This window comes from Cannabis sativa, chromosome 8, assembly GCF_029168945.1.
Source record: "Cannabis sativa cultivar Pink pepper isolate KNU-18-1 chromosome 8, ASM2916894v1, whole genome shotgun sequence".
Classification (NCBI taxonomy): domain Eukaryota; kingdom Viridiplantae; phylum Streptophyta; class Magnoliopsida; order Rosales; family Cannabaceae; genus Cannabis; species Cannabis sativa.
Window position 1 is genome coordinate 47,782,438 of NC_083608.1, and position 119,502 is coordinate 47,901,939.

Sequence of the window (119,502 nt, forward strand, 5' to 3'; positions counted from 1 at the left end):
TCTCTTATTACGAAAATACCCTTATTCTCATAGCGTAAAAAGACAAAAGTAACCCCAACTGAAATTGATTCCAGTACATTACATTACGTAGATCTCTATGTAAAAATTGGTGAATCCGTATAAATACGGAGTATCTATACGTGGCCGTATACGAAGGCACTCCCTTTCCTCCCTAGATTTATGCTTCACGCCCCTCACAACTCATCTTTCTCTATCTTTATTATCTTTTTCTTTCTCTTTCTCTCTCTAAAGTTTCAGTTTTTGTCGGTGTTAAAAAACAGATCTTGCAGCTTCCATTTCCATACTCTGTGCCTGATTCAACTGAGGAGCTTTGTTTGTTGTTGTTCGTCTCCGTGGAGGGTTTAAATTATTGGGAAAGAGAGAAAAAAGAGATTTTTAGGCTAAATTGTGGGGGGTTTTGGATCTGAATTGGACAATGCTATTATTTTTGTTGAGTCAATTCAGGTGATTTATGGTAGTAATAGTTGGAGGTTCAGTGCTTGAGGTTTCAGGGTTGAAATTACAATTGGATTTGGAAGAGTGCATGAGGGTTTTGGTTTGTTGTGTTCTATGTTTGGTAAAGGATTTGGGGAGAAGAATAAGGTGGGATTGTTCGTTTGTGATCCGGAGCTGGGGTAGATGGGGCAAATGTGGCTAATTTGTTCTGGAATTTAAAGGGTTTTATTTTTTTCTTCCTATTATTATTGTTTCGGATCATACCTACCTGATCTAAATTACCGGCAAATAAGGTTTTTTAAACAGTTTGGGTCAAATTTTTTTATTTTTGCTGAGAGATTTGTAGCTTTGAGTTTTTTATTTTCTTTATTCTCGAGAAAAAGTAACCTTACCAAAAAATTGAAAAAAATGCAGCAGGATCACCGTAAGAAGGTGAGAATTGTTTATGATTTTCCCATTTATACCAAAATTTGGATTTGATTTTACTTTGCTAATATCTTAAATTATACAAATACACTGTAATCATATTTATAATTATATATGTTCATTTTTGGTGTTTAGAGATTTTGGAATATAACCCTTTTGTGTATTTTGATTTTGTGGGATTTTAACGAATCATCTTAGCTGGTATGAAACATAAATTATTTGTCTTGAGCTGTAATATGTGTAGGTGTTATACTGAATCTTATAAAAAGGAGTGGTTTCAATTCTTATTCTGGGCTGCTGTCCCCCCTTAATTCAATTCTTAATTTTATGCTTTCATTTCCAGCTGATTAGATGCTATTTTCATTTTGTTCTTTTTCTCTCTGTATCAATGGACCTGAACTCTTTTGGGACGCTTAACATGGTTTGATGTCTACTATATTTTGTTTTCATTCTTCTTTGATCGTAATATTATTTTCATGGAGTTAAAATAAATAATTAATTAATCCATCTTATGTAGCTTGAATGTTTTTACTTTTCTCAGTTTGCTATTTGCTGCTGGTATAGTTAATTTAGAGATTAAGATGATTAATAAAAATATTTTTTTTTTGGTGAAACTTGGTAGACTCATTCAAGAAAAGTTGGCATATTAATCTTCTTTCTGTTGATTTGCAATAGAAGTGAAATAACAAGAAAGGAACATCTTTAATATGAAGAAAGTTTCAATGAGTTTAGTACAAAAAATTGTATTTTTAGATTATATATTTTTTTAAAAGAATCCTTTCTAAGATGCCCATTTTGTTACCCTCGTAGAATTTCTGTGGTGGGTTCAATTTTTTATTGCATGATGTAAAAATTTGTGCACAAGTTTGGTGGATTCTGATAAGATAAAGGGGTTTAAATGGTGCAGAATTCAGCAGAGGTGGACTTCTTTTCAGAGTATGGTGATGCGAATCGGTATAAAATTCAAGAAGTTATTGGGAAAGGGAGTTATGGGGTTGTTTGCTCAGCAATTGATACTCACACCGGTGAAAAAGTGGCAATAAAGAAAATACACGATATTTTTGAACATATTTCTGATGCTGCTCGTATTCTTCGGGAGATAAAGCTTCTCAGACTTCTTAGACATCCTGACATTGTTGAAATTAAACACATTATGTTGCCTCCTTCAAGAAGAGACTTTAAAGATATTTATGTTGTTTTTGAGCTCATGGAATCGGATCTTCATCAAGTCATCAAAGCAAATGATGACTTGACACGAGAACACTATCAGTTTTTCCTTTACCAGCTACTTCGTGCATTGAAGTACATTCACACAGGTATCTGCCTGTTATCTTCAAGTGTTTCTATCTGTACTTGTGATCCCTATTTTGTATTAAAAAACATGTATATGTATGAATGGTATCCATAATGTGATTGACATTGTGATATTGAAGCCACACTGGTGCAACTTGACTAAATTGTTTCCTTAGTATTTCATTTTTTTTATATCTTACTTCTTGTGGTTGCAGCGAATGTCTACCATCGAGATTTGAAACCGAAGAATATACTTGCAAATGCAAATTGTAAGCTTAAAATATGTGATTTCGGGTTAGCAAGAGTTGCATTCAATGATACACCGACTACAATATTCTGGACGGTATGTCATTGAAAGTTCCTTCATGTTGCAATTTGTGCACACTACGTTGTTGTACATTTACAAATTGAGTTGATGGTTGATTTGATTGTTGTTGATACATATACAGGACTATGTTGCAACAAGATGGTATAGAGCTCCAGAGCTTTGTGGGTCGTTTTTCTCTAAGGTATAGTTTTGTATGGACTTTTTATTTTTTATTGGATGTTATGATAGTTATCTTTAAGATTTCACACTCAGAATTAGAAAGTCTCAAATCCTACTCTCACATAAGAGACTAAGTCAAAGTCATACAGAGAATTAGAACATCAGCTGGAATTGATTATTCATTCTAATTACACTTCCTTAATACTATCCTAGCCACCTAACCACTTTAACAATACAAAGAAACAGTAATTAATACAGCTAATTATACTTGGTTTTGTTACGCCTAACATAAGTCAACATTATGGTAGGAATATCATGTTAAAAGTTCAGGAGCTAATATGAATTTGCCTTAGGCTACTAGCAACTAATTGTTCTGGAGACTTTACATTTTACAATGCATAGGTGGCCATATTCAGCCTAGGTCTCGTCATCTTAACATGTGTTGAAGGAATTCATGGTTTTGACCGAGGCCTTATTTGGCTTTCGTTTTCTCGCTGTATTCTGTGTCCTTTATTGTACTGTTCTTGCTGTGTCTAATAAGTGAGTGGAATGTATCTCATATGAGCAAGTCAGAGCATAGTAAGCTACTAAATTAGAAGAAGCACAAGAGCTATATCTCTTTTAGTCGAGCCTTGGTAGCCAATGAATGGAAGGCCATTATAAATTGAACATCTTCGTTCTTTGATTTCTTACCGATTGATTTTTCCACTAGTAAAACAATTGTTTTCGGAAACAAAGTTAATGGTAGAACAATGTATTTGTCTATTGATTAGTACTTTATTAATATGGTTCATTTATTTTTTCTTTTCTACTTGTTGCTTATTACTTTCGAAAAAAAAATGTTTAATTTCAGTACACACCTGCAATTGACATATGGAGTATAGGCTGCATTTTCGCTGAAGTATTAACTGGGAAGCCACTTTTCCCTGGTAAAAATGTTGTACATCAGTTAGATTTGATGACAGATCTGCTTGGTACACCTTCACTAGATACTATATCTCGGGTAAGCAAATTTGTTAGTTTTCCCTTTCGAGTTTTTCTGCTTCTAATTTGTCTTAACGAATTTTAAAATGACCTGAACAGGTCCGAAATGAAAAAGCAAGGAGATACTTGACTACTATGAGGAAAAAATTGCCTGTTCATTTTGCTCAGAAATTTCCTAATGCAGATCCTTTAGCATTGCGGCTATTAGAAAGGTTACTTGCTTTTGATCCGAAGGACCGACCAACTGCTGAAGAGGTTTGTTCTAGTGTACATTGATGCATTAGATGTACACACTGTTCTGGTCCATACTCAGTTTTATTCCTCCCTTCCCCACTTCAATGTATCAAATTAATTGGATTTGTTGCTTTATCAGGCATTGGCTGATCCCTATTTCAAGGGACTTTCGAGGGTAGAGAGGGAACCTTCCTGCCAACCAATTACAAAAATGGAATTTGAGTTTGAGAGGCGAAGGGTCACGAAAGAAGACATACGGGAGCTAATCTTTCGCGAGATATTAGAGTATCATCCTCAGTTGCTGAAAGACTACATGAATGGAACTGAGAGGACAAATTTTCTCTACCCAAGGTTCTAATGAATATTTGTTTTGTTATTGTTTAATCTTTATTTACGTTGGTTGAAATAAGGATTTTACTTCTACATTTTCATTGACATTTGGTGTTTGTTTATCTTAGTGCCGTTGATCAATTCAGAAAGCAGTTTGCACATCTTGAAGAAAATGGTGGTAAAAGTGGTCCAGTTATCCCACTTGAGAGAAAGCACGTCTCTCTTCCAAGGTAAAATGCAGTTCTTTATCATGTAATTTTACTGGTAGTGAATTCACCAGCTCGGGGCCAAGCCAGCCCAAAACTTAATGGGGGCCAACACTTGTAAAAAAAATTATAGAAAATTTCCTCCGCCCCCCTAGCTCCGTCTATATTTGATGAGTATCACTATTAGGCACCAGTGGTGCTCAACACCATAGTATCTTGCCAGTAGTTAATAGTTTTTGATAGTGGTAATAATTTAAATATATCGGATCTTAGATTGAATTGCACCAAATGTTGGGCACCTTAGCATTTCTCATATTTTACATATGAGCATACTCCCTTACTTAAATTCAGGTGGATTTTGCCAAAAAGTTTATGATAATTGTTATTTACATTGTACATTATACTTGCAGGTCTACAATTGTACACTCAAACACTGTCCCTGCCAAGGACCAACACAACTATACATCGTCGAGAGATCGTCAAAATACAGAAGAGGCATACAAGAATTTAAAAGATACAGATACAGTTCATGTGAATGTAGCAAGGAACATGCAGGGACCTCAAAGAATTCCATTGGGTACATATTCCAGTCTGTGTAGTCACATTTTCAAGTACCCTATTTTCTTGTTTTCATGTATATGCTTTACTGATTGTTGGTTCTGCGTTCAGCCAAACCAGGAAGAGTTGTTGGGCCAGTTGGAGCATATGATAATGTAAACATTATGAAAGATTCTTATGATCCTAGAGCACTGAATAGAAGCTCGGTCCTTCCTCCTCAGGCTGTCCCTCCGACTGCCTACTATCGAAAACCTGTAATAGGCCATCAAGAGAGGTCTGCAACTGAAGCCTCCAGGGACATGTCATCACAGGTAAAACAATCCGTTCAATGTGGCATGGCAGCCAAATTAGCACCAGAGATTGCCATCAACATCGACACCAACCCATTTTTTATGACACGGGCAGGAGTCAATAAGGTGCAACAACATAACGATAGAGTCGCTATTGATTCCAACTTGTTACAGGGAAAAACTTCGTATGGTGGTATTAGTGCTGCTGCCGCCACCACCACTACTACCACCACCGCAACTGGAGCTCCCCATCGGAAAGTTGCAACTGTTCAGACTGTTCAGTATGGTATGACAAGAATGTATTAGAAAGAAAAAATGGATTACGGGTATTTTTAGCTAAAGGAGCAGGTTATGATGAGGCATAGAGGCCCCCTATGAAAGAAAATATCCAGCCCCTTTGTCATTTTATGTTACAAAGAAACATTTCATGAAATATTATACGTTCTCTCTCTCTCTCTCACAGTACATCTATGAAAGGAATGAGTAAAAATTGTTCCATAAAAGATCTATCCACGTCATCCCATAAGGATATATCTTACTACATATGTATGTATAGGTGTATAAAAAAGTTGACATTAACTTTGCCTTCTCTTATTGGTTTCTACTTGTGTCAGTTCCAGTACTCTTTCACTACATTACAACAATGAAAGTGCATAGAGTACACTGCTTCTTCTTCTTACATACATTATTACTTATCTGTTGTTCCTCAATAGTTGCATAATATTAGGTAGAAACTAGACCAAGTGCAATGGTTTTTAAAACAAGTGAAAAAAAGAATAATATCAAAGATCAATCATGCTGACACTACTTTTATTATTATTATTCGTTTGGTTTTGTAATGTGGAAGAATGGAAAGTGTTAGGACAGCCAACCCCACATAGAGAATAACATATACAGTCGAATGTTTTGTTAGTAACAATAGTAAAACACATAATTGATTGATTGGTCATTCCTTTTCTCAAAAATATCAAAGAGAAATTTGGAGATGAGTAGAATTAATGATATCCTTTTTTTAAATCTTAACGAAAAGTTAAGAACTTGATTGTTATTGTTAGATAGGTTGGAAAAAGTTGGATGAAGAAAGAAAGATAATAAGGGTAGGAGATGATGATATCATAATATAATAAAGGAAACAAGAAGTGACCTAAAACCAAAGTTGAAGAATGAGTTGGCAAATGCAAAAGACATATCCAAATCCAAATCCAACAAGGTGAGTGAGTGAGAAAAGGGGCCTTGGAAACAAGTTCTGACTCTCACACACATACAAACACATGCACCATTTCCTCCTTTGTGATTGTAATTATGGGTTCACATAATTCCATGCCATGCATGTGTCCATCATTATTCAATACTACATCTCTTCCCTACTTTTTTTTTTTCTTCTGTGTCCATCCCAAAATGGGTCCCCTTATTTCTTTCCATGTATGCTTTGTCCCAATAAATGCCCATCAAATTGGTCCTACTTTTTTTCCCACTGCCTTTCTTTTCCTAGTGGCTCATCATGGCCAATCCAAGATTTGTGGTCACTTTGTTTCACTTACATACAATACAACTATGCTGACTCTGTGGTGATGAGATTATAGGGAAAGAAATAGTCACTTTTTTTTTATTTTTATTTTTGTTCCCAACTATTATGAAATCCATGACACTATTTAGTTCTTGTTCAATTTTCCAAATACCACTTTTTGTTTTATAGACAAAAATCTTGAAGAAACAAAATCATATTAGATTAGGTGGAACAAATGAATGTTTTTTTTATATATGTTGTTTAGGAGGGTGTGTGTGTGTGTCATCAAATAAATTATTGCCATTTTCACATGCTTTGGATCACAATGAAACTCTAGTCTAGACTCTCTATAGAGTATCTATCTATGAATTTAATAATGTCTATTCCAAGGTATCTTTACACTATCATATTGTATAAAACTTTATTTTTTATTTTCAAAAATAAAATTACACATTTGGCCAAATTTTAGTTGAAAATTTTATTTTTTTTGTTGAAGTAAGAAAGACAAATACACCCATACTATTTTGGTCTTATCCATTAAAGCCAAACATGGAATTTCCTCTCATACACCAAAAGTGACCTAAGATAATAGTGAATAAATAAAGAATAAAAAAACAATGTACTTGGGAAAATGGGATTTAGTTGAACTAAACTATTATAGGTCAGTTAAAATAACCTTATCTACTAGTTTTGTACTTCACATGGGTACGGATAGGAAGTAATGAAGAAAAAGAAATATAAAAATGTTGTGTATATATGAATGAAGTGAAAAAGAAAGAGAAAGGTGTGTGGTGGTGGGATTTGATCCAAGAAAAAATGTATTTTTTTAAGTATAGATAGATAATAGATATAAGATGGGTAAAGGGAATATAATTAAAATAGATGAGAGAAAGGAAAGGAGTGAGGAGAGAGTAGTTTGCATAGTGCATTGCATGTGTGACAGAAACAAGAGAGTCTGGTGTGGTGTTGTGGCTGTGATGAAAGAGAGCCCCAAATGCCCAACACATAAAATCTTTCATACAATCCCAATGACCAAATCACCGGCTGGTTTCCCTCTTGGAAACACCACCACCCTCCTCACCCTTTCCTTCCTCCCCCACCATCTTATTAAATATTATTTTTACTTTATTATATATATATTTACATTTTCTTTTCTTTTAGATCCACCTCACTCACTTTCATAAACAACACCTTTTCTTTTTAGTATTATTATTTTACACTATAATAAAGAAATACTAAAAGACATTATTGATGCCTAGTACTTTCTTTAGTGTCATACTAATATTGGTGTAATTAAGTATTGAATCTAGTATAAATTTTAAAGAATATTACTAATCAATTATAAGGTGTCACGTATAAAAAGTGTTGGACACCACACTACTGGTGTCTAATAATAATAATTTTCTAGTAATATTTATTAAATCAAAATATATAAAATTCGATATTAAAATGCATTAATAACAATTTATATGTGCCACTTAATATTTGTCTATTTTTTTATGTAGAGAATTGATAAAGGGTGTTGTTATAACACCATTAATTATAAGATTACATTAAATACACTAACAATAATATAAAAATTTTGGAAAAATTTTGTAATACATGAACATATTGTAGTTGTTTAGAATTATCTATAAATTTACAAAAAATTTATAATTTTAAAAATAAAGTTCAAACAGTTGTTCATCACATGTTAAAGAAAAATAATTAAATGTGTAACAAAATATTTGAATTATATTTTTAATATTGTAAAATATTCAAAATTTTTAAAAATTATAATAATAGTACTAAATAATTACAAAATACACAATTATACAAAAATATTAGATTAAAGACTCATGAATATTAAAACATATTGAAGAGGTCCCTAAAAAATCTTTTTAAAGGAGTGTATTATAAATTATAATTTTAAATGGAATTGAGATTTGATCAAAGGACATTAATAATACTCAAGAAATTATCAGAATTGTTGTATCATAGTAAAATTTAATAATATATATATTTTTCAATAAACTTAGCAATTTTATTATCATAAAAATTATCAGGATTGTTGTATCATAGTAAAATTTAATAATTCTATACATTTCATCTAATAATTATTATAAAAAATTGTTTATAACTACTTGTGAAATAAAACATTATAGTAATGGTGTGGGGTCACATGTGCTTAATAATTTGCTTTATTTATTTAATACAATCAAATTAGTGACTAGGTGAAGATAATAATCAACATAATATCCCTTTTTAAACAACTAAACTAATCTAATCACAAGCTATATCTAATGTATCAATCTAATAAATGTGTTTGATATTTTATTGGGTTGAGTTGAGTCCACATGGTGGAGCCTATTGTCATGAGATCCATCCATAATCTTTTCTTCTTCTTTCAAATGCTAAATACCATGAATGGTGGTGATATTCTAGTCAAATTGTGTTATTAGAATATTAATAATGATAATACTTAATTAGGGAGATTTTGTCTCGTGATGTACTTTCATGAAATGTATTTCGTAATACATTAAATGAGTCTCGGGGTACATTAGATGAGTGTCAGAGTATGTTACTATTTTTTAATTTTAATTACCTTTAGATCAATTTCAGCCCTTAGATTAAATAACTATCTCACCTAACGGTTATCGTACATCACGGAATACATTTCCTAAAAGTACAATCACATAACAAAATTAATGAAGTGCTTTAAATTTACTTGTACACATCTAGTTTTTTTCTTTCTAAATTACAAAGTAGTAGAAGTAGTAAATCACAAGTGCATATAATTAGATAAATAGTTAACTATATAGATACATAGCATGGGGTTGGGGTTGGGGTTGGGGGTCAATAGTTGTTGTTGTTGTTGTTGTATATTAAAAGCTGAAAATATAAAGAGGGAGATTATTTATTTGATGTTTTGTGGGGCTCTAGGTGGGGTCAAGAGATGTGACAGGTGGCAAGCATGCGAAGGGTGTTGATGTAGATCGTAGGAAGGAGATGGAATTGGAAGTGGGGGTGGGGTTTGTGGAGAGGCACATGGGTGTTGTTAGGTTCAAGAAAATCATGTGATCACATGTGCTCTCTCTCTCTCTCTCTAATATACACTAAGTTTTTTGGGGTGAGAGTGGGACCCATTTTCTTCTTTCTCTTAAACAACCCATCCGCACCTGATTCAATGCTATATAAAATCTCTTCTTACTCTCACAATTGGAATTGGAATTGGAATTGGAATTGGAATTGGAATACCTGCGCGTGTGGAATGTGGATTCACTTTCATAATAATAATAATAATTCTCTTCTTTCGTCTATATAAATAAATAAACAAATAAATAAGCTACGCCTTTTTCCTTGTAATACGATCCGTACAAGTGTCATAAACATGTTAGACCACTCTCTTTTACTCAAATTTTTCAAAATATATCACTCAAATTCAATAATTTTTTCGACCATTAATTTTTATATTACATCATACATTTAATTTTATTTTTTCCAATATAAATGTACTCTGAACCATCAACCATACTGATAAAATAATTTAGTATTTTACTCCTTAATTAATACAGTATTAGTGTGTGTATGTATGTATATGGATTATGGAACCACTCAGACTTGAGGCTGCTCAAGTGGCCATAGGGAGTGCGTGTGTATTGGAGGTCCTGGGTTCGAGTCCCAAATTATGCTGATGTAATATATAAACGCTTAAATTAAAAAAAAAATATGGAACCACTCAATCACCACTCTTCACCAACCTTAACCTAATACATTTATTCAATCTCAATAGCTTAGATTTCACTAATGCATCATCATGCATGAATCATGATCATTAATACACTATTTTACAAAACTCTTTAATTTCTGTATCTGGTCATAAGTATGTATTATATGATTTAAATTAAAGATTCCCTTTAAATTAATAAAAATAAGAAAATCATGATCTCATTCGAATCTACTATATCTCAACTTATTCAAATTTTATTAATTTAATTTGATTAGATGTTAAATGTTGAATTAGCAATAATAATTCTATTAATTTTAAAATATAACCGTCATTTTATTAAAATAATTAAAATAGTAGAAAAGAAACATTCCATTACACTTAAATGTAATCAAATAAAAGATTGAAATGTAATTTAGTTTTTTTTTTTTTTTTTAAATTTTTTGTTATATATTTTTGTAAATTTTATATTTTCTTTTCAAAATTTATTTAACACCATCTTTATTAAATTAAATTTTTATATTCCCTCAATAATCATTTTCTGCCTCTTTCTGTGATTATCTCCAACTAAAGTTATTGACAATCTCATAAATATCTCTTCCACCACTTGGTGATAGATAAGAAAATAAATATAACAAGAAATGTAGTGTTGAATTAGATAAAAGTTTTACATTATGAATCTATGATGAGTCTATTAAACTTAACGTCAATACCGTTATTATTGTTATGTTATTATATATATCAATTAACTACTATCGCATTATTTAACTGTATCATATTTTTATTACTATTTATCAAATATTCAGAGATTCATTAATAAAGAAATATTTAAACTTAACTAAAAATTAAAATAATGTAATACAATTTTTTTGGTGATTTGAGCAATTATGAACCTTAATTATAGTTCACGATGAGTCACTAATACTATTATTAAGCTTGAGAAATCTTACACAAGAGTAAGGATATATAATGTTTTATTTATAGGCTAGACTTGAGTTTATGGACAAACCAACACCTCTTAGGATTTGAATGTGTCAACTAGACCTAGTGATAGAGTAAAAGGTAATTTATAATTTTATATTAACTTTAGGTCGACTAGATAAGATCCAAATTATGAGGTAACAATCGTCTTTACGAATGGAGATCATTTGATGGTGATAGGTGTTGTGCAGAGGACAAACCCTTGACCTAGTAGGACCCTCTATCAAGAAGATGCCACGTAGAATATGAATTCTAGATGCCTTCAAATGTCTCTTCAGTTGCTCGTTATAGATTATCCTGTAAGAGTATCTGAATTCGCTTTGCTAGGTTTTTTGCCTCCTAGGCAAATTGTCCTTCCGGAACCTATATGGTCTGACTTTATAATGTTTGTAGGTTAAATTTAGGGATTATTTCACAAATACACAAAAATAATAAAAAAAAATTATAAAAATACGATTTCATAAAATTTTAAATATTTTTACGATTTTTTTGATTTTATTTACAGAAAATACGGTCTTTTATGTTGTACTATTGTTAATTTATAATTGATTTTTTGTTATCTGTTTATTATTTTTTTTTATTATTTTAATGTTATTTTTATAAAAAACTGTAAAAATATAAGAAAAAAAATTATTTGTAAAAATTTAATTTTTTTACCAAAAAAAATAATGTTCTTTAAATTTATGTTCGAATCCAAAACTGTAATCCAACTCCATGGTAGGCCGATCTTCTAACTTAATTGGGCCTGAAAATGAACCCGTCTCAATTATAACCTTAAAATTTTAACAGTGCACGTGTAACTAATTCAATTATTCAAAAATGAAAATAACAATTATAGTATTTATAAAACGCTAAAAAAATATATAAAATTGATCTCGTGCTGCACTTTTACAAACGTTATTATTTTTATTATTACAATTTCTACAAACGTTATATATATATATATACACGCATAAAACAAAAAGAAAAAAAAAAGGGAAAAAATATAGAGTAATAGTAAATGAGACTGAGACAGAGAACAGAGATAGTCATAGATAAGAATTTTTCACATGGTGAAACCTAAACCTGTGGAAGAGAAAAGAGTGATTATAAATGGGAAATTTGATTTTCTATACTTACATATACCTAATATTTTATTTCTAAACTAATACATATCATAATTGAAAATATATGACCACTTTATCTAAAACCCAAAAATACCCCTCTCAAATTTTCCATACTTTTTTTTAGTGCAAAAACAAAATAAAAAAAAAATAAAAATTGGTAGTCCGATGGGGTTAGATGGTAGTCAGATGGTGGTCAGATGGTCACGATCTTCTTTTGTATGTACAAAAACATAAAAAAAAATTGGTAGCAGATTTGGTCCGATGGGTGGTCCGATGGGTCCGATGGGTGGCCCGATGGGTGGTCCGATGGTGGCCCGATGGGGTGGCCCGATGGATGATCCGATGGGTAGCCCGATGGGTGGTCCGATGGTGTAAATGGGGTGATGTAAATAGGGGTATTTTAGGGATATCATAAAAATTGTCATATTTTACAAATATTAGTTATTATTTGTTTAGAAAAAAAATTTTAACCACATGTAAGCATAAAAAATCAAATTTCCCTTATAAATAAGGTTGCTGGATACATAGTAAGTATATTGTACGGTACAATCCATACTATACATATTTGAATCCTACGCGCTTAAAATCGAGCGCGTGGATAAACATATAAGTGAAATTACAGTTGTACCCTTTAACCAGGTCGGGAGCTTGGGAAGCCAAAAACTCAGTGGGTCCCACCAAGCTTCGTTGGCATTGACATTTTTTTTTTCTTCTAATAATTTAACCAAACACAAAACTCAAAAAACAAACACAAAAATCACATTCCCAATCCCCAAACAAACACTCTCATATTTCTCTCTTCTTCTTCTTCATCATTTTCATTTCATTCTCTCTTTTCTCTCACTCTGTTACAGTTTCTCTTTTTGTTCTCCCATGGAAGATAACGAAACCCAAATCGCCATTAGAAACACCACCCATCAAAAACCCCAGATGGGCAATGCCACCATAAACAACTCTTTATCCCATTTGGGTCAGCGCAGCAGAATCCGAAGAAAGTCCACAGAGTTTCTCAACCGAGAAAATGTGAAGAGGAGGAGGAATACCGGTTCTGGTTCTACCAGTACTAGTTGTGAGAAAGAAGAAGAAGAAGAAGCAGGAGGAGAGAGTGAGAAAGAAGAAGTGGAGAGGAAGATTAAGGCATTACAGAGGATCGTTCCTGGTGGTGAATCACTTGGTGTAGACAAACTGTTCGATGAAACTGCTGGGTATATAATGGCCTTACAGTGTCAACTCAAAACCATGAGAACTCTAGCTGCTTTTGTTGAAGGTTTGGAGAAGAGCAAATTTGGAGGTTGATTTTCCATTTTAATTATTATTAATATCATTTTAATCAATGGGGTTTCTTTTTTTTTTTTAGGAGCTTTTTATTTGGTCTAAAAATCATTGACCAAATTGAATTTTCTTTTTCTTATTTCCTTTTCTTTGTAATGTTTATTATTCTCATATATAAATATATAGGAACAACATCAACAACAACAACAACGACTGGTTAGTAACTTTTAAGTAACTATTCTTGTTAATTAATTAGTGCAAATTTTATTGCATGTTTTTTTGTTCTGGCTGCAAAAGAAAACAAACAAGTTTTTATTTTTATTTTTTGATATAAAAGAAATTGTTGGGAGAATATTGTAATTATATAATTTGAATTTTGGAATTGGTAAGTTTTTTAGATATGTACAAAGATAGGAACTTGTTGTGGTATTAAAATCGAGTGATGAAGAAGTATAAAGAGTGATAGTTACATTTCGATTACATATGGGTCATCTTTGAGTGAAGCTTTTCTGGAATCTGACATTCATAAACTCAGAACAACCCTGCTAATTTCTGTGATTCAAATATCTTTCTTACATTAAATCAAATCTATTATCTTTTACCAAAAAAAAATAAATCTATATCTATATTTATTTACCACTAAGGGACAAAATAAAGTTCTCTTCTTCTTCTTTTAAAAAATAATATTATTAAAAATTGGTGTAATACTGATTTTTGTGGTAGCAAATATTAATAATACTAGACTATTTGTGACCATTATTTCGACCTTATCCATTTCATTTCAACTATTAATATTTCATGTGAGGAAGGCTTGAAAATAATTGAATGTATCTTAAAGGTGACTAAGAATATTATTATTACAATTTTTTCATTTGCTTAAAAAGTTTTTAATAATGTTTCCATATGGGAGAAATGATAATAAAAAATATATATCATGAATCTAAGTTGTGCTAAGGTGAGATTTGAAAGAATAGTGTATAGATTTTTTTTAACCATTGTTATAGCACTTATTTTATCATAATTATTATTGAATTAATAATATTTTTTAAGTGGTGCTCACTACTCACAAGTGTATTTTAGCTTTTTTTTTTATTATTATTTATTGAAATAAATGGAAGGGGAACATGGCTGAGAAAAGAGTCATATAGTATAATAATATTTGGGCATATTTTTCAACCTAAGAATGCAAATGGGGTTATGATATAAAGTGCTCAATTGGCCTGCATTAGTTGTAAAAAAACAAATATCACCAATACTAGTTTGCTTGATCATAATTATGTTACAATGTGAATTAATATTATTATAATATTTCTAAAGTGTACAAGGAATTGGATATTATTGGAGAATAGTGAATATGGTTTTGTGATTAATGGGTATTTTTTATTTATTTAATTATTTTGTAAATTTAATGAGATTTTTTGTGACAAAAGTCAAAAGCCAAGTCTTTGTCTTGGTCGGACTAAAAGTAGTTTTATTGATTTGCTGTCAGTCATTTTGCTAGAGTTTGGGAGACAGAAAGGCCTAATTAAAGAGCCTAATTTGATAATTGAAAGAGTTTTATAAGCTTCAAAATCATATAATTAATTTGGCATTAGAGTTTGTGTACATATCTATCTTTCTATCCACTATCTTCTTTTATATTTCTTTAATAATATTCTAGATCTGATTTTAATAAATATATGTGTATATGTATTCTTCCATAACATGGTTCTCTAATGCTTTTTAAATTTATAATATTATTCAATACTAATTAACAAAGGTAGATTCTCTTTTTATAAAACAATTATTAAAAAAAAATACTATTACACCATTTATTTTATTAAATAATAATTTATATTCTGTATTTTTTAAATTTTGTCAAATTAAAATTTAATAATAACTTACTATAGAAGTATTATGACAAAATGTACAATTTTTGTACATATTTGTGCTAGAAATTAGCTTCACGTTAGTTATATTAAAAAAATATTGACAAAAATTAAGTTTGGGATCTAAATAGTATATTTTTAAAAAACACAAAATTTAAATTGTCATTTAACAAAATATAAAATCTAACTAATAATTTTTACAAAATATATAATCCAAAATAGTTTCTACCCTTACAAAAATCACAAAAGATCCCAAATAAAAATAAATAAAGTGCATGTATATCTTAACTTTCAACTAATTAATACTGTGTTGACTCCAATAGTAAAATAATAAAAATCTAAAGTAACCCTCAATTTTGAAGAAATAAATACAATTTGAAAATTCTCTATGAAGAACAAAAACAAGGTGAAGAGATAAGCTTAGAATTTAGAAATAGCAATGTTATTGATGATAACATATTCAAAGTTCCAAAACTATTGACCATTGTTTGTAATGAGAAACATTTTCTAGTCAAAGTCTTAAAACACTCTTTTTGGACTTAGAACATTCAAATCAAAACATTGGAATTGTCTTTTGTCACATTCAAAACACTTTAACATGTTTAGTCAATTGATTACACAATCTTAAACTTTATCCACAAAACAAAACAAAACACTTTGATTTTTCTTTTGTTGATGACAAAACCTGCAAAATGACCTGGATAATAAAAGCATATATATAGGCCACTTGATATGAGAATAAACTCATTTTGGTACCACCCTTGATGCATGAATATGTGTACCAAAGATCATATTATATAAATATCTTTCTATATGTATAAAAATGAAATTAAAGAATGGAACAAAGAAACAATTTCTTGGTTCAAAAAGAGTACTGCCATAACTAGTGGTCCAATGGTACCATTCATGGTATTTAGGCTATAATGTATAGAAATATATAACTGAAATAAACTCTGAAAACAATGGTGGACAACCTGTAAAAAAATATAAGTAAATTCATAAAACAAATAAAAAGAACATTGCAGTTATCGCCCATTCTCATTCTCTTCATCTCATTTGTTCTGCTAGATAAGAGGTTTCTTGGTCCCCTTGCCTTATAATATATTCTTAATTATAACAAAATTTTTCTTCTCCTTCAAATGTTACTGTGTGTAATATTTAGGGGTAAGTTGAAAAATGCCTCTTTTATTAATCAATTAACCAAATTTGCCTCTAATTTTATATTTATTTGAAACATATCTCTTTTTATATGTATTGTACCCAAAATACCCTAACAGAGTCACATGAAGAGTATTTTGAAGTGACATGGGCAAAATTGGTACAATGTTTAAAAAAAGAGGTAAAAATAATAGACTTAAAAAAAAAAGGTAAAAATGAAAGAGGAAAATATAAAAAGAGTATAGAGTGTAATTTCCTCTAATATTTAATTTAATATATATAAATAATATAATTTTTGTCAAGACTGATATAGTAACATTAGTGAATTTATTAGATTTTATGGTATTATTATGAACCTTTTAATACTTGGGCCAAGCCTGCCAAATGCATTGGGTCTTTAAATACGTTTGTCGCTACAAGCCTGCTAACTCAAATGGGTCTTGGAAGAGAAAAATCAGTGGACCCAGCCCAATAGTGTAAGAAAAAAAGATGGTATTTTTTTATAAATATAGATTTTTTTTATAAGTTGTTTATAAAAATATGGAGAAATTCAGAAAACTGGAAAAATGAATAAAGCTAAAAATTTATTATTGGGTGTAGGATTTTAATTTCTTCTTCTGCTGAGAGTAGGATTTTGAAGCTTGTATTTGTTTGGTGTCGAATTGAGAATTAGACAATTATCAATTTTTTTCTCTCAATAAAAAGGGATAAAAAATAATTTGTTTTTTTTTTCTTTCTGGAATGGAAAAATTTATTCAAACAAAGGCTATAGCAAAAGCTGTCCGAACAAAACAGAATTTTAAACTGAAGAGAGAGTCAGCTACATCTCTATCATTTTTCCTGAGAAAAGCATGGTTAAAACCTCTAATTTTATAAAGCAGCTAATTTCAAACACTATCAAAACAAACATTTGTTTCTATTACACTAAACAAAATATATAGAAGCAAAGACTACAGCATTAAAAACTAAATTCAAAAGAGAAAACCACTCCACCAGAGAATTTGGCCACTGCAGACAGCTAAACCAAGTCTATATCTCCACCCTCACTTTCTTGGTATAAACACAATCAAAGAACAAGTAGTAGTGAGATTCATCGGCAGCTTCTCACACTAGACACGAAGAAGAAGACTACATCTCCAAGAATCTACCAAGATTGTCACGAGTAAGGGAGGAGCTGGTTGTTCGTGGTTTGTCAAGCAATGAAGTGATGCTTCGAGACACATAATCTATGCCAAATAGCATTTGCATTAATCACAGTGTTATAGGACTTCTTTGTTCTTAAATTTCTATTTGGAGCCACTGCCTTAGTCAGATCTTCCTTATCGATTGAATCTTTAATATTGATTAGTTTCTTCAACTACCAACTTGAGTCACTCTTCAAAGAAACTAACCAAAATATTCAGCTTGAACATAAAAAGACGTAAACCCAATTCTAGAAATCCCACTAAAAAACTAAAATCAAACTTGAGGCTAAATCATCAAAATGCTCTTTTCTTAGCTACTAAGCTACCAACCAAAATAATTGTGACATTAATGATCAAATTGTCACATTTCACTGCTACCGAGCATATAGCATAAAATATAAAAAACATCAAAATTCATATCAAACATGCAATTACTATAAAATCTCCCTAAATAAGAAATTATATCACAAGTACATATCTCTGACAATAGGTTTTATTTTACACTAAGACACATATATAAAATAAATTGTAATTAAATCACTAATGCGCTACTAATTTCCATGCCTAAAATATGCGGTCATTGCAATAATTGTGTAGTAAGCCAATTCCTCCATATTTTCGATCTATTCCTTCTTCAATTTATTAGTCGATTCCTCTTTTAGCTTGAGTGCCTTTGCAACTTTCTAGTGTGTAATACCCGGTAAAAATATACATATATTTTAAATTTTATTTGTTATACAATTCGTGTGAGAATAAATATTTATTTATTTCTACTAATAGTGAATAGAGACTATTGCTTAGAATAGTATTGATAGATTTCTAAACATAGTTGAAATTATAGTAAGTGTCAAGGTAAAATTATGGTGTTTTTACGAATTAGGTTAATTACTCAATTAAAGCCCAATATGAAAGTCTATTAGAGTTTTATAGATTATTTAGTGGGTTTAATTTATTGTATGAGTGCATTAAATAACATTATAATGGAATTAATGTCACAAAAATTCGTAGGTTTTGATAAATTCGCAGGATTAAAAACTGTTTTACTAAAATGATCATATCTAGAGTTTTAGAGCTCCGATTGAGGTGATTCCAGTGGCGTTGGAAAGATAATTCAAAGATCTATAAATTTTGTAGAAATAGTTATATCGAAATTCGGAATTTTTCTAGGTGAAAACTGAGCCTAAAGTTACGAAATAAAGGGCTTACTTTTAAAATTTAAAAATTTAGATATTTGTTGATTTAATAATATTTTAGCATTTTATTATATATTATTATTTTTAGTTAACCTAAACCTATCAGAATACGATATCTCATAATCTTTTTATCAAACCCTAAGCTATCATAGTTTTATTTTTCCTCTCCAAACCAATTAGTCAAAGCCTCATTCTTCTTCATGTTTGCTCCTCTCAAACCTTCCACAATTCTTCTTATTTTCTACCTTCATTCTTAAAGTTTTGGATTTATAATCAAGGCTTGCGGGCTTGAGACATCGAATAGAAATATGTGAAGAGGTATGAAATATTTTCTTGCTCAATAATGTTAAATGTTATCTAGGGTTCGGATCTATTATATTTTTTCGTTTTCAGAAAAACAAGTTTCAGTAAAGTGATGACATCTCTCTTGATATTGATCCGTTTTTAGAGATTTTTATATCGTTGGAAAGCTTATTCGATTTCCCATAAGTTTTATGAAGAAACTTTTTGTTAATTCGAAGTCATACTATGTCAAAAAGTTAGTTTTATTCAATATCATGTGATTCGTTTCTTGAATCTTGTTCCTGCAAAACTGTTTTGGTAAAATTGTAATATCTCTTTGAATATAATTCCAATTTCAAAGATTTTGGTATCATTGGAAAGGGAATTTAATTTCCTAAAACTTTGATGAAGATGTTATCTTCTAGTTCTGAACCATTCAATGTCAAAAGTTTGTATTTTTTGCTAAGTTGTGTAATTCGTTACTCCATATTCTTTCTCAGAAATAGTTTCAGTAAAACAATCATAACTCCCTCAGTTTTAATCCATTTTTAATGATCTTTATATCATTGGAAAGATAATGAAATTTTCTATAATTTTTATGAAGACAACTTTCACTGAATTAGTATATTTGTTGGTCAAAAATAGTGATCTTTCTGCTGTACTGTAAGAGTACGAATTTTAATGTTAGGGCCTTGAACCATGTGTTGTTATAGGTAGCAGTGATGAGATAACAAGTCTTAAGCAGTGGGATTTGAGGATCTTGTCCTCAACAAGAAAATTTATTGAGGTGCTTGGAGTAGCAAGAAGGTGTTCTTAACAACTGAGGTAAGAAGAGTGGACATCTGTGCACAGGGTGTATGTTGAAACATACAACTGTATTATGGGTTTGTATTTACATGTTTTATGGTAGATTGTTGTTTTATGCTAATGTTATTAGTGTGTGATAGTGATAAGACTTTTGACTGTTTGTGTGAGGATAGCACTTATTCGATAGGTTTTCTGCTGCTGGTGTGAGCATAGCACTGCAGGATATATTTTTGGCTGCTTGTATGGGTTTACTTGCAGGTTATCCTATCATGGGTGAGTACAACTTGTGATAAGGGATTGCCCTATTGGATGCCGAGTGTGAGAACAAAGACAAGGCAGGGCAAGTTACACTTCATGTCTGATCAACATGAGTGGGAGTAGATTATCGTATGTGAGGACAATGTGCGATAAGATACTATGTGTTATGTGTGTGAGTATAGCATGCATTAAGATTACATTGTGATGTGATGTTATATTGTATTTGAGAATAGTATGTGATATGATATGTTGGTATATGTATGCAAGTATGGTATGAATTGATTTGATGTTGTGATATTGTTATACTTATGACTATGTTATCTGGTTGGGGGGTTATGTCCTACATAGCTCTTCTTACTGGGCGTTAGCTCACGGGTACTACGTGTGCAGGTAAAGGCAAAACTATACAGTGAGGGTGGCGAGCTCGAGGCATGGATTACATGTTAGGGGATTGTCACGATGTTTTGGTTTAAAAATATTTCATTTAAGATTATGATTCAAATAGTTTTTGTAAAGCTTTATATTTTAAGGTTATGAATAAATAAATGTTTTGTTTTAAAAATAATGAGATCTCATGCTTAGTTATTTTTCATTAAAGAAGTCTTTTATTGTCTTTATCTTAAATGGTTTTAAACGGACTAGCTAGTGTGACGTCTACAACTTGTGATAAGGGATTGCCCTATTGGATGCCGAGTGTGAGAACGGCCTGAGCGGGGCAAGTTACACTTCATGTCTGATCAACATGAGTGGGAGTAGATTATCGTATGTGAGGACAATGTGCGATAAGATACTATGTGTTATGTGTGTGAGTATAGCATGCATTAAGATTACATTGTGATGTGATGTTATATTGTATTTGAGAATAGTATGTGATATGATATGTTGGTATATGTATGCAAGTATGGTATGAATTGATTTGATGTTGTGATATTGTTATACTTATGACTATGTTATCTGGTTGGGGGGTTATGTCCTACATAGCTCTTCTTACTGGGCGTTAGCTCACGGGTACTCTGTGTGCAGGTAAAGGCAAAACTATACAGTGAGGGTGGCGAGCTCGAGGCATGGATTACATGTTAGGGGATTGTCACGATGTTTTGGTTTAAAAATATTTCATTTAAGATTATGATTCAAATAGTTTTTGTAAAGCTTTATATTTTAAGGTTATGAATAAATAAATGTTTTGTTTTAAAAATAATGAGATCTCATGCTTAGTTATTTTTCATTAAAGAAGTCTTTTATTGTCTTTATCTTAAATGGTTTTAAACGGACTAGCTAGTGTGACGTCTACAACTTGTGATAAGGGATTGCCCTATTGGATGCCGAGTGTGAGAACAGCACAAGGCAGGGCAAGTTACACTTCATGTCTGATCAACATGAGTGGGAGTAGATTATCGTATGTGAGGACAATGTGCGATAAGATACTATGTGTTATGTGTGTGAGTATAGCATGCATTAAGATTACATTGTGATGTGATGTTATATTGTATTTGAGAATAGTATGTGATATGATATGTTGGTATATGTATGCAAGTATGGTATGAATTGATTTGATGTTGTGATATTGTTATACTTATGACTATGTTATCTGGTTGGGGGGTTATGTCCTACATAGCTCTTCTTACTGGGCGTTAGCTCACGGGTACTCTGTGTGCAGGTAAAGGCAAAACTATACAGTGAGGGTGGCGAGCTCGAGGCATGGATTACATGTTAGGGGATTGTCACGATGTTTTGGTTTAAAAATATTTCATTTAAGATTATGATTCAAATAGTTTTTGTAAAGCTTTATATTTTAAGGTTATGAATAAATAAATGTTTTGTTTTAAAAATAATGAGATCTCATGCTTAGTTATTTTTCATTAAAGAAGTCTTTTATTGTCTTTATCTTAAATGGTTTTAAACGGACTAGCTAGTGTGACGTCTACAACTTGTGATAAGGGATTGCCCTATTGGATGCGAGTGTGAGAACGGCCTGAGGCGGGGGCAAGTTACACTTCATGTCTGATCAACATGAGTGGGAGTAGATTATCGTATGTGAGGACAATGTGCGATAAGATACTATGTGTTATGTGTGTGAGTATAGCATGCATTAAGATTACATTGTGATGTGATGTTATATTGTATTTGAGAATAGTATGTGATATGATATGTTGGTATATGTATGCAAGTATGGTATGAATTGATTTGATGTTGTGATATTGTTATACTTATGACTATGTTATCTGGTTGGGGGGTTATGTCCTACATAGCTCTTCTTACTGGGCGTTAGCTCACGGGTACTCTGTGTGCAGGTAAAGGCAAAACTATACAGTGAGGGTGGCGAGCTCGAGGCATGGATTACATGTTAGGGGATTGTCACGATGTTTTGGTTTAAAAATATTTCATTTAAGATTATGATTCAAATAGTTTTTGTAAAGCTTTATATTTTAAGGTTATGAATAAATAAATGTTTTGTTTTAAAAATAATGAGATCTCATGCTTAGTTATTTTTCATTAAAGAAGTCTTTTATTGTCTTTATCTTAAATGGTTTTAAACGGACTAGCTAGTGTGACGTCTCGGGAAATCGGGGCGTTACAATATGGTATCAGAGCAATACGGTCCTAAAGAATGTGGTCAGCCCTAACATGTAAAGTTCATTGCCACAAGACGAGCTCGACTCACTGTACTGTAAGTTTTAGTTAATCTGTTCATGTTAGTCTTACATATTTTATGTTGCGTTACATCTTTAGTGTAACTAGAAGTTTTCTTTGTGTTTAGAAGAATATGTCTTAAAATTTTATGGGTAGGATTCGATCTATGAGATATTTTTGGAAAAAAAAAAATTCAAGGTATTTCTATATTACGTAATTTAAGTTTGATTTTTGATAAGTTGTACTTATTTTCATAAATAAGGAGCATAAGAAGAGTGTTTTTCAAAAGGAATTGTGTTATAAGCAGATTGGAATAGAGTATGTTAGGAAAAAAAAAGAATTTAGTTGTTATATTAGTATTTCTAACGAGAGTGTATGTTTCAGGTTTAATAAATTAGACATATATAACTATTGGTACGTTCTTAAGTTTTTTTTTTTTTTTTTAAGTCTTAATGGATAGATAATTTTAAGCTCTACTCTTTTATTAGAAATAATTAAGTTGAATTTTGGTTAAGGGTGAAATCTAATCATTAAGATTATAATAGAAGAATAGATTGTGACAGTCAGTAGCCCCGTGACTCGTAAGGAAATTAGATAGTTTTGTTTGTGTTTATTTGCATAAATTTAAACTCTTTATGTATTGGAATATGGTTTATGCTTTGTTATTATGAATATGTATGTGGTACTGAGAATGTGTGGTATGGACACAATATGAGTTTATGAATTGATATATTGATTAGGGTTGTTTTGACTTGTATATGTTGTATGTTGCATTCATATATTGTGTGTTGTATGCTGCAAGTTGTATGCTAACGTCTCAGGTAAAGTGAGGGACCATGGTGGGGTATGATACGGGGTAAGGCCGTTGAATGTAGAGATACCCTACTGCATTTTACGAGTCGTGTTTGAAATTATTATGGTGGGGTATGATACGGGATAAGTAGTTGAATGTAGAGATACCCTACCCTATATTTTTCTGATTCGTGTATGACATTGTTATAGTGGGGTATGATACAGTGATGTTACTGTTGAATATAGAGATACCCTATCCTATAACAATGGTAGGGCTACATAGGCCCAGGTTATTATATGGGCAGATTAGGCCCAGGATATTGTAAGGCCAGGCTAGGCCCAGGTTATGTAAGGAATGACTATGACATGCCAATGTTATGGTAAAGACATGATATGATTGAAATAATTTTTATATGTTATTGCTATGATTGTGCTATGAGTATGATGTTAGGGTTGTGATCCCTACATATATGTAATGGTTTCGTTTAGTACAAATAAATGGTATATGATTAAGCGAGTAAAGAAAAATATATATGAGAATTGGATTTAGCGATTTTCGTTCTCGAGTTATTCTTAGAAAGAGTGATTTTGATAGAAAATTTTATTCATATTTCATTAGTTGGATGGATTAGTATATGTTTCTTTTATAGTGATATGCATGTAGCTCATTCCTGAGAGTATGTTAACTTGTATGCTTCTAAGCCTATATATTGGCTAGCTCGCATGTGTAAGAAGACCTTTAACGATCTTTAGCTTACATGTAGTTCATGTAATTTATTGAAGACATGTGGTCTGTTTGAATGACATCGGTTTGTTGATGATATATTGGATCGTTATGTGTAGGGCAACATTCTTAATAATTATGCTACGTAACTATAATAACGGAATTGTAGCTTTATGGAGGAAATTAAGTTAAAAAAAAAAAATTAACATTCAATGAAAGAATGGGAACAATTAAAGAGAAGTTTGCATAAGTTCTTCTACCCTACTCCTTGTTGTTTGTTATTTTTGTATTGTATAATGTGTTCTCAAGTGGCATATAAGGATGTTCATAAGAGAAGATTTTTTTTTATATAAAATTGCGAGCATGTTATTGCAAAAATTTATGTATTTAAAGCACGTATATGTAAGTATTGTGATGGAGTATGTTTGTTATTTAAGTAATATATAAAGGAATAACAATACTTAAATTAGGCTGTATATGTTATATGTGTTGTAGTTTGACCAATAAGATAAAAGTTAAGTACATATTTGTTGGGTCCATAAGGTAGATAAGGAGGTCATGTAATAAGTGGTGACAAACATGAAGTCCCTCGTGTATTTGGTAGTTAAATTTCGAGGACGAAATTTCTTTAAGGAGGGTAGAATGTAATACCCGGTAAAAATATACATATATTTTAAATTTTATTTGTTATACAATTCGTGTGAGAATAAATATTTATTTATTTCTACTAATAGTGAATAGAGACTATTGCTTAGAATAGTATTGATAGATTTCTAAACATAGTTGAAATTATAGTAAGTGTCAAGGTAAAATTATGGTGTTTTTACGAATTAGGTTAATTACTCAATTAAAGCCCAATATGAAAGTCTATTAGAGTTTTATAGATTATTTAGTGGGTTTAATTTATTGTATGAGTGCATTAAATAACATTATAATGGAATTAATGTCACAAAAATTCGTAGGTTTTGATAAATTCGCAGGATTAAAAACTGTTTTACTAAAATGATCATATCTAGAGTTTTAGAGCTCCGATTGAGGTGATTCCAGTGGCGTTGGAAAGATAATTCAAAGATCTATAAATTTTGTAGAAATAGTTATATCGAAATTCGGAATTTTTCTAGGTGAAAACTGAGCCTAAAGTTACGAAATAAAGGGCTTACTTTTAAAATTTAAAAATTTAGATATTTGTTGATTTAATAATATTTTAGCATTTTATTATATATTATTATTTTTAGTTAACCTAAACCTATCAGAATACGATATCTCATAATCTTTTTATCAAACCCTAAGCTATCATAGTTTTATTTTTCCTCTCCAAACCAATTAGTCAAAGCCTCATTCTTCTTCATGTTTGCTCCTCTCAAACCTTCCACAATTCTTCTTATTTTCTACCTTCATTCTTAAAGTTTTGGATTTATAATCAAGGCTTGCGGGCTTGAGACATCGAATAGAAATATGTGAAGAGGTATGAAATATTTTCTTGCTCAATAATGTTAAATGTTATCTAGGGTTCGGATCTATTATATTTTTTCGTTTTCAGAAAAACAAGTTTCAGTAAAGTGATGACATCTCTCTTGATATTGATCCGTTTTTAGAGATTTTTATATCGTTGGAAAGCTTATTCGATTTCCCATAAGTTTTATGAAGAAACTTTTTGTTAATTCGAAGTCATACTATGTCAAAAAGTTAGTTTTATTCAATATCATGTGATTCGTTTCTTGAATCTTGTTCCTGCAAAACTGTTTTGGTAAAATTGTAATATCTCTTTGAATATAATTCCAATTTCAAAGATTTTGGTATCATTGAAAAGGGAATTTAATTTCCTAAAACTTTGATGAAGATGTTATCTTCTAGTTCTGAACCATTCAATGTCAAAAGTTTGTATTTTTTGCTAAGTTGTGTAATTCGTTACTCCATATTCTTTCTCAGAAATAGTTTCAGTAAAACAATCATAACTCCCTCAGTTTTAATCCATTTTTAATGATCTTTATATCATTGGAAAGATAATGAAATTTTCTATAATTTTTATGAAGACAACTTTCACTGAATTAGTATATTTGTTGGTCAAAAATAGTGATCTTTCTGCTGTACTGTAAGAGTACGAATTTTAATGTTAGGGCCTTGAACCATGTGTTGTTATAGGTAGCAGTGATGAGATAACAAGTCTTAAGCAGTGGGATTTGAGGATCTTGTCCTCAACAAGAAAATTTATTGAGGTGCTTGGAGTAGCAAGAAGGTGTTCTTAACAACTGAGGTAAGAAGAGTGGACATCTGTGCACAGGGTGTATGTTGAAACATACAACTGTATTATGGGTTTGTATTTACATGTTTTATGGTAGATTGTTGTTTTATGCTAATGTTATTAGTGTGTGATAGTGATAAGACTTTTGACTGTTTGTGTGAGGATAGCACTTATTCGATAGGTTTTCTGCTGCTGGTGTGAGCATAGCACTGCAGGATATATTTTTGGCTGCTTGTATGGGTTTACTTGCAGGTTATCCTATCATGGGTGAGTACAACTTGTGATAAGGGATTGCCCTATTGGATGCCGAGTGTGAGAACAGCACAAGGCAGGGCAAGTTACACTTCATGTCTGATCAACATGAGTGGGAGTAGATTATCGTATGTGAGGACAATGTGCGATAAGATACTATGTGTTATGTGTGTGAGTATAGCATGCATTAAGATTACATTGTGATGTGATGTTATATTGTATTTGAGAATAGTATGTGATATGATATGTTGGTATATGTATGCAAGTATGGTATGAATTGATTTGATGTTGTGATATTGTTATACTTATGACTATGTTATCTGGTTGGGGGGTTATGTCCTACATAGCTCTTCTTACTGGGCGTTAGCTCACGGGTACTCTGTGTGCAGGTAAAGGCAAAACTATACAGTGAGGGTGGCGAGCTCGAGGCATGGATTACATGTTAGGGGATTGTCACGATGTTTTGGTTTAAAAATATTTCATTTAAGATTATGATTCAAATAGTTTTTGTAAAGCTTTATATTTTAAGGTTATGAATAAATAAATGTTTTGTTTTAAAAATAATGAGATCTCATGCTTAGTTATTTTTCATTAAAGAAGTCTTTTATTGTCTTTATCTTAAATGGTTTTAAACGGACTAGCTAGTGTGACGTCTACAACTTGTGATAAGGGATTGCCCTATTGGATGCCGAGTGTGAGAACAGCCTGAGCGGGGCAAGTTACACTTCATGTCTGATCAACATGAGTGGGAGTAGATTATCGTATGTGAGGACAATGTGCGATAAGATACTATGTGTTATGTGTGTGAGTATAGCATGCATTAAGATTACATTGTGATGTGATGTTATATTGTATTTGAGAATAGTATGTGATATGATATGTTGGTATATGTATGCAAGTATGGTATGAATTGATTTGATGTTGTGATATTGTTATACTTATGACTATGTTATCTGGTTGGGGGGTTATGTCCTACATAGCTCTTCTTACTGGGCGTTAGCTCACGGGTACTCTGTGTGCAGGTAAAGGCAAAACTATACAGTGAGGGTGGCGAGCTCGAGGCATGGATTACATGTTAGGGGATTGTCACGATGTTTTGGTTTAAAAATATTTCATTTAAGATTATGATTCAAATAGTTTTTGTAAAGCTTTATATTTTAAGGTTATGAATAAATAAATGTTTTGTTTTAAAAATAATGAGATCTCATGCTTAGTTATTTTTCATTAAAGAAGTCTTTTATTGTCTTTATCTTAAATGGTTTTAAACGGACTAGCTAGTGTGACGTCTCGGGAAATCGGGGCGTTACATAGTGGGAAAAAATCCTTTTCATGATTTCCCTCCAAAGACCAAAGTCTCTTGTTTCGTTCAACTTCTCAAGTTCAAACCTTGCTGATGTACTTATCTTTGAATTTCGATTGATCTTGGATAAATCTTGATCTCTTCTTGCGGATCACAAACTTAACTCTGATTTATTGAAAATTCTAACACAACATACTTATTCATATAAACGTTTAAACAAATCAATTAACACAAAAAAAAAAAAACAAAACAAACAAACACAACATAATTGAATAAACAAACACAAGAACATGAATGGAAAAGCAATAAAAGAAATAAGATGTATCCTAATTTTGGTCTTAGAGATCAAAGTGATCCCTAGCCATACTCCAGTTAAGAACCATCATCATTAATCCACTATAATCAGGTTGAACTTTGTACAATCTCTAATGGCAGAGTTAAGAGCTCTGTACTCGAATATGAAGAACACTTTCAGGTCTTCCTCAAATTCAATCCCCAAGTACACCCTCAATTCTTAGTCACAAAGAACTCGATCCTCACAAACTCTTTCTAACTCTCTCTCAAATTTATGTACAAGTTACAAATGAATGAAATGGGACTATATCTATTTATAACCATAGCTCAAACACTAGGTAGGGGAAAATAGTTATAACAAAATGGAGTCAAAACAACTGAACCCAACCGACTTGACTTGTTAGTTAAGTTGGTTATTTTGTTGGAGGATTAGCTACTACATTAATGTTAATATGGCAATATTTAGTATTATGTGGCAGTTTAGTTTTGGTTGTCTGGCTAGGGAGTCATGGTTTGGTTGTGGAAGCTAAGTGTGGTAGCACACCAGGAAAGCTTGAGCCACATATTGTTGAGGTGCTTAGAATCAATGAGGTTTTAAGTTAGATTAAGGTTCATGATTGGGTGGATGTTGTTATTGAATGTGATAGTTTTATAATGATCAATGATTTGGTGAAAAATAATAGCATGACTTCTCCTTATGGATGTGTACTTTCAGATTGTAAATTTGTAAGGCCATTGTTGTTGTTAGTATTAGTGCTATTTTTTTTTTATTTTGTTAAATAATCTGTTAATAAACTTACCCATGCTTTGGTGCATTCTTTGATCCATAATTAATCTAATGAAGTGATGATTATTATTAAAAAAAAAATAATTAAAAAGGTTTTAAAATTTTAATTTTTTTGAAGAGAAAAATTACGAGTGGGGCCAATGCTTTAAAGCACGTGTTAAGGATCCAACCATTTCTCAGCCGTTCGTTTTTCATCATGTATCCACGTTACGTTGTTTGTTTATTTATATTTATTTTTAGAGGAGAACTAAGTATAATTTTTTAGTTAATTTTCATCATCGAAGTTATATATTGGAATATTTTTTATTTTTATTTTTTTATAGCATTATTTTTTTATAGTTACGATGTTATTCATGTAAATTTTTAAAAAATTTTACAATGTTAAAATAGAGTTGTTGATATTTTATTTTAAATTATTAAAAAAATTTTAAAAATTTACAAAAAATAATATTGTAAGTATATCATACACAGCTATAAAAATAAAAATAACCTAGCATGTATTTTGAAGTAAGAAAGTTGATCCCTTTCAAAAAAAAAAAAAAAGTAAGAAAGTTGACTAATTAGAAATTTGGAGTATCACTCTTCTTATTTTTGCAAATTTTTTTTTTCTTTTCCTTTCTTATTTATTTATTTATTTTTTTTTGACAAAAAAGGCAAATTTCTTAAAGAAAGCAAAAGCAGAAGAATATTTTTGTTTTAAAGAACAAAAACATATCTGAAGTCCAACAGTATCAAAATTTAGAAACCCTAGCCTCGTTCAGACTCAAAACTGTGAAATTAATCTTTAAACCCAACAAAAAAAGGTGGGTTCAACTTCTTTTGTCCTCTTCTTCGCTATCATCTGCACTCTTTGCTTGATTCTTTTCTGTTCCTTTTTGTAGGATAAGGGCTTTGAGCAATGGCGGAAGAGACGGCGATGAATGGAATCGATGATCAAGCGACGGAGAATTTCTACGATTCCGATCAGACGGCGGAGCTGACCCAAAAGGTTGAGACTTTGGAACAAGAGAAGCGGAAATTGGCTGCAGAGAATGAAGAAGCGAAAGAGAAGATTAAGAAATTGACGATTGAGATCGAGAAGGGGAAAACCGATGAGGCAGAGCTGAAAGAGAAGCTTAGAGAGATGGAGAAGGAGATCGAGAGTTTCGAAGAGGATAAGAAGGCGTTGGGAGCGATCGCAGGGAGAGCGGCGGAGTTGGAGACTGAAGTTTCGAGGCTCCAACACGATCTGATCTCCACCATGTCCGAAGGCGAGGCTGCGGGGAAAGAGGTTTCTGAGCTTAAGGGGGTTTTAAGTGAGAAAGAAGCGAAGATTGGGAGCATTGAGAGTGAGTTGGAGAGCTTGAAGACGACCAAAGCCGAGAGCGAAAAGAGGGTAAGGGAATTGGAGAGGAAAATTGGGGTTTTGGAGATGAAGGAGATTGAGGAAAAGAGCAAGAGAGTTAGAGCTGAGGAGGATATGAGGGAACAAATTGAGGAATTGGAGAGGCAAAAAGTTCAATTGAATAAAGTAATTGAGGAGTTGGAATCTCAGGTTTCTAAAACTGGGGCTGAAGCTGAGAAGTGTGTGAAGGAGAGAGTGACTGTTGAGGCTGCCCTTAAAGAATCAGAGGAGAAAGCTAAGGCAATGGAGTCTAAGGTTCATTACTTGCAGAAGGAGGTGGAGAAGGCCGAAACGGTTGTTAGGGAAGTAAATGACAGGACTGTGAAGGTTGTTAATGGTGCTGTGGATGATATGTTTAATGGGAAAGAAGAGAAGGGTTTGAATTTGCAATGGCCTGTTGTTGCAGGGTCTGCTGGAGCAGCCATTGTTGTTGGTGCTGCTGTGCTCTTTGTGTTGTACGGAAGGCGTCGGTGAATCGATTACAATTTGATTTGATTAGAGAGAATAATGCAGGGAAAAGGAACTGAAATTGGGGAAGGAAGCTAAGAGAGGTTAGAGCTTTCTTGATATGATTCTCATAAAGTTTCAATTTTGTTAGGAGCTTTAGTGGTTGCTTATTTTGTTGGTTTTGTTATTGAGTATATGGATTATGGGTAGCTCTAATTTATGGAGTGCTTTGTCCTTGCAGTTTTTCTTCACTTCGTTTGTGACTATAATTATGTCAGTTCTCTTGGTTATATTGATACAGTATTATTATCAACTTCAAGCCATGTTGAATTGCTTGAAAAACTCTTGAATGTAACACACTGAGATATACTAAACTTATTTTTCTTTATTCTTAATAATAATTATTGTTATAGTAGTTCGTTTTCTGGCCATTTTTTTGCTTTATGAAGTATTTAACAATTAACATAGATATCAAAATTCTTCAACATATACATGAGACATTGCTGAACTACTTAGAGACTACTTTAGGTCGCGTTTGGTTGGAGGCAATGAAATGGAAAGGAAACATTTTTTATTCTATTTATTTGTTTGTTTGCATTTTTAAGTGTTGGAATGCCATTTCAATGGATTGCATTTTTCATTATTTTGGTGGAATGACTCATTTTGAAGTGGAAAGAAAGACTGGTATAATATAAGAAAAAATTTAATAATGTTAATTCCATGTCTATTTACATTCTCTATGTTTTCTTCTTCCCAATCAAACCACAAGAATTCTCAAAGAAAACTTTGAAATAGAATGAGATTCTAATCCTTTAAAATACAACTAAAAGGTATTTATGCTATCGTTTAGCACCTTCAATGCATAACTTTTACTTTGATGAATTTTAGTTACATTGTTATCCACTTTGCTCATTTTAGCAATGTTTCTTTGAGCTGTTGGCTGCCCTGTTTCCATTTTCTTCATACTCAGTGTTCATAGTCACCCAATGCAGTGGATGATTTATTATTATTATATTTAGAAAAGCACAATTATAATGTGGGGACTCTCAAGATGAGATTTTTTTGTCTTTTTTATTTGACTTATATGTTTATACGTTATTTTTTGAAGTTATCTATGGATTTTTTTCTTTGTCTTGATCTTGAACTTGATCACTAAGTTTCAGTCATTGAAAGTGCGTCCTTGAAACTTGGAAGCAAGTTGCACACAAAACCTTGTCCTTCAAACTTGACACAAGATATTTTTAGTATACTGCTAACTTCCATAAACTGTAATGGTCCTAAGTTCTAGAACAATACTTGTATTAGTCGATTGGTTAATTTGGATTAGTAATTAGTTGTTGTAATAAGGGGTGATTAAATCAGAGGCACCCTTCTTTTAACTATGCTATCCTTGTATCAACTTGCATCAACTCAGAAAGTTTCTACTTTTCTTTCCCACCATCAATTTTTCTGTCAGTTTTTGCAAATTATCTTCTGGTAGGGCATCTGATACCCACTCAATATTGGATGTCCAAAAAAGACACTTTAGAGCATAGTTTGGCTGAATAAGTTCTTATAAGTAAGTTGAGAATTGTTAAAGGTAAATCATAGGGCATCTAATATTGCTCAAAATAGTAATGTAACTTCATTTATTTATTTTGTAAGGAAAATATAATTTCATCAATTATATAAAATGGAATCAAACCACTCATATCAATTACAATATATTATAATTCTTTTTCACTATTGGTTAACTAACTCGGGTAAAACAGATTTAATCTCCTAATTAGATACACAACACATTGAAGTAACGATAATTCATAGTGAATACACCAAATCCACAAGGACAAAATTTATAGCAAAATCTAAAAAAGAACCCAAACCCCAACAATGGAAGAGCCCTTGCATGATTCTTGGATCCACCTAGACCAGAGGCTGAGATTCATCTCCAACTACCAACCAACAGCCATGCTAAGAGAACAATCGCAGGCAATTAAACCCATGACTATGAGCAAGAATTAGAATGGCAAGTTCTCTCAAAAATCTCTTTGATGGTTTCAATTGTCTTGTTAAAGATTTGATTATTGATATTCATAGGCTCATTGGCACAACTATTAGAAAAGCTAATTATTTAATAATAATAATAAAAATAATAAGTAAAAGATATAAGTTTTTGAAAAGACTATGATTTAAAGTGTTTGGTAAGCAATTTAAAACGAGCTTATTAAAAAATTTATGAAAAAATTATATATAAAAGTTAAAGCTGGTACAATCCAATTTTTTAAAAAAGCTATTTTGATTAAAAAACTATAATAAATTTGTTTATACTGAAATATATTAACTTTTTTTATTATATTTAAAATAAATAAATTATAATAAAAAATAATATTTAAATATCTTAATTTTTTATTTTGTCTTAAAAATATTTTATATTTATATTTTTAATATTAACATTCCACATCAATCTAAAATTTCTTATATACTTTAATTTTTGATCTTCTTTATATGCTAGAACAATACTATAATTTATTTTTATTAAATGCATACAAATTTATACTTTTTGGAGAAAATAATTAAAAATATATAAAATTTAGAGGGATTATTTCACAAAAACATAAAAACAACAAAAAAATTACAAAAATACGGTTTCATGGAATTTTAAATATTTTTACGATTTTTTTTAATTTTATTTACAGAAAATACGGTCTTTTTATGTTGTAATCTTGTTAATTTGTTGTTGATTTTTTGTTATATGTATGTTATTTTTTATTATTATTTTGATGTTATTTTCATGTAGGTTTCTTGTTGATTTTATGTTGTTTTCGTGTTATTTTTTGGAAAACCGTAAAAATGTAAAAAAAAATCATTCTTTGAACGTAAAAATGTAAATATTTTACAAAAAATGGTGTCTTATGTAATTATTCCAAATTTAAATTTTTATATAACATAAATTTTTATATATTTGTGATTATGATGAACTAGATTATAATATTATCATTATCGTTATAATAGAATTTTAACAACTCACAACTCTCAACACATTAAAATTTATAATTTATCAAACACGCTGCTCAATTTTTTTTTCACAGTTCTACTACAACTATTTTTCTTACAACACAACTACAACTACTGCCAAACTGACCAATAATTTTTTTATCATTTTTTCCTTGTAACACATGCCATAAGTTTTGCTCATAGATATGCTAGAGTTGGATGGTAATTATTTTTGGTTGGAAGAAATCTTTCCCTGTTATTATAAATTACTCATGTCAATAATTTATGATAAGAAAGTTTCATTCTCAAAAGAAAAAAGAAAAAAAAAAGCTTCCACTAAAAATTAGATTCAAAATTAAAATAATTGAGCAACTAATTAGATTGAATAAGACTTTAAGGTTAAATATGATGACGATTTCCAATAATCTTTTATTAGATTAAATTGGTCAAGTACAAAAATATTATTGTATGACCAACTCAATTACATAAACTAAACAATATTCGAATATGGGGAACATTCAACTTTGTTAGAGAAACTAAATAATTGATAAGTATATACATAAATAAATATTCCACATTTATAATTATAAGGACAGATCACATAAGAGAAATAAAACCTTAGTGGGTGTCATGTCATAAAACAACACCAACAGCTAACCAAAAAAAAAAAAAAAACAGCCAGATAATAAATGGACCCTCATTTTATTTAAATTATATACAAAAATAAATTCATACAGTTACTTATTCCACCAATCAAATATCTTTTACTTCATTTAAAAAAATATTTGAAAATTTTACAATACAACTCTTGAAATGCACCCATGTATCTCAATTTATTTCGGTATTTAAAATAAATTTTTGGTTAAATTTTTTTATGTATAGTTATTTAAGATATTTTATAAAGTTTTAAAAAATTTAGAAAAATTTAACATGCTAAAAATAAAGTTTAAATATGTTATATGCGTGATTATTTTATTATTATTTTTTTTAAAGATGGTAATTATTTTATGTTATATGTATGTGAAATAGATTGTTTGAATATTTTTTTTATATTGTTAATTATATTAAATTTTTCAAAATTTTATTAAATATTTTAAATAAAAAAAATTGAATATAAAAAGAAATACGAATATTTTATATTTTAAATACGAATATAAAAAAATTGAATAAAACATTTGTCTGAAACATAAATAAGTAAATATTGTATCAGTTATATATTTTTAAACTGAGAAACAGCTATGGAGTGTTTTGCTTTAAATTCAGTCATAATACCGTTAGAGCAGTTTTCCTTAATTCCCGCTTTTCTAATACAATAACTGTCGTACGACGTCGTTTGATAGACATTATTTAACACCAACCTCGTAACGTAAGCATTTCTCTCCCTCCTTTCACCGTTTCAATTTCAAAACACAAAAAAGAATCAAAATTTACACCAAAAACTCCCAACTCATAATTCTAAACCTCTTATCATACTCAATATATATATAAATAAATAACTCTTCTTTACGTTATTCTTTTTCTCCATTTCACCATTGATATCTTAATATATTAATAATTAAGGACTCAACAACTAGTCAACTAGTTATGCTAATTGCAAGGTCATCAAAGAAAAAATAATAAACCAAAATTATAAACCATACCACCACAGCTCTTATCCACCAATCTTCACCTAATATTCAACTCCAAGGTTTGATCTTTTCCACTTATTTTTTACTATATTATATTCTTTCTCTACCTGGAAAGTTTTTTTTTTTCTTTTCTTTTTTTGCATTTTAATATTATATTGTTATTAATTTTTGTTTTCTGGGGTGTCTTTATAATCTTAATGACAACTTGGATACAGAGCTTTCTGATCTGAATTTTGAAGAAAGAGAGCTCAGATTTTCTGCCATGGAAGATTCTTCAAATGGGAAAGTTGAGGATCAGGCTAAAGAGGTTGTTGTTGAAGATGTGAAAAATGTAGAGATTGATGATGAATCTGAGTCTGTAAACAAAAGGGAAATTTCCATTTTTGAGCAAGTTGTTCACAAAGCTGAGGATTTTCTTGATGATCATCATTCTAGTTCGAGTTCTTCTAGTAGCTCTGAGGATGAAAAAGAGGAAGAGATGACTAGTCCTGAAGTGAAAGAAGAGAATTCTGAGAATAAAGATGAGAAAGATGAAGAGGTTGTTGAGGAGAATAGTTTGACTTCTTTGATTGAGAATGAGATTCCTCAAGTATTGGAAGAGTTAGTGTCAAAGATTGAAGCTGTGAGTTCTGTGGTTTCGGGGGAAAGTGATCATGATCAAGAGGAATCTGAATTGCCATTATCAGATCAGAAGAATGAGACCATTAATAATAATATTTCAGCTTTGGCAGAACAAGTTATTGATCATTTCAAAAAGGGTAATGAAGAGAATTCAGGGGAATCAACAGAACAAGTTACTAGTAATGAAAATATACCTGAGAACAGAACAGAATTGGTAAGTTTTGTTTGCTTAGTTTGTGATCTGAAATTATGATTTTTTGTTTTATTGTTAACAAATTTGGTTGTTGTGTTTTGTTTTCTGAATTTATTAACAGCCTGTTGTACCTGTGACAAGAGATTCTCTACAACAAACTTCATGGAGAAGTTGCTGTGGACTTTTTGAAGCTCTGCTACCATCTGAAAGATAAAGGTAATAATAATAATAATTTAGAGGAAAATAAATGTTATGACATTACTATTATTATTATTAAAAAGTGTATTAAAAACTTATGTCATAACCATTTTAATTCAGTTTGATTGAGAAATGACACTGTTGTGCGTTCATTCATTAAGCTTTTTTAGAAATTGCAGGTTATCTTTATCTTATACCAACCAATTAAAGTAAGTAGGGTAATGGGTCAGATCAAATCCATTATAGCTTTTTATATAGAGATGCTTTTTTTTTTCTTTAAATCAATTATTACAACAAGTATGAAGTAATTTATCACTGTTGTGTATAAATGATTTTCCATTAATAAATGAGTTTCTACTTTTGTGCAGAAAAGGAGGAATGTCTCTGTTACAAATTGAAATATTGAATTATGAAGTTTGCAAAGAGTGAAGGTGTCTGTCTAAGATTTATATTTGTTAAGTGTGTGTAGTAGTGTTTTGCTTTTTCTTTTTCATCAAAAGTTGTTGTTGTATATGGTGATTTTACCTTTACTATTACTACTATATAACAATCTATATTCAGTTGAGAACCATTGTTTTGTAATTTACATTTATTTCCTTGCTAATGCTTGTTGAAAAAAATATTTGGCTCGAATTCTCTTGAATTAATGAACTAATTGTTAAAATAACGATTACTCATAATCATTAAAGCCAAGATCTAGTATTTATTTAGAGCATCAAATACAATAAAACACATACCTCTCATACCATCCATGTGAGCCATTATCCTTCATTGTCTTCCATGAGAATCACCACCAATCCTTGAGCAAAAACTAGAGAGAGCACTTGTGGAGCTAACCCCTTTTGCCTTTACCATACAAACTCAAATTACCTCTTACCACACATAACACATATATATATATATATACACATGTTATTACCCTTATAACCCTAAGGGGTTATTAACTAATAGGGCTTTTGAGGTCTTTTACGGTATACTATAATTTAATGGGCCAACTATAGTATTAAGGGTGCTCTCATGTGCCTCTAACATATAATTAAGTTGCTAACCATCCCATTATGGTTATGAGTAACATTAGGCACATAATTAATGATTGTGTATTATGGAATTAAACCTATGATTGTATTAGTCCATTATAATAATTCTAACATTCTCCCACTTGGACAATACAATCACGCCACCATAATAATGTCTATCGCACATAAGGTAACCAATTAAGACGTACATAATATCATATCGACAGGATACATGTATTATGTATGAATTGACCTTGAAGACATTTATCTATTAACAATCATTAACAATCAAACTAAACATGCATGAGGTACGACAAAATTGAGATTATGCGCATTCATCTCGTTTTGTACCTGTCACTTCCTTGAACAACAACATATATGTATAAGCATACATATGTAACAACTATAAAGAAGTGACTTCAGTATCATAATGCATGTTCTAAAACACAAGCCATAAGCAATCCGTACAAAATACTAGCATGTTCAATACATAAATAACAAACTCCCACTGAGCTTAACAAGCTAGGCTTCCAACAATCCCATTCGAGCAACATGCTCCAAAAATACACATATGGGTAAGCCTTTCGTTAGTGGGTCTGCTAACATGCTAGTGCTAGGCGTGTATTCAATGGAAATAAGAGACTCTGTAACTTTCTCTTTAACAAAATAGTACTTTATGTCAATATGCTTTGAGCGAGAAGTACTTCTAGTGTTCTTAGAGAAAGCCACTGCTGCAGAATTATCACAATATAATTTCAGCGGCCTCGTGATAAAGGCTACAACATCTAGTGCTGAAATGAAATTCTGCAACCATATTGCCTGACAAGTAGCCTCATAACACGCCATATACTATGCCTCTATCGCGGATAAAGCTGTGAGTGTCTGCTTGACACTTTTCCACGATACAGCTCCTCCAGCCATCATATGAATGTAGCCTGAAGTGGACCCTTTTATCGTCCACGCATCCCGCATGATCAGCGTCACTGAACTCAACTATATCCAGAGTGTCAGCTCGCTAATAGGTCAACATATTATCCTTGGTACCCTGAAGATACCGCATGACCTTCTTAGTCGCTTTCCAATGGCTAAGTCCGGGATCACTCAAGTACCTACCCAACACGCTAACAACAACATCAATATCAGGGCGTGTGCATACTTGAACATACATAAGGCTACCTAACAGTGACGCATAAGGAACAACTTTTATTTCATCTCTCTCTTTATTATTGTGTGGACATTGGGCCTTTGAGAACTTGTCACCCTTCACTATCAGTGCCTTCCCAAAAGAACATGAATGCATGTTGAATCTTTTCAAGATTTGATCAATGTAAGTTTTCTGAGACAAAAGAAGAATACCATTGGCCCTATCTTGAAGGATTTGAATCCCAAGCACATAAGAAGCATCGCCAAGGTCTTTCATGTCAAAAATCTAATAAGAGTTGTTTTGTCTCAGCCAACAGGTCAGAATTATTAGATGCAATCAGGATGTCATCAACATACAATACTAAGAAAATAAAACTGCTCCCACTGACCTTCATGTATTTACATTGATCCACCACATTCTCCCACTGAAAATCATATCAAACTTGAGATACCATTGTCTTGATGCTTGTCTAAGCCCATATATCTACTTCTTGAGTTTGCAAACCATGTGTTCTTCGCCAGACTTCTCAAAACCTACAAGTTGAGTCATGTACATCCTCAGATAGGTTACCATTCAAGAAGGCAGTCATTACATCCATTTGTTTGAGTTCTAGATCAAAATAGGCAATTATAGCCATAATGATTCGCAACGAATCTTTGGTGGAAACAAGCGAAAAAGTTTCTTTGAAATCAATGTCCTCTCTCTGACTATAGCCTTTAGCCACAAGTCGAGCCTTGCACCTCTCTACTTGCCCATTTGAGTCACGTTTGATCTTATACACCCATTTGCACCTGATGGGTCTACAACCTTTGGGTAGTTCAACCAACACCCAAACTTTATTTTGTGACATAGAACTCAATTCTTCTTTCATTGCATCCACCCACAATGCAGATTTAGGACTATTCACTGCTTCTTGGTAAATGACTGGCTCAGAATCATCTCCCACATTAAACTCATGTTCCTGCATATAGACAAGATAGTCATCAGGAATAGCAGGCCTACAGGCTCTTTGTGATCTTCTCACCACAACCTCATCGTCCCCCTCAAATCAAGATTTTCATCTTGTACTGGATCTTAAAGTTCACCATGAGCAGTTGGAACTTGTTCAATCACAGGGTCATTAGTAGGATTAGAAGCGGAAGCGGAAGCAACAGGTACAGGGACATAGACACACTCTTCCCTGAATACAATTTCCTGACCCTTAATTTGAACCAAATTCATCCTCAAAATAGACAGCTCGGTTTGATTCCATCACCCTGGTGGTGTGAGAGGGACAATAGAACTTAGAACCTCTTGAACCAATAGTGTAGCCTACAAAACTCCCACTGATTGTATTCGGATCCAGCTTCTTAGATTTAGGGTTATAAGGCCTTACCTCAGCTTTGCATCCCCAAACGTGAAAAATAACACAAAATCGATTTCTTGCCAGACCACAACTCGTATGGCGTCTTTGGAACCGACTTGCTAGGCACTTGATTCAAGATATAAGCAGCAGTCCTTAATCCCTCACCCCATAAAAACTCTGGTAAGCTAGAATGAATTAACATACAACGTACCATATCAAGAAGTGTGTGATTTCTTCTTTCAGCAATTTCATTCTGCTGGGGTGTACCTGGCATTATATATATCTTGCATCAATGCCACGTTCGTGCAAGTATCTGGCAAACGGCCTGGGGTTCCTTCTAGTTTCATCATAACGCCCATAATACTCTTCACCTCTATCAGAATTGACAACTTTAATCTTCTTTCCCTTTTGAAGCTCAACATTCGTCTTGAAAATCTTAAGGCATTTAAAGATTCAGACTTCTCACGAATGAGCTCAATATGACCATATCGGGAAAAATCATCAATGAAGGTAATGAAGTATTTATAGCCGCCCATAGCAGGTGGGACAAAGGACCCACAAAAGTCAGTATGAATAAGCTCCAATACATCTGTGCACTTATTTGACTTACCCTTTCTAACCTTATCAGTTAACTTTCCCTTTTATACAATCAACACATGCAGTGAATTCAGAGAAATCGAGATCTTGAAGTACACCATCTTTCACCAATCTCTCTATTCTATCTCTAAAAACATGGCCCAAACGTTTATGCCAAAGCATGGATGATTTCAATTCTAATCTTGCACGTTTGGAACCAACAACAACATTAAGAGAAGAAGAAGAAGGACAAGAGGGAGAAGTAACAGGAACAACACCAAGCAAATCACGCTTATATAAGTTTCCACACAAAATTCCATTTCCAATCAACATAGAGTCACGATACAAAGTCAGTTTTCCAGGTCCAAAATGAAGACTATAACCGAGTCTATCCAAAATAGATATAGAGATCAAATTCCTCCTAATAGAGGGTAAATAAGCAACATCTTGCAACTCCAAAAAATACCCAGTATTCAGCTGCAGATTAACAGTCCCAAAAAATTCAACTCTGACTTTAGTATCGTCTCCCATGTACACATACTTCTCCAACCTACTCGGCCTTCTTCGACTTGTCACTGCCTTTCTTCTCTAAGTGAGCTTTGAGCTTTCGGCAATCAGCTTTCTTATGCCCGAAGCATTGACAAAAGTTGCACTTCCCTTTGAAAAACTCATTCTTATGACCAGTTGAAGAAGAGCTTGCTTGTCCATTTCCCTTAGGATTGGTGGCTTTCTTCTTATGAAACCTTTGGTCACTAGAGTTGTTGGAAGTGGACTCTCTCTTCTGAGAATTTCTTGGGTTCGTTACCATGGACATGCTTCTTGCTTTTCCCTTATCAAGTCCTCATCTTCCTTAGCAAGAATGACAGTCATCTCCTCAACGGTCCATTGCTCCTTTTGAGCATTATAGCTTGATCTGATCGAATCAAATTGAGAGGGAATGGTTTCCATCACAAACCACACCATGTAATCCTCACCAAGATCCAATTCCATGCCCTTGAGCTTTTGGTAACAACCCATCAGTTTGTCAATGTGACATCTAATGTCAACTGAATCAGCATAATTAGTCTGATGGAACAAAGTCAGACATTCATTTTTCTCACTCTTTGAGAATTTTTTTTTTTTGTACTTCTCCTTGATCGCATTGAGAAAATCTTTTGCAATCTTAGTTTGGGGAATACTACCATGAATGGACTCATCCATGTGATATCTCATAAGCATCAGACAACAACGATTGGAATGCTCCCAATCCTCATAGGACTTTCTATCCTTTTCAGTGGTATCATTATTAGGTTTCGGAGGTGCATAAGTTCTCAAGGCCAAATCCACTCTCATAAGAGTCAAATTCATCACGAGAGATTTTACCCACTACTTGTGGTTAGTTCCGTTCAGCGTCAACATGGCAGAGGTTCTTGGATTGCTTAAAGCTAATGAGGAACAAGAGCAATAACCATTAAATGCATGTTATAACATAATCATGCCATTTGTGCTCTCTTCTCATAAATAAATGATCGCAAAATAACACATGATCATTATGCATGCTAGAGTTCTCACACAACTTAACAAGATGGAACTCATACACAGGTAAGAAAAATCTATTAAATATTATAATCAAATGCATTAATTTACTATCGAAAGGATAGATAAATTGTGATTCATAATATTTAATAATTTTCTTCACCATATTACGCATCTTTAATAAGCAACCATCATTGATAGGATAATTAATTACTCATAAAGATCTCAATGTTATTTGGAGGAAAAAATACAATACTTAAATAAATTAATATTTAAGTGTTCCTCATCACCAAACAATTTCCCATGCTTAATCTTACGATAGGCAAGAAAATAAGCATTAATTGTTGAAATAAATCACAAAATTTATGCCACAATACTAAAATTATCAACCAAATATGAATTAAATTCATGCAATTAGTATTGTACATGCCAAGAAATAATAGAGAATTAAAAAATATGAGAAATTGTGGAAAATGACCCAAAATGGGCCACGCACGCGCCCCCACGCGCCCTGAGAATTTTGTTTTTTTTTTTTTAATAAACACGTGTCCGTACGACATGTCGTTTGACGGAAACGACGTGTCGTTTGGACAAACGACGTGCGCACGGGGTAGACGGCAAACGACCGTCGTTCGCGAGGCTGGCCCAGGTCAGAGAAACGACATGTCGTTTGTGCGGGATCGGATCCCCCATCCTGCGACATGTCGTTTTTGAGCGTTCCCAAAGGCTGAAAAACGACGCGTCGTTTTTCTTCGGTTGGGGCTGAATCTTAAGGGCGAACGACATGTCGTTTTTCCTGACAGAGGAAAACGACATGTCGTTTACAGTCGTCCCTGTCGCCCAAATTTGCTCAGTCGGGTCCGTGGGTCTGAAATTCGGATCGGCGCGACCCGGTTCGTGATCCGGCCATATCTCCCACATCCGGTCACCAAATTCGACGCCGTTTGAGGCGTTTTGTCACATTTTTAATTCTCTATCATTTTCTAATACCCATTTAATTCAAAAAACACAAAATAATAGATAAAATATTTTGAATCCAAAATGGGTTTTCCTCCATTAATGAACTTTATAAAAACTTGATATTTTACTATAAAATCATATAGCAACAGTCCAAATATTAAGAAAAAAACCCATTCTTCAACATTTAATCTCATATTATCTCTTCCCAATACATTAATCCGAAAATAAAAAAAAAAATTCAGATTTGAAAATGGGTTTATGGGAAAAAGTTTGAGCCCTAAAATCAATAACTTTAGCTCTGATACCAATTGTTAAAATAACGATTACTCATAATCATTAAAGCCAAGATCTAGTATTTATTTAGAGCATCAAATACAATAAAACACATACCTCTCATACCATCCATGTGAGCCATTATCCTTCATTGTCTTCCATGAGAATCACCACCAATCCTTGAGCAAAAACTAGAGAGAGCACTTGTGGAGCTAACCCCTTTTGCCTTTACCATACAAACTCAAATTACCTCTTACCACACATAACACATATATATATATATATACACATGTTATTACCCTTATAACCCTAAGGGGTTATTAACTAATAGGGCTTTTGAGGTCTTTTACGGTATACTATAATTTAATGGGCCAACTATAGTATTAAGGGTGCTCTCATGTGCCTCTAACATATAATTAAGTTGCTAACCATCCCATTATGGTTATGAGTAACATTAGGCACATAATTAATGATTGTGTATTATGGAATTAAACCTATGATTGTATTAGTCCATTATAATAATTCTAACACTAATATCTATTTGTTTGTTTATTTAATTTCATTTCAATAAAGTTGAAATCTACATATGTGAAACAACCTAAGAATACTCTTTTTTTTTTTTTTTTTTTTTTTTTTTTGAGATAGGCACTTGAGGTTTTTTAAGAGATTTATTAAATACTTAAATTTAATTTTTAATTACAAATAAAATTTTCAATTAAATTTTTGACGATAATAATAACTTAGTTGTATTTCTAGAACTCTGTAAGTACTTGACCGTTAAATGTCAAGTCATTATCCACGTGTTATATATATATATTTTTGAAGAAAGATAAATTTTATTAAGACAAATCCGTTGTTACAAAATCACTCAAAAATCGTGGACAAATATCTGTCCAAATACAATCTCCTAAACTAGTAACAGAGGTTGCCAGAGTGTGGGCACCATTCACTAATCGCTGAATGGGGCTGTAAGAATCACCACCAACAGCATCTAATAAAAAATAGATATCTACTAAAATAGACTGAATACTAAAATTAATATGAAGCTTCGTAATCCGACCAATCGCCACAGTAAAATCACTATTAATGAGGGATATATTAAAACCAAATTGATGCGCAAGAGTCAAACCCATACGAACATCAAGCAGCTCCGCCACATTAGCAGAGAAATCACCTACCACACTTGATGACCATGCCAACCAAACCACCCCTCTACATCCCGTATTACTCCCCCCAATCCGACAAAGCCCCTTCCCAGAACTATCGAAGCATCCGTTGTTAGAGCAAATGATTCAAGAGGAGGTGGCGTCCATCGAGTAGCACGGTTTACAACTGAGTTTCATGTTATTTTTTTATGGGTATATTTAAATTAATTTTTTTTTTAATAAAAATTAAATTTAGGTATTTATTTGTAACTAAGAGTTTTATTTTTTTAAATAGAAAACGTTTATTAAATAGAAAGAATTAAATCTCACGGTCATTACAAAAGATGATCTTAAAAATAGACGAGATAGATAATCAACCAAGTAGATTGTAAGTAAAATTCATTTTACCACATTATAAGCCATAAAGTTACAAGTTCTAATAATATTACAAAACAAATAACTAACAAAAGATGTCATGATTCTGTTAAAAAAATAAAGTAGTTTGTAACCAGAAATTAAACTTAAATATTTATGTCACAAATTACCCATTTATTTACAGAAGGATTCAACCTTAATCAAGGTCGGATACAACAGAAAATTCTGGCCACCAAATATAATTCTTAGATATGACAATAACACACTTAGCTAAAACATGTGTACACTATTACAAATACAAGATGTAGAACAAAAAACCAAAGACAACATTTTGCCTGACTTCGTCACTATATTGATTTAAATCATTTAGTCACATAATTTGATTAAAGCAACTAACTTAAGTTGTTTCTATTCTAATTTCTAAATTGTATTCACAATTTGATCTGTATTTTAAATCAAACGTCGTTTTTCGAAGATATCGTCGTTTTTTAAATTTGAAGTTTTCGTAACTTTTGTCGTTTAAATTTTTATATTATTATTACTATTTATTTAGAAAAAGGAGGATAAGAGACATATGCCATATGGGCTGAATCAAGTAAAGGCCCATAAACAGTAGCCCAGCTTTACTAAGAGAAATCTCAGAGTAACGCCGTCCGCCGCAAACCGCCGAATTCTTCTTCTTCGCTAATTCGATACTGAACTGAACCCTAAATATGGAAGAAGAGAGCAAACCAAACCCAGACCTTTCCCTTCTTACCCAAAAGCCTTCCGAGAATATCAATGGCGGTAACCAGAAGAGGGTTCCCAAACGATTTGTCAAGAGCCAAATCCCAGATTCAATACTCAACGATGCAGCCCTTAACGCCGCCATCGCTCTCTTGCCTTCCAACTACAACTTCGAGGTCCACAAATCCGTGTGGCGCGTTCGTTCCACGAACGCCTCACGCGTGGCGCTACAGCTCCCCGAAGGACTCCTAATGTACTCGCTCGTCCTCTCAGACATCATCTCCACCTTCGGCGGCGCGTCACACTGCTTCGTCCTCGGCGACGTGACCTACGGCGCGTGCTGTGTCGACGATTTAGCTGCTTCCGCTCTCGGCGCTGATCTACTCATTCACTACGGCCACAGCTGCCTGGTCCCCGTCAACGTGACCGCCGTGCCCTGCCTCTACGTCTTCGTCGACATAACAATCGACGTCGATTGTCTAATCCAAACCATCGATCTCAACCTCCGATCCACTCCGAGTATTGTCCTCGCAGGAACGATTCAGTTCGCCTCTGCAATCCGATTCGCTAAACCAGAGCTCGAACGCCGCGGATTCACGGTCCAGATCCCCCAATCGAAACCCTTATCGGCCGGGGAAGTTCTCGGCTGCACAGCCCCAAAAATCTCACCTTCTATGAGCGAAAACGACGCCGTAATCGTATTCGTTGCGGATGGGAGATTCCATCTAGAAGCGATGATGATCGCGAATCCAGGAGTGAGAACATTCCGTTACGATCCGTACATAAGGAAGCTATTCTTGGAGGAATACGATCAGAAAGGAATGAGAGAGACGAGAAGAAAGGCAATCACGAAAGCGAAAGAGGCGAAGAATTGGGGAATGATTCTGGGGACATTAGGAAGGCAAGGAAACCCTAGAATTCTTGAACATTTGGAGAAGAAGATGAAAGAGAAAGGGTTTAGTTACACGGTGGTGCTGATGTCGGAGATTAGCCCGGCGAGAATTGGGTTGTTTGAGGATTCAGTTGAGGCATGGGTTCAGATAGCTTGTCCAAGACTGTCGATTGATTGGGGCGAAGCTTTTAGAAAGCCACTTCTTACGTCGTTTGAGGCTGATATTGCATTGGGCTCCATTCCTGGTTGGTGGGAGAAGAATCAGAATGATGATTCCGGTTGTTGTGGTGGTGGTGGAGACTCTTGTGGTAATAATAATGATGGAGATGAAAATTATCCGATGGATTATTATGCTCAAGATGGAGGAGATTGGAATTCCTCTTATGTCAAAACGACATTAAGACCTCTTCGTAGAAAGCCTCTAGTTTGATGTCGTTTTTATTTCTTGTTGTTTTCATTTCATGTCCTTTTAATTGATATGCTCCTAAATCTTAAACTTTTAAAAATAGACCAATTCCGTAAATTATTCATAAGTGAAGTTTTGTTAGTAAAAAATGATAACACTACAGTTTAGATTAACGATCTTTAGCGATATTTTGCGTATTTAATGATGATATTAGTAATGTATTTGCGATATAAGATTAAAAAATACACTATACATTGTTAATTATCGTGAAAATTTGAGTGTGATTTCGTGATATTTTGTGATTTTTGCAACATCGTCAAAATAAAAAAAAAAATAAACAAAAAAAAACAAGTGAGTTAAGAACTTCAATGATAGGTAGAGATTTCGAGGTTTCTGAGAGACTTTTTAAAATTAAGACTTTTTTTTTAGAGAAAAAGATATTAGAAGTAATTTATTTTTAGTTGGATGGTATATTAAAAGACTATATTTTACATTTAACCACGATAAACTAAATTTTCCTTCCTAAATGAGTACTTTTGATGATTAAGTATGTTGTACTTATCATAATTCTTTTTTAGTTGTTCTTCTAATGTATAACTATTTTTAAATTTTTTTTATAGAATTTTGAATATTTTGTTTTAAGCTTAACTATTTTTCTGATAAGCTTGGTAATTATGCATCAATTTGAAGTAAATGATTCTAAAAAATTAGAAGGTACACAATTATAAAAAGAAAGAAAGATTAGACTAAAAATCTGTTTTAAGATAAAAGAATCTACTGCAAAAGCGTTTTGGGGAGGTGTAGTGTACTCTACTGGTTTTTCCTTTGTTTTTATAACACTCTCCAATCCTGGTGGTGTGGTCATGTGATGTATGGCTTGGGAAAATCTTAGGATAGATGAAGACATTGTTTGGTTGTATTGTATAAAAAATATGTTATCACAAACTTGTTTTTTTCTTTTTTCCGCAACCAATGAAAGATACAACTCTTAATACAAAAAAAATAAAAGTACTATATTCTCTTACAAAGTTATCTTTTGAACTGTATAAACTGGCACATTGAACGGTTGAGACAGTAATGGTGGGAAGAGTCAACATGGACTTTTTGACCTATTTGAAGTCGAATAGTAATAAGTATTTTTTGATCAACCCAGTATAGTTTTCCTTTGGCAGTAATACTTTTATTTTCCTGATTAATACAGTGACCTGAAAATGAGTGATGCATTGCAGTTGAAACCTACTTTTATTTTCTTAATAATAATAAAAATTTGGGGAAGTTTTTTTGTTTGAAAATGTAAACTACTGACTTTGATTTAATGTAATTTAGACTTGTTTTGATATACTTTAGCTTTCAATGATTAATAACTTGTGGGTGAACAAAGTTTATACAAATTGCTCTTAGTTTCCTTAGATTTGATAAAGAGGCATTTTCAGTGTTCCCTTCCCTTCACTCGTGCTATCCACTGATTTTGCAATGGTGGCTCTTTTGTTGGTAGTAGTTATTCTGTTCTTCGTATCATTGTTACTCTATTTGGGGGTTCACTAGACTAACAATGACAAGAAGAACAAATTAACTACCACCATCCAATTGCTTTGATTGTTTACTTTTTTTTTTCTTTTTGGGTGCTATCTTGGGCTTTAAAATAGTGGTAATTTTATCACTTACTATTGAGATTTGGTCTGTACAATTAGGCTCTATTTGTATTTATGTGTTTTTTGGGTTTGTCGCGCTTAATTATATATGTTTTGTGACGTGTTGTGTTGTGTCAATTTATAACATTTTATCGTATTTTATCGAAGCTTACATTTTCTTTGTACCTAATTTTGTTCGTGCCAGTTTGATCATTCTAGAGCACTGTCCACTAATCATAATATTTTATTTTTTAAAAAAAACAAATTATTTTCATGGTGGTATATTTGCTCCATTTCAATTGTTTGTGCATGTTTGTCCTAGTTAGAGTTGGAGATGCATTTGTTTGTTTTTTTTTTTTGGCATGATTGACTGAATATTGTTTATGTCATTTCATTTATAAAATCCACGTGGCTCTGTGAATTAAAGCCTGACTTATAAAATCATTTGTCCTCTCTTCCTTTTATAAAATTATTATTAACTTCCTGAAAAGAAAAGAGAGAGAGAAAAAAAACATTCCATTTGCCTTAGGAAATAAAACGACACGTCGTTTCTGCACTTAGATAAAACGACAAAAAGAAAAGAAAAGAAAAGAAAAGAAGAAGTTGAATTGTGGAGGGAAGAAAGAAAAGTTTGGATTTTTGGAGGAAAATGGGGTATGGTCTTAATCACTGCACGTTTTCTCGTGATTCGTGTACAAAAACTTAAAACCCTCATTAAACCCAAAGATCAACCACAGCTACACCAGATCATGGAGACCCATATACAACAAAAACACACTCACAAGAATACATACTTCTCTCTCTTCACTTCAGCCCTCTCTCTCTCTTCATTTCTTTCTTTTTATTTTCTCTGTATGTACATATATAGATACAGAGTGTGTGTTTGAAAGAGAGAGAGAGTGAGCGAGTGAAGAGGGTTACTGTCTTTTAAGCTAGGGCTTCTGAGATGGCATTTGCAAATGAGCTTCATTCTGGTTTTCATGGTGTTTTGTTTTCTACATTCTTCTCTAAACAACTTTTATTGGGTTACGGTTTCTTCTCCACAAGGTAACTGTTTTTTTTTTTTCTTCTTATTTTCGTTTCTCCTTAACTATAAAAATTGAATCTTTTTCATGTTTGGATATATTAACTGAGCTCAGTTTAAGCTGCATTGGGCCCTGTTGAGAAAAGGGTTCTTTTGTTTTGTCCCTAGTGATATAATCATATAAACCAAATTTAATGTAAAAATGATTTTACATGTTTGTCTTGTGTTTGATATGAGCATGTTGTTTTGTTGATCTTCCTACAAAATGTGGAATTTTTTTGAAATGTGAAAACTTGAATTTGTCTGTTGTTTTTGAATTCTTAAAAGAAAAAGGTAAAGGAAAAAAGAATGGTCGGTTTTTTTTGTTTAAAGTGTTCATTACTACAAAGAAACATGTTTCATTTTTTTTTTTTTTAATAAATGTGGTAAGACTTGGAATCAACTAAATGAGAAGTCTTTTCTAAGGAATATTAGAATAATTTGATGTGCTTAAAAAGGTTAGAGAAAATAACAAAGAATGAAATTGGCCATAATGTATAGCATATCATGAAAATTGACCAAGATTTGGAACACTTTTTTGGGGTTCTTGTTTCTCTGATGGAATTGTGAAATGGCTACTTTAGAGGGTTTTGTTTTGAAAGGATTTGAAGGGTAAGTTCTGAGCAGTTTAACAGAAACAAACAAAGGACAATGCCAAACATTTCTGTGACATGATTGATATTTGTCATATGATATATATATTTATATATCCTTATACTTTTTTTTCTATGTCTGTGGTGTCAGATTAAGAGAGTGCAGTGATCCATGTACAGATGAGGAGTCTCCCTCTGTTATTGCACCATTGGAATATGTAAACCGATAGGTGTATATGCTGAGTAGGGAATGAAGCCGTTGGTCCGTCAAGCATGTCAATAGGAGGTGTTGTTGAATTGACATTATATTTGTAATGATGTTTACAAATACTCAGTTTAACATATTTTTGGATTGTGCTTGTTATTATTATTATTATTATTAGCTCATTGTTATAGTCAAATCAATCTACTTTGCACTCTTTGGTAACTACCTATTTACTACCAATTCATATCAAAAGAAAATCCCAATTGGGGTTTTACCATTTTGAGTTCTTTTACATTGATTTTTCTGTGATGGTAATGATGATGATGATAAAGCCATCAAAGTGGTTTTCTTTTAACCATGGTGAAAAGCCATTGAAGAGTCTATAAAACAGTGGCTACCTGCATAGTCCACTGTTGTGTTTGTTGGTTCAAAGTTCAAGAACCTAAAGTCATTTTTTTTTTTTTAATTTTTTATTTTATGACAATGATAGAGAAAATGAGTTGTCAGATACATTTATAATGGTAGTGCTGGTTGCCATGTTCGATTGGACTAGAGAAAAAGGTCAGAGCCGTAAACATGATGACAGAATGGAAATATTTGTGTTCTCTAGATGAGAAAGATAGAAAGTTGGGAATGCAAACCAGGTACACATATAGGTTAGAGTTGGCTAAAAATATGAGATTTGTGATCCTCCAAATCTGTTTAGAGATTAGAGCATTAAATGTTTTGTTTAGTAATCTCTAGCTTTCTACTAGCTTATTTAGGACCTATTAGTACTACCCCAAAACTTGAACTTCTTTCTTCCTTCTTTTTAACCCAACTTCATTTATTTATTTGTCTCTTTGAACATAAATGCTCGACTGAACTGGGCTTTTGTTGTACCTTTATATACTCCATTATTGCTTAATTTATTGCCATGTTATTTATAGGTGACAAATGCTGTTTGTTTTCATCTATTGATTAGTCATGAGACAATGTTTTCTTCTTCAGAGTTTTTTATGTTTGTGTGAAATGAATTTGATTTGAGAACACAAATGGTAACCAATGATAACAAGAGTAAAAAAGAAGACTTTTTTTTTTTATTGAAATAATTAAAGAGTTTCAAGTCAACAAGTTATAGGAAGGAGTAAAGAAAATCCAGTGACATAATTAGTGTAGTGTATGAAGATTCAATATGCATTAAAACCTTGGCTTGTGTTCAGGTGAAAACCTTATGGAGTTAGTCAGTTCAGTAATTGTAAACCATGATTTTGTTCCTTTAAGGGCTAATACTTAGAAGAGGATGAATGGCTAGCATTGGGTTAATTTTTCTTTAATGGGAAGAAAATATTATGTTTTGAATATGGTGAGAAAAGTGAGTCAAATATATGCAAACATGAGAAAAGTGGTAGCTTGGTTGGATCAAAACAAGAGTTTGTGAATTGTATGAAGAGCCATTCCCATTGTGGTTCGGTCATTGAGAAGATAACAATGTAAACATGCATATTTTTATATAATTGTTCTTTAAATCCTCTATTAAGTACCTTATCTTGCTCATTATCTCAACTTATATTGAATCTTTTGTTGAATTTGCTAGCACATTATGTGATAAGGGAGAAATTGAGCTAATTCTCAGTTTCTTGCTAAATTACCACATCGTTTTGTTCTTGTTTATGTACTTTTTTTCAATGCTTCTTAATTTCAAGACTTGCCTTGATGAATCGATTATATTAAAGAAAAGTTTAACTTTTTAGGGTTACAAAAATAAATTAAGTCTACAATTTGAAAAATTAATTAGTATATTCAATAGTTCCTTTAATTTAATTAGTATATCTACTTTTATTCTTATTCACAACACTCCCAATGTACTTCTAGGCCTTGATGTATGTCGAATGTATATCGTCTATTTATAACCCCAAGAATTTTACTTAATTTATTTATGTAAGGTATTCAGAGATTTATAACTTGGTTGTAACATATTTTAGATAATTCTCTAAATATTTTAAATTATAATAAACTTTCATCATGATTAAGTTGCGTTACAAGATTCATAGTACAATTATTATAAATATAGCGACCTACAATTTGAATTAAATTTCTTCTTAAATTCAATGAATTAGTTTACCTGAGAGTAGATATATCCAATTTAAAATTCAGATGTGGATTAAGAAGACTTTCTTGGAAAAACACACCAATCTTTATCATCTTACTATGCTAAACATGTTAAAACTAAATCAAGACTAAAAATTATTTGAAAATGTATGAAACAATAGTACATATATCGTACCACTATCTCGATCTCTGTTTACCAAATTTCAGAAAAGCTAACTCAAACAAAATCTTTGATCTGTGTTGTAAGGTTTTGGACAAGAGAGAGAGAAAATGAAAGAAACAGTGCTTTGTATTCATTGATTAATGAAGAAGATGACAACAATTGATATAAGCATTAGAGAAGATAACAACCTTCTAACAATACAATCAAAGAACATTCAACTAACAGTTAGTTAGTTAACAATAACAACTAACTAACTAACTACAAACTAACTAACCAGCTTCAGCTTCCTTAATGACCCCCTTCAAATTGAGTGTGGTTTTGGAAACCACACACAATTTGTCTCGAAGTTCAGAAAACTTGGTGCTGGAGATTAACTTAGTGAGACAATCAGCAATATGAGAGAACATGCTTAACATTGATGTGTTGAATGATGTAAGACTTTGTCTCGAACATAGAGGTCAATCTCTATGTATTTGGTACGAGCATGAAGCACATGATTTGCAACAAGGAGGATTGTACTCTAGTTGTCGCACCACACAGAGGGAACAACTTGAGGAATTTGAAGTTCATGAAGTAGAATGCCAATTTTGATGACTTTTCCGGTACCGGTAGCAATTTTGACAACTTTTTCGATATCGATAGCTACTCCAGTGACTTTTCCGGTACCGACAGCAAACTCCAGTGACTTTTCGGCCCAGTGAAAACTCCGGCGATCAATGTAGTTTCATTTATTTATTTTTTTTTAAAAAAAATATGAATGAAATTTTAATATTTTTTATGGTAATTCAAAGTGGCATATCCCATATATGTTAAGCTTTTATTTTAAATGATATATTTTTTAATATTAAGTTTTCTTACCATATTTATATAAACTATCCCCTTTATTTTTCGCATATTTATGTAAATACTCATTTTTTTTTGGGCTATTTACAAAAATATGGGAAAATAAAGATAAGTTTTGATATATATGGCATAAAAACTTAATTGCACTAAATATGACATTTTTTTAAAAAACTTACAAATATGGGAAAAAGTCTTGAGGAATGCCATAAAAAACTTTAAATTTGTGTTTCTTTTTATTTATTTTTTCTTTTTTTTAAAAAAATAAAATACTAAAATAAATAAAAAATGATCTCAACTATAGATATTATTTTTTTTTACAGAAATTAAACTTGTTTTTTTTTATTTAAACTACTATTTTTTTTCTTTATTTTTTTGTTAAAAACTAATTATTTCATTACAAGCAGCAGAAAAAAAAAACAAAAAAACCAGTTTCATCAACATCATCCTGAAGAAAAAACAATATAAAAAATTATAATCTAAAGATAATATAAACTTTAAAAATCAGTTTCATCAACATTGAAAGAAACTATTAATTTCATTAAAAGAATAAAAAAAATAGTTTCATTATGTTATTAGAATTTTTTTTTCAAGATACTTTTTTATTATTTTGTTTCTAGGTTGGAAACTTACACTTATATTTTGTTATTAAATTATTGGTAGGCATTATGTGTTGTTTTGATTATATTTGTGATTAGTATTTTTTTTTTTGTATATTTGTGTGTGTATGTTTTTATTTGATTGTCTGATGAAACTGGTTTCAATTAACTTTATTATTAACATTTGTATTTTGTTATGATTTTTTATAATGTCAAAACTGGTTTCACATGTAGAAAATAGTTTCACAGGTTTTAACTGTTCTGTAATGGGGTTGCTCAATTTTTATGATATAATTATATATTTTTTAGTTTGTATAAAACCAGTTTTATTATTGTATGATATTTGAACAGCAATTTTTATTTTATTTTAATTAATCAGTTTCTGACACACATATTATTTTATTATTTTCATAACTGATTTTTTTAAGTAACTAGTTTTTATAACTAATTTTTTTTTTTATTGTTGTTCATAATTGAGTTTTATTCAATTTTTTATTAATTTATTTCAAGAAACTGGTTTTTATTTGTTTGTTTTTATTTTGGTTGTTTTACTAACTGGTTTCTCACATTCCACTGTTTTTTTTTTATTCTTTTATGGTTTTTATTGCACTTTTGTCTCTTTAATTTTCTTTGTTTCTTTTTTTTTCTCTTTGATTTTAATTTATGATTCTCTTTGTTATATTTGCTGCATATTGTATGTTTAAATTAACTCTAATTTTTGAGCAAGCAAATAAAAAATTAAATGCCAAAATAAAGAATGAAGTTAGAAGTTTGATTATTAGTTATTGATATAAAATTTATATGTTCGAAACTGGTTTTTAAATTTAGTATCGTTAATTTGTAAAAGTTTAGTTATTAGGCATTGTGTATTTTTTATTATGTTATTGATGAAACTATTTTTTTTTGCCTCTTTTAATGAAATAATTCGTTTATTTTAATATTGATGAAACTGGTTTTTAAAGTTAGTATCGTCTTTAGATTGTAATTTTTTTATTATCTTGTTGATGAAACTATTTTTTGTATTCTTTAAATGAAATTATTAGTTTCTTTCAATGTTGATGAAACTAGTTTTTAAAGTTTGGATTCTTTTTAGATTATGATTCTTTATATTGTTTTTTTTTTTCAAGATGATGTTGATGAAGCTTGGTTTTTTATTTGTTTTTAATAGAATAATTAGTTTTTAACAAAAAAAAAAACAAATAGTAGTTTAAATAAAAAACAAGTTTAATTTTTGTAAAAAAAAAATGAAATATAAAAATGTACACTTATTATATATATTAAGAGAAAAAAATTAAGTTGAGAAAAAAAAATTAAAAAAAAAAAGAGAGACACAAAGAGAAATTAGAAAAAAAAAAATAGAGAGAGATAAGCGAAAGAAAGAAAAAAAAAAGTAGCAACGGACTTAAAAGTTGAAAAGAAAAAGAGAGCCGAAATTGACTAAAAAATATATAAAAAAGACAAAAAAAAAAAAAAAAACTTTTTGAAGTTTCAATAAGTAAAAAAGAAAAAAAAAATTAATAAAAGTATAGAAGTAAAATGTTCTTGTCAAATTAAAAATGTAATGTTTGAAAAAAAAATTGTAGTATTTGGTGTAAATTTTTCAAATAAAAAGAAACTCTAAAATGTAAGTGTAAAATAAATTAAAAAATAAATAAAACTAATTAAGCTAAAAACAAAAACATAAAATATGGGATTGGATAATAAGTTTATAAAAATATGGCATATCAAATACCATAAAAAATTTTAAATGTGAAAAAATGCCATAGAAGAGTGACAAACCTAAAAATGCCATATTTTTCTAACTTTATTATGAAATCTCATATTTCATGTAATTTTCACTTTTTTTTTAGATTGGATGGATCCAGTCCAATCCAATATATACTAGACCTAAAATATTGGATAGATCCAAGAAACGATCCAATCCAACATCTAATAGATGTTAGATTAATTTGATGACTAAAATTAGTTGAATCAGATCGGATGGTAAAATTTAACATCTAATATATAATTTAATCGAATTTAAATAGGTCTAAAAATATTAAATGTGGTCTAATCAACACCCCTAAATATTATATGCAAGAGTCAAAACTTTTAACAAACAGGCACTTTAGTAATTCTGGCTTGTCTATCAGCCCACGCCAAACCCTGTTGTTGTTGTGTTTAAATTACATCAAGTTAGTTGTTAAAGCATATTTGTGCTTCAAATCTAGTACCCAAAAACGCGTATTGAATGGTGTATCCAGCTCCCAAAAATCCCAATTATTACCCACCATATCAATAACACACAATATCTAGTTTAGTTTATATTCCTCTTTTTTTTTTTTCCCTAACAAATACTAGATGGTTATCATATTACTTACCATTTGTAATATTATTATTGGTATAATTTAATATCGGATCTCACTTATTTTAATTTAATAAAGATATAAAAAATTGCTACGCCATGTCATAGAGGTATTAGACGCATTGGTGCCTAAGAGTGTTCATTCGACCACATTTAATATTTTTAGGCCTATCAAGATCTGATCCAATTATATATTAGATATTAAATTTTACCATCCGATCTGATCCAATTAATTCCAGTCATCTAATGAAGGTTGGATTAAATTGGTTCTATTCATTGAATGTATTTCATGTATATCTATTGATTTGATTTGGGTTTATCTAATATTTTAGACTTGGTATTTTTAGGATCGGATTCATTTAATATTTTAGAGTCAATATCTATTAGATTGAATTAGATCCATCCCATAAAAAAATATATATAAAAATTAAATATTAATTTTTATATATACATATTTTTTTTTCGTGTAACAATATAAAATCTAATTACTCATTCCAAATAATTGAATATTAATTAGTTTGATTGGAAGTTAGATGTATTGGATTTTTAAACACCTCATCCAACATCCGATCCAATCCAATCAAATTAGATATTCAAAAAATAACATCTAATTCTATCTAATCCTATCTGATTACAATTAGATATCAAATGTTTAGCGATCAATTATAATTTGATCCATCATTTGTTGAATTGAATCAATTTATACATTATTAGTAGCCATAACAATGCTCTTGTTTTCTTTACTCCTTCCTTCCTAGTTCATATATATCCACCTCCACCTCTCTATTCTATTATAAAATTTGCGTGTTTCCCAGCTCAGCAAGAGCCATACTATTTTGGTAGCACACCTAACTCATTAAAACCCTTTTACCATTCAAATTTCTACCTAGCTACTACGTACTAATACTAAACTTATGTGTTCCAACATTCTGTTTTGCTAAGCTGGAACATGTATTTGGACTTTTCAACACTTCCCACCATCCCAATTTCTATATAAAGGCTTTTTCATCAACTTTGATTTCCCATCAACCAAACCCAAAATATTACTTACATCTTTCTCTACCATAAGCAAACCGAAATGCCATCTCATAACAATCCTCTCCTTTGTTCTGTTGTGTTGATAGTAATAAGTTGGTGTCTAGTGAGTTTAGTCTCAGCTGGAAACTTTTACCAAGATTTTGATATAACATGGGGAGATCACAGAGCCCAAATACTCAAGGGAGGTCAGCTTCTCACACTCTCACTTGATAAGGCTTCAGGCTCGGGTTTCAAGTCCAAGAACGAGTACTTGTTTGGTCGAATCGATATGCAAATCAAGCTTGTACCTGGAAATTCAGCTGGAACAGTCACTGCATACTATGTAATTAAGAACATAGATATACATTAATTATTAATTAATCAAGTTTTCATATGTGGCTAACTTGTGTACTAATTAATCATTTGTACAATGCAGTTATCATCTGAAGGTCCAAACCATGATGAGATTGACTTCGAGTTCTTGGGAAACTTGTCTGGAGACCCTTACACACTCCATACAAATGTGTTCACCCAAGGAAAAGGGAATAGAGAGCAACAATTCCATCTTTGGTTCGACCCAACAAAGACTTTCCACACTTATTCCCTTGTTTGGAATAAGCAACGTATTATGTAAGTAATGATCAATTACATTCAATTAGTAATAAATTAATGTGTGGTAAGATACATCGGATTTTATGTCAAAACTAATTAGTAATGAGAAGAATAGATCATACATCTTATATATGGTATTCTTATATATGGTATTGGTGAATTAGATTTATGGTGGACAACATTCCAATAAGAGTGTTCAACAACTTGGAGTCATCAACAGGAGTACCATTCCCCAAAAACCAACCAATGAGGATTTACTCAAGCTTGTGGAATGCAGATGATTGGGCTACAAGAGGTGGCCTTGTCAAGACTGATTGGACCAAAGCTCCTTTCACTGCTTCATACGCTAACTTCAAGGCCAATGCATGTGTTTGGTCTGCCGGAAAGTCCAGTTGCGATGCCAATAAGTCCGGTGGCTTTAATGACGCCACGTGGCAGAATCAAGGGCTGGATGCGGCCGGGCGAAACAGGCTGCGATGGGTGCAGCAGAAGTTCATGGTTTACAATTACTGCACTGACTTGAAACGCTTCCCCAAAGCCAAACTTCCTGCTGAATGCAAGCATTCAAGATTCCTCTGATTAATTATATACTCTAATTAATATACAATCATTATTCATTTCTTTGTTATTTGTTTCTATACATTATTGTCTTGTATATTTGTTTTCAATTCAATCCTAAAATTCTTTATATAATTTATCATGTATACTGTTAAATAAAATTTGCTATTTGTCTGTCTCTAGCCTTGATTTGTTTCTCAACTTTAATTATATATGAATATCTTTTACACTAGGACTGGTGTTTAATTATATATGAATATCTCTAGCCTTGGTCGATAATAAATTAGAAGAAGACGAATCAAAAAGAAAAAAAAAACATAGAATAATAGAATACAATTCATCAAATTAAAAAATATGAAAATGCCCACAATTTAAGGAAAAATAATATATCGTATACTACCACGCTTCAATACACCAACTCAACCAATAAAATGTCCTAAAAAATGCTTCTCATGGGTGGTGAGAGCAAAAGTAATGCTCTTACCAGTTTCCTTATATACAATGTAGAAAAGGAAAAAAAAAAGAAGACATTTTTAAGATAAGAATATATGAATTGGGGCAAAATTTTCCATGTTGCCTTCAAACCCAGAAACTGCAATATTCTACAACAAGCTTCAGTACTAAAATTACCTTCAACTTCATGTTGCCTTGTTCCAATTCCTTTGTGTGCTTTAACTTCTCAAGGTTAGTTATTTTATCGCCCTATTTAGAAAACAGAAAGATAAAAGAAAAAATCAGATATATTTGAGACCAAACACTAAAATCTCAACAAACTTTCCAAATTATAATTAGAAAATATATTACCTGACTAGTCTTAAAGGAGTCAATGCAGCGATTGTCTTCAACTTTCAAAATAGTGTCTGCATAACGGGATTTTAGTTTGGCTAATTAGGAATTTTTCCCCTGAACTTTGACATGTACCAAATCATGCCCCTTGACTTTTTTGGCCGTTAAAAATTCTCCCCGAACTATTGAGATTGTTAGATTTAAGGATATTTGTCCAATTTTTAACGGCCAAAAAAGTTCAGGATCATGATTTGGAACATGTTAAAGTTCGGGAAAAAAAATCCTAATTAGCTTTTCAATTTTGCAGCAACAGCTTTTGCAGTACAAAGGGCGTCTTGCAATGATAGTTTTACAGTTGGAGTAGATTCTAAATCAACACATAGATCATTCACCACAGATGAGAATTTTCACAAGCATTAACACTTCAGAGAGACATTAAATGAACAAATGGTGAAATTAAAAACAGAGCAAGAGGGCTAACCTTCTCTAGATTAAGTTATATTCTCTCTCAGAGATTCTGGATCAGGTCTAGGTCCACGATCCTAAATTTTTCATAGAATGATCAACTATCCTACACTGTAAAACTTATGGATAACACTCGGGTAATTGAGATAATAGATCCTTACAGTTCTAGAGGTTGCGCTACAAGGATGATCTCTTCCCAGTGATTTGTCTGAAGAAATTTCTGAACCAAGACAGGGAGAGCCCACAGATGAATTGTTTGATAGTGACATCCATGAGTTAGTTAACAACATAGCAGCCACAATAAAAAAGGATAGAAATCCACTGACCATTGTGGCAGCATTGCTTGAGAGTTATAGTAGATGGTTTTTTTGCATTGACAGAGACAAGGGTCGTCTACTGCTCTTGTCAGTACCTACAAGACAAATTACCAACTTAGCATCTGGATAGAGTTATAAAACAAATTGAACACCCCCACTTCATACCTTTAACGATGTTCTTCCCCAACTTTTGCATAGAATTGGTATTCGTTTTAGGGTGTTCAACCTATAAACAAAATGTAAACAAGTCACACAAACAATAAACCTTCATGAGTACTTTCTTGCAAGAAAAAGATGCATGTTATCTATGTGACTGTTATATGAAGTATTATTTGATAAACCATTAAGGAAATTCATAATACTAAACGTCTATATACCTACTACCAAGTCAATATATGAAAAAACATAATAAACAATCTACTACTTACTAGATCAGCAATTCTTGCCTCGGAAGAACATCTAACAACCTTTCCTTTGGAAGGGAGTGACCTCTTGGGGGCTGACCTATTAACCGAAAGAGCTGGCGGGTCACACTTTTGCATGGTATCTATTAATAAAGTGTCTGATCTGAACCTATTCTGCAAAACTTTATATTTTTTCTCAAAAATACAGTTCATTGTCTTTGCCATTGCATGAACATCATTGATAGGAGGATTATAGTGCATGGCATTGGAAAAAGTCAATCTGACGTTAGCCGCAAACTCTTCAACGCCATAATAGTCATTCTTTTCCAGCTTAGATTTTATTGTTCCCAAGTCCATGGGTTTAGTAATGATCGTAAGGTAGTCAGGAATGTTTGGCGCAACAGGATCAACTGGTTGGTTGAAAATCCAACCAAATTCATGAGATATCAAATCTTCCAAAATTGAGGAACACATTGCCAGCACACTTGTTTCTGTCTTCTGTTTCTTCTCTTTCTGATACCCAACATTCCATGTTGAAACTCGTTTATTACTAGCCACAACCCTAGTATTTGACATTATGTAGTCATTAATCCTAACACCACATGATATCCCAGGATCAATGTTTATATCCCCCTTGAAAAATTTGATCTTCAACCTGTTGGGTTGTACGAGCATCATACTGAATATTAGTTACAGTTCAATGAGCACCAATTTGCATATTTATTGAGCCAGAAAATTCGTCCAACATATACATACATATAAAAAGATTCTTTGGTAGAGACATGCTTTTGGTTCCCGGTAGGTACGTTTTTGTTTTTTATACTTAGAGAAATAATAATCCAAATATTTTTATATGACAATATACATTGTATTTATGTAGGAAATCACAATTTTTTTTGTAAAATTCCAAATAATTTGCAGTGCCGAAAATAAACTTTAAAATAACTCATTTTAACCTGTTTTTGAGCCTTTTTATGCCTAGTAATTAAATAACAAAGAGAAACAAATTCAAACGTATGCATACTTGTAGTTACTAATTGAAAATAAATATTATGAAGGTAATATAAATAAAGCACAGTTCCAGAAATCAAAACTAACCTCAAATGGAATTTAATCTAGTAATGTAGACGGACCTTAGAAATTAAATTTAATTTAAACTTAATCAATATAACTTATAATTGATATGCAATTATTGTCTTTATGAAAGGAATATACCTAACTACTATAGGTAATCAATAATAAGGGTGGAACATATATGTGTGTGTGTGTGCGTTAATTTGAATTGAAACATGTGCCTAAGTTAGAAACTGCAATTTTTATTTTAAATAAAATTACCTTCTCCACTCTTTCAAAGAAAAAAAAAATCTTCCCAAATATTCTTTTGTATAGGTTTATCATAACATATTTAACCTATTTTTCCATCAAAACTTACAAGAAAAGTAAATAAAGTGTAATATGCTAATGGTAAAAGAAACAAGAGGGTATAGTTTATTACCATAATAAAAACAATAAGATCCATAACAACTAAAGCATTTATCACTAATTAAATAAAATTAATTACGTATGCCAGTAAAAACAAAATAGCAATAGATTGGTTAAGTTAAAAAAAAAATCTGTAAATACCTGCTTGAGATGATTTATTGGATTGCTACACTTCCATAATGTACCTACAAAAATATATAAATATACAATAAAAAAATATCAATTAAGTCTCACAAGATATATTTTAATTACATAATAGAAAGCTTAGAACTTTTTGAGAGAGAGTAAGATCTGTGAAGGTTTTTTGGGCAGTGAAATGTGGTTAGAAGCAGTGTATGTTTCACTCTCATAGAAAAGATCAGAGGTTATCCATGCATGCAATAGAAAAGTAGACTAACTAAGAAGACAATATAGTATTTAGAATACAAAAGAATCAACAATAGATAATATTAAAAGAACATTAAAATTTATTACAAACCTGATGAGTCTTTGTCCTCTTTCATCATAACCAATGTCTCTTTTAAGCTCAATCCCATGAAATATCTCAAACATCCCAGATGAAACCCAGCTCAAACTAAGCCTAAAATGAAAAAGAAAAACTTCATAAATTACTTCACTTCCCACTAAACCAAACTCTCAGTCTTGGCCATGAAACAAAGAAAATATGAATAGTAAGAAACTGTTTCAGGAGTCAAAATTCTGTTTGAGATTAAACACACATGTTCAACAAACTACACAATTAACTCCATGGTTAATAGGGCAGGACAGAGCAATGCTAGCTGCACCAATGAGTTTAGGCCTTGCACTAGAATTAGGCTATAAAAATACATATATACATATATGTTCAACCAGAAAATTCCACAAGTTTAAGTCTTCTTGCACATACATACATTCAATCAAACTTGAGATTTTTACCAACAGAGAAATAGAATAATGGCTTTTCTTACCTGCTCTATCATTGGAGAAAACATATTCAGAGTGTGTACAGAAGTGTATGACTCCACATCAATCCTACGAATAATGGCTAACATCATTTAAAAAATATCATCAGAAGCAGTCTAAAAATTCACCGAGGAATAGTATCAAACAGTTTATACGCATATACTTACAAAATTGTTCCATATCTAGCTAACAAATTAGCATCCGAACACAACTTAACTAAATTATCACTGTATTACTTGCTAATATTTATCATTTTTCCTACACTAAACTCTTTTGTCACCTAAACAAATACACCATTAAAGTTACTTCGTGATATATAAGGTATATAGCATTTTCAAAAATGAATTTGAGTATTCAAATTCAATTGAATGGCTACTTGAAGAGAAATGGACCGTAACCATGAATTGCTAAAATCTATTATTAGTTAATTCGAACTAAAATCTCAAAGCGATAAAGAAGTAACCACAGAAACTAAACACTACCTGATGTTCCAAAGAATGGCCACTTGAAGAGAAATGGAACAATGAGAGGAATAGCTACAGACAAGACTACAACAACCTTGCTGTATTGCTCACCAAATTGGTCAAGCCACCTTTGAAGCTTTGGTTTATTCAAGCGTGCTTCTTCAGTCAATTGCACTATCTTGTTGAGTGTTGAATCATTCCACGCTTTTGTAGCCTGAATCATTAACAATTTTAACAAAATGAAAAACAACGGAAGGATATTTATGAAAAGTATCAACTGTACATAACAAATAATTACAACAATGAGTACTCAATAAAATATTCCAAAAGATCAAACAGTTTACCACCAACGCAAAAGAGAAATAATCGAATTAACATGGTGCTCACCATTTGGAGAAAGTAGATACAATTTCATATTAGAGGTTAAATCAAAGGTCCTAAAACCGCACACACATATAAACATAGCTGGTTAAGAGAAAAAAAGTTTGGTCATTGCCAAAGTAAACACCAATAACGTCCGTGAAGAAATGGATAGATAGAGAAAATAAAGGAAGAATTAACAGAAAAAAGAACAAAGGAAATGATGCATACTTAGTAATGGTAGGTCAAGAAAATTTTACTTTTGTTCTCCTACGATTTCACACACTCTTATGGTCTTCAGTAGAAATATCAACCACAAATGTTTCTTTCAGCTAATTAATCAAACAGTGTCAAGGCAATGAATGAAACATACACAAAAACAAAGTAGGTTATAGAAACAATTAAGGAGTGTTAATCACTCAAAAGTAGAACCTGTATATGTGCATAGATGAAATATTATGAAACAAATGATAGAAAAACTTAATAAGCTTTCTACCAATTCATTTTCAAAATGATTGCAGTATAAACCACAAACATGGTTAAGAGTTGTAACAAAACTGACACATACACATTGAGCTTCAATGAATTGTACAGTTATGAGAAAATCCATAAACATACCTTTACAATTATCCTACCATCCAAATTTGTTGCTCCGCCAGGAATGCTGTCGCCAATTTTAATGTCTAAAGGCAAGCTTCTCCAAGCAAACGCCTCTCGTGACGAGAGTAAAGAAAGAGGAGTGGTGGTCGCTGAGATGAACGAAGAAGGTGACGAAGGGGAAAAGAGACAATGCGAGACGTTGTGCGCTCTCTAATATTTTCTTTTTTTATTTTATAAAATGAACATTTTCCAAGAGTTTATCACACTATAGTTAAAGCAATCACAACACTTTCTTTAAAAAAAACCATCTCAATATAATATTTTGGAGAATGCTTAACGAAGTAGAAAACTTATGTGACAAAATATGTTATACTATTGGAGATAAAAAAATGCTATTCTTGAAATTTACATTGATACCACATAATGACATTGATGCTATATCTTTTTTATACAATAAAAAATTAAAAATACAATATATATATAATAGTTTAATAAAAAAAAAACTTATATATATAATAATATGTGATATCATAATTATAGCATTTTTAAAAGGTATTATACTATTGGAGTGTTTTTAAAAGTAAAGGTGCCAAAAATGATGTGGAAGAAAAATAAAATAAAATATTATATTTTGGATGATGTGGAGATATATAGCATCTTCAAAGAATGTTCTCATTGGAGATGCGTATAAATATTTAATGGTTTCGATTTTATAAACTTAAATACTTAATGTTTATTTTTTATGGCAAAAATACCTAATGTTACAATTCTCACCGTTACTATCACTTCCGTTATTAACTCATAAATATGGACACGTGGGCCCAAATGCATTACATTTATTTATTTTATTTTAAAATTTAATATTCTTAATATAAAAAACTAAATATTACTTGTTTTTAAGAAAAATAAGAGAGATGCAATACTAAATTACCATAGCTGAGTGAACTAGTGTAGTATATGGAACATGATTATCGAATTGAAGTACCAATATCATGTGAAAATTGTTATGAGAACAAAAAACAAGTAGTATTTAGTTTCTGATATTAAGAATATTAAGTTTTAAAATAAAATAAAAATAAATGTAGTGCATCTGAACTCTCAAACCGCTCAAACCGCCTGCACCGCAAAAAAAAAATACGGTTTCAAATTCTTTGCGGTGCGGTTGCGGTTTGAATTTTTCCTAAACCGTGTGGTGCGATGCAGTTTGCAGTTTTAAATTGTTAATATGCGGTTCAAACCGCACCGCACCACATATTATAAAAAATACTAATTTTTATATTTATTTAGGTCTAATATGTGAATGTTCAACCCAAAGCTCTCTAATTATTGTATTATTGAAACTTATTTTTTTTTTCATATTTATTTTCAAGCCTTATGGTATTTTTGACAAGTATTGCTTAAGCTTTGTTGTATTTGTGATAGTTTAATTATTGGTAATAGTTCAAACTGCAAAAACTGTAAAAATCACACCGCACTATTTTTTGCGGTGCAGTTTTCGCGATTTTTTAGTTTCGCGGTGCGAGTGCAGTTTGAAAAATTAAAAACACCACATGTACGAGTTGATTTGAAAAATTGTTAAAAATCGCACCACGAACACTCATGACCGTTGTTCAGTCCAACATCAAAAAAATCTACAAACTTACCAAAATTAATTAAAAATACTTTTACCATTTTAGAAAAATGACTTAAAATTAAGAAAGAAAAAAGAAAATACAATCGATTTCTACTTCTCCATTGCCAAATTGCTTCAACCCTTATCGTCTCCACCATCCAAATCCAAGAACAAATCTCTCACTTCAATCCTTTCCCAAAAGGAACCAAACCCACTTCACAAACTTTTGTGCCCTCATCCACTTTTGGGTACTTATGTCGATATTTACCCTTTAATTAATAATAATTACTTAATAAAATTATATTAAAATTTTAACTTTATTATTAAAAAATTTGTGACATAAATACTTAAAATATTAAATTTGTTGCTAATAAATACCGAAATTCAAAAATAGTGACATAAGTTCTCATTTATGGTTTAATTTTTATTCTGATGCGTGTGTTAAGTTCTGGGTTCGAATTTTATTGGGTGTGTGTTTTTAATGTTTGAGTTTTAGTGTTTTATCAGGTTCTAATGTTTGAGTTTGTATTTATGAGATCTGTTTTTATTTATTTATTTTTATAGATTTTGAGAACTTGAAATTTGATGTTGTTTCTATTGATTATTAGGATTGAAAATTTGATTTTTCATACGGAAATTATTATTTGCATTTTCGTTTCATTGATTGAAAAATATTAGTAGAACGTTTATAGAATGAAAATTTTAAATATATGAAAATAGAATTGAAAAATAGCATTTGAATCGAGAATCAAAATTTATTGTTAATCTCCTTACAAAAAAAAAATTATTGTTAATCTGTAAAGATAATATGGGTGGAAGAAGATGGAAAAATTAATCTTTATTTCATTTAATATTAATATGTATATAATATTTTTTTTGAATAATATGAATTTATTTTAATTAATTTTTGTTTTTTAAAATTATTTTTTCAAAATAACTATTAGTTTGACCAATACTATATTTACATGTGGTACTTTATTTATCAACTAACAGAATGAAAAATTAAGTGTTAAGTTTAGAAATATGAGGATATGAATAGGAACTACAATAATGACATCAATTTTATATGATTGGAATATAAAAATAATGCATTTATGAAAAAATTTGATTTATAATCTCACACCTGTTTCTTCTTCTACATAATCTCACACCTCCTTTTTTTTTTTTTTTGTCAATTCATAATAAATTTTTTCTATATAAAAAAATACTTTTCCTATATTATGCAAAGTAAAAAAAAAAATTCCACATATATAGTTATGAATACATATATATATAAATATATAAATTATTGAATAATTATTTAATTTAATTTATATTTATAATTATGTATTTTTTAAAAAATAATTAATTTAAGATAGATATTTTTATAGAAAATTTATTAAAATAATAGTAAAATATTAATTTATAAATTTATGATTTAATAAAATATTAAAAAATTAGGAGTATTAAAGAAAAAAAAAATAAATTTAGAGAGATTTTGTACCGCCACGTCACCCCTAGTACTTCTCCTTTAATAAATTTCAGAATTCAAGTAGATTAGAAGATGCTATATATTGCTCCCATTATTTATAAATAGAGCCATTTGTTATTATTTTTTTCATTCTCTCTCTTAAACTTAAAGTAACGTAAAGCAAACTAGGTAGTCTCTCCTATATATCCCATATATCCAATTATCGAGTATGGATGTGTTTGCCAAAAATCATCGATCTAGGCAATCTATAGATTGGGCTGGGATACCCAATGATGTTCTGGAGTTAATTCTGGAGAAGATTGAGTCATTAATTGATTATTTGCAATTTGGTGCTGTTTGTACTCAATGGCTGGCTTTGTGTAGCGAAATCCAATCAACCCAAACTTAGAAAAGCATTACACACCCAATACCGATATCACCAAGTTCCAATGCTTTTGACTCCTGATCATGAAAATACTACATGGAACATTTTTAGTGTTACCAAGGATAAATATTTAGAGTCAAAGATTGTAGTACGTACCATTCGATAAACGGTTTTGTGGGTCTTCAAAAGGTTGGGTGATAACCGTAAATAAGGATTGGACAGTAACACTTTACAAACCATTCTCAATGATTTCCAGTCTTATTATTTCCCAATGAGTTTGAAGAACGTGTTGATAATGGTGGTGAAGATGATCCCTTCCGTATAGTTATTGAGCCAGAAAATGTCCACTGCTTCAACGTTTTCAAAGCTCTACTCACTAATGATCCACTAGAAAATCCGAACGACGAGTGCATAATGACCAAACATGGACAAAATTAGAGCCTCCAAAATATTTTAATTCCTCAGATATTTTGTTTCATAACGATTTGTTTTATGCCCTAACACCAAATTGTGAATTGAGATCATTCAATCTCAGAGGCTCTTGCATCAACTCAACAATAAGACAACTTGCTCATGAAATTCCAAGTTTATATAGAGCAGAATTATTAATTGAATTTTCATTTATTAAGAGATATTTGATAGAGTTATGCGGACATATCATAATGGTTGAAAGGTATCTTCATTACGATGAAGTCAACCTTAAAGGTCGAACAAAGTTTTGTTAGAATTTGGAGGTATGTTTTTGAGTTTGACAAGTGGAATGAACTAAAAAGTCTAGGCGATATGACATTATTTCTGGGTGATAATTCTTCCATATCTATTTTGGCTTCTAAATCTAATGGGATTCGACCAAATTCTATATATTTCACTCATGATCTTGATGCCGTCGTTGCTTTATCATTCCATAATATTATTTCAGATATGGGTATCTATGATCTTCAAACTAACACATTTAAATTGCATTTGAATATAGATTCAACTCTACTCAAGACAATGAACAACAGACCACCAATTTGGGTTGTACCCACATTTTAATACTTTTTTTTAGCTGCTAATACAATCTATAATGAATTTTACTTTTTATTTAATTTATTCAAATCATTTTTTTCTTTTTTATAATAATAATGTTGCGTGCATCATGGAATTGAATAATTTTGTACATTTAATTTTTACTCATATAATTAGCCAATTAGCCTCTCTCTCTATAAACACTCTAATATTTTATCATCATGGCCGTCATATTATTATTTTAGGTTGCATAATATATTATCATCATAGCTATCATATTTTTATTTAATTTACACTAAGTCGCTAGCTTAAACTTTATCATTATCAATAAAGTACTACATAAAAATATTAAGAGATATTTCCGACCTATATAGTTTATATTTTCAGTTTCATACACTTATATATACTGCATGTTTCGGGCATGGCGTATTTTCATTTAAACCAAGCTTGGCTTGCCAGTCTAGGGAGTGGTTGCTGAACCATACCCCTGGAGTAATTACTCACCTTAGGGGGTGATCACTTAAACATACACATGAGGAATAGTTACTCACTCTAGGGGTGGTCGCTTAAACATACCTTTGGAGGTAGTTACTCACTCTAAGAGGTGATCGCTTAAACATACATCTGGAGGTTAGTTATTCATCCTACGGGGGATTGCTTAAACATACCCCGGGAGTAGTTACTCACCTTAGGGGTGATTGCTTAAACATACCCGTAGAGGGTAATTATTCAATCTCATTCCCATACATAGAACATACCTCATGAGGATAATAACTTTACATATTCCTCATCAATTTAGTCTTAAATAATCTCGTGTCACGTGTTATTATACTCACTACGTCATCCTTATTAAAATTTAATTCATATCTTTTTGTTATTTTTATAATAATAAATTAATTCGTTTAGTTGTCTTATAAATGTGAGAAAAGTTTTTGAAACCATTATTCAAAATATTTTAATTTTTTAATTAATTTAATTTTAAAATATAAACCGTTAATCATAAAGTTGGTTTATATATATTTTTTAGGTGAGTTACTCCATATATTATTTTGTTAATTTTTTTTTTTTTTTTTAAATTTACTGTTTGAGTTTCTAAAGTGGTTGTATCGCTAGTTGCAATAGGGGTTTCTATACAATTTTTTGTTGCGATTTAGGTTGCAGCGCTAGTTGCAATAAAGATTTCTATGTATAATTCCGTAAAAATATATATATAAAAATATTTTGAAGTGTAAAAATAAAAAAATTATTTTTTTCTTTTTGTTTTTCTTGATAAACAATATGTGGTCATATTTCATATCATCATAAATCATGACCGTTGTTCAGTCCAACATAAAAAAAATCTACAAACTTGCCAAAATTAATTAAAAAATACTTTTACCATTTTAGAAAAATGACTTAAAATTAAGAAAGAAAAAGGAAAATGCAGTCGATTTCTACTTCTCCATTGCCAAATTGCTGCAACCCTTATCGTCTCCACCATCCAAATCCAAGAACACATCTCTCACTTCAATCCTTTCCCAAAAGGAACCAAACCCACTTCACAAACCTCTGTGCCCTCATCGACCTTCCTCAAACACAAAGTTGCAGCACCAAAGACCAAGACAAAATCAACAACAGATCCGACCCATATCACAACCATTCAATTCTTTTGCAATTTTTCTCTTCCACTGACTCTAACTCAACCAATAAACAAAACCCAGAAGCTCAAAAGCAGGAAGAAGAGGAAGAACAAGGTGACGGCGAAAACAAGAACACAAAGGTCATTATCACAAACATGTGGTGGGTGGTATTCAAAGGGGCATTGGGACAGAGGTTTAACTTTGGTGCCATTGTTTGTTCGGCAAGAGTGGTACTTAAAGACCGGCATTTGGCTCTCCCTCATGTTTCTGTGCCCGATATAAGGTACATTGATTGGTTTGAACTTCGTAAAAGGGGTTTCAAGGGTGTTGTGTTTGATAAAGATAATACAATCACTGCCCCTTATCAATTGAATCTTTGGGCTCCTCTTGCTTCTTCGTTGGATGAGTGTAAAGCAGTCTTCGGACCCAATATTGCAGTGTTCAGCAACTCTGCTGGTAATTTCCTTTCTAAATTTGTTAAAAGGTTTCATGTTCATGCTGCTGTTTTTCTTCAATATAAAGTTATAATTTTTATTTTTTTGTTAGGGTTGTATGAGTATGACCATGATGGTTCAAAAGCTAAGGCACTTGAAAAGGCTATTGGAATTAAAGTTATAAGGCATAGTGAGTATTTCTTTTCTCAATTGAAGGCTTTAATCTGCTGCAAGCTTTTACATTCATTAGATTTTCTAGCTTTTAGACTCTATATTGATACATTAGGCCTGGACCCTAAAGTGCTGACTTTTCTTAGCTTTTTATGTGGTTATTTTAATGTTTAACTTCTAGGAGTGAAGAAACCTGCTGGCACGGCTGAAGAAGTTGAGAAACACTTTGGATGTGAAGCATCCCAACTTATTATGGTAGATCAGAATAAGACTCATTGAATTGTCGTTAGCTGGGTTTCATTTGGTTTGTTTTGGATTGGACTAATACCATACTTATGTTTGTGGCAGGTGGGTGATCGTCCCTTAACTGACATTGTTTATGGCAATATGAATGGTTTCCTAACAATTCTAACAGAGCCTTTGAGTCTGACAGAGGAGCCATTCATTGTTAGGCAGGTTGGTTCTCTTTTATGCTTACTTAACTTTGTTCTCCTTTTATCTCTGGTTGGTCTAGTTAGTAACTTAATAATGTTTCATTCCATCTCTTGGATCCCCTGTTCACACCGTTAATCGTTTTTTCCTTGATAATATGTGTTATCTGGAATCACTCATTGATCTTTCTTGTTTTGTTGATAATTTCTTTAGTTTGTGATTTTCTAGACTAAGTTTTATTTTATTTAGAAGAAACAAAGTTGATGGACATTGTTGGAAAAGACTTGACTTTAGTTAACACCTAGCTTCAACAATTGTTGTTTATGCTTGACTTGCTATCATTGTTAAAGAAACTTCCTAAATGAAGGTTTCTCTTGTGGGTGAATGCCTGAAAAGGTATTTACTTTATTTTGAGAAGAAAAGGAGGGAAAGAACTTATGCTGGTCAATCTTTAGATATGGTTGGTGTCAGAATAATGTTTGCAAATTAAGCAACTACATCATGTTTTTAGGAATAAGTTAATTTTGCATTATTATGTGAAGATGGTGCATGAGTGAATGGTATTTGGAAATCAGCTTATTTTCCTTTTGTGTGGTACATTGTTGTTTTTTGGCTGGTGCGGTTTGGTACATTTTCTTTCTAAATTTTTCATGAATGACCAAATTGTCATTGATTTGTTGCTTTGCTTTTGTAATTAGTTCAATAAATATACCAAACAGGTGTGCAATACTATACTTGTAAGAGTAATGATATGTGCACACATAAATTACATATAAATCTGACGCACGATTATGTGGCAAGCCAATTTTAAAAAGTGAGAGGGATCTATCTTAAATGAAAACGATTAGTTAAGATCACTTGCCACATAAGTGTGTCAAGTTTGTGTATGATTTTGATATTTGTAATGTGGTCATAGGCATATTCTACTTTGTCGCAGTACACTTCGGTTTTTGCAAAGATAAACTAAGTTCGAATTCTCACTCTAATGTCAAATACAAGAGGAAATTTATTGATTTGACATTAATTGTTTGGGTTTATTATAGATTTGTAATATAGTTCTTGAACTTGTAATAATTTCATATGTTTATTCTTGAAAACACACTGTATTTTCAACCACATGGAATTAATAACAAATATTTGTGAATTCAGGGTGTAATTGCAAATTAAGATCTTCAAAGATTATTTTGTCATATCACATATGATTATTTGAATAAATATTCAGATAGTGAAAGCTCTATTTTGAAAGTCTTGCTTATTTGACTGTTAATTATTACAGGTGAGGAAACTAGAAACATCCCTGGTGAAATGTTGGTCAAGGAAAGGTTTGAACACAACCAGTCACAGGCTATTGCCAGACACCACTCTGTGTGTAATAGATCCACCAAATGTTTAAGAATGATTTTGTTGGATAATATTGCTTTCTAGAGGCCAATTTTTGTAGCCATTAGAGGAAATTGTTTAGTGTTTATTCTTTAATTCTAGGAAAGGACAGGATATGAAGGTATCTATTTTTTTTCTTCTCATTCTATCCATTTGACTCATGTAAACTCTTAACCAAAATCCAATCTGGTTCCAATCTTGGGAGAAGTTTAAATAGAAAAAGAAAACCAATTATAGCTTAAGCTATAGTAAAATGTTAAAGTTCCAAATGTTTCTTTTTCTTCTTCAAAACTCACCTAAATCAATGACATTAGACTAACATCAAACTTGAAAGTTGACATTAAATTTTGTTTATTTATTTAGCTTGAAAAGATCAACATGAAAGCATTACAAACATGTGTTAAAAAAATCATTGAGTATTTAGGACTATATCAGATTACAAAAGAATGCTTGTACCAACCTTGCTAGTAGTACAAAGTAGCATATTAAAGAATTGTTATATATCTAACATTTTATTAGTATATCATCTATCTGTGTGTTTTTATCACTTCTTTAAATCCTTAGGCGAAATTTTGATGGGCATTCCATGAGAAGGGAATGGAAGAGGGTCCATGGTGATAGTCTCATCAGGATGGACTAAAGACCAGTCATAACGTTTCACCACAAAATGAACAAAGATGAGGATGATCAACTTAGCCAGTTGGTATCCTGCACAAACTCTTGGCCCTCCTCCAAATGGAAGAAAAACATAAGGTGGTACTGGCTCATCGAACCGACTCGGATTGAAACTCGAAGGATCTTGAAAACACTCTGCATTGTAATGTGTTCCATATGCTGTCCACAATACCTGGAGAAAAAGAGAAAAAAAAAGGTGAGGTGGGATTGATTTTTCTTGAAAATTTAATGAATATCTTCACCTAAATGATCAGGATGTTTGGTTACCTTCCATCCTTTAGGGATTGTGAAACCTTGATATTCAATATCAACAATTGCTTTTCTGAAAGAACCAAATATTGGAGGGAAAAGTCTCATGCTTTCTCTAGCAACTTGCCATGTATACTTCATTTTCTTTATGTCATCTAATGTTAGACTCTCTCCTGGTCTTTTGTCTTTTGTTAGATCAAGATGTTCTGTAAGAACAAACATAAAACATAAAATGTTAAAGTCTCATGATTATTCTTTTTGAAAAAACCATGTTATGTTTTTTTTTTACCTTGGAGTAAGAGGGCATGACAATTTGGGTGCTGTGAAAGCATCTTGAATGTCATGGTAATGGCAAAAGAAGTAGTATCATGAGCTGCAAAAACCAGCAGAACAACATTATCGACAACCTCTTCTTCGCTGATCTCGCCGCGAATCATTCCAGCGACTAATCGAGACAGCAACATCCCTCCTTCCTGTCCTTCTCCTCCTCCTCCTCTTGATTCCATTTGAATCCTTTTCTCCCTAACTTCTTCAACAATCATTTTCTCTATCTCTGACCTTGCTTTAGTTGCTCTAGAAAACTTAGAGCCAGGAAATTGAACAGGTAAAGCAAAAACACCTTCCAAAACTCTCTCAAAAGTCTCCAACATTCCAGGCTTCACACTGATCCCCAACAAGCACTCAAAAACAATGGTGAAAGTCATGATTTTCGTTGATCGGTATAGGCTAATATCTTCTTTTTCACTCCATTTTCGGTCTAAATGTAACAAAACAGAGCTGCAGATCTTAGGGACAAGAGTCTCAAGCCCTGCATTGCCAAAGGTAGTGCTTATTAGGCCTCTGAGGCAACGATGCCTTTCGCCTTGTTTTTCCATGATCGAATTCTTTCCCATGAGTTGAACCGAGGACGAAGGCCACGAGCTTATCACCATCTTGAATTCATTGGACAAAACAAATTTATTTGCATTGGCTCCATTAACTATCACTGTTGGAGATCCCATCAGATGAGTTTTGAAGATTTTTCCATGTTTCGCAATTCGGGGTTGAATGAACTCCTCAAACAAATGGTTTACTCTTTGTGCTTTGTAAAACTCCCAAGTTTCACCTATCCAAGGAAATCCCATGTTCCCTGGAGGTAATTTCTTCTTGTTCCTGTTTTGGCTTAGCTTCAAGATAATGACAAAGACTATAGTTGAAGCTAATATAGAGAACAAACATACACAATTATGACTAAAATCTTCATCCATTGTGAGAAAGTGTGAGTGAGAGAATTGGTTTTTGAAAGTTTGGACTTGGGATTTGATCTTTGTAATAATTCTAGTTTTTGATATTAAACAAAATATACGCTGCTGCGCTTTATATATTAGAATGAGATGAAGAGAATCCAAAAAGTCAAATCCTCAGTTGAATGAAAAAAAAGTCAACCAATCATGAAGTCATGATAATCCCAACAGTTCAAAATTCAGCAAATCAAGGAACAAAGGTGACTTTAGGAAGGTCGTGTTTTTATTTTTTTATTTTTTTTGGAGATACTTTAACTTAGGGTGTTGATCTAATTCGTTCCGTATTATTTTGTTTATATTGCATTCGATCCGCACTAAGGTGATATTTAGTTGGAAGTAATGAAAATTTAGAAAAATGAATGAGAATAAAAACCGGAATAGGAATGAAATAAAATACCTTTATATTTCAAAAAGACCTCTCTCTCTAACTATCTCATTCTCTCACTCTAACTAAGTCTCGCCGTCTCTACCCCGAAGCCCTGAATCCACGAGCTCAACCACCCCAAAACCCCAAAAATCCCCAGCCATCGTCGGAGTTCTCAACCCATCTCTTGTTTTCTACGTCTTTTTTTCTAGTTTTCTCGATGTCGCTAAATATTGCTAAACATCATTAAATGTCGTTAAATTACACTAAGTTTTCACAATGATTAGCGATGTGCTATGCATTTTTTAGTCTCATATTACAAATACATCGCTAAATACGCAAAATATCGCTAAACTTCATCCATAACTTAAGATTTGGCCTATCATTGCAAATACATTTATCGCAAAAATTAGAAAATTAGAAAAAAAAAATGTAGAAAACGAGCGATGGGTAGAGATTTCAGGGTGGTTGAGCTCGTGGATATTGGGACTTCGTGGTGGAGACGGCAAGACTTAGTTAGGGTGAGAGAGTTAGAGAGAGTTTTTTATTTTTGAAATGTAAGAGTATTTTTAAGAGAAAAAGATATTAAAAGTATAAATACCCTATTTCTAATTGGGTGGTATACTAAAAGACAATGCTTTACATTTAAGTATGCTAATTGCTAAGCCAAATTTCTTATTTTATATTTTGGATTCAATTCAATCTAATGCGGATTAGAACGGTTATTTTGAATTGATTATTTTTTCATATTAAATTATTTAATATTTATTAAAAAATCACATAACTACTAACAAAATAAAATAAATTATTATCATTTTATGTCACAAATAACAAATTAAAATAAATAATATAAAATATAACAAATTCAAAGAGAGAAAATAAAAAATTGTATGTATAAAGAAATGTGTAATTTTGTGTTAGATTATATTTTCATTATAAATAAAAATAAAATATACATTTGATCTATTAAGTTTTAAAATTTATTTGTATCATGATATGCATTAAATTTTTAATATATATAATTTTTTTTAAATATATAAACATGGGCAAATTTGATACGTTATTTTTATATGTCAATCAAATTTGATTTGCACAAGTGAAATTTTAATTTTTTCATTCCAATTCAATCTACACAAGTGTAAATATCCAACAGATTAAATTGTGTATTTTATGAATACTCTTATTCCAGTTGCTCGAATTATTTCTTTATGTCTTTTGTATAGTTTTATTGTCTAAATTTTTTAAGACAATTGTATCACGTAGAAGTCTTATTGTGTTTTTAATAATTTATATTTTAACATAATGTGTCTTTTAGTTAGACAATGAGCTATTAATTTCTTTTTTTTAAACTAAATCAAAGACTTCATAGAATTGTGTATTAAAACAGTAATCTTAGGAAGTTTGCATGTGCTTTATGTTGCAATTAATGTGTTCACAGCCAAAACTAGTGATAAGAGTAATCCTTAATTTATAAGTTATCCAAAAGTCTATTTTTTCCAAGATTTCTAGGATCTCCAGCTGCATATTGGTCAATAATATTCTTAGAATTTTATAATTACAAAGTCAATACAAATGTATCCCAACAAATCTGGGTTCTCCACTACTCATCATACAGCTTTTAACTTTCTTTATTTGGAAGCTAAAAATGCATAAATGGAATCTTTTATGTTTCTCACCAAGAATGAATATATAATTATTGCTATTGGATACTAATAGTTTTTTTTTTAAATAAAAAAATCAAATTTTATTAACCTTTACATTCACCAATCAAGGTAAGCAACAACTCAGTTAGAATATTTCTCAAGCTAAAAATACAATTAAGATATAATAAAGACGCTCTAACAAACTCATGAGCGACTCTATTAGTTGACCGTTTAACAAAACAAAATGAAACATTATATAATTTAGCCAACACCAAAATGACAACACCAAAATGAAAAGCTAAAATCGTCTAGCTTCTTAATGCTTGGATACTAACAGTTTTTAGTAGATTGTGGATATATATTTTTGTGATTGGTTAGCAATAATTCTTAAAATTTTAATATTAAATTATGTAGGGTTTAATACTTAATTACATCGATAGCGATATAATACTGAAAAAAATATTAGATACAACTCGTACCTTTTTAGCATTTCTTTGAATATAAAAGGCAAAAACTCTGAGGATAAAATAAAATAATAAATGCTACATTCGAAACATGTTTACTTATTTCATGTAAAAATTCTAATAATTTATTAAGTCGAGCGAAGAAGATTTTAGTCTTTGAATCTCATTGGATAAATATGTAATTGTTGTTTTGGATGGATTAATTGGATTTTTTTTTAGAAAGATTAATTGAAATAAGATTTTACAATGTGAGCTTTTAGCCCTTTCATTTTTTTTTTTGAAAAAAACATGATTAGGCATCGTACCATAATAAACTAATAACACAGTAGCCACATGCCACATTATTCCACCTCAAACTAATGTATTGACTTATGTAAGTCAGTGGCTACTATCCAGCTACATGTTTTGTGGTTTTTTTTTTTCTTTAATTTTTTTTTAAAATTTTAAAAATTTTGATTGACACAATGGTACAAGTGCGCAAGTTCAATGGGATATAATGAGATGGTTGCTTGTTAGGAGTGAGACCAGGTATAGATAGAAATATTGTAGGAAAGTGGTTATGTCAAGTTGTGCCAAAAAAATTGATTAGTTAAGAGCTGAGGGTGAAACAATACTAAAAATCCCTTCTATTAATGATGCTCTAAGAGTGGTATTTTATTAGAGCATCAACAATAGAGTTGCCACAAAGGTGGCTTATCAGAAGAGAAGTGGGATCAAGTTAAGGTGATGTGAGGAGAAAGATAAAAATTTTGTAAGATAATAAAGACTACCTTACAATGGTGCCAACTAATTTTCTTTTTTCTTTTTTTTCTTTTTAAGAAAAATATCTAATTGGAGAAAAATTAATAATGTCTCAACAATATTAATCAGTTGTCATTACAATTGCTCTTACAACTACGATTCATCTAGATTTCATAACCATAAGCTTTTTCAAATTAAGATAATTTGGTGTAAAATGATTGTGTAGTTCTTTTTTTTTTTTTTCATTTTATTAAAAGAAAAGGGATTACGTTGTGCAGATTTTTTTTTTCTACTCCTTTAGTAGCCTTGACAATTTCGAAGATCACGTACTTTATATCTTATTCTCATTCTATTTTAATTGGGTCATCAGTATGCACCTTAAATGTTCTGATCATATTAAGCAAGCTAGCCTTCTAAATGGAGCATAATCCCTCTAAATGAGGGGTTGTGGTAGAATTTGAATCACTATTCAAATAAAGAAGGATACTAATAAAAGTATTTCTACTACCACACCACATAATATATAGTAATATCGATTATGTAGTTATTTCCAAGATTGTATAATAAGAAAGTTAGTTGCTTTCTTATCGCACATGAAACAATGGTAATTTTACACATGCAATGTAAACATAAATATAATCATATATGACTCACAAATCACGTACTTTAATATAAAGCGTAACTAATCCTTTAATTATGTTTCGAATATTAATTTCAATATCTTTTAAAGTATTATTTGTGTTTGACTTATTATTATTTTTATTTATTTTTTAAAAAAATGTTTATGACAATAACATGTAAATGAAAAGGATGTCAAATGTATCATTGTAGCTTGTTATCTTACCAATTATAATTAGGTGTTGAAATCGTAAATTGTGGTTCTAGAAGTAATGCTCCCTAGGGCAATTGATCAAATGACACACTTTTAAGGCATACCACAACTAATAAAATATAATATATAGTTCGACTCATATATAAAATTAAAGAAAATTTGCCACCAAATAATGTTACGCGTATCAATTAAAATTATGAAAAGTGTAATTTTAATAAATAGTTTTTGGCGCAACCAAACCAATGACTATCACTACAAGAATCATAGCATTTAGTGACGACACTATTAGTGACGCATAAAAGTCTTCACTAACCGTGAAGATATCAGTGACCACATTGATGCGACAAATGGTATCAGAGCCTTGATCCAGCTGGAAGTGTGGTCGACAAGAACGTCGAACCTGTTAGGTTATAATTAGCCTATGTTTCGGGTCTTTAAAGTTAGCATTTTCTCGTCTATTGGTGTCTTTTGGAGCAGTTTTACGCTTGAGTTTCATTATTTCAGGTTCCCGGAGTGTTAAAGTTCAAATTCAGTCAAATGGCGAAAAACTGGGATAAACTAGAAAAAAAATTGGAAAATTCGGCTCCAGACGAGTCAGTAGTCGCGACCTCATGAGAGCCAGGTCGCGACCCTTTTTCCAGGTCGCGACTCTGGTCGCGACTTCGAGATTTGGCAGAACCTCTGATTTTTGAGGTTTGCCTGTAGTCGCGACCAGCTTAAGGGCTAGTCGCGACTTGGTACGGACGTCGTGGTTTTGACCTAATTTTGATTTTTCTCTCAATTGGAGGCACACTACTCATCCCTATATAAGGAATACGACACTGAAGGTCAGAATTAAGCAGAAATAGACCTAAATAGTGGATGCAAGTGGAGAGGAAGCTATCTTGAAGACCCGGAGCGATATCACCTTCTAGTTTCTTTCTTTTACCCTTAATTTCTTCTTTTATGTTTAGTTTTGTTTCTGAATTAATTAATCATGAATGTTTTTAGAGTTATGTTGAACTAAATTTCCCAATAAGGGAGGATGATGAATGTTGTTTAAGTTTATGCCTAGTTAATAAATAATTGACATTCCTTCATCTTATGTGTGAATACTATCTATATTTGTGTTTAATTCCATGTGCAAGCTTGTTCACCTTTTACATGTTTAATGATCTCAATTCGAAATCTGAAAAGTGAGAATTGAGAATGCTAAAATTTAGATAGTCTAGGTTTTGATGTGAAACAAAAGTATTTACATAGCCTCAGTGACGAATAGATTATTGCTTAATGCCGATTTTGTGTTGATTTAATTAAAAGTTAATTAGAGAACATATTATTTAGAACCTAAAAGATCTGAAAAGAGTTAGGTTAATTTATAATCTGTCATTCACATTGAGATAAGGATAGCAATTAGGTATTAACATTGGTAGCTTATCAACAGGATTCACCTCCCTAACTTCTCATCTTGATTAATCTTCTCTTATTTTCTCTTTAATTTTCTGAGTTATTTACTTTCAAATTGCAAACTTATTATTTTACCAAATAGAATCATAAGTATAGTTTAGTAGTACTTAATCCAATTCCCTGTGGTTCGACCTCACTTGCGTGAGATACTACTTAATTGCATATACTTGCGTAATAAACATAAAATTCGTAACAGAACCCCGTAAGGGGGGTGATTGTGACAGTCAGTAGTCTTGTGATCCGTAAGGGGAAATACCGGGTAAGCTGTACAATCCCACATCGCCTGGGGAAGGTCATGTGTGATGATTTTGAGACTATGTAAGTATAGGACTATATAGTTGAAAATGGCTTAAATAGATTGATTGGTAGCCCATCACGAAAGAATTACATGGTTAAGCGTGCTTGACCTGGAGTAATTTTAGGATGGGTGACCTCCCAAGAAAATTTTCTCAAAAAATGTGACAGTGCGGACAAAGCACACTGAAAATACTCGTGTTGGTTTGTAGGATCAGTCATCAGTCCATGAAGCAGCCAGAGTAACGTACTCGTGTATCAGAGTCATTATTCCATAGGTGTAAGGTTATATTTGTAAAAATGCTCAAGGTAGGATTTTCATAGCTAGACATGTTGTATTCAATGACACTTATTACCTAGGACCTTTCTCAACTGCACCACCTCCTTAGGTACAATCTCTTACTCAAATTTGTCCCACTACTTCTTTCAATTCATCAATACTAATGCAACTACTAATACAAACTTTCTATTCTTGGATTTGAGATCCCTACATCTCCTATTCCAGATGTTCCATCTACTTATCAGTCAAGATTCCCTCCATCTCCAACACTTGTACAACCAGATTTAACACCCTATATATTAGCTCATATCACGTAACATGACAACCCTCCACCCATTTCCACTATCCAACCAGAAACACTTATGCTAATCTCATAACAACTAGAGTTGTTGGCATCCTCAAATGTTCTTTCTCCAATTTTTGAGCCTGTTACAAACCAACACCAACAACTAATTATCTCAGCTTCAGTGAATGTCACTACCTCCACTGTCACAAGGAATCATTCTATGAAAACTAGATCCCGAAGTGGCATTGTTAAGCCAAAGGCATACTTAGCTACGAAACATCTTCTACCAAAGTCTCTTCTTCCCACTGAATCAAAATCCATAGTAGCTGCTTTAAAAGATCCATAGGCTAGCATCTATGCAACATGAGTTTTATGCCTTAAAAGCTGCAAAGTTGATGGTACATTGGATAGATTCAAATCAAAGCTTGTTGTAAAAGGCTACTTACAAACCCCTGGAATAGACTATGAAGAAGCTTTTTCCCAAGTATTCAAACCTGATAATATAAGAACTATTCTTACCTTGGTTGTTTCTTTTAAGTAGAAAGTAAAATAGCTTGATGTTGATAATACTTTTCTGAATGGACAACTACAAGAGACATATTACATGAAACAACTACAAGGTTTTGAGGATCCTAAGTATACCCTACTCATGTGTGTTATCTACAGAAAGTTATATATGGCCTGAAGCAGGCTCCTAGAGCTTGGAATGACAAGTTAAGACAAAGTCTGATATAGTGGGGTTTTCAATCTCGTAAGTTTGATGCATTACCCTTCATTCATGGCTCTGATATTCAAATATTATCTATTTACTAGTGTATATTAATGACATACTCATTACAGGTCCAGATTTAAATCCCATAAATTAGCTCATTTTTGACCTCAACAAACTTTTTACTCTTAAAGATCTAGCCTCTTTACACTATTTTCTTGGGGTAGAAGTTTACAGAGATCATGCTGGCATGTACTTGTCTCAAACCAAGTACATAACATATCTTCTACTGAAGTTGCACATGGAATGTGCAAATTAGGTCTGTTAGTGCAGCAACAAAACTGTCTCTTACAGAGGGAGAGCCTTTTCCTGATTAGACACTGTATAAAAGCACATTAGAAGCCTTGCAATATCTCACTCTTACAAGATTAGATATAACTTTTATTATCAACAAGCTCAGTCAGCTCATTAAGGCTCCAATAACCATTCACTTAGAAGCTTGCAAAGGCTACTCAAGTATGTTAAGGGCACTATATTAGAAGGCTTACATCTAAAACCTACTTCATCTCTCACTTTGTCCACCTATTCGGATGTTGATTGGGCAAGTTGTGTAGATGACAGACAATTTACAAGTGGCTATGTTCTATTCTTGGGAGGAAACATTATGTCTTGGTCTATAAAAAAAGCAACACGTTGTTGCTATAGGTCAAGCACATAAAGCGAATTTAGAGTTTTAGCAAATGCAACTGCTGAAGTCAAATGACAAGTATCTTTACTTAATGAATTATATGCACCTTTTAGTTAATTGTCCAGTGATTTGGGTTGATAATCAGAGTGATATGTAGCATTAGATGTAAACCCTGTCTTCCATACTCGGTCCAAACATATATAGAACTTGATCTACATTTTATCTTTTTGTTTTTTGCATTAATTGACATTCACTCTAGCTAGCCTCCCTTAATTAATCATATGATAATATATATACTGTACAATTATAGGGCATGCACAGTCTTGGCCAATTGTTATATCCTTCCATAAATTTAATTGTGTTTTTATTTTTATTTTTTTAAAAAAGACTTTAATAATAATTGGTTAAAATTGGAGTCAATTATAACAGTAAAAATTAACATATATATATATAGCCATAGACTCAAAATTGACTACTCTTGCTGTCTTTCATTACTCCATTCCTAACACTTTTTATTAGAAACTCAACTACTCCTCTGCTACTCATTAAATTTGCACAGAGAACCCAACCCAACTTCCACTTTCTGTGTTTCAACTTTCAATCTTTTTGAGGTTTCCTTTTTCCTTTTTCTTTCTTTTTTTTTAGGTTTTATTTAATTATCATCACCAGCTTTTCCTCTTTACATATGTTATGGTTTATATATCTACACTCTTTATGTTATGGTTTGACCAGTTTCCTTTGCCTAGCTATCTAATACATATAAATTTATATATATATATATATAGCTGGAAAATAAATATATTAATGAGTGAACCCTCAAGCCACAAATTAAAAAAAAAAACAGTACACGTATATATGTAAATAAAATAAACTTTATTATAGACATCATCACGTGAATTTTTATTCATAATATCTTATATAAATATATATATACATATATATATACTAGCAAAAAATTACTTGCAAGGCACGTATATTAAATTTTATGCTAGGTTTTTTCTATGTTATTTGAAAGTGAGATTATTATTGAATACTGAATGCAATATATTAGTGTTTAAGAAAGCTTAATGATTTAAATATATTCTTAAACTATTATTTAAATGAGGGTAAGATAAAAAGAAAATTAAAAAAATATAGATTGCAGAACGTAATAATCGTAATAATATAATCACAGAATAAACAAAGAATAATATAAAATGTTTATTTAAAGCTAATACATATATGTATATATATGAAGGAAAAAAAATATAATTAGAAATAATGGGGAAAGTAACCTTAATATTCTCGTTTGAAACACCATATTTCAAGATTGATATGTAAAGCTTTGTCCCTGTTTCAATTGGGTTTACCACAATTACAAAAAGAATAACAGCTTAGTAGAAACCTATGTTGGTTTATGAGAAATTAGATTTACCAGCTACTAAGCTATGATTAAAGTCTGACGGCACAGATCAATTGGGTTTACCTCAAATACCAGGAGCAACTGAAAAGCTGCACGCATCCCATTATCTCTCAAAGTAAAACGAAATTCTATAACAATAAATTCCTCAGTGCATTCCAAACGACCAATTGGTTATGTTATATTGTATATGATGGCCATTACTTTTATTTTGAAGTGGGAAGAAAAAAGAAAGTAAATTTAATATGTGATTGATAATTTGATATCACAGAAGTCGGGGTTGACAACGGCTTAAGGGTTTAATTTATATTTATATATAAGTTAACGGTTGGGTTAATCTCTGTTAAGTTTACCAAATGGGTTTTCTTTTTAAATGGGTTGTGATTCTCCAATATTTAATATCAGTTCAAATATTAATAGGATTTGTTTTATTATTATTTTATTAAATAAAAATTAAAATATCAGTTCAAATATTAATAAGATTTGTTTTATTATTATTTTATTAAATAAAAATTAAAAGTGACCCATAAATTTCTCATAAACCAAGAATTTTAGTTATATAGACACACTTTATATAGAATAGATATATCCAACTACAAATAACTATAACAATTAAAAACCATTCATGATCATATATAATGCGCTAGCTATATGAGCTGATATTTTATTAAGGCTGATAGGTGATCTTATTGTGTGTCCCATTAATATTATAGGGGATAAATAATAATTGATCAAAATTACAATTGAACTTAATATCTATGCATGTTTTTCATGATACATGGTACTTAGGTTTTAATTATGTGACCTTTTTTCTTTCACGGTTAACAAAATTGAGAAAAAACACATAGTACCTATATATATACCAAATTTTTTTCAAAGCCTAATATCCCTTCATGTCATTGTTGAGACTGAGTTAGTAATGAAATTTCTAGTTAAATATATATACATACCAATATATTTTTTTTTTAAGAAAATATGAATTAAAAACAGTCAGTACTCCCGAAAAAAATTCTCCATATATATTCTTGTTTAATTGGGGACCAAATTAAGTATAGTCCGAGTCCATACACCATGGCCGGTATGATAAATACAAATATATATTTATATATATATGGATTTATTCATGTAACGTTGTATAAGAATATTATATATATTGACAGCATTGGACTGATATGATGATCAGATTCAGATTCAGGCTGTGTTTACCTTTGTTACCATACAAAGGTCAGATTGGTCATTATGGGAATCATTTTGCAGCACAATACACACACACATATATATATATATATATACACCTGCTGTGTGTGCATGTCAATATCATGCTAGGGTTTTGTTGACTCTTATGGTCAATATTATTCCACCTTAATAAATTAATATATAAATACTTACATGATTTTTTTTTTAAAAAAAACTATATCATGTCAAACTTAATTAGCTTTATTAATATATTAGTGAGATCTTATTATTAATGTTGGTATAATTACATGTATTTTGACGTATATAACCTGTTCAACTTTGAATGAGTAGTGTTATAAAAGAACTAGCTAGATGTTTTTTTTTTCTTTTTCTTTTTTTAATTTATTTATGGAAAAAAATTATGATGACAAAATTATACGCCAGCTCATGAAATAAGAATCGATCGATCCATGCCAGAATAATTAAATATGTATTAATTGAAAAGAAAAAGAAAAGGATGAAAATAAAAGAAAAATGCAAGAAAGAAGATCAGGCAGTAGCTAGCAACGGATATTTAAAAGAAAACGTAGTTTTTTCACAATATTAGAAAAAACAACCTTTGAGCTATCAAAGTTATCAAACAAAAATACATCTAGTTTTTAGAAATTGGTATTAAATCCAATTAAAATCAATGGCTTGCTAAGAGAAATGCTACAAGCATTACTAGCTAGCACGTATCACTTAATTAGATATTATATTGTTATTGGTATAATTAAATTATCGAGTATTTTAATTATAAATTTTGTTGTGATAAAAATAAAAAAATTCATAGTGTGCATATATATAGAAATATATATAACTAGGATTTTTTTTTTTAAAACAAAAAAAGAGTTAGTAGTAGTTAGCTGCATGTGCATGTGTGGTGTGTTGTCGATACTAATTGGGAAACTTACAAAAATACTGGAATTTTGGTTAACTTTTACAAAAATACTGTCACACGGAATTTTTTTCAAAAATACTGTGTTTTTATAAAACACCAGTAAAACACAAAGCAGTATAACTCAAAACAACAGTAGAACACTAGTAAAACACCAGTAGAACACCAGTGAAACTTAACACAGTATACTGCAGTATAAAACTTATAAAAAAATACAGTAAAAAAGTAAAAAATACCGCCTAACAGTATTTTTGTAAGAAAATGACATAAGTTAGTATACCATGTAAATTTCCCTACTAATTATATAATTAAATTAGCGATAGACACTGATATACTTGTAATAAATGATACATATATATATATGCCCATAAATTAGGATAAGATGAATATCATTAATTATACAAATGAGAGGATTAAATTAAGAGATCTAGAGATAGAGAAAGATGATGATGATGTTAATTAACAACATTAATAATTGATGATTTGAAAAAAAAAATATATAGTGAGAGAGAGAGAGAGAGAGAGAGAGAGAGAGAGAGAGAGAGAGAGAGAGAGAGAGAGAGAGAGAGAGAGAGAGAGAGAGAGAGAGAATTGAATGTTGAAGGGATCATTATTGAGGTAGAGAGAAGGCAGGAGAGTAAATTAATAAGATCATAAATGAGGTCTGCAAGAGTTCAACTAACCACATACTCCTTCACCTGCTTCTATTTACTCTTCACACTATAGCTTCTCTCTCCTTCTATATATTTACCACTTTCTTCAACCTCTTCTCTTCAAATTACTATCATCATATACCCTAAATACTACTAGCTTGTCTCTTTCCTAGCTCATACAAAGATATGGAGAACAAGAGCAAGATGATGATCCTTTCTCTTTTGTTGTGGAGTTTGTTCATCACTACTGTCATCTCCTCCACCCCTACCTTTGATGACCAGAAGAACTATTACTCTCATGACCCCCCATCCACTGGTAATTACTATATATACACATATCATCATGATAGCTAGCTTAAGCTTTCACTATATATAATACTAATTAATAGTTGATATATATGTCGTCAACACTAGTGTATCACATAAATATATCTCCAATACTTAATAATATATATATATATGTACTTAATTAATAATTAATATTGATGTGTTTAATGATGTTATTATGTATGAAAATGCAGGTCATATTCCTACTCCTTCAACTCCATCAACTCCATCAACTCCTTCAACTCCATCAACTCCTCACTATTCGACACCACCACATCACAGCCACCATGGGACACCGTCACACGGCAGCAGCGGCGGAAGCTACGGTACCCCACCAACGACACCATCCAACTGCCCAACCCCATCAACAAAATCTCCTCCTTCTTCGGGCCACGGCGGCGGATACTATCCTTCCCCTCCTTCTACCCCAACAGATCCAAACACTCCAACTCCAACCGTTCCTTACACTCCAACTCCAACTCCAACTCCAACTACTCCCTACACTCCCACCCCAACCACTCCATACACTCCCACTCCAACCACTCCTTACACTCCATCCCCAGATATTCCCACTCCAACCTCTCCCACCACTCCTAGTACCCCTCCTTATCTCCCTGACCCCAACTCACCTCCCTTCACCTGCAAGTAAGTACATTATATATACATATTAACCCTACCATACTACATATATGTTTCAATATTAGCTACAAGTATAGTGAATTTTTATTACCAAAAACGTTACTGGTAACTTTTTAGTTGCAACAAAAATTTTTTGTGACTAAATATCACTTTATATAGAAAAAAATTATTTATCATTAAAAAATAATATAAATATAAGTTATCACTAATTTATTTTTAGTAGGAATTTCATTGTATTGGCTATAAACACATTTAATACTGACATTTATTTTTTAATGATAACATAAAATTATAATTTATGTTTAATTAGTTATAATTTTTTCACACTAAAAATAATTTTCTTTTTGTAGTTTTTTCAGTTTATTTTGGATGTTTGTCTTATATATTCAAGTGCCCTTTATAATTAGTACTCCAAAGAAAAAGAAAAAAAATATTTTAATCAAATTGAACTTTTTATACATTTATGTCAATGCATGCATGTACGTACGTGTGTATATGCAGAAAGGCATATGATATAGATTAATACTACTATCTAGCTAACTAGGAACACTTTTTTTTAGAAAAAAGAATAGGTGTATAGCTAGCTAGGTACATTTAAGAACCCCACTCTTAAATATTAATAACTTATTTATGTATGTATTTTTTAAAATATTTAAGTATTATTAATTAAATATCGGATCTTATATAATAAATTGCAGTTACTGGAGGAACCATCCTCAGATGATCTGGGGTTTATTGGGATGGTGGGGAACTCTAGGCAACGCCTTCGGAGTTCCAAGCGTGCCAGGAGTTGGAGCCAATGCCAACTTGAAAGACGCCTTATCAAACACTCGAACCGACGGTTTTGGTGAGCTATACAGGCAAGGAACAGCCGCCTTCCTCAACTCGATGATCGACCACAACTTCGCCTACTCTAACAAGCAAGTAAGAGAGAGCTTCGTCACCGCCCTTGGCTCCAACAAGGCCGCCGCCGCCCAAGCCCGTCTTTTCAAGATGGCCAACGAGAAAAAACACTAAAAATTAAAACAGAACAGAGTCACTATATACTACTAGCTAAGCATGCACCACATGCAGATAATCAGTGTGTTAATTGAATTATATTTATATTAATTAATTGCTGTTTTATTTTATGAAATTAGCTCTACCTACGTACGAAAGACTTTATTAATTTCTTTGTTTATTATTATTATATTATGTATTGTTTTAATTAAGTACTCTCTTATTATAAATTACATCTTGAATTAATGTTCTTAATTAATTAAGTTATAGTTTTATTCCGGCCACAGCAATTAAAAACTGCATTGTCATAGAATTAATAATATGATCATTATCAAGGATTTTATTATATATTGTGTTGATTCTTCATTTCGATTAATTATTAACTAATACATTGTTTAATTATTAGTACGTACGCCGTTAATTATTCAATTTTTATCTATATGTTTTTTCTTTCCTTACCATAATATTATGAGAATTGCTAAAAAATATCTTTGGTATTTAGCACACGTGATACTATTATTGGTGTAAATAATTAAATATCAAATCTCATATAACTTAAGAAAATAATTTTTATAGAATATATCGCTAATTAATCGTGAGATGCTTACGTACAGGTGCCCAATAGCTAACGTCAATGCTCTAATATTATCAGTAAGAGCATTGTTATTGAGTATAAGTATGTTGTCTAGCGCCTCTATATATATATAGGTGGCATTCTATAATTAGTTAGCAAAATATTTTTTAAAAATTATTTTCTTAAATTATATAATATGATAATGACATTAAGGAGAGTGCTAGAGACGATGACTTATAGAATTCTCTATCACTAAAATTGATCAAATTAAAATATTAATTACAATCCGTATATTTAATTGACAATTGTAATTAAATTGCTTCATGGAAAAAAATGAAATTAATATATTTGTTAATATAGACAATTTACATGCATGTTAACTTAATTATTTTAATCATAATTTAATTTAGTCATTCTTAATCATATATTATTAATCCTTTCAAAAGAAAATCATATATTATTTAATATTTATATGCGAGATAGACAGAATATAGTATGTGAAAGAAGTTAGGGTTTTGGAAGATATTGGAAAAGAAAGATCACAATGCCAATAGATCATGTAATAAGTACTACTTTCCAGATTTTCTTGTTTTGATATATAATACTGTTTTCCAGAAATGACTATGTAATATATAATTCAATTAATCAAATCTGTCTAATATATATATATATATATAAGAGTGGCCCAAATCATAATAAATTATGGAAAATCCATACATACAAACCAGAAATTGGACATGTGCGCGTAATTAATATTTTGGTAGGAAGACAGGTGTATTTTATAGATAAATATCTATGTGCACATATTACATGCATGCTAGTATGTCCAAAGACCAGTTGTCTCTGCAAATATTTAATATAAAATTGACCACTATTTTTTCTAATAATATAATCTATGTGTACAATATGTATGTACGTTTTTTCTTTTTCATTATTTTAAAGCAACGTTTATTTTCATTCAAGTTTTTAACTGTATATAATTTCTTTAAATATATAGAACATTTTATGATACATCGATCGTCAAAGGTATATATTGTATAGGGTATGTTTATAACACACTTTCTAAGATATTTAGAGAGTTTTTTAGCTTAATTTATTTCTATGTTATAGTTATTTAAGATTATTTGTAAATTTTTAAAAAAAATCTAAATAATTTATAATGTTATAAAAAATAAAATTTAAATATTTTATTTACATGATTAATCATTTTTTTTATACACGTACTGTTTGAATTTTATTTTTTGACATTAATTACTGTAAATTATTTCAAATTTTCTAAAAATATTTATAGATGTTTTTAAATAATTACCACGTATGTGATTATGAAAAACAAAATATCAGACTAAAAAATTTCATAGATGACAAAGTAGAGAGGTCTACCAAACCAATTTTTTAGTAGAATGTATTATAGAAATTTCTTATTGTATATTGTTAATTATTCAATTTTTTTTAAGAGAACTTTTTTTTTGTTTTTTGGATCTTTAATTTTTTATGATATTTTTAGTTAGTTATTTAATTTGTTTTAAAATATTTCTAATTTATGTTTGTTGTACACATAAATTATAGTTTGTACACTTAAAAATGGAAGATAAATTGATTTAGATGAATGTTTTCTCATTTTTCTTCTATAATAATAATGTATTAGGCTCAAATTATTTTAAATAAACGTTCATTGGTAAAAGAAAAATATTATGATTTTTGTAAAATTTCAATATATATAATTCAAATAATATAGGTTTGAATGGTTCAAACAATTTGTTTATTTCCTTTTACTTTTCTTCTCTAGGAACCAGACACAGTAAATATGCAACTTGCATGGACCATCATAATAACAAAAACTAGCTACGTGGATATATATATATATATATATGATATCATATATCATATATGAATATTATAAGACAAGAAATGGGAATATATATGATATCATATATGAATATTATAGCACACACGCGTGCCACAAGATTTGTAACACAGTATATATATACATACACACATACACATATTTACAATTAAGTCAATATAATGTGAATATATACAAAAGCTTAAAGGATATCTATAAGTCACAAGTTTCATGGAGCACTTTGTGCTAGAAGTGGCTAGAATATTTGCCACACAATATTGCATACTATCACTATAAATTATGGTGTCGTTTGGTAACACTTTTGTTTTTTAATTTTTTAATTACAAAATGAAAGTAAAATTTTTGTTTTTAAAAAATTTGTTTTTGAAAAACAAAAATGCGTTCTGTAACCAATTTTATTTTTCAATTTTAAAAACAGAAAACAAAAGTGTGTTCTGTAAAGTTTATTTTTATTTTTATTTTTTGATTTTATTTAAGTCGGGTCTAGGTCCGGGGTCGGATTCGGGTTCAAGTCAAAAGTCGGGTTTAGCGCCAGGGCCGTAGGGAGGGGATTTGGGTCCGGGTCTGGTCCTAATCTAAAAGATTGATTAAGAAAAAAAACTGTTTAAAAAAATATTGAAAGTGATTCTTTTTGTTTTTAAAATTTTGATTTCTAATTATAAAATTGAAAAGTAAAAACAGTTTTATAGAACATGTTTTTGAAAAATATTTTCACTTTTCTACTTTTAAAAACAGAAAACTGATTAAAAAAGTGTTACCAAACGCCACCTATATATATCAATATTGTCGTGTATATATATTTATGTACGTAACATATTATGCTAAAGATTATTGGAAGAAGAGAAAAAAAACAAAATTCAAAATTAAAATCTAAAATAATTTAGTGATGATAATCTTCCTAATCTTTTATTAATTAGATTTGAGAGACTAAAATTAAACTATAATTTTTTTCAGAGAGAAAAACAAAGTTGAAAATTGTGTGCATATAGACATATCATTTTAAACATGAAATAACTAGGGATGAAGCCAGTAATTATTAAGGCCATAGGATCAACTAATTATCACACCTAAAAGTTTGGTTTAATTATTTAACTTACAATCAAAAAAGCAGGTTTTTGCATTTGAAATTAGGTTGCAAAAATATAAAAGTCCTCATCACTTAAAATGATCTACATCTCATATCTAAAGCTTTCTAGTATGACCCAACCAATTTATGATGTTGTTCCTGAGCATTAACTACAAAAATTTATGTGCCATTCATTTCAACACGATACGTGTTTAATTATATATAAATATATATATATATATATATACTGTGACCTTGACTTATTAATAAATTAAATGTGTCATCGTTCGATCTCTACTAATTAGCTATAACAACGACACTAGTCGATCTTTTCATAAACAATATTGTCATATATATACATAGCTATATATAGTTTCCAAGCATGAGACACAAGAGAGTATGGTACGTACTCGACAAATTACACATAATATTAATCTGTCTAGCTATCACAGGATTTAATAATCCCCAAAATGTGAAGCTAAACGCCACATATATCAATTAATATTCTATCATATAACCAAACATACATATTAATTTCTAGCCACTGGGACCAAAACTAACTACGATCCTAGCTATAGTACTCTTCTCATTAATTCGTACGTGCCTTTCCAAGATAACTTCATCCACTGATAATATTAAATTTATTATTGAGAAATACTAAAAGTTTGTCTAATAACAGTTGAGAAATGTTTATAGGGTAGTAATAATATTTAGCACCTCTTTATATGAGGGTTTATATTACTATAATTTATAAAGAAATGCTAAAAGGTAATTAAGTAGTTTTCTAGTATGTATTCTTTTACGTTTTAAAGTATGTGTCACTAAAATTTTTACTCAAATGTCAAATAATACAAGTTCTATTCATTTTAAATTAACAAACTTCCAACTCTAGTCACACACATAACAAATAAATTTCACAAGTAAAGACAAAGCAATAACAAATAAGAATAATATATTTATAGTTTACACAAAACAGAAATTTCAAGAAAAACAAGACGACAGAAATTGAAAAAAAAAAATTAACAACAAATAAAAGCAAAAACTTATAAGTCCTCCCCAAACTAAAAATGTACGAGAAATTTGATTTTTTATACTTATTAAACTTAAAAAAAAAAAAAAAAAAAATTCAAACCAATACATTTTACACTATAAAAAATATGCCAATTTTTTAAAAACCCCAAAAATACCCCCCTCATAACTCAAACCCTATCTCTCTCCTCCCTCACTCTCAGTCGACTCTCTCAACTCACCAACACACCACCCACGGCAGCCACCACCCTCACCCACGAGCAACCCACGGCAGCCACCACCCTCACCCACGAAAACCCCAACCCCGACGACCCTCACCCACGCCCCAGCCCCCTTCTCTCTCTTCCTCTCTGAAAACGATTGAAAAAAAAGGGCCTAGTCCGATGGGGTCCGACCAATCGGACCCATCAGACCCCATGGTCCGACCATCGGACCAGGGCCCTTTTTTTTGTTTTGAATATTTTTCAGAGAGAGGAAGAGAGATAGTGGCCCGATGGTCGGACCATGGGGTCCGATGGGTTCGATTGGTCGGACCCCATCGGACCCCATGGTCCGACCATCGGACCTGGGCTTTATTATTATTTTTTTGTTTGTTTTCATTCGGTTTCAGGGAGAGAGAAAGGGTTTGAGTTATGAGGGGAGTATTTTTGGGGTTTTCAAAAAATTGGCATATTTTTTATAGTGTAAAATGTATTGGTTTAAAAAATAAATTTTTAAATTTAATAAGTATAGAAAATCAAATTTCCCAAATGTACATGGATGATGTGGCGCTCGATAAAAACCTAATTTACACCAGCATATGATATTTTCTGATGCATAATGGCACCAATAAAAGCATGTTTTACTGGCGCAAATGCCAATTCCACTGACAAAAACTCTTTTACCTACCGAGATTCGCAGATAGCTTTACGCCTACTTTTGTTAGGGCAAAAATACACCGGTAAAAATAACATTTCTTGTAATGAATTTTAATGCAATTATCTAATTTATCTTCTTTATATTTAATTGACAAGTTGAATTAAATAATTTATAATCTGATTTAGATTTACAAAAATATCTTTATATTTCTATATTTCTATGACAAAATTATGTTAAAAATATCTCTATAACTCTTTTTTTTAGTGTAGCGAAATGGTATTTTACAATCAGTTAATAGTTTAATAGCTTTAAGGTCCTAAGTTCGAACCGATGACCTCTCCCTTTTTCCCATCCCTCCCTCACCACTAAACTAGCCTTAGTGGCTTAATATCTCTATAACTCAAACTTGCAAGAGTGTGAGCTATTTTGTTTCCTCTAAATAGCCTCTACTCCTTAACTAAAAAGTTGATAATTAATTGATTATTTTCTAACTTATCAAATAATATAATGATATATCATATTAGTAACTTGATTAAGATTTACTAAATATTTAGATCAATAATTAAGATTTTTTTCTCAAATGTTGACATGTTTCCAATTATACTCCTTAACTAAAAAGTTGATAATTAATTGATTATTTTCTAACTTATCAAATAATATAATGATATATCATATTAGTAACTTGATTAAGATTTACTAAATATTTAGTTCAATAATTATGATTTTTTTCTCAAATTTTGACATGTATCTAATGTTCCTGAAACTTTCATGCCATAATTAAAAACTCTTCCAAACTATTAAAATTGTTGGATTTAAGAATTTAAGTCTAATTCTGTTCAATTTTATTAATGGATGCGTGATTGTTTATGTACTTTTAAATTGTGTCCCCTGAAATTTAACATGTACAAAATCGTACTCTCTAAACTTTCGTCTATGCCAGATGCATGCTTGTTAGTAAAATTAAACGGAAGTTCTTGAATCTAAAAATCTTAATAGTTTAGAAAAATATTTTAATAGCCTAAAAAATTTAGGAGACAAAATTCGATACATGTTAAGGGACGGTGAAACAAATCCTAATTAGCAAGACGAAAATATTTATACCATTATTATAAAAGCACTCAATTCATATGTAAGTGAGACCAATATAAATCATATATTTTCAAGCAAAAAAAATATATATCATATATATATTCTTCATTACAAAAAACTGTTATCTTTAGTGACAACTTTTTAGTTATAACATATTTTTTTTTTTTTTTTACTAAATGTGACTTTTAGTCACAATAAAATATTACTTGTGATTAAAATATATTATTTAGATATAAGTGATCACTAATTTAGTTTTAGTCACAACAAGTATTGTGACTAAAATTATATTTAGTCACAACAAATTGTAATTTTTGTGACTAATACTTTTAGCCAGGAACCTTTTAATCACAACATAATAATAATAATTTATAATTAGTTACAACTTTTTTACTTTTAGTCACAAATTTTATTATAACTAAAAAGTAAGATTTTTTGTAGTGGTTCTTTACTCAAGGCAATATGTTGTCCCTAGCTAGATATTCCCCAACACCTTTTATTCATCAGTTAGTATACTTTTCATCAGAGCTTTTGACTATAATCCTCTCATTTCCTTTATAATAAGATTCTTGTTTTATATTTAAATGTATAAATAACTTGTTAATAATATCCTTGGAGAACTTGTTGAAGGATTATATATATATGCTGAGTCATTGTTATGAGAACTTGGAAGATTAAATGGATATATATATCGTATAACATGGTACTGGAATATTATGCCAATTAAGTCATTGTTTGTTAGATATAATAACAATAATATAATCCCATAAAATATTACAAGTTACTTCAAGTATAAAGATGACTTTATTCAGATGATCAAATGTTTATTTTTGTGTTCATATTTGTAAATTATTCTCTAAGGAAGTCTGGTGATGTTAACCTTCAAACCATGTGCCATTGAAAGAATAGTCATCATTCTATACTCCACTGGATGACCAGCCACCAAAGTAAACTTATAAAATCTACACAAAATGGCCAAACACATCTTCATTTGAAGGTATGCAGAGTCCTTTCCTAGGCAGATTCTTGGTCCAGCCTGCAATAACAAAAACGAGTCTTTAGTTACTCAAATAACAACAGAAGTGTTTTTGGAATTTCGGAAGTCTAAAAGCAACTGTTAAAAGCCCAGTCAACCAGGACACATATGTATTGTTTAAGTTGAAACTAATAATGAAAATTAACCTGAAATGCTGTGAACTTAAATGGTGATGCATTTTGGAAAAAACCATCTTTGAGCCATCTTTCAGGGTTGAATGAAGATGCATCTGGACCCCAATTGTACTCCATTCTCCCCATTGAGTAAGGAACATAAGTCACCATACCTCCTGCCTTAACTTTTGTTCCATCTGGTAACACATCATCCTCCAATATTCCCTTGGGATCCTATGATATGATAAAGTAGACAATTAGGCCTAATAAAATGTTTGGATATGACTGAAAACTTAAAAGAAAACTCTATTGTGAGATTTTGTATAATGTAGGTACTTGGGGAACTGCAGGGTACAAGCGTAGTGTCTCTGTGATAACTGCATGCAAATAGTACAATTTCGCCAATGCATCATAACTCAAGAGTCCTGCAAATTGTCTTGCTCTTTCGTTGAAAGAATTAGGGTCGTCGGTGTTGAACTCGAGCAAGGACACATTTTCTTCTCTTGCTTGATCTTGTTCAAGAGTTTTGAGCTCTGAATAGAGCCTTTCAGCTACATGGGGATGTGTCATTATCATGTAAATTGCCCATGAAAGAGTTGTTGCTGTGGTATCCCGGCCAGCAATTACAAAGTTAAGCACAACATCTCTGAGGCCTTTGTCTGTAAACTGATCTTCATGATCTTCTCCTAACTCAATGAATCTTGACAATATGTCATGCTTCATTGATCATGATCAAAAATTTTCAGTTAGTTTAGTGATCAACAAAACAGAATAAAGAGCGATTTTATGTTATGTTACCTTGCTATCCTTGCTGTTTTCGCGAGCTTCTTTTATCTCTTTTTTCCTCTTTCGAATAACAGAATATGTAAAATCATCAATTGTTTTAATGCTCTTATCAAGCAAAGCTTCTGAACCAACATTAAGAAATCTCTTTATTCTCCATAATGGATCGATGAAACGTAATGTCACAATGATGTTTGCAGTGTCAAAAGCTTGAGCAAAGTTGTTTTCGGGTAAATTTGGAGCCAAAGTTCCAATTTCAACACCAAATCCCACTTTGCAGATAGAGTCCAAAGTCATCCTCATCAACAATTCCTACAAAAAAGATGATCCACATAAGCTCTGTTATGAATGAATGTATTTCAATAGTAACATAACATAACATTAAGGCAAGATTTTTCGGTATGCTATACCTGCATATCAACTACTTGGTTTTTAAAAGAAGTTTGGCTAAGAATACCATGGAGCTTTAAGCTATAATCTCTGAACACTATAGTACTAAAGTCCCTCAAATTCTTGGATGCAAATTCGAAACTCGCAGTCTTTCTTTGTCTCCTCCACAACTCGCCGTCCACATTAAAAATCCCTTCTCCAAGTAGTACTTCCATGTAAGACCTGTAAGTCTCACCCTTTTGACAAAAGAACAAACAATTGGTAATGTGCATGAAAATCTTGAAGATGACTAAACAATTGATGCATTAATATTAGTTATTATTATTATTATTACCTTGGGGTAATTAGCAAAGTTGGTCTTGAGAATATGCTCCACATTAGCAGGGTCTGCAATGTAAGTATAAGTAGTGAAAGGCATTGGTACCACAACAGTCTTCAATTCAGAGAAATATTGAACGAGCCAATCATGCATTTTGTCATAGTTAATCAACTGTTCAATTGCAGCTCCCACTAAGGGCCATGTTTTAGGACCTTTCTTATTCCTCTGGCTCCATCTGTGGATGAGAATCCATGATAAGACAGTGCAGCCTAGCATTAATATTAATGTATATCCATTTTGAGAAGAACAATCTAATAAAAAATTGTCCATTTTTTTCAATGGAAAATATAATATGGGAAAGGAAGCCACTTTGGGTTGAAGAGAATGCTAAAGCTTGGATTGTTTTTATAATATATTAAAGAAGTAAGTGATTAATATGTGTTTAGTGAGCATTAATCTTTTGTATTAGAAAAGTAGTTGAGATTTTGTTAATAATCTTTGTATGTTGGTGGATAGGTTAGTATAAAAAATTGTCTCATTTCTTTTGTGCTTCTAACCTAATCATCCCTTAGGCGAAGTTATTGCTACAAATAGTAACAATAGGAATTGGTGAGATTAAATACACTCTATTACACACCTCATCATCTCATAGAAGATAACCAAACCAAGCTTTTTGGTAAAAATATATAAATATTAAACCAAACAAAATTGCTTACATATCCCAACTACCAACCAACTATAGTGTGTTGCTAAGTTGATAACCTTGAAATTTCCTTCATGGCCAAAAAAATAAACCCCTTGAAATTCCCTTAAATAAAAGAACAAAAAAGATTAAAACAAGACAATCCTAGAAAATTATTTGAAATGTTGTGGGATCCCTTAATATTACTATGTTTTGTTACCAAGTTTTCCATCAAAAAGTTTAATACTAAAAATTCAAATTTCAAACAAAAAGTCTAAAAACACATAGCAAAACACTAACAAAGATATTTAACATCCACACAAATAAACATATTCAAATGATGTCATAACATTCATACAATACTATGTAGCATAAAAGATATAGACAGTGAAATAAGAAAAGGTTGACAAATACGATTCCTCATGGTTCTTGCTTCTTCTTTGGCAAATTCTTGTTGTTGTTGTTCTTCCTCTTCTTCTGCAAATTCTGAGCATTTGTCTCTGTTTCACATAGAGGTTCTGGCAAAACAGTGCCTTGAGGAAAAGCATCTTTCAGCAATTTAAGAAGAGAATCAAATGACTCATTACTCAATTGATTAACAGCCTTCATATGCATCAATTTATCTGAAAAAGTAAGATTATTATAATCTTCTCCGACCAAATCAGCCAATGCATCCCTGTTACTACTGCCCCTTTCTTCTTCTTCATCTTCTTCTTCTTCACTGTCATATTCTCGAGGCGGGTAAGATTCCCCATGATAAGCCCAAATAGTATAAGTATGCTGAATACCTTTCTCTATCAAATGATGCTCAACCGTGCTTAAATCGTGGAGATTTCGATTCAAGCAAACCGCACACGGACATCTAATTTGACCACTCTCATTAGTGTAAACCTTAGCTCTTTCAACAAATGCCTTTACACCTCCTACATACTCATCAGATGATCTATCCTTCACACTCATCCAACTCTTGTTAATCGTCATATTCTGTTGACATGAAAGAAAGAAAAATAAAAAGAAAGCCTTTCATAATCATCTTAAAGAAAAAGAACTTGTCTTTCAAAACGGTGTTCTTCCAAAATGAAGTGTTATATATCAAATTAGAGGACTCCTAATAGAAGTAACTAGGGTACATGTAACTCCTATGAAGTTTCTTTAGAAGAATCCATCATATAAAGAACATTGTTATATTATATACAATCATTATACACCACCCACTTGTTTTAATCGCCACCCTATTGAATTATTATTTGCCAGTAGAAGAAATGAAAGTGTGTTTTTCAAGTTCAGAAACAATGACTAAGGAAGATAATATTAAGCTACTCTGTATAAACTCATACAGTAATTATATAAAGAAAGACACCAAATGGAAATGTATATCATAATGAGCTACTCTGTTATAAAGGCAGCAAGATTCATATATGAATATAAATTAAGACCTTCAATCCAGTCAAATACATAAACCCTAATCTTCCACTTTGAGTATTATTTACATTCATCCATTATATCTTTAAAAAAAAAAAAAAAAACATAAAAACAAGGGTAAATCAACCCCACATTAGAAATAGAAGAAATTTCACTACACAAACACAAAAAGAAAGAAACATAGCATAAATGAAAGAAAGAAAGAAACCTGAATTTGAGGGGAAACAGGGTACAGACATATGAGGGGGAAAATGGTATTAAAAATTAGAATAAGTTGCGTTAACTAAAGAAAAGAAAATGTATGAGTGTGTTCCCTTCCCCCATTAATTAATACAATAGAAAAACAAAAGCACAGGAAAACCTTAATAGATGGTTCGTACCGGAGTCGAAGAAGAAGAAGCAGCGAACAACGGAAGAGGAGGGTTTTGGCTGATCGGGTAAATGATTAACATGAATTTTTAAGAATAATATTTTATATTTTCCCATTTTATTTATTTTATTTTATATTTTTCTTTGTCAAAATAACAATAACAATGTAAAATATTAAATTTACTCTAGGGTCGAATAATGTAAATTTATGATATTTTGTAACAGTTATTTATGGTCTCACGGTATATCTAATAAAAAAAAAGTTATAAAATTATTTTACTAATAAAAAATGTCATAAAGATTATTTTTTCAAAACATTCTTCACTCTAGTTTAGTGTTGTGATATTTTGTATTGTTATGTTGTTTTGTACGAGCTTTTGTTCTATAATGTTTATGTTTTATAATTTGTTATTCCAAATTTTCGTTTTATGGAGTTAACGAAAATTTAACTAGTTCTAATAAGTCTTCATTGAAGTATTCAAGTTAGCCGTTTCAAAAAAAAAAAAAAAGTATTCAAAAGAGATAAGTTTTTTTTTTTTTTTAATTTTATGTATGACATTATTTTATTTTACTGATATTATATTCTTACTATTTATTCCAAAAAAAAAAATATATTCTTACTATTTATTATGCTAGTTGTAATTTGGGCTGCTATTAATTATTTTGAGTTTAATTATATCCTCTTAGTAATATTTTAGGGTCTTTATTAGTTTGTTGTCTAATTTTTATGAGGTATTTTTAGTAGTCTGTGTATTCAATGTGGATGACGAATTAATTTTGATAGATTATGGTTTTTTTTTTTTTAATGTTGTATTAAATTTTGATTATTTTTAATAAATATTTATTGTTAAAAAAATTGAAAAAAAAAAAGTTTAGAGATTTTTTTTTAAGGTAAATCATAGGATTTTTTTTTAAAAACAAAAAAAAAATGAAAATTGAGGAAAATCATAGGTTTGTTGGTTTACTTTAAATAATGGGCTTTTTTATTTTTTATACTTCAAAATAATTTTCTTTATATTTTTACGAAATTCTGTATAGAAATTCTTATTGTAACTAGCCTTGAAATCTAAATTGCAACAAAAAATCGTATAGAAAATCCTATTGCAACTAGCGCGGCAACAAACCGTAAATTTGAAAAAAAAAAAAATTAAAAAAATGGTAAATACTATTTTGGACCCTCTGTTTTACAAAAGTTACCAATTGGACTCTGTGTTTTGTTAAATGACAAAATGGATCCTGTATTTTCTAAAATAGTACAAATAGGACCCTGAATTGATTATTTGTCAAAATAAAGTTTAATTATAATCCGATCTAAAAGTGCTATGATAAAACTATTTACATTTTTTGTATCTGTTCGTATTAAGCATTGTCTTCAAGTTGGTTGTATTAAAAAAAACGTTGTCAAAAATTAAGCTCAGGGTCCTATTTTTACTATTTTAGAAAATACAGGGTCCATTTTGTCATTTAATAAAACACAAGGTCCAATTTATAACTTTTTGCAAAACACAGGATCTAAAATGGTATTTACCCTAAAAAAAATAAGTATAAGGGGTAAATAATTTCAAAATATCACTATTGTAGCTATTTTAGTTTTTTTTTTTTTTAGTTGAGATATTGTAGGTATTTTAGTTAAATAGTGTGTTTAAGAACAATATGACATGTTCTTAGCCTTTCCTTTAGCCCTCAGTTTCAGGAACCACTCGCAATCGTAGCGCGTGCTGTTAAACTGCTCTTCTTCGCCAGATGAAAAAACCCAAAACCAGCTTTCCAGTTAAGCTCACATCGTATTCCTGAATTAGATCTCATCCAGGGTTTCTCTTCTTATCAAGGTATCATTTCTTTGCTCTTTATTATCAAATTTTGGAGATTCATGTTTATTCATTCATTTCTGCGTTTGGTGCAATGCTCAATTTAGTGCAATTTTACTATTTGATGACACTAATCAATTAACGAGAAAAGAAGAAGAAATTTTTTTTTATTTAAGTCTATTCTAATATTTGTTATTAGAAATTGGTTCTTTTTTTTTTTTGTCTCTGTGATAAGCTTTAATCTAAACCCTCAATGCTGATACCTAAAATCAATGCTGTATGACTGAGAATTAAGCCAGTAAGTTCTTGTAATCAGTCTCTGGATTTTCACACACATGTCTATATTTAGGTAGTTTTATTAGAAATTAATCTAGGGTTAATTGATTTATGTGTTACTTAGTAAGAATAGTTTGCATTTCCTTGTTCATTTATTTTTCTGAATTAGTTGAATATGAAAATTCCCTTTGTCCCTTTTGCAGCAATGTGGAAGCACTATAAAAAATCCAAGGCATGGATTAGGCCACAATTTCGAATTCTTCTGGCTGTGGTCTCTTGTCTTACTTCACTGATTCTGTTGTTAGTATTTTTATGTTCCAACAATGCTCAGGAATCGACCAAGTCACCATTGGGACTTCAAAATCAAAAATGGAATAGCTTTGAGTCAGTGGTGCAGTTTCATCCTACCATGGCTTTTCGAAATGGTACAGATGTAATATGGCAAGTGCCCAATTCACCAAAAGCTGTTCTCTTTCTTGCTCATGGATGTGATGGTCAAGCTCTTAACTTTTGGGACAAATCTCCTGACTGTTCTAATTGCATTGGTTTGCCAGAAGAAAGGTTGATTGTGCTTCATGCTCTTTCTCGAAAATTTGCTGTACTTACAATGTCTAGTGCTGGGAGATGCTGGTCAATGGGGAAGGAGATAATGATTGCTAAAGACATTATAAGATGGTGGGTTGAGAAACAAGGATTAGAGAAGCTTCCTCTTGTGGCCATGGGAGCCTCATCAGGGGGATACTTTGTTTCTGTGCTTGCAACAGAGTTGGATTTCTCTAGTATTGCACTTATGATTGCTGAAGGTGTGTTTGAAAGAATTGAAACCAAGGAGAACTATCCACCCACCATGTTTGTCCACATGCCAAAAGATAGTATCAGGCAGCGAAAGATTGATAAAACCATGGAGCTTATAAGGCATAAAGGTGCTGAAGTTGCAGAGGTCAAGTGCATTGAGTTCGCATTGTCACCACAGTTTTTGGCTGACAGAATCCCAGGTATTGATCATTCTGTTTCTGCTAAATTGTTTGAACTCTTCAAGCTCAAAGGGTTTGTTGATGAAAATGGATACATGAGAAATGATGGACGTAAAACGCGTTGGAAGAAAGCAGTGAAAGAAGATGAAAGTATTTCGATAGATGAGCATTTGTTGCATCCCATTCAGGAGGAACTGAATCTTGCTTTTGCATTCCATGAAATGACTAGTTTGGCTTTTGAACAAATCCTTGATTGGTTTGAGTCACATTTTAGCTGATTGATTCTATGTGTCATTCTCAAATAGGGATAATATACATTGTTTCAGGAACCAGAGTGTAAAATCTAACCAAGATTTAAGTATATAAGGTTTTGTTTTAGTGTAAAAGCTGATGGTCATTTCATTAAAATTTGTATTCAACTGAAGAAATTAAAGTGTAAATATAGTCACTTGTAATGGAAGGAACATAGAAGTTTTTCACTTTTACATTCTACATAAAAAATAACGTTAGTATTTTGTTGGCCAAATAAGATAAAATAAAAGTCATATTTCAACACTGAATACTTCTAAGAAATTTTAAACAGGTGAAAAAATTTCAAAGGCACCACAGTCATAATAGTTCAAGGTCAGGGGTAAAAATGTCTTAAATATTTTTGATTTTATCTTATGGTTATGATTTATTTTGTGGAATAAAATAAATTTATTATAATATTTAAATATATATAAAAAAAAAAAATTAATCCATATTTCTTTTTTAAGGAAAATGAACCTTTACTTAGTAAGGCAACATAAATGGGATTCTTACAAATTAGGCAACACTTAAAAAGACACACATAACTTACAAAGAAGAAGATGAGTTAAATAGTGATACATTGCAATGTGATAGTTTGACTAATTTTAAATAAAACTATTAGTTTAAAAATAAAATAAATAAATGCTATAGATGACTTAAAAAGACACATATCTTACAAAGAAGAAGATGATTTAAATAGTGACAAATCGCAATGTGATAGTTTGACTAATTTTAAATAAAACTATTATTTTAAAAATAAAATAAATAAATAAATAAATAGTATGTTTTAACCATTATAAATCATTCACTAAATGGAACAAAAGCTGGTAAGGAATAACTATTCTCTTTAAGGTGTAGCTAAAGCATTAGCAATACATGAATAAAGACTAGGACTAAACTATAGGTTATATCTCAGAGTTGAGAATCCAAAAGCAACCTTGTGGAATCAATACAAATTATTCTCTCATATCATAAACGAGCTAGTCTTTTTTTTTTTTTTATTTAAACGTTTATATATTACAACCATGTATAATTTGGGACTCGAATCCAAGACCTCCAACACACACACACCCTTCTATGACCACTTGAACTAGCCTCAAGTGGTTAACGAGCTAGTCTCAATAATCACACTACTACTCAAGCATAATTTAGATTTAGCCATAGCTAGACTCATGGAAATCTTATTATGCATCAACCTAATGTGTTGTGTTGCATGTAACATGTATGCATACAAGTACAACCAACCAAACCCTCAAGCATATTCTAATTTTACATTTATCTATAACTCATAAAACAAGTTGGGAACATTTAAAATACACCAAAAAGCTAATTATAGTCCGAAATCACATCATTATTTACCATAAATATCCAAAATCATAATCACACTTGTGTTTTGAGATAGAGTTGTAAATATTTGTGTGTAGTGCTGGTAAAAAAAAAATAGATTGTGTTGTACGCCATATAAAAATATGAGTCGTGTCGTGTCGTGTCGTGTTAATAATTTTATAGGATAGGCTATATGGCCAGCAAAGCAAGCCTAGTAGTTTCGTGTCGTGCTCGAATTTGTGTCATGCTTTATTTAGGTCACTTCGATTTTCTTAAATAGACTAACTCATTTTTTTATACGGGCTCAAATTCATGCTCTATGTTTTTGTATTTTAATTACAATTGAGAAGCTAATTACTTAAATATATGTGTATTTTATAGCTTAAATTACTTTTATATAATTTTTTAACAATAATTACACACAATTATATACAAAATTAATTATAATTATTAAAATTTAAAAATAAATAGCATTTTAATAAATAAATAAATAAATATTTATTATTGTTATTTTTATCAAATTATTGAGATTTTAAATTTATCGTGCTTTTGAACTAATATATTTGTGCTTATGTGTCAGACTTTTGAGCTTGTCGTGTCGTGCTTTTATCAATTTAATTGCAACACCATATGTTGTGTCATGCCTAAGGATATTTTTTTGCGTGTCGGATCGTGTTTGTATCATGTTAAATAGTTCGACCTATATTTACAACATTATTCAAAAGACTAATGAGGCAATAGATAAAATTAAAGCTCGGATGCTTGCTTCGCAAAGCATGAAAAAAAAGTTATTCTGATCCTAAACGCAAAGACATAGAATTTTAGGTGGGAGAATATGTTTTCCTACGAGTCTCACCAATGAAGAGTGTAAAGCGTTTTGGAAAGTGTGGCAAGTTAAGCCCTAGGTTCATAGGACCATTCGAGATACTCGAGAAGGTCGGGTTGGTAGCATATCAAATAGCCTACGTTATTAGTTGTGCACAATGTATTTCATATTTCAATATTGAGGAAATATGTATCAGACTCAACTCATGTCTTGAGCTATGAAGCCCTAAAACTACAGTTTGATTCCAATTTAAATCCTCGATAGGAAGGAAAAGATTCTTCAGAATAAGACCATATCGTTGGTCAAGGTACTCTGGAAGAACAGTAAGGTGGAGGAAACCACCTAGGAGCTAGAGTCCGGTATGAGGGCTCAATATCCAGAGTTGTTCAAGTTAAATTTTGAGGACGAAATTCTTTTAACAGGAGGATAATTGTAATGACCACATGATTAAAATATAGATTAGTAGGGCAATTAGCATTAATTATCTTTCTTTTATAACTATATATGAATAATTATGTTGTGGGTCCCATTTTTAGAAATGAGCATTAGAATTATAATTTTTCAATTTTGTAGATTTTATTAAACTCTAATGGCTCGTTTGGAACGCCGTATTAGGTCGTATTGTATTGTATTGTATTATATTGAATTGTATTTTATGCAATATTTTTATGTAAAACTATATGTGGTATTAACTTTTATGGACACCTAAATATATAATATTTTAGTATAAATTAAAGTTTAACATAGTATTATATAAAAATATGATATATAATCCAATTCAATATAATACAATACAATACAATACAATACAATACGACCTAATACGGTGTTCCAAACGAGCCCAAGTGTATTATTCTTGATATGTATGACATTTACAATTTTCATGACTTTTGTTCGGTAACGATGAAAAATGTGATGGATGGTCATTAGAGTCACATGGGTGAGTTTAAAACCTTTATTTAATGAGATAAACATGTCACTATGTGGAGTATCGAGTTTAGGCAAGGTGATGATATATGACCATTTTACCCCTAAGCCTTAAGTTTGCTTGGGTGTGAAGTGAAGGGAAAAATGGGAATTCTATTTAATTTAAGGTTCTTATTTTGTTTTTAGTGAATTAAGTGAGGATTGTTAAGTATAATTTGATTTTGTTTTTATTAATTAGGAATAGTAATATTTTAGTGGATAAGCATGAAAATCAAGTTCTCTTTTCCTTACTCTCTCATTCTTTCGTGAACCCTAAGGAGACAAGGTCTCATTTTAGATTTTTAATCATCTTTAGCTAGAAAATCAAGGGAAAATCAAGTGATTAAACAAAACCTAGTGTAAAGAGAAGAACCATCTCTTGCTTTCTTTTTAACCATTGGGCCACAAGAGGACCAGCAAGAATTCATCCCAACTTCTTCCAATTTTCAAGGGTAATCTAGCTGAATTCAAGAAGTTTAATCCAAGGTATAACCCTATTCTAGTTCTCTCAAAGTTTTGTTAAGTTTGTTTAAAGGTTTCCTTTGGTTTTGAGTATACAAGTTGGGGATTAGGGTCTGTTTGGATTTGTTGAATTTAGGGTTGAATATCTGGTGTTACACTAAGTTGATTAAGGTTAATTTCATCTGGTTTTTGCTGGTTTGTTGAGTATTCAAACTTAGTTCAATAATGGTGTTTTGAGTTTCTGTGCATTTTTGCTATTATTTTTGCTTGAAAACTGTTGTTAGGTGACATTATAGGTATACTGAAAAAGTTTGGTTGAGTTTGGGAATGTTTTGAGAGAGATATGAAATTTTTAGGGTTACCGGTTAACCAGTTCTACTAGTTTTGTAGAACCGGTTAATTGTTTCACCAGGTTGGATCCTAGGAAATGGTTTTTCGTTTCGGGAAGTCAATTTGCCAGTTTGGGCAGTTTTTAGAGCCTTAGTTTTGATGTTTCCTCGATATTTAGGGTATTATCATGCTATTTATCAATAGGAAAATTTTTAGTTTTGAGTTTAGGTCCCCAAAAAGGGTTTTATCTAGTTGCTTACCTGTTTATGTGATTGTGACATAGGACCTCCAATGAACGCGTGAAATTTTACACAAGTCGACTGAAAAACTTGAATTTGAAAATAATGTAAGACTAGCATAAACAATATATATGAATATGTGTATGTGTATTACATGCATGCTGTTATTAAGATTTATATGCTACCAACACTAGTACGGTAGCGGTACTGAGTGCATTGGTACAACATATGATGTTCAAAGGGTACGATACGGTGCTATCAACACTAGTACAGTTAAGTACGTAGTGCATGTGATATAACACTCAGTAGTACTCGGGGTACGATTTAACGCTACCAACACTAGTACAGTAGCGATACTTAGTGAATGTGGTACAGATGTCGTACTTCTGTTAAGAACGTTCTTGATTATCTATTTAGCATTGTGGATAGGTGTATGAGCGCTTAAATACAAGTTGATAATATATTATATGCTATATGCTTTTCTTACTGAGTTTGTTAACTCACAGATATTATTTTCATGTGTAGGCAAAGGAAAGACTAAGGCTGAACAACAATGAGTCCAGAGCTCGGGGATGATTATATTTGAGGTCAAAAAATATTTAATTCGCACAAGTACGGATTTTAAATTTTTTAATCCAACGCATTCTACGCAAGTGCGGATTTTAAATTCTTCAATCCAATTCATTCCGTGCAAGTGCGAATATATATTTTTGAAAATGAGCGTCCATTAATTAGTAATATTAGACCTCATGATCATTACAAAATAAGTAGCTGAATAGAAGAAACATTCAAGCTACCATATTGTCTATGGGTAAAAGCCCATTTAGCCGCGTTATGAGCGGCAAAATTATAAGTTCTTGGAATACAAGTAAAAATGCAGCCATCAAAACATCTAGAGAGTTCCAAATAATAAGAAGTGTAGTTCTCAATCTCCCAACACGAAGACAAATGATTGAAAGCATTAATCACTATTCTCGAGTCGTTCTCCACGATGATGAATTGTTACCCTTGAGCTTTGTCACTTCAAGAGCTAAACAACACGCAGCCGTCTCGCCACAACAAGCATCCACAAAATCTAATCTGGACGTATTGGTTGAAATCACCTTACAAGAATTATTTTTAGCAACCACCGTAATGCAAGAACTTTTCACTCCCGCTTTAATATCATACTTAAGTTTTAGCCAATCCTCCTGAGGAGGAGGCTACCACTCTAACTTTCTACCGCAATGCAAGTGTGAATATTCACACTTTACGAATTAGATTGAATTCGATGGTATAAATTAGATTACATGGGATACTTGAACAACGTCCCTACCTTTTAATGGAAAAAAAAAGTTATAAGGCCGACTCTAGCATCAATTACTATTGTACTACATTTTGAAGTTGTAAGACTTTCCAACCTACCTCACCCTTTTCATTTTCAATATGTGATAAAAGTACTAGAGGATTTAAGAAAAAGTGAGCATTTTTTTGTCGGCTTCTAGTGTAAATGTCATTCTCACTATTCACTAAAATAGTAAATTTGGTTTCATCAATCAAATTTGTGATTAAATACGCTCCATAATATGGTCCCCCCTCATCTCATTTACTTTCCTATCAATTATGTTTTTGTATTTTTAATACCATAATATTTTTTGGTTGGTAGCTATAATAACTTGCTCTCAGTTTTGGGTTGGCAGCTAATTAAACAAAATTAATTTGTTCCCACATTAGATTAAATACTTTGTTAGGATCTCTCTCATTCAGTGCTATTTGGAATAGGAGATTTTCATTATGTTGCTTCTTCATGTTTGTTGCAAATTTGTTTATTATATTGTAATTTTAATAGGAGAATTGTTTTATATGTGAATTTTAGCTGTAATTTATTAGATTTTTCTATTAGTTGATGTAAATTGTCATGTTGATTTCAGTAAAAATACAAAAAAAATCCTACTTTAAAGTGTAAAAGTAAAAAAATAAATAAAAAAATTCCCTTTTTATATTTTTCTTTTAAAGAAAAATCATGTTTCGATAATAATAATAATAAAATCTATGATTAAGTAGTATTACTATTAGACTTTTTTCTACTGTTTACCATTCATCTAATAAGAAACTATTGACATTACACTAAAAAAATATATATTAACATTAATTAATATTGTTAAAAATAAAAAGGAATCTATTAAATATAATTTAACACAAAAAATTAATTAAAATAATATCAACATTAATAATAATAGGGTATTTATTTGGTTTTATTTATATTTAATAGGCTAGGCATATTTATAAATACCAACCTTATTATAACGACCTCTCTTCATCAAGGTGCCACAATCCAGATCTCTTCCTCTCTCTCTTTCTCTATCATCTTCTTCTCATTATTAATTCTATACCCAAAAATTGTAGCTTTTTCTCCTACTCAAATCTGGGCTCGGCTTCCGTTTCCGGGTCTCACTGTAAGTATGTATCTATGTTTACATATGTATGTATTTATATATTTACGGTAATTAAATTGAATGCAGAATCATTGTACTAATCTTGGACACCCTTTGGCCACAGATCTCTAATTTGTACAAGATTGCATTTTGTTTTGAGTGTGAATCATTTGTGTTTCTGTACTTTTGTTTTGTTGGGTAATTATTGGTTTTATGTTAGTTTTGAGTAATGTGGGTCTAGCTCTGGATCATAGCTATTTGCCGTTTTCCTTTTTCTTTTTTGACAAAAGATCGTTAATTTTGAAAAAGAAAAATGCAGTGAGTTAGGAGATATTGAGATCTGATTTGGTTTCATATGCATAGATCTGCTAGTTGAGTATTTGGTTTGAGGTGGATTGTGTACTGCTTTAATGGGGTTCAATCTTAAATATATCATTGCATTTGTTATTTTTAAATGCTTATTTTGTATTTGTCACAATGTCTGTTCTGGATTTTTCTTGAATATACAAGTCCCTTTTTCTTAATTTGGTTTCAGTTGATTATAAAATCTGTGAATACTATTCTTTGGAGAAAGATATGAACATGACTACAAGATTTTTATAGTTTTGTTTTTGTTTGGTTTCTAATCAACTTTTCTAAGTTATAAACACCAATCAAGCAAATTGCAAATTTTGCTCATTGTAAAGGCTAGTTTTACCTGAAGTTAATTGTTCTGCCTTAATTAAGGCTTTAAGAGATGAAAGCTATTGTTGTAAATGCAGATCAAGGAAATCCAACTACCAATTTCTCAATTTGATCTCTCTTTCAGCTTTGCTAATTTACTACATTTTTCCTATTCCCCTACTGTATTTTTGCCGTGTCTTTCTTTATAGTTCTGAGAGTCTGAGTTTCTTGGCTTGTGTAGAACTACTTGGATATGGCTACCAATTATAAACCAAAGAATATTCTTATTACTGGAGCTGCTGGCTTCATTGCATCCCATGTTTGCAACCGACTTATTCGGAACTACCCTGAGTACAATATTGTTGTACTTGACAAGCTTGATTACTGTTCAAATTTGAAGAACTTGCTTCCTTCCCGATCATCCCCCAATTTCAAGTTCATCAAGGGAGACATTGGCAGTGCTGACTTAGTCAATTTCATCCTGCTCACGGAGTCAATTGATACAATAATGCATTTCGCAGCTCAAACCCATGTTGACAATTCCTTTGGAAACAGTTTTGAATTTACTAAAAACAACATATATGGTACTCATGTCCTCTTAGAAGCCTGCAAAGTCACTGGTCAAATCAGAAGGTTCATCCATGTGAGCACAGATGAAGTGTACGGTGAAACAGAAGAAGACGCTGTTGATGGAAATCATGAGGCTTCCCAGCTCCTCCCCACAAATCCATATTCTGCTACAAAAGCTGGGGCAGAAATGCTTGTTATGGCATATGGGCGATCGTATGGATTACCTGTAATAACAACTAGAGGAAATAATGTGTATGGGCCTAATCAATTCCCCGAAAAGCTCATTCCAAAATTCATTCTCTTGGCTATGGAAGGAAAGCCACTTCCTATTCATGGTGATGGATCAAATGTTAGGAGTTATCTTTATTGTGAAGATGTTGCTGAGGCATTTGAAGTTATTCTTCACAAAGGTGAGGTAGGCCATGTCTACAACATTGGGACGAAAAGGGAGAGGAGGGTGATTGATGTAGCCAAAGAAATATGTTCTCTCTTCTCCATGAACCCAGATACACATATCAAGTATGTGGAAAACAGACCATTTAATGACCAAAGATACTTTTTGGATGATGAAAAGTTGAAAGTGTTGGGCTGGGCTGAAAGAACTACCTGGGGGGAGGGTCTCAAGAAGACAATGGAATGGTATGTCAAGAACCCTGATTGGTGGGGAGATGTTTCTGGTGCATTGCTCCCTCATCCAAGGATGCTGATGGTGCCGGGAATAGAAAGACAGTTTGATGGATCTGATGCTAGTGATTCCATTTCCGCTTTTGCTGTAGACAAATCTACTCAGAGTCAGAATGTGGTTCCAGCTTCTAGGAACGATCCACCTGCTCAGAAGTCATCCCTGAAGTTTCTGATTTATGGTAGAACAGGATGGATTGGAGGTCTTCTTGGGAAAATCTGTGAGAAGCAAAGTATACCTTATGAGTATGGAAAGGGAAGATTGGAGAATCGATCACAGCTCTTGGCAGATATTCAAAGTACTAAACCAACCCATGTCTTTAATGCTGCTGGAGTGACTGGCAGGCCCAATGTAGATTGGTGTGAAAGTCATAAACCCGAGACAATTCGGGCAAATGTTGTTGGTACATTAACTCTGGCAGATGTGTGCAGAGAGCATGGCCTCCTACTGATGAATTATGCCACTGGTTGCATCTTTGAGTACAATGACGCGCATCCAATAAGATCTGGCATTGGATTTAAGGAGGAAGACACTCCTAATTTCATAGGATCTTTTTACTCTAAAACCAAAGCCATGGTAAATTCTTTAACAAGTCTTTTCCTCTTTCCTTTTCAGAATGTTTTCTCTTAGAATAGCAGTTAGTTAATTTTTCTCTTGTTTACTATTTTGTGCCAGGTGGAAGAACTATTGAAAGAATATGACAATGTTTGCACCCTAAGAGTTCGAATGCCAATATCATCTGATCTAAACAATCCTAGGAACTTCATCACAAAGATTACACGTTATGACAAAGTGGTTGACATTCCAAACAGTATGACTATCTTAGATGAGCTACTTCCCATTTCAGTTGAGATGGCGAAGAGGAACTGCAGGGGCATTTGGAACTTCACAAACCCAGGTGTTGTGAGCCACAATGAGATCCTGGAGATGTACAAGAAATACATGGATCCAAATTTTCAGTGGTCAAATTTCACGCTAGAAGAACAGGCGAAGGTGATCGTTGCACCTCGCAGCAACAACGAAATGGATGCATCTAAGTTGAAAAATGAGTTCCCTGAGTTGTTATCAATCAAGGATTCACTTATCAAGTATGTGTTTGAACCCAACAAGAAAACCTCTGCCTGATTGGAATTTCAAGCATTAGTCCTCTCTACTCTACCAGCCTACCTATATATGCATTTTTTAGTACAAAAATGTCTGCATTTTTATTCAATAGTTACATTATTTATCATTCTAGCTACTTCCACAAGTTGATATTATTTATTGGGTTTAGTTTGGTTATGGTGATAAGAAGCCTTGAGTGCTTCAGAATATCTAAATAACTTTCTGGCCATGTAATCTTTCTAATTTATTGAAATATTATTATCATTTATGCCTTATATCATCTTCTTCTACTCAGAATATTTTACATTTCAACTTGGGCTACAACTCTAGTTTTGTTTTTCAACATTTACTTTTTTTGACAGAATGAAAATTTACGGCCTTCAATATAAAGTAAAGAAAACTACATATTTTAAGACTTTTTAGTAAAGGGCATTTGACACAACTATTATGATAATGTTGAAATATATTACTTATCTAATATATCACTAGGATTAGTAACCTGACGGTTGAAAAGGTTTTTCTTACTCATATATCCACAGTCAAAATCATTCCATTCTAACTTTCTTCTAAATTTTTTGGGATTTCAAAATATGGCCCCTGCATTAGGCGTACGTAGGAGTGTTGAGGGAGGGCTAAAGCCCACCCTCAAATTTGAAAATATATTAATATACAATTTTTGTTTTCACATATACATAATAGTTATATAGATAATTGGTTAACATCCTTTAAATTTACATAGAAGACCATGTTTTGAATCTCATTGCCCTTTTTTTTCTAGGCTAATTAGGATTTTTGCCCCCTGAACTTTGATATGTACCAAATCATGCTTAAGGCCATTGAAAATGCCCCTGAACTATTGAGATTTTTGGATTTAAGGACTTTTGTCTAATTTTATTCAATTTTACTATTTCAATGATTGTTTATGTACTAAACCATGTTCCCCAGACTTTGATATCTACCAAATCATGCCTTTGAACTTTGACATGCACTAAATTATGTCCCCTGAACTTTCATCCATGTTAGACTTTTTTACTAAAATTAGAAAAAAGTCCTTAAATCCAACAATCTCAATAGTTCAGGGGGCATTTTCAATGACCTTAAAGTTCAGGTGGCATGATTTGGTACATGTCAAAAAATCCTAAGTAGTCTTTTTTTCTATGTGTATCTACTTTTTATTTATTAGAAAAAAATAAATGAAGTACAAGGTTAAAATTAGGTTCAAACGTATGACCATTATAACAGGAGGATGTTGCTAAATTATCATTCCACTCTAATTTAGCTAGTTATTTATTGTTTTGGATTATATTAATCTTGGGACCGCCCTATTAAATAAATAAGAATCTTATCTATTTGGCCCATAGTTAAGAATTCCACATTACTAGTTTTTCCTTCTTCTTCTTTCTTTTTCCTTGGTGTTTCTATATTTCTCATAGAAATTTAAGTTATTGACTCGTAATATTAATATTGGTGTAATTTATATAATTTAATATAATAATTTTTTAGATATATCTCTAACCAATTGTATGGTAATACATCTAAAAGGTGTTAGACACTACTAGTACTTAATAGTAATGTTCTTTTTTTAACATATCTTTCTTTATGTATTCGAATTTGGTAACTTAATTTTCAAGTCACTGTTGAAATGATTTTGCATAAATGTCATTTAGTGTCGACTATCGAGGTTGCAAGTATACTTTTAGAGTATTGCTATTATATATCAGTGGTACTCAGTACTTTTAATAGGTAGCACTCTACGATTTGTTAGCGATATTTTCTAAAAATTATTTTCTTAAGTTATATGGGACTCGATACTTAATTATACTAATAATTGTATGACACCGACGAGGGTGCTAAGCACCAGTAGTATCTTTTAGCAATTCTCATACTTTTAACTATCTTAACGTAATTGTTTGTTGGAAAAAAAATACTAAGATATATTTTAAGGTGTCAAGCATGAAAAATAATTTATTCTTATTAGTGCAATTTATTATTAGGTCTCATATATTTTCATTAAATATTGCTCTTGTTTGTTGAGGTTGCCATACACATACTAAGTTAAAACACGAAGCTCAAAGATTATTTTAGGCATAGTGCTCCTAATAAAAATGTATGAAGAGAATGCTAAAAGATATTAATAGTGTTTAGCATCCTCTCACGTGTTACTATCGCTATTGGTACAATTAAGTATCGAGTTTCATATAATTTAATGTAATAATTTTAGAGATTATCGCTAACCAATCGTAACGTAACATATCTAGAAGATACTAAACACTACTAATACCTCATAACAAAGCTCTTTAAATTAAATTATAGGTAGTTGTTCGATAAATTTCTAACTGAAATTTGATTTTTTTTAATATCCATATTTAGTTTTCATTTTTACTCCTGCTCTAACCTTAATCCATTTAGTTTCACCTCTCACTTTACTGTCTTCACTCTCCAACAAAATTATTGGAGGAAAAATTACAAAAATAAAAATAAAAATAAAATATATAAATTTAATGAGAATAATCAGGATGGAAACATAAATATAAATTTTATGGAAATAAAATAAAAAAATATGATTACAAAAATAAAATAAAAAAATAATTTTACTAGAACCAAAGTAAAAAAATATTTACAACTTATAAAAAAATAAAATTTAGTAAAAATTAAGTGGGATCATGTGTCTCCACATGACTGCATGTAGCTCTAGCCTTTTTTGTGCCCACCAATGGAGTTTGGTTTCCCTCTTGTTTTTCTTTAGTATCCTCTTTTTCTTACATTGTCTCATTCTCTCTTACATAGTTAGGGAGTTGGGGTGTTATTAGTTATACCCTTTCCACTAGTAGTATATTGTTCAATATTAGTTATACCCTAAACCATATATTATTTTTCTTAATGAGCTATAGGAATTATTCGATTTGTTATTGGGCATCAGTGGTATTTAGTACCTTTAGACATGTCACCTTGTGATTGACTAGCGATACTCCTTAAAAATTATTATATTGAACTATATAAGACTCAATATTTAGTTAAATTAATAACAATTTTGATACACATAAAAATACTAAACACCACTGATATCTTTTAACATTTTTCAAGAAAAAAAAAACTCTAAAATTACCTTACCTAATATATTATACAGTAAAATCTCTATCCAAGAATATACTTGGGACCAAGTAAATTATATTCTAATTGGGAGGTTATAACTAAATAAAGTTACACTGGAAAAAAAAATTAAAAAATCAAAAAAATATCAATGTAACAATAATAACAATAAATAATCATTAATACTATATCATAATAGAAATATTTTAGAGTAAATATAATTTCATACATGTATTATAATTTAAAATAAAATTATTAATTTTACATAAATAAATTTACAAAATACATATATATATTTTATTAAGATGTAATTATTCTTATATAGAGGCATACTTTGCTAATACGATACTTAAAAGATGTATAACTAATTACAATTTAGAGATTATTCTTATTTATAACGGGCCCAAATTAGGATTTGATTCTTTTATAAAAAATTAGAAATTATTTTTTAATAGAGTATTCTTCAATAGAGGTTCTACTATATATATATATATATATATATGATATAATAGGCCATAAATGATTGCAAGTGAGTTTGCAAGTGAGTAATTGAATAACTTCAACCTAACCAAACAAATTTATTACAGCTTTGGGTTCGTTGTAAAGTAGGCCTAATGAGGCCCATCAAGTTATATTGTAACACATGCACTATATCAGGGGGTAAGTTGAAAAATGCCTCTTTTATTTATCAATTAATCAAATTTACCTCTAATTTTATATTTATTTGAAACATACCTCTTTTTATATGTATTGTACCCAAAATACCCTTACATAAGAGAATCACATGGAGAGTATCTTGAAGTGACAGGGGCAAAATTGGTACAATGTTTAAAAAAAGAGGTAAAAATGATAGATTTTAAAAAAGAAGGTAAAAATAAAAGAGGACAATATAAAGAGGGTATAGAGTGTAATTTCCTCCTATATCAGTGTTGCCGCGTGTAAGTGTGGGAAGTGACTAATTACTTATCATCATCAACATGGGACCAAATTGCATGTTACTTGAACTTAAATTGGGCCGACAATGGGCACGTTCTGGCCCACAAAGAGAAGTAACCCAAACAAATGAACATTTTTTTGGCTCCTTAAATTTAGGACACAAAAAAATTATTAATAATAATAATTAAAAAAGTTTTATTTAGATTGGAGTCATATTCAAATCGATCCCTATGAATTAATTCATCTTTGACAAAATTGTTTCCTCATACATGTGCTAACTGAAAAGGCCCCCACTCTCCACTCTCCAAAGCAAAACAAATTAAAAGAAGAATAACAAAGAAACAAAATATATTAATTTAATTAGGTTATATATATTTTTTCAAACTAGTTTACGTAATAATAACAGTATACGAAATTTGTCGGTAAGATTTAGATGTTTATCGATTTGGGAATTATTTTAAAAATACAAAACAAATATATATATATATATATATATAAAAATAGAGTTATATGAAATTTTAAATATTTTTATAATTTTTATAATTTATTTATAAAAGATATGGTCTTTTGATATATGTTTATATTGTATTTATGTTTATTTGTTATTGATTTTTTATTATTTAGATATTACTTTTGTTATTATTTAGATGTTATTTTTATGTAATTTTTGTGTTATTATTTTTTTAAAAAAAACATTTTATGTAATTATCCCCCTATCAATTATATGTGAGTTAGATATTTTCTAGAAAATTATAATATGATTTTCTTTGGTCATTGACAATGATTTGTAACCATTAATTAACTAAAGTATGTATTAGTTAATGAAATAATTTATTTGACTAAGTCTCCCAAAATTTTACTTCATTTATTAGTTTTTTTTTTTTTTCCTTTACTTTTAAATTTAAATATATTTTTGTTGAGAAATGCAAAAGACCAATTCATGTTGTTTACGTGATTTACTTTTTCAAGACAAAAGCTGATAAAAGAATCTTCTGTCTTAAGTCGAGATTTGGAGAACAAATTTAACAACTTATATTTATTTATATAATTAAAGATATGTTTAATTAAATACTAATTAATGATTATATAGCTGACAATGCATTCCCTTTTCTAAAGCTTGCTCATCTTTTTAACATTTCGGCCGATATTAAAAAGAAATTAAAAGATAATCAAATGTAATTATTTGTTGTTGTGTGTGTAATTTAATATGAAATATATATATATTTAATTATACTGAAGTGATGATGATGATGTCTCTTAAATATATATATATATATATGATAGGACACCACATAAAATATCTAATAATAATGCTTTTATGTATTAATTGTTAATCTTGTGAAATCATTAAGGTTATAAATGATTTAATTTTCTTTGTTAGTTGAAAGATAATATGATCGGAGATTTAGCCAATATCA

The 119,502-nt window shown here is 31.0% G+C and overlaps 13 protein-coding genes and 2 long non-coding RNA genes across 19 annotated transcripts; 11 read left to right on the forward strand and 4 right to left on the reverse strand.

Annotated features, from left to right (window-relative positions):
* The first annotated feature begins 113 nt into the window (after nucleotides 1-113).
* On the forward strand, nucleotides 114-5,868 carry LOC115701163 (mitogen-activated protein kinase 20). Its single transcript, XM_030628872.2, has 10 exons — nucleotides 114-888; nucleotides 1,790-2,198; nucleotides 2,391-2,518; nucleotides 2,625-2,684; nucleotides 3,516-3,665; nucleotides 3,746-3,901; nucleotides 4,020-4,231; nucleotides 4,339-4,440; nucleotides 4,827-4,993; nucleotides 5,086-5,868. Exons 1-10 carry the CDS (start codon nucleotides 865-867, stop codon nucleotides 5,568-5,570), a joined length of 1,893 nt encoding a protein of 630 aa, XP_030484732.1. The 5' UTR covers nucleotides 114-864; the 3' UTR covers nucleotides 5,571-5,868.
* A 7,424-nt stretch (nucleotides 5,869-13,292) lies between these two features.
* Nucleotides 13,293-14,141, forward strand: LOC115701164 (transcription factor PAR1). Its single transcript, XM_061102146.1, has one exon. It carries the CDS (start codon nucleotides 13,438-13,440, stop codon nucleotides 13,858-13,860), a length of 423 nt encoding a protein of 140 aa, XP_060958129.1. The 5' UTR covers nucleotides 13,293-13,437; the 3' UTR covers nucleotides 13,861-14,141.
* Nucleotides 14,142-30,170: 16,029 nt separating this feature from the next.
* LOC115701165 (peroxisomal and mitochondrial division factor 1) lies at nucleotides 30,171-31,854 on the forward strand. The gene is made up of 2 exons (XM_030628874.2): nucleotides 30,171-30,411; nucleotides 30,490-31,854. Exon 2 carries the CDS (start codon nucleotides 30,507-30,509, stop codon nucleotides 31,464-31,466), a length of 960 nt encoding a protein of 319 aa, XP_030484734.1. The 5' UTR covers nucleotides 30,171-30,411; nucleotides 30,490-30,506; the 3' UTR covers nucleotides 31,467-31,854.
* Nucleotides 31,855-35,821: 3,967 nt separating this feature from the next.
* Nucleotides 35,822-37,623, forward strand: LOC115701166 (nuclear localization sequence-binding protein). 4 transcript variants are annotated; one of them, XM_061102151.1, is made up of 5 exons: nucleotides 35,822-36,099; nucleotides 36,256-36,875; nucleotides 36,976-37,070; nucleotides 37,223-37,261; nucleotides 37,421-37,623. In XM_061102151.1, the coding sequence occupies exons 2-3, from the start codon at nucleotides 36,303-36,305 to the stop codon at nucleotides 37,066-37,068; spliced, it is 666 nt and encodes a 221-aa protein (XP_060958134.1). In that variant the 5' UTR covers nucleotides 35,822-36,099; nucleotides 36,256-36,302; the 3' UTR covers nucleotides 37,069-37,070; nucleotides 37,223-37,261; nucleotides 37,421-37,623. The 4 variants fall into 4 exon arrangements, with proteins under 4 accessions (XP_060958134.1, XP_030484737.1, XP_030484736.1 ...); XM_030628877.2 differs by having other exon boundaries at nucleotides 37,232-37,261; XM_030628876.2 differs by lacking the exon at nucleotides 37,223-37,261.
* A 7,790-nt stretch (nucleotides 37,624-45,413) lies between these two features.
* LOC133029998 (uncharacterized) lies at nucleotides 45,414-47,698 on the forward strand. The gene has a single exon (XM_061102147.1). The coding sequence runs from the start codon at nucleotides 46,115-46,117 to the stop codon at nucleotides 47,447-47,449; it is 1,335 nt and encodes a 444-aa protein (XP_060958130.1). The 5' UTR covers nucleotides 45,414-46,114; the 3' UTR covers nucleotides 47,450-47,698.
* A 1,707-nt stretch (nucleotides 47,699-49,405) lies between these two features.
* LOC133030001 (uncharacterized) lies at nucleotides 49,406-51,174 on the forward strand. Its single transcript, XR_009683925.1, has 2 exons — nucleotides 49,406-50,103; nucleotides 50,864-51,174. It is a non-coding gene; the product is annotated as an uncharacterized LOC133030001 (long non-coding RNA).
* A 6,613-nt stretch (nucleotides 51,175-57,787) lies between these two features.
* On the forward strand, nucleotides 57,788-59,323 carry LOC133029999 (xyloglucan endotransglucosylase protein 1-like). The gene is made up of 3 exons (XM_061102148.1): nucleotides 57,788-58,314; nucleotides 58,408-58,601; nucleotides 58,748-59,323. Exons 1-3 carry the CDS (start codon nucleotides 58,033-58,035, stop codon nucleotides 59,160-59,162), a joined length of 891 nt encoding a protein of 296 aa, XP_060958131.1. The 5' UTR covers nucleotides 57,788-58,032; the 3' UTR covers nucleotides 59,163-59,323.
* Nucleotides 58,743-62,284, reverse strand: LOC133030000 (transcription factor GTE8-like). The gene is made up of 6 exons (XM_061102149.1): nucleotides 61,138-62,284; nucleotides 60,875-60,935; nucleotides 60,554-60,804; nucleotides 60,409-60,469; nucleotides 59,946-60,294; nucleotides 58,743-59,843 (listed from the first exon to the last, which is right to left on the reverse strand). Exons 1-3 carry the CDS (start codon nucleotides 61,789-61,791, stop codon nucleotides 60,743-60,745), a joined length of 777 nt encoding a protein of 258 aa, XP_060958132.1. The 5' UTR covers nucleotides 61,792-62,284; the 3' UTR covers nucleotides 58,743-59,843; nucleotides 59,946-60,294; nucleotides 60,409-60,469; nucleotides 60,554-60,742.
* An 81-nt stretch (nucleotides 62,285-62,365) lies between these two features.
* LOC133030002 (uncharacterized) lies at nucleotides 62,366-65,233 on the reverse strand. The gene is made up of 5 exons (XR_009683926.1): nucleotides 64,980-65,233; nucleotides 64,020-64,215; nucleotides 63,543-63,619; nucleotides 63,074-63,175; nucleotides 62,366-62,780 (listed from the first exon to the last, which is right to left on the reverse strand). It is a non-coding gene; the product is annotated as an uncharacterized LOC133030002 (long non-coding RNA).
* A 5,529-nt stretch (nucleotides 65,234-70,762) lies between these two features.
* LOC115700345 (phosphatidylglycerophosphate phosphatase 1, chloroplastic/mitochondrial) lies at nucleotides 70,763-73,706 on the forward strand. Its single transcript, XM_030627913.2, has 5 exons — nucleotides 70,763-71,491; nucleotides 71,582-71,659; nucleotides 71,822-71,895; nucleotides 71,989-72,096; nucleotides 73,349-73,706. The coding sequence occupies exons 1-5, from the start codon at nucleotides 70,837-70,839 to the stop codon at nucleotides 73,463-73,465; spliced, it is 1,032 nt and encodes a 343-aa protein (XP_030483773.2). The 5' UTR covers nucleotides 70,763-70,836; the 3' UTR covers nucleotides 73,466-73,706.
* An 83-nt stretch (nucleotides 73,707-73,789) lies between these two features.
* LOC115700346 (taxadiene 5-alpha hydroxylase) lies at nucleotides 73,790-75,804 on the reverse strand. The gene is made up of 3 exons (XM_030627914.2): nucleotides 74,666-75,804; nucleotides 74,395-74,582; nucleotides 73,790-74,299 (listed from the first exon to the last, which is right to left on the reverse strand). Exons 1-3 carry the CDS (start codon nucleotides 75,621-75,623, stop codon nucleotides 73,997-73,999), a joined length of 1,449 nt encoding a protein of 482 aa, XP_030483774.2. The 5' UTR covers nucleotides 75,624-75,804; the 3' UTR covers nucleotides 73,790-73,996.
* Nucleotides 75,805-87,499: 11,695 nt separating this feature from the next.
* LOC115699665 (protodermal factor 1) lies at nucleotides 87,500-89,884 on the forward strand. The gene is made up of 3 exons (XM_030627183.2): nucleotides 87,500-87,887; nucleotides 88,093-88,543; nucleotides 89,236-89,884. Exons 1-3 carry the CDS (start codon nucleotides 87,758-87,760, stop codon nucleotides 89,552-89,554), a joined length of 900 nt encoding a protein of 299 aa, XP_030483043.2. The 5' UTR covers nucleotides 87,500-87,757; the 3' UTR covers nucleotides 89,555-89,884.
* A 6,846-nt stretch (nucleotides 89,885-96,730) lies between these two features.
* Nucleotides 96,731-101,266, reverse strand: LOC115700892 (cytochrome P450 704B1). Of its 2 annotated transcripts, none has more exons than XM_061102152.1 (7): nucleotides 101,139-101,266; nucleotides 98,670-100,320; nucleotides 98,356-98,571; nucleotides 97,961-98,257; nucleotides 97,499-97,879; nucleotides 97,196-97,396; nucleotides 96,731-97,049 (listed from the first exon to the last, which is right to left on the reverse strand). In XM_061102152.1, the coding sequence occupies exons 2-7, from the start codon at nucleotides 98,982-98,984 to the stop codon at nucleotides 96,870-96,872; spliced, it is 1,590 nt and encodes a 529-aa protein (XP_060958135.1). In that variant the 5' UTR covers nucleotides 98,985-100,320; nucleotides 101,139-101,266; the 3' UTR covers nucleotides 96,731-96,869. The 2 variants fall into 2 exon arrangements, with proteins under 2 accessions (XP_060958135.1, XP_060958136.1); XM_061102153.1 differs by having other exon boundaries at nucleotides 101,120-101,243.
* A 1,518-nt stretch (nucleotides 101,267-102,784) lies between these two features.
* LOC115698608 (uncharacterized) lies at nucleotides 102,785-104,649 on the forward strand. The gene is made up of 2 exons (XM_030625727.2): nucleotides 102,785-102,956; nucleotides 103,415-104,649. Exon 2 carries the CDS (start codon nucleotides 103,417-103,419, stop codon nucleotides 104,461-104,463), a length of 1,047 nt encoding a protein of 348 aa, XP_030481587.2. The 5' UTR covers nucleotides 102,785-102,956; nucleotides 103,415-103,416; the 3' UTR covers nucleotides 104,464-104,649.
* Nucleotides 104,650-110,884: 6,235 nt separating this feature from the next.
* On the forward strand, nucleotides 110,885-114,333 carry LOC115699091 (trifunctional UDP-glucose 4,6-dehydratase/UDP-4-keto-6-deoxy-D-glucose 3,5-epimerase/UDP-4-keto-L-rhamnose-reductase RHM1). The gene is made up of 3 exons (XM_030626327.2): nucleotides 110,885-111,060; nucleotides 111,944-113,530; nucleotides 113,630-114,333. The coding sequence occupies exons 2-3, from the start codon at nucleotides 111,956-111,958 to the stop codon at nucleotides 114,077-114,079; spliced, it is 2,025 nt and encodes a 674-aa protein (XP_030482187.1). The 5' UTR covers nucleotides 110,885-111,060; nucleotides 111,944-111,955; the 3' UTR covers nucleotides 114,080-114,333.
* Nucleotides 114,334-119,502: the final 5,169 nt, after the last annotated feature.

Coding starts and splice junctions, on each gene's coding strand:
- LOC133029999 (XM_061102148.1), top strand. CDS start 58,033: ATGCCATCTCATAACAATCCTCTCCTTTGTTCTGTTGTGTTGATAGTA. Junction 58,315..58,407: donor GAACAGTCACTGCATACTAT/GTAATTAAGAAC, acceptor TGTACAATGCAG/TTATCATCTGAAGGTCCAAA. Junction 58,602..58,747: donor TGGAATAAGCAACGTATTAT/GTAAGTAATGAT, acceptor TTGGTGAATTAG/ATTTATGGTGGACAACATTC.
- LOC133029998 (XM_061102147.1), top strand. CDS start 46,115: ATGGAAGAAGAGAGCAAACCAAACCCAGACCTTTCCCTTCTTACCCAA.
- LOC115698608 (XM_030625727.2), top strand. CDS start 103,417: ATGTGGAAGCACTATAAAAAATCCAAGGCATGGATTAGGCCACAATTT.
- LOC115700346 (XM_030627914.2), bottom strand. CDS start 75,623: ATGGATGAAGATTTTAGTCATAATTGTGTATGTTTGTTCTCTATATTA. Junction 74,583..74,665: donor TCATGCCCTCTTACTCCAAG/GTAAAAAAAAAA, acceptor TTGTTCTTACAG/AACATCTTGATCTAACAAAA. Junction 74,300..74,394: donor CAATCCCTAAAGGATGGAAG/GTAACCAAACAT, acceptor CTTTTTCTCCAG/GTATTGTGGACAGCATATGG.
- LOC115701164 (XM_061102146.1), top strand. CDS start 13,438: ATGGAAGATAACGAAACCCAAATCGCCATTAGAAACACCACCCATCAA.
- LOC115701166 (XM_061102151.1), top strand. CDS start 36,303: ATGGAAGATTCTTCAAATGGGAAAGTTGAGGATCAGGCTAAAGAGGTT. Junction 36,876..36,975: donor CTGAGAACAGAACAGAATTG/GTAAGTTTTGTT, acceptor ATTTATTAACAG/CCTGTTGTACCTGTGACAAG.
- LOC115701165 (XM_030628874.2), top strand. CDS start 30,507: ATGGCGGAAGAGACGGCGATGAATGGAATCGATGATCAAGCGACGGAG.
- LOC115701163 (XM_030628872.2), top strand. CDS start 865: ATGCAGCAGGATCACCGTAAGAAG. Junction 2,685..3,515: donor GTGGGTCGTTTTTCTCTAAG/GTATAGTTTTGT, acceptor GTTTAATTTCAG/TACACACCTGCAATTGACAT. Junction 3,902..4,019: donor ACCGACCAACTGCTGAAGAG/GTTTGTTCTAGT, acceptor TTGCTTTATCAG/GCATTGGCTGATCCCTATTT.
- LOC115700892 (XM_061102152.1), bottom strand. CDS start 98,984: ATGGACAATTTTTTATTAGATTGTTCTTCTCAAAATGGATATACATTA. Junction 98,258..98,355: donor ACCAAGTAGTTGATATGCAG/GTATAGCATACC, acceptor TCTTTTTTGTAG/GAATTGTTGATGAGGATGAC. Junction 97,397..97,498: donor TGTACCCTGCAGTTCCCCAA/GTACCTACATTA, acceptor ATCATATCATAG/GATCCCAAGGGAATATTGGA.
- LOC115699665 (XM_030627183.2), top strand. CDS start 87,758: ATGGAGAACAAGAGCAAGATGATGATCCTTTCTCTTTTGTTGTGGAGT. Junction 87,888..88,092: donor TCATGACCCCCCATCCACTG/GTAATTACTATA, acceptor ATGAAAATGCAG/GTCATATTCCTACTCCTTCA. Junction 88,544..89,235: donor TCACCTCCCTTCACCTGCAA/GTAAGTACATTA, acceptor AATAAATTGCAG/TTACTGGAGGAACCATCCTC.
- LOC115700345 (XM_030627913.2), top strand. CDS start 70,837: ATGCAGTCGATTTCTACTTCTCCATTGCCAAATTGCTGCAACCCTTAT. Junction 71,660..71,821: donor AATTAAAGTTATAAGGCATA/GTGAGTATTTCT, acceptor TTTAACTTCTAG/GAGTGAAGAAACCTGCTGGC. Junction 71,896..71,988: donor AAGCATCCCAACTTATTATG/GTAGATCAGAAT, acceptor TGTTTGTGGCAG/GTGGGTGATCGTCCCTTAAC.
- LOC115699091 (XM_030626327.2), top strand. CDS start 111,956: ATGGCTACCAATTATAAACCAAAGAATATTCTTATTACTGGAGCTGCT. Junction 113,531..113,629: donor ACTCTAAAACCAAAGCCATG/GTAAATTCTTTA, acceptor ATTTTGTGCCAG/GTGGAAGAACTATTGAAAGA.
- LOC133030000 (XM_061102149.1), bottom strand. CDS start 61,791: ATGATGCTCGTACAACCCAACAGGTTGAAGATCAAATTTTTCAAGGGG. Junction 60,936..61,137: donor AGGCAAGAATTGCTGATCTA/GTAAGTAGTAGA, acceptor TTTTGTTTATAG/GTTGAACACCCTAAAACGAA. Junction 60,805..60,874: donor GGGGAAGAACATCGTTAAAG/GTATGAAGTGGG, acceptor TTTGTCTTGTAG/GTACTGACAAGAGCAGTAGA.